The 121,693-nt window shown below is 28.7% G+C and overlaps 1 protein-coding gene across 4 annotated transcripts; it reads left to right on the top strand.

Moving 5' to 3' along the window:
• Positions 1–33,171: 33,171 nt before the first annotated feature.
• On the top strand, positions 33,172–96,357 carry LOC107455449 (uncharacterized). Of its 4 annotated transcripts, none has more exons than XM_087167602.1 (4): positions 33,172–33,328; positions 76,390–76,510; positions 77,905–78,702; positions 95,245–96,357. In XM_087167602.1, exons 2-4 carry the CDS (start codon positions 76,454–76,456, stop codon positions 96,307–96,309), a joined length of 1,920 nt encoding a protein of 639 aa, XP_087023728.1. In that variant the 5' UTR covers positions 33,172–33,328; positions 76,390–76,453; the 3' UTR covers positions 96,310–96,357. The 4 variants fall into 4 exon arrangements, with proteins under 4 accessions (XP_087023728.1, XP_087023727.1, XP_087023726.1 ...); XM_087167601.1 differs by lacking the exon at positions 33,172–33,328 and adding an exon at positions 59,942–60,130; XM_087167600.1 differs by lacking the exon at positions 33,172–33,328 and adding an exon at positions 60,048–60,328.
• The last annotated feature ends 25,336 nt before the right edge of the window (positions 96,358–121,693 follow it).

Raw genomic sequence — 121,693 nt, 5'->3', positions numbered from 1 at the left:
TCTATCATCTAAAAAGTAAAAACACATTTCTTAAATTTAGTTGCATTAAAAATGAATAAATAAATAAAGTTATAGGTTTAACGATTTTTTTAATCGAATTAAACAAATTGATAATATCATGAAAAAAAATTGTGGATTAGAAATGGAAAATGATCTAAATCCAAAGAAAAAAAAATTTCTAGAGTGTTGAAAAATGAAAAACGTTCGCAAAAAAATTTATTTGGTACTTAAGCCGTTTTCCATTTCACTTCTTTGGATTTGTAGCTAACAACACCTTACTTATTAATCTAACTTCCTTACGCTTAGCTTTTAAAGACCTTCTTAATTTTATTTTATTTTATAAGCAGAGTTGAACAGCCGACCCAATTTTTGGGCTTACGACTACTAATGTTCAACTCCGTAGCCTTGTAATTTTGAACTCAATTCAGAAGACAAGGGAACTCCTGGATCAAGTATTGGGATATAAATTTTGCCTTCGTGGAGGACTTTTTAATGGAACTAACTCTCACGGTTAGCCTGACTCAAGCCGACTCTAACCCATGATCCGTCTACCACTGAGGATATTTTATGTCAACATTGAGGTCGGTGAGAGCCGGGTGCGGAATTTGTATTGACCAGCCATCGCTGGGATTCAAACCTGGTTCACCCCATTGGAAGGTGAACGCTCTATACCCTGAGCCACCACGGTTCGTTATTGCTATTTTTATTGTTATTATTATTAATTTTATAGTGCTATTTTTATTGTACATGAACAAAATGACGAGAGTCTAATAACTGAAGACAAACGACACTTAAGACGTTCTCCACTTTACTGCGCATGCCACGTTTCAACCAGCACAATCTTTCCATAAAGTTTTGAACTTTTGCTACTGGAGTTGGCACTTTGGGCGTTCCCTACTTTTTTTAGCTTGGTTTTTAGGACATTATTCCATAAAAAAAAGAAATTGCGATTTTTTTTTTTTTTTTTTTTTGTGGTACTTAGTACGATTTCCATTTCTTGTCCTCAATTGTTGTGAGTGCGGCTTACATAATACCTTACGTAACTAATGTATTATGAATATGTCTGAATATCCAACATTTATGTGTTACTGCTAAATTGTAGAAATCAGTCATTTTACAGTTTTTGCTGTCGTTAATTTACGTCGCACTAGAGCTGCACGATGGGCTATTGGCGACGGTCTGGGAAACACCCCTGAGGATGATCCGATGACATGCCATCATAATTTTGATCCTCTGCAAAGGGGATGGCACCCCCACTTCGATATCCTGATGACCTGCTCGTGAAGTCGAGCACTTTACGGTAGAACAGTTTAACGAGGACCAATACCGCACACCCTCGGTCCCTACGCAGACTGATCCAAGTGGTCACCCACCCTCACACTGACCGTAGCCAGTGATGCTTGACTTCGGTGATCTGCTGGGAACCGTGTCACTGCGGGATCAGTCCACTGCGGGACCAGTCATATACAGATTATCTAGTTAATGTGCCGATTAACTAGGGTGGTCCGTTAAGTGCTAAAAAAATGGGCTGTGCTCTGTCCATCCTAGGATTTTCCAACCTGAAGGTGGGATTGAGGGTCATAACAATAGATATGATCCATCGATGTGTCAAAGGGGAAAATGTATTGTTATGAATAGATCTTTGAAGTGGGGACTCTTAAATTTTAACAAATGTCCATCGCCAAACATTTGGCGATGGGCATTTGTAACATCTCTTCAGCAACCCCTAAAGATTGTACCACCGCGTGTTGTCAATATAGAATTTTTAGCAATCAAGATGGAGATAGTTTTTCATAGTTCAAAATTTGATAAAAGAATCCTTGAACATGAAAAGTACCTCTATTATAACTAAGTAAAATAAGTAAAAATCTAAAATAACTTTAAAATTACTTAAGGATTAAAAATCCTTACTAGATCAAAAATCTCAAACAAATATGACTGTTATAATGACATTAAGATGTCATATATAGATAGTCACATTAAGATGACATTAAGATGACATATGTATATATATGACATTAAGATGTTGTGTTTTAAAAACATCATCAGTGTACAGAATTGCATAGAAAAAATATATAATTGTAATTAATTAATAAACATGATTGTGGTAGAATATTTCATTATAAAACTATATTGATGTAATTTTAATTTTCAGGAAAGATAAATTACGGCGTTAAAAAGAGAGATTGTTTACTTTTTATATTAAGAATTCATTTGAACAACATTAATAATTAATCATATTAGAAACGTATGAAGAAAATTTTTAATTGTCAAAATAATTTTTACATTGTAGTTCTAAATTTAAAAAAAAAAAGAAAAAACACACACACACACATTAAGAAATATTTTTTATGTATAGATATTTTGACGGTGGTACTTGTTTTTATTCGGCATCGCCATTTTTTTTTTGCATGTTCTTAGCTGCAATATTTTTGTAACTAAAATCATTGAAGACGACTATTTTACGCGTCATTCATAAGAAGGCAGACAACAGTTTCATCCATCTAGATTTGGCTTTATTTCGCTATTCTGGCGCATACGCTTAACATTTTTATGCGGCAGTCGATCTTGAACTGATAGAAGTGTCAGCAGGTGTGTGAGGCAGGTGGGCCTCACACACCTGCAGATAATTATGGCATGGGGATAAACTCAGGTAGGAACTTCCGAGGATGGATAGTGATGTAGCCGAAAATTATCACTATCCAAACCTAACACAATCATTGACTAACACTAATAAGTTACATTAAGTTTTGTTTTAATGGTTTCGTTGGATTACAATGATTCTTCGTAACTTTTCTGCTGATTCTTCGTAAAGGCAGCACAGTACCTAATTTTCGACCAAAATATCGATTTTTTTTTATTATTGCATTTTCTAAAAGCTTAAACATTTCTGAATATATGTTCAAAATTTCAGAGCGATTCGTCAATTTTTAAAGAAGTTATGCCACTTTTTAAAACAGATTGTACTCTTCAATTGACGTGTTCAACTGTCAAAAGGGGCGTGTCACAATGTAAACAAACTTTTTTCGTGTAAGATTTTAGCAGCAAAATTAAAGCATAAGTATTTATAGCTGAGTTATAATTGGTAGAAGTAAGCTATAAGCTAAAAGCAGTTTAAAATAATATTTTGTTGTTGTATGTCTATATCTTATTCATGTTTACATTGATTGTTTTATTTTCGTTTGAATTCATCTTGCACTTTCGTTACTTCCTTTTACAAAAAACGTTTTTTTTCAAGACCAGTTGTTTTATTTATTGTTATTTCATTAAGTTTTATTTATTATTATTTCAGTACGTTCTGTTTTATTATTGTTAATTATATTTTAAAAGAAAATGCCTCGGCGAAAACGTGCATGCTTATCAAATCAAGGAAAGGCTGCTAAGCGATGGTGTAAAACTGATGACTCTTTATTGCAAAATGGAAAAAATGAACAGAAATTGAGATTATCGAACACAGACTTTGGTAAAATAAATCCGGACAGAGTCCGCAGGAATTATTTCCGAAAGAAAAAAATTTCTGTTTCATACATTTTAGCTCCAAAAAAAATAAAGATGGCTCGTATTCTCAGAGAAAAAAAAGAAAAGGAAAAAGAAGGAATATGCTATAAAGCAGGAAGTTTTTAAATATTAAGTATAAATTAACTAAATATTTTAAATATAAAGTAAATAAATAAGTATAGTATAGTGTAACTAAATAAGTATAGTGTTATAAAATTTGTTATAAAAAATTTCTAAAGCAAACTATCAATCGTCAAGATTGGCTTTTTTTTCAACTTTTTTTTTATCAGTATGTGACTTTCAAACAGCTGAGAACTATTTAAAAAATGAATTGAATACTTTGAATTTTATATAAATGTTATGATATGTACAATGTTTAAAAATATTCATTAGATAATAAAGTATAAGTATTTTAACCATGTGCCTTTTTAATTGTAAAACTTTAGTTGTATTTTTCTCTTGATTAATTTTTATGGTACTTTGTTTCACTCAAAATGCTAAGGCTTTTTTAAATATTGACTTAGAGTTTTAAATTTTTTACTGAGCGTTCTAAAGTGTGTAAGAAATAAAACTGTGCGTGGAATAGCTTTGTAAGCAATAATTTTTTTTAATCAAATTTTGAAATGCAAAATTTTTATTTTTACGCATTTTTTTTGCATTATAACAGAAAAAAGATCGTAAAAAAAAACTATTGAATAGATTTACTATTCCATGCACAGTTTGTTGCGGCAGTGTTTAATAAACTTATTGAAAAAAAAAAATTTTAAAAAATCACAATTTTTGAAAATGCCTTAGCGTTTTTAAAAACTTTAAATTTTTTCAATTTTTTCAAAATATTTAACAAATTGTTGGTTTCAGAATTTTTTTTTTCTCAGTATGCTTTATTTAATGTTGTTTCTTGCATTTTCTCACATTACTTTTATTTAAAGCAATAAAATATTTTTGGAATTTGGTACCGTGCCGCGAGCATTGAATTTGATTGAGACATATGAGTTTAACGAAATTTAATTCAACAAAGTTTTTGGTACTTACTTATAAAGCTTTCTTTTTCTTATTTTAAATTCTTAAAAATGAAATGAAAGGTTTAATACTGAAATTAAAATAAGAAATTTAAATTATATATATATATATATATATTATGCATATGAGTTGGCGAAAAATGTAATTTATAAATGAAAAAGGTGAAATGAAATTACTTTTGATTTATATACTTTAAAATCAGTGTGTACACAAGTAAAATGTATTTTATTATGTATGTATGAGAAGAAAATAATTTTATTTTCTTCTTTGAAAATAAAATTATTTTCAGTCAAAATTTTAAGTGATGTTAAATAAAAATTTTATTTAATAACAGTTAAATGTTTTTGATGAAAATTCTGATTCAGAAAACTAATGAGTAGTTTTTTGATAATTTTGAAAATAAATACTAAATAATATCCAAATAACGTTTATTAAGGAGAAAAAAAAAGAGAGATAATAAGAGATAACAAAATAAATACAGACATGTAAAAGCAAAAATATGTATATGATAATATATACAAATACTAGTAAAAATGTATAACAAACATATTGACATATATTCGTGAGTATTTCGACAAAGTTGTTTTTATATATATATATATATATATATATATATATATATATATATATATATATATATATATATATATATATATATATATATATATATATATATATATATAACTATTCCTTTTCTTACATTTGGGGGGGGGAAATGAATTAATAATATTTTAAAAAATATAAAATGCTACAAGATATATATTAATTTTCAAGTTACAATTATAATATGTGTAGTCCGTGGATCGAGATTCAGATAGAAAGTAAAAGTTTATTAACAAAAAGCAGACAAACACATACAAATTTAAAAAGAACGCCATCTGGCGGTATAAAAAGAAAAAGACTTCGTAGCTATCCTTCCCAGGGAATGACAACAATCTCCCCCTGCGAGAAGGATTTTACTTTTTAACACATATAACAATATACACATAAAAAATATTAACTCTCTTAACATAAATTTCAAATTAAACTTATTTTTTCCAAAGAAAAAATTAACTTCTCAAAAGTTACAGCTTTAGTTAAAAAATCAGAAATATCATTAGTATTCTTATTAACAGTTTTTAAAATTTTATCTTCAATCATATCGCTCACAAAATGAAATTTAAGGTTTACATACCTGGTTTTGTTAGAAGATTTACCATTATTCAACCAGTCAATAGCTGCTTGGCTATCAGAAAACATAGTAACAGGAGCATCAATAATTTTTTTACAGTTCAGTTCATTTAACATATTTATTATCCAAGTAAGTTCTCGAGCTGTGTCAGCTGCAGCAAATAATTCAGCTTCACATGTTGATAGTCCTACACATCTTTGTTTTTCTACTTTTCCATGTTATAAGAGAATTACCTATCATAATTACACAACCTGAAAAAGATTTTCCTCCTTCTGCATTGCCCCAACTTGCATCCGCACTACAGTTTAAAAAACCAAATTCTCTACTATAAAACAAGATTCTATCTTTTGAACCGTTCAAATATTTCAAAACCCTTTTAGCCAAAACATAATGCCTTTTTTCTGGACGTTTATTAAATTGTGATAAATAACTAGTTACAAAAGCAATATCTGGTCGGGTTCTATTTGCTAAATATAAAAGTTCACCGACGATTTCCTGATAATCAGTCTGATCTACTAAATCATCAGTAGGATCAAAACATCTATCTTCACCTTTAGTTATGGGAGTATTTGTTTTCTTACAATTTTCCAAACCATATTTTTTCATTAAAGTTTCAATGTAATGAGTTTGAGATAAACCAATTCCGTTTTCTTTTTGTGAAATCTCAATGCCTAAAAATTTTGAATCATTAGTTGTTTCTTTTAACTCAAATGTTTGATTAAGTTTTGAAATAATTTCCTTGTATAGTTTTGAATTATTAGAAAATATTACCAAATCATCTACGTATACACAAATTGCGAAAAAGTCATTATCATTAATTTTAGTAAATACGCAATTGTCAGATGCAAGTTGAGTGAGACCAATCTTTTTAAGTTCATTTTTTAACTTTATATGCCAATTTCTACCAGATTGAGGTAGACCATAAATACTTTTATTTAATTTGCACACTTTATTTTTACCATATTTATCTTCAAAACCTGGAGGTATTTCCATGTATACAGTTTCATCAATATCACCATATAAATATGCAGTTTTAATATCAAAAAATTTAACAAATAAATCCAATTTTGCTGCTAAAGCAATTAATAACCTGAATGATTCAATATTTACCACAGGTGAATATGATTCAGAATAATCAACATTTTTAATTTGATTAAATCCAGCTGCAACCAGTCGCGCTTTGTAAATTTTGTTATTGTTGTCATTTTTAATTGTGTACACCCATTTACTTTTTATTATTTTTTCCTTCTTAGGCCTCTCAATTAATTCGAAAACCTTATGTTTCTCCATCGAAAGAAGTTCGTTTTCCACTCGGAATATTTATTACTATTTATCGCCTGGTCATAATTTTGAGGAATAGATGATCCTTTCAAGGCTAAGTTATCTAAGTTAGCTGATATTTTATTTTTAATTCTTTCAGAACGTCTTAATGCAGGAGTATTTTGATTATTTTCATTTTGTGAATCAGCACTTTCTTGGGACGATTTATGAGAAAAAGAATGTTCACTGCTTGATTCAGTTGGAGGGGAGTTTTGGGTTTCAGTTTCGATCTGGGGTAGAGTTATATTAAACTGGGTCAAATCCTCAATGTTCCATATATTACATTCATTTTTGTTTGTTAGAAATTTACTTCCTCTTAGTGATTCGTTAAATTTAACAGATCGCTCTTCAATTACAATAGTTTTATCAACATCATATATTCTATAAGCGCGCCTTTCTCTAGAATAACCGACGAAAATCCCACGCTTTCCCGGAACATCAAATTTATTTCGGAATTGTTTAGATATATGAAAATAAACGACGCATCCAAATACTTTTAAGTAGTTAAGTTTAGGTTCTTTTCCTGACCATATTTCAATCGGAAGATTCTGTTTATTTTTACGCGGTGTTAGATTAGAAATGTGAGTGTTAAAATTTATCGCTTCAGCCCAGAATTTTAATGGTAATTCACTTTCATATAATAATGTTCTAGCCCTTTCTACTAATACTCTTATGGCTCGCTCAGCACGTCCATTTGACGAAGGATTATACGGTACTGTTTTTTCATGTATGATCCCGTATTTTTCTAGAAAACTATCAATCTCGTTATTGACAAATTCTAGACCGTTATCTGTTCTGAATCTTTTGATTTTCTTATTCATTAAATTTTCATACCTTTCTTTAAACATACAAAACATTTCAAATACTTCATTTTTATGTTTCAAAAAATAAGAAAAGTACATCCCAGAAAAATCATCCACTCTGTCCTCACTTCATGCTATTTGACAGACTCACTCTTCAGCACCTCTAAAATTTTTTCTAAAAATCGATCATTACACTTATTGTATAGGGTTTTCTTTTTCTTCTTCTACTGCTCTACAGTCCTTTGTGAACCCTAGCTTGTTTCACAATTCTATTCTATACAGTTTATACAGTTTTGACTTCTCCCTCCACCTACGGATCTAATATTGTACAAATAATATTTTTTCGACTTTATATTTTAAAAAATAAGTAATATTTAACTTTTGCAAATTTTTCAGTTCTTCTTTTCCAGTGCATTTTTAGTGCATTTCTCCTTTTTTTTCCCTTCCTCTCTTGTGACTTTTTTATGTTAGTTTTGTGATTCATTTGTGTTTATCAGTATTTGACAAGACAGTGCAACAGACAAGACTACTTCTATTAATCCATTTTTACTGTCACACATTATTTTAATAGAACAACGGTGTATAGACATGAGTAAAAATGTAACAACTTTTTTCAAAATTAGCAGCATATCAAATCAAGTAAACTTGAAAGTTGTTTTAGTGACTTTACAAAAGTTTCATTCTGAGATAGCAAAAGTCCATGTAGAGAATAAAAGATGCGAAAAGAAATATAGGAAATATTTGATTAAGTTAAGAAAATAACTTCTTATTATTTTAGCGGTTAAGTGATTTAAGAAAAAAAAACGAGAACCAAGAAAATTTAAAGTTTATAATATTTATTTTTGCTCCATTTCGCTACTTAATTTTGTGGAAAATTGAAAACAAAGGAGAGAGACAGAGAGAGAAAAAGAGAAACTTTTCTCCCTCTTATTATTTTTTTCTTTATGTGCATTTGTGAATTTTGGTCACAAAACATATTATTGCCTCACATTAAAGTCATGGACACGAACTTTGCAATATTCAGAGTACAAATTTACTTTGAGAATAATGACTAAATATTTATATATGCTATTTCTTTAAAGTTATTATTATTATTATTATTTTAAAAATATATTCCTCCCAACGTCTTTCGATTTATCAGAAGATTTTCATTGCAGATTGAAAATGGTAGTAAATTTCATAGTTTAACTTTAAACTTAATGTATATATATATATATATATATATATTATACAACATTTATTTCTGAAAACATTTAACATAAATGTTTTAGCCATCACAATTAAAAATTGTCAGTTAAGTCTCAATTTCAGAGCCACAGCGAAAAATAAGTAGAAGAAAATTAATAATTGCGAAACATTCTTTTGTCCTACCTTTTTCTAAAAAATAATAATTATAATAATAAAATGATTTATTTTGTATTTATGTTTAATCGTCATTTTATTCGTAACTTATATTTTATATTTTTAACTTGTATATTGCAATTCATATTAAAATCTAATTTGTGGCTTCTTAAAAAGTTAACAAAAATGATTGTTTTATTCCAATACAGTTCAGTTTATTTCAAAACTAAATGGTTGAAATCATATCATGTGTATTTGGATATAAAATATGCATTTTGTGCATTCACTGAATTCTTGAAGTAGCTCTAAAGAACTAAAGTTTAGCTTTCTCAAAAGCGAATTTAATAATTTTATGTAATCACAAAATCAATTCTTGTATATTATTTAAAGTTAGAAGTAATTTCTAATTGCATAGTAATAAATATCCAAATACATTTTTAATCTGAACTCATGTTTCCAAAGTGAATCGTCAGTTGAATTCATCAAAATTTTGAAGCAAACATCTTAGTATCAAAAACATTTTTTTATTTTTGTGCTTTTTATTTCTCAAAATTTTGCTTATTTTTCTTATCCTTTTTTTTTTAAGGAACTGGTTGGTAAGTAATTTTTTTTATAAGTATTTTTTTCTTCTTTTTAACATATCTTTAAGTTCAGCGATGTCTACTTAAATAACAGAACTATTATATTTATTATCTATTTACCTATAGATTTATCGATTCTTCCTATTATTTTACACTTAAGCTTCGTTGTTGTATTTTAAATTAAATTCAACTAAAATTCACAGTTGATATTTTTACACTTTTTTGTTACATCATTTCGGTAGGCACTTATTAGACATTTTCATCTTTAAAAATGGATACAGTCAGAATTGCTGTAGACTATTAATACATTCATGATTCATCAAATTCATTATCTAAATAAATAATAATAACATTCTGGGAATAATAAAATTTAAAATTAAGTGAAATATTTTCTATTTAATATCGCTTTAAATTAATATTTATCTTTTAAAACTTTTGTTTTTTAATTCAATACAGTATGACTTACACGAAAATATTTTGCATAATTTATTCGCTAAATATATTGAGAGTGATTTTTTGAAATTAAAGGCTTTATTTTGGCGAACATACGCTGGTAAGTAAAGTTAACTTCGCCGGTAAGTAAGGTTACTATACCCCAAATTGCTAAAGTTTCAAACTTCTAAATTGTATAGTTTTTGAGAAAACATAGAGTAACGTAAAGTCAAACATGAAAAACAAAAGTGATTATTGAGATTTTTTTTTTTCAATGCCCACCTCGGTTGACATTCGTCAATTCAAGCGTATTTTTTGACCCTCTAATCACAAGCAAAAATATATTTTGGTATTTTTTAAGTATAAAAAATAGTCTGATAGCTACTAAAAAACTATTTATTAATCGGAACAATATTTGTATAAAAATCTAAAAAAAAGCAATTTGAAATTTCCTTTTCATTCATGTTCACAAATTTATCGATTTTGAAAAGTAAAAAAAATGTCAACAATAGCTAACTGTTTCTGTTAAATCTAATGACTATAAATGAGTACAAAATTGAAGAATTATTGTTCGGAGCCGAGCTTCGAAGATTTTACCTTTAACGCAGAAAAAGACCCTGATATTTCATACTGTTTTTCATAAAATGCAAGATATAATATTTTTCACTAACTTTGACCTAAGTTAATACGAAATAATGTATGAAATAAATGAGACCGTCATAAAAGAAAACCCTGGTTATCTTATTGTAGTTTATAATGAGATAATTTTATAGAGAGAAAGCTTTAGTATTTCAATTTATGTATTATATAATCTTTTTTTATTGAATTTTTCCTAGGATTTTAAAGTTTTCTTTGTCCCGCAGTGGACTGATCGTAAAGACACGGTTCCCAAAAGAACACCGAAGTCAAGCATCACTAGCGGCAGTCAGTAAGCGGATGGGTGAGCACTTTGATCAGTCTACATAGGGACCGAGGGTACGCGGTATCGGTCCTTGTTAAACTGTTCTGTCGTAAAGTGCTCGGCTTCGCACGCAGGTTGTCGGGCTACCTAAGCGGAAGAGCCATCCCCTCTGCAAAGGGTTAAAATTGGGATGGCAAGTCTTTGAGAAATCCTCGGGGGCGTTTCCCAGACCATCGCCAATAGCCCATTGTGAAGCTATAGTGCGACGTAAATAAAATATCTACCTACCTCATATTTTTTTTATATAGGCTTTACATTATTTAAACGTTCGTATTCTTTTAAAAGTAGCTGTTAAATAGTTATTGGTTTATACCTGATTATTGGAATGTAAGAATATTATTATTACTTGAATTTTTGCTTCCTAAGAACGTAAAACGCAAGGTTTGATGCAGGCGCTGAAGTTTTGCTGTAACTGTAAATGTATGTGGGGATATTTATTTATTTATTTTCGAAATTAAATATTATTTCACTTGAAAATTATTTTTATTCAAAATAATATCAAATTTTTACGACGTTTTATTAGAAAATGCAAATTTAGAGACAAAAATACAAAATTACATTTTGTGCATTTCCTTGTATATAATGGTAAAATTGTTTTTAATTATTTCATAAGGGTTTAATTTTTGTTTCTCTGTGAGAAAATTTTGACGTTCTTATAAATAAATATGATGTTTAAGATAAGATATACATAAAATAAAATACAAGAGATTTTAAGAAATACGATAATTAAACCAGCATTTCCTTGCCTTGCCTCCTGTTGTCTCTTTATCATTGCAAATTTTAATTTTCTTCATTTCTTATATTTTAAAATTATTCATTTCACTCACTGACTTAGATAAACCTACAAAGTATAGATGAGGACGTTTTCCTTTTAACTTGTATGTTTTTTAATTATTATAATCCACGGTATAAAAAATTTAAGATAATGATAACTAGAAATATATAATAGTGTGGTTTAAAAATAAAACGTAGTAATTGTTGGGAAGTTTCTTTCGGTTCAAGAATTTTAATAAAATGAATAAATGAAATAAAAAAACTAAACATTGATAAATACTGGCACTTTTTATTTATTTATAATTTTAAACGATTCGAAGCATAGTTCAAAATCAGTAAATGGTAATCAATTAACCCATTAATGTTAACAATTAATGATAATTAAATCAATCATTGTAATGGAAAATGGTTGCTATTTGCATTTATGCCAGAGAGGTCACTGTCCTTAGACTATTTATGGGCTTCACTATGGTCTTTGTCGGTTCATTTTGAAAAGAAAGCGAAGCCTCTCCCCTACTATGCATTGGGGCAATGGTGCCGGACAGTCATATGATAGGATCGTAAGATGGCCCCTCTTGCTAATTCCCTACCTAATTGGTAAAAAGATGATTCGGAGAATTGTTTACCCGCGCTTTTTCCATTCCCGCGCTTTTTGTAGAAATAGAACACATGTACTGCACCCTTTGGAAATTCATTTTCGAGGGACTTCAGTCGTACTTTCATATTACTTAAAACTGTGCGAATAAACATATACTTTCTTATTTGATGGGAAATTATGAAAATCACTCTTTACACTTATATTTGTTTACTCGAATGCATTACTTTATTGCCGCAATGGCAACAAAAATAAGAAGAAAAAAATTACAAATTCCAGCTCATGTAACAATTAGACATTTTGAATTTCAATTTCAAAATTACATTAAAATGCCAATTTAACTACTTCAAAAATAAATTCAATTATTAAAATGAATTAAAAATTGAATTGTTGAAAATTCGCTTGAAATTTACAAAATAATCAGGAATGCGCAAACTCAGCCAACATAATTAAGCTAAAAGTTGTCATTTTTAATGTATTCCGCACTGAAAATTTGTAAATTTATTAAATCAATCTAAATAGGATATTAATGTGAGGCAGAATACAGTTTCTAATTGAATTGGTTGAACACAATTTTTTAACAACGCTAGAAATGGAAAGGCGCTAACATGCTCCTTGCAATTCTTTTTATTATTTATTTATTTAAAATTTATTTTTTTGTATTGATTTACTAATTTATTTATAATTTATTTATAATTTATTTATTTATTTTACATATGCTCGCATTTAATTTAAAGGAACTGCACAAAAAAAAAATCCAAGGGCAGCATATGCATTTTTAGGGTGCTTAAATTTGTATTTTTCTTGAATAGTTTATTATTGATCAATGCTTCTATAAGTATCAGCAACAGTAGATTTTATAAATAAAAAAAAAAAAAAAAAAAAAAAAAAAAAAAAAAAAAAAAATTGGACCTTTGAAGTTATAAATAAGAATAATTTGAAAATTGAAGAAATAATTTTTTTTCTCTTTGTGTTTCATTTATTTGTGCAACCGTACTTTAGAGCTTATTACTCTTCTGTTTAAAATAATTTCAAAATATACGTAAAAATTTTTGAAAAGCTCTGTAAACTTATTATTGTCAATCATTATTCACACAGAGAAATTAATATTTTTAAATTACGTGGAAGATTTTTTCCTAATTTAAAAAATAATATTAATAATAATAATTTTAGCAGATTTTTAAGCTTTGAAAAAAGAAATCATACAAGCAGATATACTTTTAAAAGTTTTCTTTACACGCAGATATAATTTTAAATGTACGGAGTACAAAAAACGAAGCTCATTTAGAATTGTATACTTTTCTTCGAATTGAAATGTTTAGTCTAATTAAATATAAATTATTTGATTTGAAAGTATTTGGACGCGATGGATCAGAATATAATAAACTAATTTTGAAGTCATTTATCGAATCCATAGATTTCTTATTTCCAATTTTTATTTCCGTAAAAATAAATAAATAGAATTATCGATTCAAGTATTAAATGGAAATTTTATGTTGGCCATCTTTCAGAAAAAGGAAATTTTTAATTTATAATTCTTATCACTTGAAATATAAAGTTTAAAAAATAATTAGAAGTCTTTTTTTACTTAACGATTTATTCGCAATTAAATTATGGACTAATGATTAATGTAAGGGATAATTATAACAAATATTATAAATTTTATAAACTTCGAATGAAATTAACACACATTTTATTATATATCTGTAATACAATAAATATTAATTATTCCAAATCTTAAAAGCATCCTTACGATTCGCTTTACTTCGTCTCTCAGTAAAATTTGTCTCTAATTATATATGAACCTAAACGTGTGTAAAAGAAACGCGAAAATATAAATCCAAGAAGACCTAACGAAATATGGCAAATATCGATAGTTCACAAAAGTATGTTATGCAAGTTATTTAACTTCTAAATTTCACGTTAGTATTCCCACTGTTTTGCAAAATACTCTGAAAAGTTAGTTTGAAAGAAAATCAAATGAATTCTTATTAATAATTAACGATATTGTTTAACTGTTTAAACTTTATTTTGCTCCCTGTAAGTTTTACAAAATATATAGTGACAGTAAATTTGTACTTATGTGTATTAAGCAACACCCTGTTAGTTACTAGCATGTTGTATGCATTGTTATATTTTTACATATTCAGTCTTATGATTTGACTTTTTATTTTCTGAGTGAATTTAATAATCATAGTTTTTATGGTTATCGTTATGAACAGTGTGATGGCAGGAAGCCGAAACCTATTTGTTTCTTTCCTTCTAAAGAAGAATAGTTTTAAAAATTAATGTTTGTTAAGGAACTTAGAAAATTAAACATTGCATTCGGCTGAGACTAGAATAACAATACTTCTGAAAAAACAGATTTTACAGTACATCACTTGCAGTGTGAAATTAAAGTCCATCACTTGCAGTGCGAAATTAAAGTCCGAATAGTTTAGACTAATAAATTTGTGCAATATTGCATCTGTGAATTGGATTAGAATTGAGTAATCGCTTTTTAACAACTGTTGGCTTTAAATAACTTAAAAACTCAACTTAATCGATTAAAAATCATATTTTAGCATTTTTAAGATATGACGTTGCTTTCTTTTGCAACTTTTTTTTTTCGTTACACTATTTAAGCTTCTATAAAATGGAAGGCAGCAGTGTGCTACAATGAATTTTTATAATGACACGAGAAGCTCATTAATAACATTATTTATATTTAAAAAAAGTATCTTTAGGAACTTTCTTGAAATCCGTAAAAATACAAATCATACGCTCTCGAATGAAACCAGCATAAAGTAGCATTGCCTATGAAATGTTTCTAGTTATTTATTTTTGTTTTGCGCATAACTGAAATGAAGGAACACTTAAAATACAACAAACTACTTAATTTACAATTAAACTTAACATAAGTTCACTATGGGACTGTCCCCAGAATCTGTAAACCCCCTCCTCTTTGAATGCAAGAAATTCGATCTTCAAGACAAGAGCGATGTTCCCTCTTTCCTCTCACCGTCTACTCAGCTATGACCTACACTAAAATCTTTTTTTTTTTAAAAAAAATAGTGTTCTTTTCTGGTTTAACAGGATAATTGTAGTCCCCCAAACTACTAATCTTACATGTTCGTAAATACAACAAATTTTTAATTTCACTGGTGTTTATTATTGTTCATTGATATACAACATCATATATCAATGAACAATAATAAACACCAGTGGACATAAGAATATACATTTGCAGGCATGTGTGCTCAATTAAGGCTTATAAACCTTTGTCAAGTAGAAGAGCAGATAGCACAATATAGAGAAAGACATCACAAAGAATACATCCAGGGATACGGTGGGATTCGAACCCGCCACCTCCACGCTTAACAGAGCGTTTGGCGGGCGAAACCGTTCGGCCAGGGAGGCTCCTCACTGGTGTTAGCCTTCCTGATTGTCTGAAGAAAAGAGTGTTTCCGTTAAAAGTTTTCTTCTGATGGATGTGTGTCTCTCTAAAAGTATTGAGACTACCAAATTTTGATTTTGAATTCTCGGAAAACTGATAAAATTGAGTTGAACCCCTTCTTCACGATCATGTTGTATCTTCACTTCTTCATTATCATCAATTCAACCTCTTCAAAAGTGTATTGGAACTAAAAAAAATGTGCTTTGATTTCTCGGAAAACTGAAAAATTTTATTAATTGAACCCAGTACCCTCAACCGAACTATCTTTCTCTTACCACACAAAAGATAAAAGCAGAGAGCAAAAATCCTCTTCTTCCCTCAACTCAACTCCATTCAGGAGAGATTTATAATTTAACCTACCAATATTTACTATTCCTTTCAAAACTTGCTTTGTATTTTTATTTTCAATTCTTTCCTTTTCTGATTCTTTTTATTTTCAATTCTTTACTTAATTTTTTTTTTTAAAACTAATTTTAAAGTTTATTCATTTAAACAAAATGTTAACACGAATATTTCACACAAATTGTGTGAAATATTCGACTATGATTAATGTAAAATCTAATTTAAGAAAAAATTTTTTATACATAGCCAATGATCCAAATTTAGTTTTTGAGGAAATCGAAGCATTCCATTCGCGTACTTTTCATCAGTTCGACTTTCTAGAACAAGTTAATCTTAAAGCTCGATCGCGACTTTACTATGAATTCATAAGTTTCTCATTTCTAAAACTTTTTTTAAAAGAAAGGGATTTAAATCAATTTGAAACAAATATAAACATAATGAGAGACATTCTTAATAGGAAAGAGTTAGTTTATGTCTTTCAATCCAATTTTTATACACTAAATGCTAAACTTACGGACGTGTATGAGGAGCCTCTTTACTTACCAGGATTCCCGCACTGGAAGTCAAGAATATCGGCTTGCTCCCATAACGTCAAGCACACATTTCAAAATAATATTCTAACTGAAAATAGCTACTTCGATCTTAGTCTTGACTGTTTACGCGAAATTAATAAAAAATTAAAAAAAAAAAATCAGAAATTTTCAGCTAAAAAATACCCAGTAACAATTCGAAACACCAAATATGATTTAATTACTCATAATGTAAAGAATATACCCGCTATAGCTTCATTTTACGATGTAAAAAAATAAAAATTTTTATTAAAACTTTTAATGATTTTAATTAAAAAATATTGAATTAGTACAGTAAAAAAATTTTTAGCTTTTTTAAGAATTTTTAATAAAATCTGAGGTGTATGAAAAAGATTCCTCTGAAATGCAGCTTCATCAAGAAAAGGTTAGAAAAAGTAAGTTTACTCTTCTAATATTTTGATGTAATGTGGAATATTTATATGAAATTATCTGTATGCATTATAAAAACTTCTGTTCATAAAATCTTTAAATTTTTTGTTTTTGGTAATCTTAGAGTCATTGAACAACAAGTAAGATCATTAACTAAATATCAATATTTTTTGTAAATTTTGTTTCTGATTTTTCTTTTTCATCACTTTTAACTTTTTTTTAATACTTTATTAAAGTTTGCCTTTTTTCTATTTTTTGTAATTCTAAATAAGGAGAATAAGCTTTAGTTAAGGGACTAGTATTTGTTTAAGTATACAAATAATTTTAATCAGTAATATAAATCACAGGATGCTGCATTTTCTAGACATTGTTATTATTATTTTTTTATTTTTGCCTTTTACTCTTAGATTTGTTTAGAAAAAGGAATTTTTTTAGATTATTTAAAATTTTTGTAAATTAAGATTCCTATAATAATCCAATTAAAGATTTCGTAACTTTAAAATTTTCAGGGCTTAAAATCTAATCACTAAATTATTTTATATATATATATATATTAACGCTTTTATATGTATTTGTAAACATTCATTGAAAAATAACTTTAATATTTTTTTCAAATTTACACCTCTTTAAATTTTGTATACTATAAGATTACTTCAAATAAATTTTTAAAAATTACTCATACTATAATTGAAAATTATTTCTAAAAAATTTCAATAACCATTTAAAAATAAATGAAAGATTATTTTGAGATGAATAATAATATTTTTTTTGAATAAATGCAATTGATTATATTTTTAATGATATTGAGATAGCTCAAAATATTCTTAAATTTTTTTGATAAATGTATTACATTTTTTTGACAAATGCAAATTTGTAGCATGATTCTAAAAATGTTACACATCTTGCATCAGGATAGTTAAGTTACCAGCCAAATATATAAAGAGGTGTTATATTTTTACTTTTTAAAATTATTTCCAATTTATAGCAATCTTAAAACTTAGAAAATTGTTATTAATTTATAAACTTTCAAACCCTAACTTATTTAGACATTTAGTGGCTGTTTCTTAAATATTTTTTCCCTTTTAAATATTTTGTGTTACACATTTCAAGGTAATAACAAATGTTTCCTTTCACTATTTCCAGCATATGAAGGACAAATTTTGGAATTTTGTCTTCTATAAATTTATTTTCCACTTGCTCTCTCAGTTGTGTAAAGATCGATTTGAATGTGCAAGTTCAAATGTTTTTCAACAATAATTAATTATTGTTTTAACATCGAAATATATATTTAATTTTAATTTCTATATTTATATCTATTTAGCTATCGTTACTATATACTATACCTAACAATTAAGGCAGATTGGGATTTTTAAATGTTTTCTTGAATTTTTTTCTACTATCAATTTTTGAATGTGTTTGTATAAAGTTCCTTATATCGATCATTATATGTATTATTTGTGTAATGTCCCTTAAGATATCTAATATATAACAGACTAATAAGAAGTTATTTATCTTAATAATAAACATTAGTTCACAGGTTCTTCAGCATTCTCAGTTAGACTTGAAGATTCAGTCTATTATTTTCCAAACTAGATTCATTTCCAACCAACAAAGATTTTATGATTAAAACTTAGATATATTTCACAGGTAGATCGTAAAACTAATTTTGCTTAGAGGCTGTTGATTGGTCTGGTATAGAAGCCAAAGCTCCCAGGCGAGCTTCAAAGCTAAAGCTTTTCATCCCACAAATGATAGCAACTTTTTTCTAAGAGAAGTTTTCTAAGATCTTTTAACTTTCTGTCAAATGCATGGATTTTTATGGAAATAACTTTTAAGTACTATGTTTCTATGTTTAAGAATAACTTAGTTCTTCAAATTTTGTATTTTTCCCATTGGTGGATTGCCAATTATGCTAATAGTATAATTTTAAATATTTTTTCCTATTTTAGTTATCCTCTTACCACAAAAGAAGAAATGGAAACTAATAATAACGATTGTGTCATCTGTTGGGATCGTATGGATACAGCAAGAAAATTACCTTGTGGTCATATGTTTCATTTGTGAGTATAACTTTTTTAACGTTCAATATATTACGCATAAAAAATTTTAAAACTAAAAGTTTCCTTTGAAAATTTTTGCTTTCAAATATTGAGGGAATCACATTTTTTTGTAAAAATTTTGAATAACTTTGTAATAATAAAAGCTACGACTGGTCCTTTATACTTAAAAAGGATCCTATATTAAGTTTTTTGCTCTGGTTAGGAGTATTTATGAAATCAGCATATATTTTAGAAATAAGTTCATTAATAAACAAAATTATCCACTATATCTCATTGATTTTATTCTCTATTATCTAAAAAGATAATTTGAAAAATTAAAATAAAATGGCTTATACATAATTTCTTGTTTGATATCCATGCTAGTTATGAAGTACTTCATTATAAGGTTTGATTGAACACTCGTCACATGGCGAATCAATTAAGCAACTGGAAAAAAAAATTCATAGTTTTTTTTTCTTTAAATTAATTAATGATAAAAGAGCATCTATGCAGAGTGATTCTGGAAAACAGAATTTTTATTAAAATTTCCTGTCTCCATTCAAAATTTGTAATGGAAAGATTCATGTGAAAAGAGAATTTTTTAAAGAATTCACATATTTCAAAGGTGTAATATATGTATTAGGTACATTTTTGCCTCCCCAAAGTATAAAGTTCTTTAAAGTCAGTATGTTTAACTAAATTTTGTCACATATTTATATTATTATCATTCTTGGATTAACATTTTATAGCCATAGATAATTTCTATGCGAATTTAAAAAAAAATTTAATTTAATCATTGCAAAGGAAAGTTTACTAAAAGTGGTTATTAATTGAAAAAGACCTATGTATATATTTATATATACATACATAAAGGATCTATATCAGTCACCAACTCATTAGACTCGAGGAAAAGGGGGCTACTAAGTTATTTGAGTTTACCAGCTCTGGCTACTAAATGAAAATTTAAATTTTCAGGTCTTGGTTTGATCCAAATAGTATTGTTTCAGATATTTTGAGTTATCTACCTTAAGAAATGTAAAGGAGTATTTTTTTTTTAATTTAATGCTAATAAGGAAGTTTAAAATGAATTAAATCGGCGAAACATTGTCTTATTTGGTATCCATTCAAAATCATTATTTAGTGTATTCCTAGCTCAGATCTAAATACATATCTTTCTGTTATTGAATTATAAGTTAATGCAGTGCAATAAAATGTAAAAATTTTTTATCAAGCTTTCCAAATTCGTCAAAAGTACAATATTTTTTTATCATAATGATTTTAATACTTATATATTTCAAATATGCTTGGACAATGTGTTAATCTACTGCATCAAGAATTGTGACAAATTAGCCTTTTTGGAGAACCTATTAAAGGAGTTTGTTTAAGAAAGGTGCACAAACCTCCAATTGTTAATCTGACAGCAACGAGACTTTACTCACTATATGTATATTGAATAGCCATACCATCCAGGATATTTTTCACCAGTGCTGTAATCTTGGAGCTATTTTCAAATTGACCAACCGTTATTGGTATTTGAACCTGGGTCCTCATTACTAGGGTTAAATGGCTTAAATCACAATTTAAATTACTTGATTTAAAGAAAAAAAATACTTGACTTGATCACTTGATTCATTTTTAAGTCGATATTAAATACTGTATTAAATAAAGGTATCTTCACTTTTTGATTTTTTTAAGTCTAATTTTATTGAGGAAGAAAGTTTTATTATATAGAAATTGTCTATATAAGTATATTTTAAATATTGTGATTTTTCCAATTTCATTGAAGAAGAAGGTTTTATTCAGAAAGTAAGGATATTGAGTGTCTGTAAATTATTAATTGATATCCAATCTTTTCTAAGCCTACATGTTAAAAAAAGTAGGCAAAATAGCTCAAGATATATTAAAATGTCATGTTGTTGCCAATTTGTAAGAAGATTCTAAGATTGACAACAAAAGATAATAAAAGCAGTCAAGAAAATATAGTGCAAAATCATATGTATGAATTAAAAATGAAGTGTAACTTTACAATTATAATTTTTTATTATTTATATCTTATTTTTTGGAATATTAATTTTCGAACATAATCTCCAATTTTTTTATTCTTGTTGAATGAATATTTTTTTTGTTTGTAATTTAGAATGAACTACAAAGAAGGAAGATTGAATAAATCATCCGAGAGACATAATTATTTTTGATATTTAAAGAATGAATCGTGATTTTTAAATGTGTCAGTAAAAACAGTGAAATTACAGACTAACTTAGAAAAAAATACCAAGAAAGAAGTAAATACCTAATTTTTTGCAAATTTTTTTTCAAAAAGTCTCAAAAGTGTTTTTAAAAAGTGTATTAGATTTTATAGTATTGAAAATAAAAGTCTTTCTCCCATTTTTTTTAATTTAACCCTTGTTTTGTATAAAATAAAATGTTAAAGTTTAATAGTCATAAATTTTTTTATTTCTAGTATTTTCATTAGCTTAATTTCTTCTTCAAAAATGATGATAAAAACTTTTTATATTGATTTTACTTAAAAATATTTTAGGTTCTCGCTATGTTAGTTGGTTTCCAAGTTTTTCTGTTGAAGTTAGTAACACAAGTTTATTAGGAGATAGACCACAAATAATTTCGATTCAGACATCGCAGCTTGATAGTATGGTAAGTATTGAAGGAACGTATGGCTGAAAAAAATTACAGATATTTTAATTTGGTTCGTTTAATTAAATTAAGAAGTTTGACAACTGAAGCTGCATGTAAAATAAGCATATTTTCAGAGTTTTTTCTTGGAGACAATGGATAAATTAAATTTCTAAAAAGACCTTTTGTTTTAAAAACTAACACGCTATAGAAATTAAATGTTCCATAGTGATACAAAAGAAATAGTGCTGTTCTTCCCTGAAACCTTCCTTTTTGAAAGGTATGCAAAACGAGTAAAGCATCTGCTGTTTTTAAGTTATGATTAATTTATTTTTTGATTATGTATGTTAATAACTATAGTAAAGGTTAGGTATCTTTCGATTTACCAATTTTTCAAGAATAGTGTGTTTTTTGGAATAATGTTTCAAAACTCTACTCAAAAAAGCACTAAAAGATAGTTTATAAGAAAAAACTATGCATTGAAAAAAAATTAATAATTCTACATGCAAAATGCTTTTGAAGTTTTCAGGATGCTTTCTTTTTTAACATTTGAATTCACAGATATTTTCCCTGCCCTTTAGGTTTATTTTTTTAAAGTATTAAAATAAAATCTTTAAGTGGATCTGCCCCTTAAAACAGTTAAAACGTAATTTATTTGATTAGCTTAATTATTTAAGATGTGTGACGAGTTAAAATCTAGTCAATTTTTACAGAGATTCTATCTGGGTGTATTTATTTTTAAGGTTTTTAGTTTTTTGATATTCCTGATAAAAAATATTTTGTCCTTAAATAAGAATGGAATAGTTTGGATTTTTCATCCAACATCTTTTTATTTCAATTAATAATGATAGTTGAAGTAACAAAATTCAATAGTTCTAGTTTTTGCCGGGACCTTCTACTGTACATAGTTCAAACATATAGCTTTACTTACAGGATTCGTTGTTTAAATCTTTTTGAGAATTCAGTTATTCTATGAAAAAGAAACTCGTTTAAAAATTTTATATCATCAAAATTTAATGGTCATGAAAACACTTATTTATTATTTATGCAAATGCTATAACATGTTATGTAAGATGGACTTTAGTAGTTTCACAATTATTGATTCGTCTCTTTTATCTGATTTTAAAATTGAACCAAAATTAAAATGATTTGATTACAGAAATTTTGAAATACATTGCTAATTTTATTTATACAGTAGTAGGAGGGGGAGTATTAACTTACTGATGTTAGTTATTTTTCATAATGCAACAGTAATATAAAAATTTTCCATTCATTGATTTGAAGTTAATATGAGTTGTTCAGAATTGATGAAAATATACTGTAAACTGTTAGACTTTTCTGTTTTTAGCAAAGTAATTCTGAGATTAAAAATAGTGTATTTCATATTTATTTTGTGGCAAAATTTTCTTTTAATACTCTGAAGCAAATTATACTTTGTTTTTAGTTTGATGTTTGCATTTTTCAAAAGTTGTCTTATGTTTATTGTACTAAGAAATGTCCTTTTTTGAAGAATGTTGCCCTGATTATTTCTTTGATCCACTAGAAAACCTGAATTTTTTACAGTTAATGTTCCTAAATTTACTAAAATGATGCTTAACACTCTCTTGCACTCAATATTTTAAAAATAATACAAACAACCTGACTTGTGTACTTTTTTTGTATGGTGTAAATTTTTTATGCACATAATTTATTCTGACTTTTTGCATAAAAACTGCACCCTGAAAAATTAATGGTCCAATGACGCCCGTTGGCTGAGTGGTAGCGCTTCACGCTCCCGTGCCACTGGGCGTGATATTAATGAGGTGATATTAATTTTGTTAAATTTGTCTTAGGCTCACGAACTGTTAGAATTTGTAAATTACGTTAAACTCTTATGAATGGTTAAATTACGCATAAATTTAAACCAACGAGTAATAAAACTTTCTCAAATATTAAGCCTTTTCATGCATGGCCTCTTTAAAATCACATAAGCAGAGGGATGTCAGGAAGTTTTTTGAAAATTTTCTGGTGTTAAGAAGCTCGTTATTATTTACATTCAGTCAACCATCCATGGCCACGTTCCAATAGTTACACCCATTACATTGGTACAACTGAAGTGAACTAGTCACGTGACCAGTTTCTTTTAGTTCGCACCGTAATTTTGGAACGATCGGTGCAGTGTTCTGGTTGCCATTAGCAACCTGAAGCAAACGCTCATCTCTTGGAATCTTTGTCACCAAAGTGAAGCACCACTGGCTGCGGTCAGTGTGCGGGAGGGTGACCGTTTGTATTAGACTGCACAGGGACCGAGGGCATGCGGTATTGGACCTCGCTAAACTGTTCTATCGTAAAGTGTTCAACTTCGTGTGGAGGTCATCGGGCTACCGAAGTGGGGTGACATCCCTTCTGCAGAGAATCAAAATTGTGATGGCATGTCTTCGGATCATCCTCAGAGATGTTTCCCACCCCGTTGCCAATAGCTCATTGAGCAGCTCTAGTGCGACGTAAAGTAACTATAACAACAACTACAACAATCATCTAATTATAATTATTATAAAGAAAGAAAAGAATTCTTATTTAAATCAATAGATTTAATATCATCTGTTTATTTAATTTCATCTGATAGATTTAATATCATCATAGATAGATAATGCACGATTGCATCTATACATTATACGATATCGCTCAATGGCGAAATAGCCATACTAAACTATTAAAAGGAATAACTACTGATGAAGAGGCGGTCTAAAATATTTGCTACTACAAAAAACGAAGTTCACCCCTTCCCCCAACATTACACGAGAAAATAGATTATCATTGTTTTCTGTGCTGGAATTTTAGGAAGTTAATCAACAGGCAAAAAATATTTTTTGGCCTAAATATTTTCTATGAATTTGTTGAAAAATAATAATACATAAATTGCATTACAATTTAGTTACATTGGACGTGTTTGTATTCCTGAGATCCTCGCAGCCTTTTGTTGTGGTGTATGCTGTTGTGATTTTATAGCGTGTTAAAAATATCTTCCAATATCGTCGTCAAAAGTAACTTTACTGATTTAATTTAGGTAAGCAAAGTTTATTCATCTTCTATTTACTTATAAAAACTCTTTTAATATTGTATCAGGTCTTCATTTCTAACTGCAATGTTTCACTTTTATATTTAGGTTAAGCCTACATTAGCGAAAGAACATTTCGTTGTAGAAGATGTTTTTAGCTGATTTTGAGCTGTAATTAAGTAAGTACTTTTTGTTTTTTAACTTTACGCTAATTTTAAATATTATTATCGGAACAATTTCTAATTAATGACATAAATGTATTGTCCAAGTTGTTTGTTCTGAATTGTTTACTTGTTTACTGGCATGTTAAATGTTATGTTTTACAATCGATCTAATTTTTATTAAATAATTTCTCTAGGTTTGTGAATAATTTTATATAAGATGAAATTTTTCTACTGTCATCTATTATGTAAACATGGTTCACAGCATTGTAGTTATGAGTGTATAAATATTTTTCTTAAAAATTAAGTCTGTCAACGCTAATTCTGTGTGCTTATTAACAGTTAATTCGTTTTAAAACATTAAAAATTGTACTAAAATGATATAAGTATACATATTTTATCAAAATATTAATGTAAGTGAATTGTTAAAGGTTATATAGATTTTAAAATTTTGTCTAAAAGTAAAATAAGCAATATGAAAATATTAAACAATTTAAAAAAAGGAAATATGTTAAACTTTTCAATTTCTAAAAACAATGATATTCGATTTACCTAAATTTAAGCCAGTCTAGTAAAATAATTCTCTAAATAAAAGTTCTTAACATCATACTTAGTTTATGGTACAGGAATGATTGTTATTCATTACTACTAATAATTTTTTGTTTTAAATGTGTTAGATATCAAGTAAGGTATGTGTTTGTTATGTAACAAGAATATTCTAAAGGAAAATCAAAATAGATACTACTAAAGGCTCAAAATCAAAATAGAGATTAATATGTTTATTAAAACTTCTTTAAAGAATTTCTTGTTTTCTAAAAGTAATAAAAAAAATTATGGATAAGAAAGGGAAATTTAATTGTCAAAAACAGTATCAAAATGTGTTAATATACAAAATATTAAAGCTGTTCCAACTTTTTTTAATCTTTAAAATAACTCTTTAAAAACTGAAGTATAATTTGCATAAGAGCGCACCAACTGAGACTTGTAAGTTTCTAAGATTATGGTTAGAAAATATTACTCAAAGCTTTTCTAATAAAATATTTTATTGTATTATACATCAGGATTTGAAAAAACCCAATCCGCCTATTTGAAAAAACTTGGGGGAAATTGGGTTTTTTCATTTTGTTACATGTATTTTACTTAAAGTTTAAATGGTGCATTATCACTAATACATATTTGAGTCTTATTTATTATTATTTTCAGGGTGGGCACACCCAATAAAACCCGAGTGGGTTTTTTCAAAGTGGGCCTGCTTGGCGAACCTTGATTTATATATATATACATACATACATACATAAAGGAGACATTTGTTTGCCATTTACTGCCGTTTAGCGGTACCTGCACAAATTCAACTTTAGGAAAAATACTTTTTCTTCCACAAAATACTTTTTCTTAAAATTTTATTATAGTGTCTCATAAGGAACGATAAATCCTTATTTTTGTGTTGATTTTTTAATTTTCACAAATTATGTCTAAATTTTCACAAAAGAGATACCTCTCAGAAAAACCTAGACAGACCAGGTATGTATAAACATGGTACATATATAAATATACATGGTGTAAGTATATATGAATGTATATAAAACAACAGGTCTATGTGTGATTCTTATTAAATAGGATTATAACTTAGCTGTGATTCATTCTAAAATTAATATCTAGAAATTAATTTTGTAATGTCTAATCTTATATTGATATCTATTTACAATATATATCAAATAGAAATTTTATATTTTGAAGTGATAATTTGTTACTGTTTTATCTTTCAGGTTATTCTCAATGCCTTCTTGTTGCTGCATTCCTGGTTGTCGGTCCAACTATAAAAATGAGATCTAAAAAGTTGCAGTTTTCCAAATCCCGTCAGATGAAGAGCGGCGAGCTCTGTGGTTGCAAAAAATTCCTCGTAAAGACTGGGTGCCTGGAGCAAGAAGCGTGGTGTGCATCAAGCATTTTAAACCAGATCATGTCATCAAAGAAGATTCAATGAAAAGACCAGATGGCTCAATTTTAGTAGTGCCAAGATCCAAATTGGCACTAACACCAAATGCATTTCCATGCATTTTCAAAGAATTGCCAGCGTATCTTTCTGATAATCACACGATATCAAGAACAGATCCTAATGATAGGGTGCTGAAGTACATTGCTAGAGAAAATCAGAAAATTGAAGATTTTCTTTCTAGTGATGTCATTAAGTCATTTAAGGAAGTAAAAGATTATTTAATAAACAAACCTTTATGGTATTCTGCTTTTGATAATGATAAGGTATTTTTCTACAAACTGGACTTTTCACATGCACCTTTAAATGTTTCATCTAGTGTTGTGATTTCATCCGATTTAACTGTTGAAGTTTTCTTAAAACAAAGAAAAGTTGCACCTGAGAAGTTAGTTTGGCTATTAAAAAGAAAAGTGGCTTCATCTTTATTAGAGCGCTGGTCTCAACTCGAGAATCTATTCGTTTTTATTGAAAACAATGAAAGTTCTTCTACCTTAACATTGGATCAAATTTTGGCTGATCTAAATGATTATTTAGAGCAAGAACAAAAAAATGGGGCTGATGATCATCGAATGAAATTTCTGTCTGAACAACTATGGTTGTCAGAAAAACATCCAAAGGCAAGGCGATACAGCCCAGAACTTTTTGCATGGGCTTTCTTGATCCACACAAAATCTCCTGTGTGTTACAGAGAAATTAATGCTAATGGAGTTATTTGTGTACCTCATCCAAGAAATCTTGACAAGTTAGCATCAACTATTAGAGTAGATGGCTCTGAAGATTCCACATTTCTAAAAGCTAAAGCTGAAAAATTGGAGCCACACGAATTAGTAATTAATTTGCTTTTAGACAAAATTATAGTTAGACCACAAATTAGTTACTCAGCATCTGCAAATACTTTAACAGGCTTTAGCAACAATAAAATATTGCAGAAAGCAAACAGTGTTCAGTGTTTTATGATAAGCTCCCTATATTCTGAAAACAAAGATGTTATTGCTTTGTTTCCTGTAAAAAATTTAAATGCTAAGGAATTGTTAGGCATGACTAAGGCAGCAATAGCTGCTGTAACAAAAGCAGGATTTATCATAATTGCTGCTATTGCAGACAATAGGATAAATCGAAATATGTTTACTGAGTTGTGTGGAGGTATTTTAAAACCATGCATTCCAAATCCTTTTAACACAAATATTCCACTTTTTCTTATGTTTGATTCTGTTCATATTTTGAAGGTTCTTCGAAATATATGGCTGAATCAAAAGACTAAGGATACTACTCTTTTCTTTCCTTCTTTTGAGAACTTTGATGAAATTATGGAGGCATCATTTGATGATTTACGCAACATTCACTATAGTGAAAAAAATGAAATAGTGAAGATGGCGCCAAAGCTGAATGAGAAAGCCCTTTTTCCCAGCAGTGTTGAGAGACAAAATGTAAATTTATGCCTGCGAATATTTCATGAATCTAATATGCATGCACTTACAATGTTAGATGAAGTGAAATATAAGGGCACCATAACCTTTCTTCACATAATAATTAAGTGGTGGAAAATAGCCAGCATTAAAAATACAAGGAAAGGCTATGAAAAGCTTGACCACGATTCTGTGCCTTTTTCCTGTGTGAATGACGCAAGAATAAAATTTCTTTCTTGTCTTTCAAGTTGGTTGAAAGAGTGGCAAAAAAAAGAAATCCCTGGATTTAAAAGAAATCAAGGTAAATTGACGTCCGAAACATTTTTTGCGTTTCAACACACTGTTCAAGCCCTGACTGATGTTATAAAATATCTCATCAGTGAAAAAAAAGATAAATTTGTTTTGACTGGCAAATTTCAAACCGACAACTTGGAAGGTCGGTTTGGTCAATATCGACAGTTAAATGGAGGCAACTACAACTTATCAGTTGACCAAGTGCTGAAGTCAGAAAAGAAACTCAGGATTACAAGCTTATTAAAGTTAAGATCTGAATCTTATGGAGAAATGCCCATCTCTGACTTTATGGCAGATTTTTCTGAAAAAATTGATACGGAACAAGGCAATGATATGGAGGAAAACAATTACAAATTTGAATTGAAAGGTTTTGTGGATAATATTCAATTTGAAAATGAAGAGGATATTCCACAATCTATCTATATTTCTGGTTATGCTGTCCATCAACTTAAAAAAAAGTTACATTGCTCTTCCTGTATTAAAATGCTCTCAACAGAAAAGAGTTTAGTCTTGGAGAATGATAACTCCTCTCACAATTATTTCAACCTGGTAGAAAAGGGTGGGCTGATGTACCCAAATGAATTCACCACTCGTGTGTTTTTGTTGTGTTTGAAGGTTTTTAAATGCGTGTTAAAACGTGACAATGAACATTTGCTACTAACTGATAATGTAAAAAAAATTCTCACCTCTATGACATATGACAAAGTTGTTGAACTGTATGTCAACCAATGCTGTCCATCTTGTGGGGAAGGTACTCATGATTTATCTTTGAAATGTATCTCTATATTTTTTAATATATTTCTAAGTAATTATTCTAAGGTAAAAAATAATGTTGTCCATTCATCATGCCAAAAGAGAAAATATGATATGTTAATGGCATCTATACAATGAAATTATTTTTATTCTCTCTTCAAAGAGAATATTTTTTCAGAAAATATTTCTATTAATATGTTAATATTTTTTTAGTTAAGAATTACCTATTTTTTTAATAAGTAAAAAAATTTATGATAACCATGTTAGATGAGTTTAATATCTATGACCAAATATTGCAAGTTTTTTCTACAGAGAAAATAATGAATGCACTACTAGTTATTATTTTAATTGTTCCTGCTTTGTTGTATGATTGCATTAAAAAATATTAGCTTTTCGAATTTTAAACATTTTTATTAAAATTCTAAGTAATTTCTTCTAAGGCTTATTTAAAATTTGTTATTTTACGAGTGGTGATGAAAAAAACAAATTATATTTTGTTCTAGTTGGTTAAAGCATAACAACTGACACACATTGTATATATATTTAAGTTTGTACCAATAATTTTTAAGCTTTTGGCAGGAGAATTTAGTGTCTTTATTATATTACATATTAATTGGGGAAGAATTAATTATTTTTAATGATTAAAATTACCCATGAATTTGGTTTTATATTTGTACAAAATAATTTTGATCATTTTATCAATTATCCAGTATCTGAAATAAGTTTCAAATGCTCTCTTTTTTGTTTATTTTCTGTAATTGTTTTTAACATTGGCAGGTTTAAAAAATTTCTTCTGGCAATTCTATTGAAACACATAAAAAAATATTTAATTTTTTTTTTTAGAAAATAATGAATGCTACTACTAGTTACTTTTTAATTTGTTACTGCTTTGTTCTTATTCTTTGTTGTATGATTGCATTAAAAATATTAGCTTTTCGAATTTTAAACATTTTCATTAAAATTCTAAGCAATTTCTTCTAAGGCTTATTTAAAATTTGTTATTTTATGTGTGGTGATGAAAAAAACAAATTATATTTTGTTGTAGTTGGTTAAAGCATCTAAAAACACTGTCAGGCTTAAAAACTTCCTTTTGAATAATTTCTTCTGCATTTTAGTAATGTAATTATTTATTTTTTGTTTTTGTGTAGTACAAATTGTACAAAATTATCAAAAATGCAATGCTATTTGTAATTAGTTTTTTAGCTTTTGTTGGGAGAATTCAATGTATTTTTTATACTATTGGGGGATAAATTTTTTAAATATTGTAGTTACCCGTGAAATTGGTTACATAATACCAGTACATAATAATTTTGCTCATTTTATTAATAGTACAATACTTAAAATATGCTTTTAATACTTTTATTTTGTTATTCTATATATTTGTTTTTAACCATGACTGGTTTAAGTTTTCTTTTGAATAGTTTCTTTGGTTTTGCTAGTGAAACGAAAATTATTGCAAGATAGTATATATAAGAACAAATGATTCACTGCCAGTCATTTTAATTTTTCATATGTTGTTTGTATTTTTATTTATTTAAATTTGTATGATTGCATTAAGAAAACAATTTTAGCTTTCAGTAACAATATTAACATTTCCCCTGTACATTTTTATAATTCAGATTGATGGGACAATCTCTTGTATTTACATCTTGATATATAATGTAAATGTAAAAATAATTATATTAATGTTATTCATGAAAAAGTATTGTATGAAGAATGAATAAAAAAATTTTTATTGTATTCTGTACCTGCAAAGTTTATATAACTCATTTAAATTCACCTACACATTTGATGAAATATGTCTTTTTTTTCCCATATAATTAAAAAAAAAATTTTTTTTAGGTTTTAATTTCGTTATATAAATTTATTTATCCTCTTAAATTCATTCTTTAGTATCTTATAAAATATGAATCTTATGCCTTTTAAACACTATTTTAGTAGTCTTGTTTTGTTAAATGCTCAACACGAAATATTTTTGCAACATGAAAATTTATTTTATTGAATTTTTTCTGTGACTAGTCTATCTGAAATTATTCCAATTATTTGGATCAAAACTTTTTATTAGTAAATATCAATAGATTGAATAAAAGATTTAGTTGAATTATAAAAGTGAAGTAAGTTGTTCAACTTATGTGGACTTAAAATATAATTTGCAATAAATAATTGTTAAGGAGCATCATAGCTAAACCACATTTTTATTTTTTTGAATTTAGAAAAAGGTAATTTGGAGATGAAATACTTACCATCTGTAATTAAAATGTTTTAACGGAACTCATAACATTTATTAAATTGAATAGTTATCTCTCTATACATTCAGATTCAACTTTTCTTATGGATGACAATTTTATTTGTACAAAATTTTATGAGGTTAAAGGTTTGGTAATTTATGATGGAAAAGAAGCTGGAATACATGCATAAAATAAATTATGCTTAATTAGAATAAATTAAATTCTAATTAATGTCACGTAATTTAGGCCGTAGAGAAATTTTTAAAAATTACTTGAAATTCGTTTTAAGTCAAACTTTTAGCTTAACTGATAACTTATAAATATGCAGATAGATGAAAAAGTTATTTCTCTGCCCTACTTCACATAAAAATAACTAAATTAATATTCTTTTGAAATTATTACAAAAGAAATACAATGTTTTCGTTAAAACGAAGATTCCCTTTCTAGCAGAGCTTGAAATTTTATGAATAAAGCTATCTTTTTTTGACAAAATTCAAACTACTAAAGAAAAAGTGAAGAAAGAGCTGGATCGCAATGCGTGACGTCACAAAACGAGTGCCGAGGCCCCCTAAACTTAGTGTTTTCACTACAGCGCGAGAACGCGAGAATCTCGTATATTTTTTTCTTTTCTCGCATTAAAAAATTATTACCGCGAGAAATTAGCGCATTCTATAAATCAAATTTGAAAATTCGCGAATTTCTCGCATTTCGGAAAAAGCTTCGAATTACGCCATTTAGAATAAAATTCGTTTCACTTTTCTTCCTGGCTCTTTCATTATTTCCAACATCTGCCCCGTTACCTAGCTTCCCTATTTACCAGTATTGTTCAGAACCTTTTCGAACAACAGAACACAACCACGGGATCCCTTTCAGAACACATTTCTCTGCAACTACGTGTTTATAATATACGTAAGGTTTCTTCATGTAAGATATTCAAATTTTTTATGTGCTAATGTAAGATGGACAAATATCTTGTAAAGACAAAATCTTCTATGATGATGCACCAAAAATATTCAATGCTTTAAAAAATAGAAGACGTTAAAAATGTATTATAATTAAAGAAATGATTTTTATTTTCGAGAGTTTGTGTTTTTTTTTAGAAATCTCACTTAACTTTTTAAAACCTCACGCTGTTTTTGAGAAAGGGTGAGAAATTCTCACCCATTTTTTTTTTCTATGATGAAAACACTGCAACTAGCAGAAATTCGTGAAGCCGAGAACTCAGCAATGTTAACTGCAAAATTAACCGTCGGCCACCTTACTTGAGTTCGTATTTTTGTAGATTTTCGCCTAAGATTAATAGGAAGTGAAGGTCTGTTTTATATGTTGGCAACGATTAAAAGGTTACTATTTTAATTCTCGTGGCTACATTATTTTCTGTTTTAGTCGCCAGCCAGTACTTTGCTTTTGCATTGCTTTGTGCTTTGGCTTCATTGTAGAGTAACAGTTCAGTGCAGCACGTGTTAGATTCACTAGTGATAAACATTGATTTTATTAATTTTAGTACTTAATTCTTCATTTTAAGACTTGGATAATCTATTAAATCTCTTAGGGTAAGTTTAACTATTTATATAAGTTTTGAATTTTGAAAATATTCAACTTTAATGTTGTTGTATGTTACATCCCATGTTAAATCTTATATTTATACGTATTATAATCGCTCGATTATTGATATAGTTAAGTGTTTTTTTTTCTTCCTATGCACGTGTAAATGTTGAATAAACAACGTATAGCTAATATAAAGAAACTTACTACGATTATATTTAAATCCGTAAGCATGTTATCAGATTTGTTATGTTATCAGATTTGCATGTTATCAGATTTGTAGGGTTTTATTAATTTCAAAAGTTTTATTTATAGTTTTGGATTTACTATTCAATTCCTATATTTATTTTAACTCATGTAACCTTTTTTGTTTTTAATAGTGTAGTCGCTTGTATTTTGCTTCATTAATATATTGGTTCTTTTTATAAATTCTTTCTCTTGCTTAAGATGGTACCCTTTATGGTAAAAAATGGTTGCATTAAAATTGGTTAATCCTTTTGCTTAGGGTGCACCATTGTACCAGCTGTAAGTAAAAGATAAATGTTTTTTTCTAGATTACTTAGTAATATGTGATAATAATTCCTAATAACAGTTTTGGCTGGAAATAATTTTATATATAGCTAATTAATAATAATTAATGTAACATATTTGCCATTCAGTAATAATTTCAAAATATTTAAATCGCTTACTATTTTTAATGAACTGAATCATAACAATGGTAGAGAATTATTTTACAAAAGAGTGACAAGAAAATTATGAAAAAATAAATTTATATTTTAATTAAGGAACCTTAAAAATTTTCTGACCATGAAAAATCGTTTTAGACTATTTAATTAATCTATAGCATTGAAAACTAATATATGAAATATCTTAGTTTGAAAATTATAAATCCTCTCAAGCTTAATCGTACTTTTATCCTGTATAAAGTTTCATAAGATATTTAATGCAATGAATTTAAAAAATGTAAAATTAGGGCTTGTGGGTAAAAAAAGAAGTAGAACAAATTAAGGTGTTTGAATATTAGTAGAGTCTTGTATTTACTTGGAATTAAACTTAATTTAGCATGACATAATTAAGAAAATTCTCATGCGTAACATCACGAATTCTTTTATTATATACCCTTATAAATGAAACATTTTATAAACAGACGAAAAAAAATTCTTTTTTTTGAAGATGTGAAAAAAGTTGTACAGTAATTTGCATAGGGATGCACAACCTTTTTGAGTGAAGGGCCACATTCACAGCAAATTGACCATTGAAGTGCCGCATGCCAAGTATTTAGAAAGACATGTTAATCATTTAATATTTTTGCATAAAATTGAATATCTTTAAGTGCTTAAAATTAAAAGCTAATTACTTAGGGAAAGAACAGAATCAATTATCAGAAAAAAATTTCAGATAAAATAAAAAATAATGAGAAAATTCATGTTTTTTTGTTTCATCACATTGCATAATAAAGTTCATTTAACATTAAAAATTTGTAACGTTCATACAGTTAAAATTAAATATACTAATTGATAAATTAAATGCAAGTTGAATAATTTAAAGAAAGTTTGCAGGGCTAAAAATGATGTAAAATTGAAACAAAACCCTTGCAGGGAATAATAAGATTCAACATTTAGTAGGCAAATTAGTGCTCCAACTTTAAAACATTTTAAATAAATTATAAGAGAAAAGAAAATAAGCATTAATTTTGAAGGAATTATTTTCCTTAATAATAAAAAACTATTAAGATACTTGTTTACAACTCTTTATGACCAATACTTTTTTAACATGTTACTACTTACAATTAATACACATATATATTAACAGCTAATTAAAATTTACATTACGCTACTCATCTTGATTAAACTTTTTTTTTTCTGTTAAAATTTAAGGATATACAAATTTCCCAGCATATGATGATAAATGATACAAGATGGTCCATGTAGATAGCAAATGGCTTAAAAAATTTCTTACGGTTTAACCTGCGATGTGCAAATTTTAAAATATTGTGATAATTTTATCTACTTGATCATCTGATAGCTTTTTCGGGATATTAAATAAAAATTTTATAATTTTGTTTAAAGACTGCTCCACAAACTCTGGAACAAGCCCAATTCATTCTGGAAAACAGTCTTTCTGCAGAATCTGATCTTGTGATCTGCTTTAAACTTAAGGCAAATAACTTAATCAGTTTTTATTATTTGTCCCACATGGTGCTCTTCCTTTTCTAATTTTTGAATCGTGTGAATACGAGTAGCGATGTGTGATTTTTAAATCACTTTACGAATCGTTATGTGTGATATTTAAACAGCGTGAATAAAACACTCGATGCATGAACACTAATCGAGATGCGAGATTTTTAAATTGCGAGAAGATTCACAGTGTAATATTTTAAAGGCCAGAATACGACACACGATGGGTTACTTAATTACGAGAAGAATCAAACCAAATAATATTAAAAACGCACGAATCGCGACATGTGATTTTTAAATCATGTGATCACGAAAAAGAATATGTTGGATATGTGTTGCTAAGCATGCACATGTTCATGAAACTATAGAATTGTGAAAGTGTATTGAAATGTTCCCTTGCATAAGGGATTCGGGCTTAATATAAATTTATATATCTCGTTTTATTTCTTTATCATTATTATTCTCTTTGGAAAGGAATCGATTTCGCTAAAATACGTAAGTACTTTTTAAATTAACTAAAAAGAAGAAGAAAAAAAAGAATCAAATTTCATGAGTTCTAATCTTTGTTTAAATATCGGGATAATCAAAATCACAATACATCAATAACTGCCAAAAAAGGAAGAAGAAAATAACGTTTCACCTCTTATATTTATGTCAAAATCGGAACAATTAGAGCAAGTAAAAAATCATTATTTTAATGCGTGATTCATAACCCATGTGCTGTGAAAATGTAGTACTAAAAATGTCAGGATTTTTTAAATCACGGAGAAAAGCGTAGTAACTAGCGAAAAGTCATTGGATTTATCATAAAATCGGCATACGTGAAGATAGTCAAAAGTGACAAATAAAATTCGAAATTATCTATAGTCGTATAAAAAATATTAGGATTTTCAAAACTATGCGTAAATTCGTAGCATTAACCACAGGAAAAAAGCAATCGAAAAACTACATTAAGAGAGATAGAGTGAGTCAAAAACCTAGATGCGCTATTATAAATTTTCGAATTATTATTTTTTTTTATTTTCAAAAAAAAATTTTTGAATTGATCTCTTTATTTTGTTCAAGTTGCTACAGCTGTTCGCACATTAAGGTTTGTCAGGCCGCTGGTTGCACACCCCTAATTTACATAATAATTTCACTTCATAAAAATAGATAATTTTTTATTAATGAAGTGGTTTAATTTTTAATTTAAATCACTGTAATACGTCTAAATATTTGAAACAAATGCAATATTAGTTATCATATTAAAAGTTAAGCACTTGTAATGGAAATTTTATTAACAACAACAATTATTTTATTTAAATTAAAAAATATTCTCAAGGTTTAAGAATCCTGGATGTTTTATAAAGGACGGTTACTTCATTTTTCCATTATAACTAACGGCACATTAGTATGCACTTAGAATGAGTTGAATATATACCAATTTATGTATCAAGTTAATTTTTCTTTAATTTTTAAAAAGTATTGTTCTAAGGACAATTATTATGCTTAATGATCTCGTTTAATTAATTTTCAAAAAACACCACCTTGGAAAAATGTGAATTTCTTTCTTTAAATAGTAGGCCCACTCGAACAAACCCAGCTCGGGTTTGCGAAATTTTCCTGGTAATCAATACAATGGTATCAGTGCTTGAATTATAATGAAATTGCTCTCTTAGTATTTATTTATTTATTTATTTTTAAATGCAAAAATTGGCATTGTCACTGGGGGCATATGAAAATATTAGGATGAACAATTATACTATATTTAATGCCCTTAGTTTTTCAAAACAATTACTTAATTTTTTTCAAAAAAAGTCCTAAAGAGTTCTTAATTTTTGTTTTGCTAAAAAAATAGGAACCCAGAATTGAGTTTTAGTGACTTATAACAAACTTTCGAGGTAATACTTTTTAATATTTCGTGAAGGAATACAAGATTAGTCTATTTCTTCGTCAAAATAAGTGAGTTAAGTATGGTTCCAAATTGCTAAAGAAAAGCTTTTGAATTTTTTTAAAAACAAAATACAGTCTCTAAGTAAGAAATAGACAATGTCTTTTTTAATGTTATCTAGTGAAACTTTTGGTAATTTCTTTGGTAGGTCTTTGAAAATTATACTAAAGAGCAGTTTAAGGTTAAAATATTACTTTTGGAAAAAGTTGTATTCATTCTTCTAGGATATATGACGAATTTCGGAAATTTCACTCCAGTGGTTTGTAACATTTTTAACAGAGGCCATTTTTACAGAATTTGAAAGTTTTAAATGATTAAGAAAAGCTTCATATTATAAGGCAATTCTTTTAAAGCATTTCTTAAAGTAAGCATGGTAAAATTTATAAGGATGATTTCGAAAAAAGAATAATTTTAAACTTGAAATAAAAAACCAAATTTCGCAATATTATAAAGTATTTTTAACAATTTCACCTTTTTTTTTTTAATAAAAATAATAAAATGGGATGCATTTTCGAAGGAAAAGTTACTATCGAATCTTGGGAATTTATTTATTTATTTTTGTATCAGAGATTTTCTTAATATTAATGCTAAATCCGGGTTCAGATAAGTTGGAGACAGCATTTTAAATTATTTGTATAATAGAACTTCTTCCTAAAAAGCTAACGATTTTAATTAACATGATTTTTTGCTCTTTGGAAAAAGGAGAAGAAAAAAAAACAGCTGTAATTGTACTTATGGAAATAAAAAGTACCTTAAAAACTTACAAGTTGAAGCAAACATTTCTCTTTCCAGAAGATTTTTTTCCTCCGAATGAAATTTTATTTGATAGAATTTCATTTTAAATCCAGTTTAGTTGTTTAACTCGATGGAGAAGGATTTTAAATCTTTGGAAATATATGCGCAATCAAGTTTTCTTGCCTACAGCGCTTTACAGAGTTAAATCTTTTAAAAATTATGTTGTTTTTTTAATTTCTTTCACTTATTATTTTTAAAAATCTTCATTAATTTATAATGTGTTTTAGATTTTTACTCTATTGAGAGAAGTTGACGTAGTTAAATTTTATAGCATAATGAAACATTAATACTTTTGCCTAGCAAATATTTCCTGAAAATAAATATTTTCCCTTTAAAAAAAAAAAAAATGAGTAAACAACTGTTTTTCTAAGAGCTTAATTAACAAACATCTTCAATGTTTGTTAAATGATAGTCTCAATTTATTTTAACATCATTTTTAAATTTTTTTAACGATAACAATCAAGCGATATGAATGTTAAAATCATGTTTAATAAAATTCACCTTTTAATGTGATTTTAAAAGACATAAATGGTGAAGTAATATAATCTTATTGTGTTCAATATCAAAATAAAATGATTTAATTGAGTAAGACTAAATAATATCTTTGTGCAACTGCGAATCTATTTCTAAGTTAAGAAATAGTTCTATAAAGCCTAGAGACAGTAATAAATCTGTCCAATTAGACAGGGCATGAAATTTCAGATTTTTGCGCTCACTAAATAAACCACTTGAAAACTAGGTGGCAAAAGCCCTCCCTCATTAGTCGGCGTACGACAGACGCGTGGGGGAAGTGAGGCAAGTCTTAAGGGGTCAAGTAGAGATTTTAAAAGAAATGTTTCCTGTTTCAATGTCATTGCTTTTCTTTTACATTACGCATACTATATCGCGAACATATCATAAAAGATAGTGCATATATAGTTTTTTTAATTTATTTATTTTTTTGTATGATGTGACTTTAATTATTAATATAACTGAAGAGTTTTAAAGATATTTACTGTTCATTATTTTAATTGAATACTAGTTTTTATTTATTTATTTTTTTTGTTGTATAATTATGTTCTATTGAAGAATAAAGAATTAAAAAATAGCTGAAATGATAAAATATGTTTAATATACATACTGTTACTGCCATATTTCTCTGAAATAAAGGAAGTTTGTGCGCAATGCTTACTGCAATCTCAGAAATGTAATATATTTTTCGTTGAACAAGCGATTTAAAAATAATGTGAATAACTATTAATACTGCTTTTGAATTTGAAACAGTTACTTAATATATATTATTTTAAATCGATTCGTTGAGTGACAATAGTTCTTTATTCTTGTATAATCATTTCCTATTGAAGAAAAAAGTAACATAAAAAAACTGAAATGATGGAAAAAATTAACTGTACATAGCAAAACTGCCAGATTTCTCTAAAATAAAGGAGGTTAGTGCGCAATGATGATCGCTCTCTTTGAATCGCAATATGTTCATTAGTAGTAGGCACCGCGATCTAAGGGACGGAAGTGACGTCATAGTCAACCGGAGCTTATTTCTGCCCCAACCGGAAGTTGCTTATTTCTGCCCAACCGGGAGTTGCTAATCTCTGCCCAACCGGGAGTTGCTTATTTCTGCCCACCCACAAACCTAAGGTTGCTTATTTCTGCCCGTCTACAACCGGAAGTTGCTTATTTCTGCCCGCTTGCTTATTTCTGCCCGCCTGAAACTTCGTCTGCAGCGTCATGGGGAGCTTATTTCTTTTTTTCTTAAGCCATATTTTTAGTTTCGGTTTCTGTTTTTAATTTAGTTTTGTTTTTTAAATATTATTTAATTTATTAGTTTATTGAGGGTGGCAACACTTAATTTATTAGTTTATTGAGGGTGGCAACACTTATTATTTTTAATATTAATTTTTAAGGATGGTAACACTTAGAAACTTTGTTATTTGGGGAGATATTGTATATTATGAAGTTATGACGTCATATTTTATTACATAATAAATAAATAATATCATACTTTTGCTCTAGTGGCGCCGTCTATGTGGGAATAAAATAACTTTAAATATATTTTAATATATAAATCTGTTTTAATATTATTTATTAAATGTAATTAAGGCTGAGGATCGAACTCACGCCAATCAAAAAGCCTTCGTGGGTCAGTAGTTGGATATCATAACCACTGACCCACGAATGCTTGGTTAGATATGTGTTACTAAGTTAAACTTTTGTATTCTGAACACGTGTATAAATGAAAAAAGGATTTGATATTGATATCATCCTACAGTTTCATCGATATATTTTTCACTTAACCTTTGACAGTTATTAAATAATTATTTCTGCCCCTCTTAATGTTATTATAACTTTCTCTGGATGGCAACGGTACTGGCCATACACGTGTTAATTATTACATAATAAATAAATGATATCATGCACATGCTTTTCATTCTAATGGCTCCATCTATACTTAAATATTAAAAAGAAAATATATTAAAAACTCTTAATTTTAGTTATTTTCAATATAAATATAGATGATATAATAGACTTTAATTATTATTAACCTAATCAATATTAATTAATACATTTTAAATAAATTGATTTAATATTAAAAATAAAAATTGTATTTATTAAGTATGTCTACTGTGAATATTAAAAGTATTAGACTTAAAGGCATATTAATTTTAAATCAATGAATATTATTTTATAAGATTTTATTTTATCATCTTAGCTTGGATTTACGGCTATCAATATAGCCTTGTCATTTTTGAACCCAGAAGACAAGGGAACTCATAGATCTTGAGACAATGCATGTCTTCGAAGTGGACTTTGTGAGTACCCATGTTATATGAAGAGGAAAACCACGAAAACCTCCTACGCTTAGTCCGACGACAAGTAGTGGGCTTGGTTTTTATTAGCCAGTATCCTGTGAATGTACAGAGATCAGAGGAAAAACTTAAGGTTTTAATAAAATAAATGTTATCAAATTATATATCTTCTAATGGTGTCATCTATACTTAAAATGTTAGAAGCTTAGTTATTTTTTGATATATGTATAGTTGATATAAATGACTGTAATTATTATTAAACTATTCAATATTACCTATTATTAGCCTATTCAGTAAGAAAGTACACCCTTTAATAATTAATACAAAAAAAGTTTCAGAACAATATATAGAATTTTCTGAAAAAAAACTAGAAAATATAAAAAACTTTCTTTGAAAAACTAGAAAATTTTTACAAAAATAAAATTATTTTCTTAAAAGTTGGATATTATTTTTACAAAAATAAAAATATTAGAAAGTTTTCCTGAATAATAAAAATATTTTCTGAAAATTGGAAAATGTTAATAAAAAGTTTGAAATATTTTTACAAAACTAAGATATTTTTTACAGAAAGCAAATATATTTTACTAAAAGATAGAAAAATTTCATAAAAATAAGAAATATTTTCTCAAATGTTAGAAATTTTTTACAATAATAAAAAATATTTTCTGAAAACTGGAAAATGTTAATAAAAATTTTGAAATATTTTTACAAAACTATAATCTATGATTTAATTAATCTATTATGCAATCACACTAATGATGAAAAAATGAATATGATATTAGCAATAAATGGTTGTTAGTTGAAAACTGGACAGATGCCTTTGATTTCTCCTAATTTTTAGTTTTGCAAGAGCTCCAACACGTATTAATATAGATATTTAAGAAATATAAATTTTATTAATTTTCTATAAAATCATTTATGAAAAAAATTATTATCTAATTAAAAACCAATATATAACAATATATCAACGGTGTTTATTCAAACATATTTTTAAATACATTAATAAACTTTTTTCATCTTAAAACTTATAATTTTATCAACTAATATAGTTTAATTATTATATTAAAGTACTTATTTTTCAATCTCATGAAAAAAATATTTGAATTAATTTTATTTTCTATTAGAAAATGAATAATGACATATTTACATAATATTATCAATTATATATTATATTTCTTTAAAATTACAAATGAATTAATCTAAATCTAAGACACACATAAAATGAATTTTTGCCGCTATAAATTCATTTATGTTCAAAACATATTCATTTTATTTTTATTTAATATTATAATAATGCAAATAACTTACTTTATTTTGAAAATACTAGTAAGTGTAAAACTATCTATAGCCTTTCTATTTGAAAGTATATATTTAAATTATACTGATTACAGAACTTGAACATGATATCTATTCCTCACAAAATTTTACAAAGATAATGTCTGTCCAGGACGTTTGGGGTTTATTCACGTTTTATCAATTAGTTATAATATAAAGTGTAACATAGTGCTTCATACTTGTCATAGAACGTGGGAATACAACTATTTCTCAGAAAATTGTTAAGAAACATATGATGCATGCTCGCAGAAGTGGTTGGATGAAACTTTGAATGAAATGTTATTTTATTAAAATATATTTTGTCTTTATTGATCATTTTCACAAGTGAAAAAGTTTATATTATCAAGAAAAAATTACACTCTTTAATAATTAATACAAAAAGTTTCAGAAAAATATATAAAATTCTCTGAAAAAGTAGGAGATTTTAGCAAAAACTTAAATATTTTTATAAAACTAGCAAATTTTTAACAAAAAGTTAAAATATTTTCTTATAAGAGAAGATTTTTTGTAAAAACATATATATTTTTCTTAAAAGATAGAAAATTTTGTTAAAAAAGTTAAAAATATTTTTATGAAACTAGCAAATTTTGTTAAAAAAGTTTAAAAAATGTTTAAAAGATAGAAATTGTTTTGTAAAAACATAAATATTTTCTTAAAAGATAGAAAATGTTTAACAAAAAGTAAAAATATTTTCTTAAAAGACAAAATTTTTTGTAAAAACATGAATATTTTCTTAAAAGATAGAAAATGTTTAACAAAAGGTTAAAATATTTTCTTAAAAGACAAAATTCTTTGTAAAAACATGACTATTTTCTCATGAAATAGAAAATTTTATTAAAAAGTTTGAAATATTTTTATAAAACTAGCAAATTTTTAACAAAAAGTTAAAATTTTTTCTTAAAAGATATAAATTTTTTGTCAAAACGTAAATATTTTCTTAAAAGATAGAAAATTTTGTGAAAAAGTTTGAAATATTTTTATAAAACTAGCAAATTTTTAACAAAAAGTTAAAAAATTTTTCCTAAAAGAGAAAATTTTTTGCAAAAACATACATATTTTCTGAAAAAATAGAAAATTTTGTTAAAAAGAAATAAAAATGTTACATTGTTTCCTAGTTCGTTAAGATTTTAAGATGATTACTTTAAGTTAGATCAATAAATATTTTCTATAAAATCATTTTAACATTTTGAATCATGAAGGCAGGAGAATCCGTTGGCTCTATGAACAACTATTCAGAGTGCGGGACAAGGACCCATAAAATACTACTTTCTACAACGTTCATCCTCCATCCTGACTTCCATCTCTATGAATTAGCCGAAAAAACTTTCCAAAAAGCTTGAGATATGTGGGACTGGATCACAACTTCATAGTTTCCTAATTCTCGTTGTCTCTTTCTGAAATACTTCCATTGCATTTTCACAATTTTTGTTCATCTTTTTATTGTATTTGTGGAATGATCTATATTTCTTTTTTCTTGAACAAGATGGTGTGTGAATGGATCGGATATGATTGAGTAAATCAGATTTTAACTTAAAAATTCACTACACAAATTAAGCTTATGCGAAACTAAATGAGTCAGTAAGTGTCTCTTTAAATTATCATTTCGAAAAAGGTCTTTTTACATTCTTCACATTCAAAAGTTTCTCGATTTTTCATGAGTTTTTAAATGTCTATTCAAGTTACACTTTCGATTAATCACCTTATCACATAAACGACATTTAAAGTCTTTTTCATTTGAGTGAATTTTCAAACGTTGAACCATATTCTTTTTATGCGTGAATATTTTTCCACATATTTCACATATCTACAAAGTAAAATAAACGCTATTTGAATATCATACTACATTAACTCAATGAATTATTAAAAAAAAAAGTTAAAGTATTCTACAGAAAAGGATTATTATTTTTTTTAAATTGTTAAGTTCTTAAAGTTAATATCGGTTTTTTTCTTTCAAAAATCAATTTTATATCGCAAACAGTAACAATTTTAACTATATACGCATATAATCATAAGTTTTCAAAAATCCTCGAAACGTAAATATTCAACAAGTAATTTAAAGTTATACAAAAATATTTTTATAAAACCGGAGTAATGTAAGTGTGATTTAAGTAAATATTAGAAAATAATAATGTTATAAATAATAGAAACAACTGACATTAGTTTTGTTATTCGTATTAGAATTCGTATAGTTTTCCGTCATTTGCTTTTAATGAAGGACACTATTACGTAATTAATTTATTACGGCTATAAGTACTGTAATTTTCTTATTTGATATTATAATAATGATAAAAACTTACTTAATTTTAAAACTAGGTGTCGAATTTAAAACTATATCGCTATATATTAACGGATATTGACAGGCCGTGAGAGAGTCGTGATAACTATATCCTCATGTATATAGATAAGCTATATCCTAACAATTGTGATTAACTAATGAAATATAGATAAAATCCAAACGCCCCGGACAGAAATCTGTAAAAATGATTTTCACTAAAATTTTGTATATAGCTATAATAAGTTATGTCAATTTGATTTTAGTAAGAAATCCTACAATAAATATAGCAAAAACAGCATATCTAAATAATATCAGATAAAAAGTTCATGTATTTAAATTCTAAAAACTTAAAAAATCATAAATAATTTATAAATCAATTGAAATTTTCTTTTCAAAGGAGATTTAAAATTTTTTTTTTTTTTGCTTTTTGGACAGAAATCAGCTTAAAAATTGTCTATTGCCTAGAAACTTCGAGATATTTTCTATTAACAATTAATTAAACCTCTCCCAGCAATTACATTATGAAATTAATGAACATTATTTCATTTTTTTTTACAGAGTTCTTTTACTAGGTTGCCTAGCAACCTAGTAAATTTAAGCATTAAGTTTCTGAATTAGTCAATGGGTTATCTTAAAATATTCATTTGCGCTGGCGACTTTTTTTGGCGGTTTTCTGAACTATCGCCAAATATATAAACCTTTATTGCTACCCAATTTATGACCCAATTTTTTCAAAATTTTGTCTACCCCCCCCCCCCCTAATTCAAGTGTCTAGATTCCAAATATGTAAAAAAAAATGTATGTTTATTCAGAGAAAGTACGTTTTTGTGTCTGATTTCGTAACTTAATTAATAGTTAGCACTAATTAATTAGTATATTTGAAGTCACCCCCGGGAACCATTAAGATTGACTTTTAGTTCGTGAAAATCCGATCATTAGAACGAAAGTTATTCAGGGTGATATCTTTATTTTTTTGCGGACTGTACAAATAAAAAATATGTAGGAGGTTGTGGTGTGGCTAAATCAAAAAGGGGGGTGACTAACATTAAGTCAAATTAAGATTAAATAAAATTTAGATACTAATTATGTAAAGGCCGAAAAGGTATAAGTGGTTAACAGTGGAAGTGGGTGCAATTATTCAGGTAAGCGCAACAAAGGAGCATGCTGAAAAAAAAGGAAGAGAAAACAACTTATACTGTAAAATTACTCACCAGATACATATTCTAAGATGCAAAGTAACTTTTATTTCACAATTGAAGGCATTATAAAAAAAACTGGACATGTTAGCAAACATGCCAACAAAAAATAAATCGGCTTCAGCCGAATACAGAGAAAAACATACAGCAATGTTGAAAACAAAGCAACTCTGACTATATCTTCGTTATGAAGATAGGGGAGAAAACTCTCGCCAAAAAAATTAAACTTTTGGGAATAACCACTTGGTTGGCTGGAGAAGGATCAGAGGGGCAAATCACAGAGCTGCAAATATTGGCCAACTGGCGAAATTAATTGTTAAGCTCCATGCCAAACATGAAGCGGGGTTGTCTAAAGTGGTGACACACCTGGTAAAGAATTTTGTGGAATGTTCTGGAACATTCTTGGCGCCATCATAAGATCAAAAGGGGCGCTTTGCATTTGATGCAAGCCGAAACGTGGGAAAGGTGACTTGGTGCCAATTCCTTCTCCCTCCAACAATAGGGGTTTGCTGACTGGACATACATCTTGCTGTCAGCAAGTAACAAAAGGAGGAATCTTCTTTTAAAGGAAGAACATAAATGTAGAGAAAGATTACTTTCCCAAGGTTACAAAACAAATTGAGGCGTACAACTTAAATATTACATGAAATATATTGCAAAGAATTATTGAATACTGTTAAATAAATAACATTAATTACAAGTGTAAAAGGAAGAAATTAAAAAAAGCATACAATTAAAAGTTTATCACAAATTTAACAGTTACAATTATTTAAGCGTTTAATACATTATTAACAAATTAACAATTAACAAATGATTATTAAATTAGATGAATGATGATGATTAAATAAATTAAGATGATTAGATAATTAAATTAGATAATTAAATTAGAATTAACAATTGATTTTACTTAATATGTAGTATACCATACTACATATATTCCCCCCAGATACAGAAAAAAAGGTGAAGCCTTTTTGTACAAAAACTAAATTCAGGACAGCAGGATCTGAAAATAAACAAATGCCAAAACAATTAATATATCCAATGCAATAATGGGAAGACAAAAATCAGAAGCTGGGAAAAAGGTAAAAATTTGCATCCAACAAAAATCAAAAAAAAAAACTTGAATAAATACTTAATTGACAACACACAAATACACTACACTGAAAAAAAAAAACTTGGTGAGATGTTAAGTTGTTTTCAATGAATAATGGCAACACAAAGTCTAAAAAAAAATTATATACACAAAAAAGGAAAAAGGTTTACAAAATTCATCTGAAAAGCAAAAGTATTAGTGCTTGAGAATGAAATTCGTGAAAAGTCACAATTCGGGAGGGAGTCCATGTCAAGAAGAACTAATCAAGTAAGACAGATAAAAATATGTACTGCTCTTGTAGCTGTGCACCTTGATCTCAAACAACACATCCAACCACTTAGCTGCTATTAATTTGACGAAATAACACAGTTCAGTGAATCCAGAAGGACATAATATATAATGCACGGTGAACTATGAAACACCGACATTGAGTTGCTACTAATTTGACGAAACCACACAGTTCAATGAAACCAGTTGGAGCACGATATGAGACACCGTGAACGAAGAAACATTGTCATTAAATAAGAGGCCAAGATTACCTCAGTATAAGACGGCAGGATCATGCCTCAGGAGCCGATAGTAGACAATACACACATCAGACATCTCCAGATACGGGATATAGACATCAGGGACGAAGACAGTTCGAGGTAGCAGATACACTGACCACTTCCAGATAAAGTCTGGCAACGACAACTAGCAAAAGTCCAGATGAGGGGTACAGACATCAGGGATGAAGACAGTTCAAGGTAGCACCAGAAGACAGAGCCGAGCAGTACAGTTTGTGTTGTTGTAGTAAGTTCTGACTCATATGTTCATACAAATATTGAAAACAATTTATATTAGCTCAAACAAAGATATATGCATAAAAACAATACTTATATACAAGTAAGTATAAACAAAAAATGAGAATAATGTACAATAAAAAATTTGGACTTTGTGTTAGACCAACAAGGTTTAGAACATGTCTCCAAAAAAGGTTGCATGAAAATGCATATAAAAATGACACATAGAAGATTGGGATAAATCCATTACCTAAAATTAAATGCAGTATTTAAATTGCATTAAAGGTTATTTGTATAGTACCACATTCCAAAATAAACAAGGAAAACCTAATTGTATTCGAAAAAATCCAAAGTAATAATTTAAGTCACTTAAGTCACAAAATGTTTACATGAATAGTTGAGTGAAAACAAACTAAGAAAATAGGTAAAAAGAATTGCTCTGAGTTGATAAAAAATTAAACAAGAAAGTGATTAATTAATTAATGATTCTGACACAAACGTTTCGATCACAACATTCCCAAAAAAAATCTTGTCAGGCCTGATAAGATGTCACATGTACGCCAGCGTAGCAGAGACATCCCAAAATTTTATGGGGGTTTGCAACAAAACATTAGCAAAATCACACAAACAGTTATTTGAATTAAACATGTGAACGAAGAAAATATCTAGTATTTTGTTGAGGCAATTTATTACTGGTAGCACATAGAGATGTTTTTCTATGTGGGGCTAACCTTAGACGGTTTGCATGAATTTTAAACACAGGAGCATTAGGATTAGATAAAAATTGGATACTAAAATTAACATCATTATGTTTTGTAATGATGGTGTATGGACCATTGAATTTGGGATTAAAAGAATCTTTGGATTTCAAATACACAATATCATTTACTTCGAATTTACGAAGTTTAGCTTTCCTTTCAAACTTACTGTTTTGATCAGTCTGATTCTGCCTTAAAGAAGTATAAGCATTACTATAATAATTATTTAGATCATTTAAAACCTGAGAAACATAAGAAGCTTGGTCTAAACTTATAAGTTTATTGTTAGAATTTTGGTATGTGTCAAAGAAAATACTCATTTCACGACCAAAATGAAGCATGTTAGGGCTATATCCTGTGGCAGGATGAATAGCACTATTATAGATTTGTTGGTGAATTAAGAGGGCAGATTGAATAGAAATTCCTTGTTCTCGCAAGGCAATCAATGAGGATTTTAAGGAAGTGTTTATTCTTTCAGAAACTGAGTTCAGTTGAGGGTGTCCTGAAGTGGTATGTATTACCTTAATACCTAGTTCAGAATTTATAGTATGAAACACTTCACAATTAAATTGAGTTCCAAGATCACTTAAAATCATGGTAACTCTACCAAACAATGACATATAATTTAACAAATGTTGGACCATAGTATTAGCAGTTAAGTTCCTTAAGTGATATAATACAGTAAACTTACTGAAGTGATCAATAACAGTTAACACATGCCCAGTATCTTTAATAGGTCCAACAATATCAATACTAATAAAATCCCCAGGGCGAGTAGGTAGGTACACATTTTTTAAGGGGGCTGGTTTGACAGAATAATGTTTGATGCGAATACATGCATCACAAGATAACACATAGTTTAACGTGTCAGCATAGTAGCCTTTCCAATAAAATCTTTTCGACAATAACTCAAAAGTTTTCTTGACACCTGTATGAGATACATGAGTAATTTCCAAAACCTTGGGTCTGAGAGACTTGGGCACAACTATTAAATCAGCATAATCATTCTTATTATACTCTTTATGAAACATGAGTAGCTTAGTATCAGGGGATATAAAATATTTATCAATAATTTTAGTGTTTAAGTTATTATCATTTAATTTAGTAATGATATCATTAAGTTCTTGATCTTTGGTTTGATTGTCCTTAAAGGTTTCATTAGATATTTCAAATTTAGGGTCAGTTTGAGTAACACACACTAACTCATTATTTTTAGGATCAGAAAAAGGTACAATTAAAGATTCAGTATTATCAAAATCATTAAAATTACAGTCTTCTCTTAAATCAGGATTTTGGCATCGACTAAAATAGTCAGCTAGAACATTACAAGAACCGGGTACATATTTAAAATCAAAGGTGTACTCACTTAATAAAAGAAGCCAACGCGTTATAATGTCAGCAGGTGAAGTAGATTTTTTGTAGTATTTAAGGGGTTTAGAATCAGATAAAACTGTGAATGATTTGTTGTATAAATAGTACTTGAATGCTGTTATACCCTTAACAATGGCGAGCAACTCCAACTTTATAGCAGGATAATTTTTCTCACCCTTATTTAATGATTTGCTAAAATAACCTACTGGATGAAAACCATCCTCATATTCTTGTAATAACACAGCAGAAACTGCCATTTTACTTGCATCAGTGTTTAAAAAGAATTTCTTAGAAAAGTCAGGTAATTTGACAAAGGGCTTGTTAAAAAAAATATCCTGTAAGGATTTAAATGCATCTTGATGCTGTTGGGTCCATTTAAATGAAATATTCTTCTTCGTAAGATCAGTTAAAACACCAGTTAATTCTGCAAAGTTGGGTATCAATGAGCGATAAAATCCGCATAAACCTAGAAATCGTTTAACTTGTTTTACTGTTTTTGGAGCAGCAAAATTAGTGATTTTAGCAATATTAAATTCAACAGGTGAAATTATGTTTTTGGCAATACGAAAACCTAAATAATCTATTTCTTGTTCAAAAAATCTACATTTAGAGGGAGTAAGAGTTACATTATATTTACTTAAAATGTTTAACACAGCTTTAACTTTAACCATCATGTCATCAAATTCATTGGCACAGATGATAAAATCATCTTGGTAGGCATAAATATGCTCAATTCCATGTGCTTTTAACTCATCAATAATTTTGTCAACGAAAGCTTGAAAGGTACTGGCACTAGTTTTGAGACCAAAAGGTAGTCGTTTGTTAGAATATGTACCAAAGGGTGTAGTAAATGTTAACACCTCCTGAAGTTCATCAGGTACCATTATTTGATTATAAGCACTTTTAAAATCTACTTTTGAATAATATTGAAATTGAGAAATATTGTTAATTAGAGTCGAAATCTTGGGAAGAGGGTACGTTGAATTTTCTATTATGGAATTAAGTAACCTAAAGTCTAAAGCAAGTCTATATTTGTTTTGATTAGAGGAATCAGTATCTTTTTTCTTTACTAAAACCATGGGCGAAGCCCAGCTAGAAACATTTCTTTCAATAATATTAGCATTCATTAACTCAGTGAGTTCATTTTTTACAATATCCTGTAAAGCTTGTGGTATATCATAAGGTAAGGTTTTAATAGGGTTATTGGATTTTAACTTAATACTGGGTTCGACTAAATCGGTACAGCCAAGAGTGGCAACAGATTTTGAAAAACAAGCATAATTATTTAATAAAATATCAGCAATAACATGTTTTTGAGATTCATTTAAATTATCAAGGTAAAAATCATTAATAGACAACTCTAATTTTCGTCTTTCAAGCATTTCAGGTGAAGCTTGAATCAAATTTATATACTCATTATTGACATTTTGGTTATCAAGATTATTTTTAACATCAAAATCACTAGAAATTGATCCAATTTTGCAAGACTTATTTAAATGAATCGGTGATGCACTTTTGTTATATATTAATACATGAAATGAATTTTGGGTTAAATTATGAACACTTGGATGCATCAATAAATCATTATGATTAATAAGGGGAGTAAACAAAATGTCATTATTTAAAAATTTGTCATTATCAGTAGAGACATTGATGAAAACACTTTCATTAGGATCAATAACAACCTTATTAGTTAAATGAACATGTGATATTATATTTTGAACATTTTTCTGTTCAGACAAAGGTAAAGCAAAAGGTAATTTAAAAGAGTCAAAAATCAATTCATTATTCTTAGAATCTATAATTATGTTATATTTGGATATTATATCATATCCAATGATACCTTGAAAATGAGAGGTATTAAATTTAGATACAAAAAAATGATGCTTAAACTGACTATTACTGATTTTAAAGGAAATTTGAGCACATGATAAAAAATTAAGTTCAGAGTTTAAGGTAGAAATTTTAACATTTCTAGATAAATATTTAACTTTAGTTACTAATTTAATTTGGTCAAAAATATCTTTAGGCATTAATGAAATAGAAGCACCAGAATCAATTAAAAAGGTGAACTTTTTATCACCAAACATTATATCAATAAGTGGTAAATTACATTTGTTTTCACTAAATAAATTAAACAAGGTTGTCTCATTAGACATTGGATTTAAGAATTCAGATATTTTTGTTTTACCATCACCCATAGTGTGATTTAAATACTCAGAAGGTTGATCAGACTGATCAGAAACAGGGGTTCGTTTAGTTTGAAAAGGGACCACAGTTTGCCTACAATGTGGTCCCGACACTAGTTTAAATTGGGACGACCTTGATTTTGTGGTCTTCGGTTATTACTTGAACCAGTATTTCTATTAGGATTTTGCCTAGAACCCTGCAAGTTCAAGTACTGGTAACATCGAGCCATAATATGACCATTTCTCCCACAAAAATGACATACAATTTGTTGTCTAGCATTGTTATTTTGGGTTCTCACATTAGATGTTGTGAATTGAGGACAATTTTTTAGACAATGGTCAGGAGATTTACATAAAGGACATAAATTGACTGCCTCTTGAACAATAGTAGTTAATTGTTTAATTTGATCCTTCAGCATTTCGATTTCAGAGCATTGGTCCATATTTTGGGTTTTATTAACAAAATTAACTGCAGCATTAGTATGTGGTGCAGAGCAGGAAGATATTATTTCTGCCTTATTTACAATTGCCATGAAATCTGAAGGATCCTCAAAGGCTAGTTGAGTCTTTATGCTAGGAGATATAGCATTTAAGAATTGAATTGACTTAATTTTATTTAATGCGGCTGCATCATTAATAAAAGCATATGCCTGATGGGCTGCTGACTCAAGTCTATGGGCAAAATTTCTTATCGTTTCATTATGAAACATGTTTAGATCATTAAATTCAGCAATAGCTGAGGCCTCATTTTTTGTTGCACAAAAGAAATTTTGAAGGATTTTTACTGCTTCCTCAAAAGAATTGAGGCTTAGGCAACTAGGAGAAGTTGCAAAAAAGGTAAGTGCAGAACCCTTTAATTTGGACTTAAGGAAAATAAGGGCTGCCTGATTATTCCATTTGTTAAGTGCCTTAAGTTCCCTTACTTGGGACAAAAACCAGTTTAAAGTACTGGGATCCCCATAAAATGGGTCAATATTAAAGTGATATTCTCTTGAAGTTGGAATAACCTCACTCTGAGGGTCTGCTTGCCTAGTCCTTGGCATAATTAAAATATTCAAATACCAAAAATTAAAAAAAATGCTTAGATAAAAAATTTTAATTATCTACCCCTAAATAAATTTATGAAAAACATGAAATAAAAAAACACCATCATAAAAGTGCACACTTAAAACATAAAAAAATGGAGACATAATCTAAACTATTCAAAAATTTCCTTTTCACCAATGATGCATCTCAAATAAAAACATTTAAAATAAATATAAAATAAACATAAGTACAATGATCGAATGAAAAGAGGTGCATCATTGAGTTCTCAGCATGTCAACTGTTGCAAACGCGGCACCAAATATTATGTGGAGTGGCTAAATCAAAAAGGGGGGTGACTAACATTAAGTCAAATTAAGATTAAATAAAATTTAGATACTAATTATGTAAAGGCCGAAAAGGTATAAGTGGTTAACAGTGGAAGTGGGTGCAATTATTCAGGTAAGCGCAACAAAGGAGCATGCTGAAAAAAAAGGAAGAGAAAACAACTTATACTGTAAAATTACTCACCAGATACATATTCTAAGATGCAAAGTAACTTTTATTTCACAATTGAAGGCATTATAAAAAAAACTGGACATGTTAGCAAACATGCCAACAAAAAATAAATCGGCTTCAGCCGAATACAGAGAAAAACATACAGCAATGTTGAAAACAAAGCAACTCTGACTATATCTTCGTTATGAAGATAGGGGAGAAAACTCTCGCCAAAAAAATTAAACTTTTGGGAATAACCACTTGGTTGGCTGGAGAAGGATCAGAGGGGCAAATCACAGAGCTGCAAATATTGGCCAACTGGCGAAATTAATTGTTAAGCTCCATGCCAAACATGAAGCGGGGTTGTCTAAAGTGGTGACACACCTGGTAAAGAATTTTGTGGAATGTTCTGGAACATTCTTGGCGCCATCATAAGATCCAAAGGGGCGCTTTGCATTTGATGCAAGCCGAAACGTGGGAAAGGTGACTTGGTGCCAATTCCTTCTCCCTCCAACAATAGGGGTTTGCTGACTGGACATACATCTTGCTGTCAGCAAGTAACAAAAGGAGGAATCTTCTTTTAAAGGAAGAACATAAATGTAGAGAAAGATTACTTTCCCAAGGTTACAAAACAAATTGAGGCGTACAACTTAAATATTACATGAAATATATTGCAAAGAATTATTGAATACTGATAAATAAATAACATTAATTACAAGTGTAAAAGGAAGAAATTAAAAAAAGCATACAATTAAAAGTTTATCACAAATTTAACAGTTACAATTATTTAAGCGTTTAATACATTATTAACAAATTAACAATTAACAAATGATTATTAAATTAGATGAATGATGATGATTAAATAAATTAAGATGATTAGATAATTAAATTAGATAATTAAATTAGAATTAACAATTGATTTTACTTAATATGTAGTATACCATACTACAGAGGTACATACCTGTCAACAACTTTGTTGTTGTTGTTCATTTACGTCGCACTAGAGCTGCACAATGGGCTATTGGCGACGGTCTGGGAAGCATCCCTGAGGATGATCCGAAGACATGCCATCACAATTTTGATCCTCTGCAGAGGGGATGGCACCCCCGCTTCGGTAGCCCGACGACCTGCACGCGAAGTCGAGCACTTTACGGTAGAACAGTTTAACGAGGACCAATACCGCACACCCTCGGTCCCTACGCAGACTGATCCAAGTGGTCCCCCACCCGCACACTGACCGCAGCCAGTGATGCTTGACTTCGGTGATCTGCTGGGAACCGTGTCTTAACGATCAATCCACTGCGGGACTCTCAACAACTTTATTGAGTTGATCTGACTAAAGATCTATGAGGATAAGCAACAACACAACATACTAATTATAGAGTTATGCAGTGAGGTAGCAACAACAAATGACTAGTTAGTGAAATAGTTACACTAAGGAGTATTTTGCCAAGCAATGTGACACTTATACTTACCCAGCATCAGCACAAATCTTTAATAACAGATATTCTTGTAGGTATTTCTTTTCCTACAAATTATGGTCATAACGTGCAATTTCATCGCTTCCACGTAAGACATAAAGATACACTGGGGCTGGTGAACGACATTTTAAAGGATAGGAATTTACCTATCTTATTAGTTCATGAAAAGATATTCTTAACAATTGCTTACACTATTGAGCTATAAAACGTATTCGCCATTTTCACCACGCTCAAAAAAAATCGGGCATCCAAGCTCTTGGCGATAGAATTAGTTTGACAATCACCCATTTCAGCTGATCGCCAAAGTTTAGGGTTATAAAACGGCGGGCATTCAAGACAGTGCGAATCAGAAAATCTAATAAATTCTACTACATAAATTGACATGATTATTTAGGGTTCCGTAGAGGGAAGCCTAAATAATAATTGGGAACCGCTGTCTTAGAGTATGGCATAATAATCACTAATCCGGTTCATTTTATTTTTGACTTTTGCATTTTTATTAAATGTGTGGTAATAAGAGCTATAATTTTAAAAACCAGAATTTTCGATAAACTGCTGCATTGTGAACAGAAAAATTACCAAATGAATGATTTAAATACCATATATTTTAGTTTTGTTACCAAAATTGTTTTTTTTTCTTCTTTTTCTTTTTTGCGAAAAGCGTAATTTTTTCCCCGTGAGTTATTTTGTGTTCTAAAACTTTCGCACTATTTATTTAGACATATATACTAAAAATGGCCCTTAGCATTGAATGTCAAATTCAATCATGGAAATAAGGCTATTTTTTCACACTTTGACTTCTACACTTATTTTAAATATTAATATTACAGATAAATTATTTTTATAAAACAATGCAATTAAACTAAGTATACCAAATTCATTTAGAAATAGTATAAGGAGTAAGAAATTAATACCTTACTTTTTATTTACATAAAAAGTGTGTATAGCCAACAATTATTTTATACACTTCGATTAGATTTTGAAAAGCATCCGAAAATGTAAAAAGAAAAAAAAATTATAATGGGCTTCATAGGGCCCCAGCTCCGAATAAAACTTTAAAAAAAGGAAGAAAAAAAGTGGGATCTGGGGGCCTTTGTCATCTCGGGGCCCAAAGCTACAGCTTATTTAGCTTTTACGTAAATCCGGCCTTGCTTGGGTGAAGTAACTTTGGGATACCAAACTTATAGTTTTGAAATCAACTAAAATACATTCAATTCTAGACCATAGCAAATCTTTTTGATATCAAATATGGACAAAAATTTTAAAAATATCCCTAGAGATTTTTGATAGGAATTCTTTGTGAAAAACATTTTTAGAAGGGGAATAAAAAAAATCTGAAATCAATTCTTTAGCTATAATATATAGAAATTTCTAGCTAGAACTTATAATAGTCTAGCTATATTAAGTTCTAGTTATAACAATTATAACTCAGATTCGCTGATTATTATAAAAAGTGGGGGCTTTAATGAGATATTTAATTCTTTAGCAGAGTTATTTTATGTATTTTTATGAAATATTTTCCTTAACATTTCTTGCAACGTAAATCATTTTAACTATAAATTTTATAATAATTACTTATTTTAGTTTGTGCATTTTAATTCATCGTTTTAGTTATTCTCTAATATATTAAATGACATAAATATTAAATAATGCATGAGATAATTTTAAACTATTTTGTAATAATATATTGATGAATATTTTACTTTATTCTGAATTTAATATTTGTTTTAGTTTAATTTTTATAAAAATTATTTTGCTTACAAAGTTTACTTTAGCTACAGAACGAATAGTTCAAAATTCTCAATCATGTATAAAAAAAACTACTCTTGACGTGTACTTATTCACACTTTTTGCTTCGCTATATAGGGGCTATTTGAAGACATAAGATACATTTTTCGATCTAGTTTTTCATGCTTAATTGCATGAGATAAAATTCAAATGTATGGCATAATTGATTTTAAAGCTGTAAGAAGTTTCCTTTAAATAAATATACTTTATATAAAAAACACATTTTAAATCTTAAATATTAGCCCATTAGAATAAGCGAGAAAAAATGCATTAGGAACAATATTTATAATTAAATACGATTAGGATTAAGCAATGTAAAATGCATGAATAAGTGCTTAAAACCCTCTATTCGATTCCTGTTACATATCTCATTCTATTCAACACATAGGAGTAGCGTAAAGGGGATATATTGTTTTCTTCTTAGAAAACTGTTAGTTTATTTTAAGTATTTATGCATATACGTATGTATACGCATTCATATTTGTATATCTATACGCATGTATACACATGAATGGATACGTAATATGTTTACGTACGTAATATGTATACGTATGTATATTTATATATAAATGTGTTTATAAAACTAAAAGTAGACAGACAGTTTTCTGGAAACAAAAAGTGTGTAAAAATTTCTAAAAAAAAAAGGTCAAAAAATAATGCCCTTTTACAATTAATATTTTCGGAGATATTCGGATAGTAGTTCCTTCTCAATGTAAATATTTTTTAACGAACTATTTTTCAAAATAATTTAAAATCAAAGATCAGGAACAGATAAATTCTTAAAAAGAAAAAGAGAAACGAATGACACCAACCGTTAGCAAAAGTTCTAATTAAATACCACTACATAAACTGAAACGTAATTTTTATTTTTCAGGCAGACACTGCAATTGTCTATCTATCGACTTTGATCATTTATGTTTTGACGTATAATGCGGTTTTCTGAATTTTGTGTTATGCAATATTTTATTTAATTATGAGCATACGATTATTTTAAGAAATTTCTTATTTAAAAATTTGTATGGTATTTAATTTTTAAATATTTTACAATTTATACAAGCAGAAATTCGAATTTGAACCATTCGAATTCGTGACTGCAAAAATTCATGATTTTACAGCTAATATTTTCACGTTTTAAAGTAAATAAAAAAATTAATTTAGGGTTAAAATAACTCTTATAAAACTTATTTCCGCATCAATAACACATCCAGAATATTCCTGATATATTTCACTAAAATGGGCAAATTTTCCTATTATACTATACCATAGTTTATTGCTTTTTGACGTGAAGAAGAGTTAGATATTCCTCTATGGGCAGTCGCGCCACTGAGTTCAGTTTTTAGTACATCGGGTAACATATTACATATCATGTGAACAAAACAAAAAAAAAAAAATCAGAGAGCAATATTATTTTTTACCAGATAGCGGCCTAACTATTAGACGGTTTCTTATATACAGTCAAACCCCGCTATAGTGAACCGTCTGCGGACTCAGTAATGTGTCCACTATAACCGATGGTTCACTATATCCAAATTTTTTGAAGAATATTTTTTGTATAAGACAGTTGAATGATTAAATCTGGCTTTGCAATTTTGTATAAGTTATTTAAAAAAATTATTAACTAATTAACAGATAATAAAGCAAAAATTGATGGAAAAAGTAATTACGTCGCTAAATATTAGTTTTATTTTCACTTTTTATGGAAAAAAATTTGTGATTTTTGATTGAACACAATTTGATTTTAAGTTGAGTTCATCAATTTTCTTATCTACAATGTGCAAAGAATGCAAGATTTTTACATTTTGAACAAGATTTCGAACCATCTTAACAAAGCATCTTCTACGTTTTCTCTTTCAGCTCCACGCAGTTTTTTCGATGAAACCATGTTTTTGTCGTATGCCGCAAGAATTGCACTTCGATTAGTAACTGTAGATTTTGACAAGGAAAATTCCTTACACAGTGTCGATTGATTGGTTCCATCATCAATATGCTTTACAATTTTAACTTCGTCGTCTATCGAAAACGCTTTTCTCTTAAGAGAATTTGCCATTTTCACTGCTTTTGAAATAAAAATCTTGTCTCAAATAGATAATGTAAGAATATGAAGAGAGCAGCTGTAGAATGAGTTAAATTGTTCCCCTTTTTGATTGTCAAGGGGTGATTTGTAAAGAATATGGTTTGAACAGATAAGAAAATTCCAAAAATTCAGCAGGTGGCCAAGTTAACTAGTTGTAGAGCAAGCTTGGGGAAAAGAGAGAAAGCGAGGCTTGTCAGGGAGGGGGGGAGTATAAGATAAATGATCTGTTTGACATTTATTACAGTATAGTTAAAAGTGATAAGCATAAAGGAGAGTAATATGACACATTTTATAGGAATGCATTCATTTTCAGTCCCAACACCTACAAGTTTAAAGATGGAGGACTGAAAAAGATATTTAAAGAAATGAAATTTGAGTCCACTATAACCGAGTTTCTAAGTTCTAAGCTGTTCACTATAAGCGTTAAAAATAACATTATTTAAATAGGAATACGGACGGGACCGCTAAAAAAGTTCACTACATCCGAGTGTTCACTATATCCCAGGTTCACTATAGCGGGGTTCGACTGTATTTAAAAAGTAAAAAAACCATGTTTCTATTAGTAATTAAAATGTCAGAAAAAATATATAAGAAGGGACGTCGCTCTTTCTGTTAAACTGTGTGCATCTTTGACTACCAATGAAAAATCATAACTTAGAAAGTGTATTTAATAAACCAACAAATAACATATTTATAACAAGATAACATGCTAGCAATTAAGTAACAAAAGATTAGCTATAAACATCTACAAGTAAAGTCTTTATATACTCTCTGGATTTGTGAGGCAGCGCCGCTGTTCGACTGTCGTCATTGATTTGTTACATGAAGTATCTAATTGCCAGATATAAATTTGCTCATGTTATATCGGCAGGTCATATATTCCACTAGTTTCCAAACCTCACAGACTTAAAATAATATGTGGTAATCAAGAACAAACTTTTTATATTATATTAGTAATGGAGTGAGGGAATATTTTTGCCTGGAGAGGATAATTAACTTCTACATTCTAGAGAAACTTCTCCCCCTCTGACGTATGCAAGCGTTGAACACCAGTTACAACTAAAGCATGACGTAGCATCGTGTTAGACCAATCAACAATTTGTAGTAGGCCGCCTGCGCTATCGCGCGCATGGAAGATTCCCCTTTCCCCTCTTTTTCTTAGCAGTCGGAAGCGAGAGCTGTACGTGATCACGCAGTTGGTCGTGAGGGGTGGATCCACCGGCGATTTCAGGGGCCGCCAAAATGTAAATTGCTTTAATTTATTTTTTTTAAATTCTTCCTCAATAATTGCCTAGGTAATTCAAAATTTTAATGAATAATAATGTTTTTCTAAATTTGATCTAACAAGTAATGGAAAACGCGATAATTAATTAGTTTGTTTTCCTCCACGTGCACATTTTTTCCCCACTTGCGCATATTTTTTTTAATTCTCTCCACTCCAGGTATTATTAAATTATTTTTGCCTTATATATCTTTTGTATAATTATATGTATCTTAATAATTTATCTACTGATTTTACTTTGAAAAAGTAAATGATTAATGTAACGAAAGTCATATAAAGAAGTAGTGCTGAAAATCAACTCGGGAAGTAGTATATGGGGGGGGCTACAGGACACTTTTGCCCTTTCCATATACTACTATTGATTTCCTATTTTTATATTAAAAAAAATTAAAATAGGTCTATATTTTACATTTTTTATGAAATATTTAACAAAATCAGCATATTTAAAAATTCTTATTTTTATATTAATAATTTTTATTTTATTAAAACCTTATTGAAAATATCGTTTTTTATTTTACATGTAATTCATAATCGTAATATTTATTTTTACCTTTAAAATCAAAAATATATTTTCCACTATTAATTTTTCTTATAGCTTTATCAGATAATTCACCATGACATTTCGAGAGATAAAAATCTTTCTCATCATTGTCTACTTCTAATCTAGCTATAATAGAGTCACCGTATTTTGTATTTATTTTTCTCAATGATATTAAATTATATTTACCTATCTCGAGTTCATTTAATTTGTATGTTTCAGGAAATCGTTTGAGGTCATTAAATTCTTCCATTTATTTAAGAACATTTTTTGTAATATAATTTCTGTAATACATACACTTGTATAACGAACATCCAGGTCCTAAAATTTTAGTACATTTAGGTACATCAATGTCAATAGATGGTATATTCAATTCATCTAATATCTCTTTTTCTAAAATACCTCCTTTATAAGCAAATGTACCACCATATAGTTGATATAGGTTATTTATATAATTTTTTACATCTTGATGATTTATCCATAAACTATTCTTATTTCTATTAAATCTTAATCCGTGTACTTCTGAAGTACATTTACGTACAATCTTCAATTCTTGATCATTCAATTCACAATTAGGTGTAAATACGCCAATATATTCACCGATTGGTAAATTTAAATGAACCCATCCTATCTCTCTTAAAATCTTACGACTGGGAAAAATAAATCCCTGAATGTTTAGGATGACTGTAATCTTATCCATTTATTAAGAAACATTTTTTTAAAAGCCAAAAGGTACAGTATCATAATTATCTAAAAGTCTACGTTTATCGTATCCAAAGGTATAACGTTTATTTGTTTTAATACTTGAAATATTTCTATCTTTTTCGATTTTAAACTGATTGATTTCTACATCCAAATAATCTGTTTCACCTGTTATTATTTTAGCCCTATTATCAAAGTCTAATATGGTTTCACTCTGATAAGACATTTTAAATCCTTTTACTTTTCCATATACAGATTTATCATTTAATTTATACCCATAATCTTTAGAGGCTCCAGCTATCCAAGATGTAATATATTTATCATTTCCCAATTCATCAGTCCATTCTCCTAACATGCATCCCGTTTCAATTTTATTGGTTCCGTCGTCTATATATACTACACTATCTGTATCATAATAAAGTACTTTATCTCCTAATTTATCTAACATTTCATATAATCTAATTCTGGCAGAACTAGTTGTAAAAGCAGCTATATATATATTAGTATTAAAGTTATTTTTTTCAAATATATCTTTCATTTTATAACTCATTTCCACACAATCGTCATTCAAAAAATTCATATTCAAATCTTTAATAGTATCATTTAGAATAATTCTATAAAAATCTTCAATTTCCATCACATATTCAGTTTGTTTCATGTTATTTCTCTGACCAAATTTACCCCATAAAGAATTTAAACATATTTTAGCTATGAATCTCAAACCTGGATTTTCTTCAATTTTATCTAATTCTATATCTAATTTTTCTTTAACTATTTGTCTGTATTCTTCTTCATTTTTGAAATTGTTTTTCCATTTATCGCATGTTTCTAGTTTAATCTTTAAAAACGTTTTAACATATTCTTTAAACAATTCATTTGTTTTATTTTCAAAATGCCAAACCTCATATATATTCAATATTTTATATCCTTTTTTAACAGCTAATCTGATCTCATCGGTAGTCCACGTTCCTATTAGACATCTTTCGTTATCAGTGTGTTTACACTCAGAATTTCTTATCTCATAACACTGCTTACATTTTTTCTTTTCTAAAGTGGTTTTGAAATGATTACATTTTATTGTTTCAGAACAAGTTCTACATAATGAAAATATTAATTTTTCTTCTTTATAAGGTAATACTGGATGATATAATTTTCTAGGTGGAAGTACTTTACATTTTATTAATCCATACCAATTTTCATCGTATTTTTTAGGATTAAATATTTTGATTGGATGACCTTCTGGATAGTTATCAAAATAATTTACAGTAGGATATAAAGAACATACGTCAATATATCTACCTTTTTCATTACTTTTCATTTCATATTTTAATTTGGTAGGTTCACATCTTCCACCATAAAAAGCATCTCTAGGATTTAAAGGTTCTATAAAATCTCTCTTCCATTCTTTTTTCATGTAATTTTTCATATCCTTATTATTATCAAAATCACACTCCCAGATATTTACCAATTCATAACCTGCTTCAATTATATTTTTATTGATCTTCTTAGTTTGTTTATATAAATCTTCCATGAGCAATTGATTAACTGTGTTTACTTTTGTTCTAGTGAAACATTTGGTACATCCATGCCAGAAACATCCATTAAATTGAAATACTGTATTTTTATAAAATCCATCTACCTTATAACATTTTTCACCTAATTGTAATTTTTTCTCTCCTCCATTCAAAGCATGGCGTATATTAATATTTTCCTTTTTTGATATGTAATCTAACCAAGCTATTGATTTTTTACTGTACTGATCTTTTTGAATGACAATTTCGTCAATAGCTATTGTGTTTTCTTTCAAGAATTTATCTCTGTAAATGGCCATACATAGACCAGCTAAAGTTACATATTTAAACGGATCTATATTCACAGTTACTAAGAATAATCTTCTTAATTCTAAACAACCTTTTCTTAAAATATCTACATCAGATCTACAGTATTTTATAAATTCCTTTTGGAAATCAAAAGTTTCATGTTTAATGGAATCATACCATTTATCAAATTTTTTCCTGTCTTCATCAACCATATAATTATATCCATAGTAATATTTATCTGGATATTTACCAATATAATTTTGATTCTTTTGTTTGTTGAATAAATGAGGAAAATAACCCTTGGCCAGTTCATTTAAATTGAATGTTTTTGGAAATTTCTTGAGTGCACACATTGTAAAATTAATAGAATCAATAAATCTTATATAGTAACCATAAGCATTCATATATGTTAGTTTATTTCCTTGGTAAATTGTAAATACTTTAATATGCTTTTTGAAACAATATTTAGCTAAAAATTGAAAATCAAATCCTTTTCCATAATGAGCTATAACTGTATATCCTTCGTGTTCCTCGCAAAATAACCATTCACAAAAATCGTTTTCATTTTTAAATTCTGTTTCATTTCCATCAAAATCATGACATATAACTAGATTCACTTCATGAATTCCTGTATCTTGCTTGGTTTCAACATCAAAAAATAAGTATTTTCCTGTTTTACATTTCTTACACCAATCTAATTTATTACATTTATTTTTTACACAATTATCTTCACATACACCTCCTTTACTGTTTTCATATTTCATGAAACACTCATGACCTTTCATAACCCATTTCCAACAATTATTACAACGATATTCACCACATATATGTTCTTCTGTTTTCCTTTCATTTCTATTAATATTTCTTTTACATTTTAGACATTTCCATAGTAATTTGCAAACAGTAAAACCTTCTGAATTTTTCTTGTTATGATTATCAAAACAATTTTCTCCTAAGAATTTCCGATTACATTTTTTACAAAATATTTCCTCTCCTTCACAATTAGATTCTTCAACAAAACACCTATCACATTTTAAAGGGCATTTATGTTGATTTGAACGTTTATAACCCACTTTACAATAATTACAATAATTATTCTTACCTAAAAATCCTGTCATTGATGTAATGACATCGAAATGATTTCTATTCTTATATATAAAAATACATGTTGATTTATAATCACCATTATATATAATTTCATTACCATTTTCTCTACAAACTATATTGATCTGAATGTCTAAACATTTTTCAAATATTTTAACTTCTTCTAAACTACACACTTCTAAAGGAATTTTACATACATCATGTAATTTTATAGCTAATGTTTTTTGTAAAACACGACCTTTTTTAATATAAATTATTTCATTACTTGATAATTTTTCAGTACATAATTTATCACTTAACAGTTCAGGATTTTGGATAGCTAAAGCTGTTACAATTGATCTAGCCAAACATATATTATCATCATTTTTTATTTGACAAATACTTTTCTTTTTTGCTGGATCTGTTTCATAATACATTTTTAAAGCCTTGTGTCTACCACCATGAGGTAATTCGATGACATTAAAATCAAATATACACTCTGTTATATCGAGTTCTTTATATTCAATTTGGTTAGATAATTTATCAATGTATTCATTAAAAGCAGTTTTAGTAGACATCATTTTATCATGAAAAGGTACATTTAATTTAGGATTATGTATAATTACATCTACTTTTCCTGTAATATTTCCAATAGCCCTTTTAAATATATTTCTTAAAATATTATAATATTGTTCAGGTAAAATTTTAGATCCTACCACTCTATATTGTTTTCTATAAACTTTATATTTTTCAATATATTGACCTCTGAATTCAATAATTTTATAATCTGTTTTAAAGAAATTTTTAAGATTTACCTCTACTTTTACCTTATCTTTTATTTTTTGAGGCCTATACAAAGCATTTAAATTAGTTTCAGTTAAAATATTTTTTTCTACTTTTGGTATAAATTGACCATCTTTATATTTTAAATTATAAGAATCAAAAACTTTTTTTAATTCATTTCTATACTTAGGATATTTATTAAATAGTTTAGTTTTGTTTTCCATATAATAAGAAACATCCAATCCTAAATAATCTGATAAAACAGATTTATAATTTCCTGTACTTTTGATATAAGAAACTACTGATTCAATAATATTTGATTTTAATCTCTTATCAGTCAGGACAGGAATTTTAAGTTTAGTTATCAATTCTCTTAGTTTTTTAATACTGAAAGTTGAGAGTACATTACTCAAGTGTTTGAACTCCTTTGTCATGTTACTCATTTATAAGGAAGAAAATTTATAAATACTTTTATAAAAAGGAGTTCATACGTTTTATATGAAAATTACTTCTAAAATGTCTTTGTTTATGTGAATAAGTATAATTTTTGCCACAATCGCATTCATAATATATATATTTTCTTTTAAGATCACAATCTATACATCTTTTAAATAAATATTTTTTATATTTGTAAAATTCGTCAGCTGATTTCAAAGTCTTACAATCGCAACAAAATTTATCTTCCATTTATTAAATGGAGTTTTTATAAATACTTTTCTGTCTCTTTAAGAAACGAATTCCAAATTTCATCATAAATGTTTTGTTTTTTAGGACTACCTAACTTAATATTGTTAGAAATATTATAATATTCACATATCTTTTTCATAAAATATTTATAATTTAAACTCTTTTTAAAATACATATAATCTAAAAATTTTAAAAACATTTCATCTGTTTCAACTGTAAAAACCAAGTTCAATTTTCTTTTTAACTTTTTAAAAAAACAAATTCTCGAATTGTATCTCTGTTTTAAATATTGGTCAAAGTCTTTCGTATCATAATAATATTTTTCTTCTTCCTTATCAAATGTAATTTTTAAATTTGAATGGCCATTCCTTTTAATCTGATTAAATATTTCGAAATAATGACCTTCCATTTATTTACATAATAATAATTAAAACACTTTCCTCTCTGACCTTATCAGCGGGAGGAAAATCGAAGAAACTTTTTTCATGCCACTTTGCGATAAAAATTGACCGCTTCGTGGGATTCTAACCGGAGAGTGGTATAATTTTTTTATCTGATAATAATCTTCTTTATAAGCTCTTTAGTTACGAAAAAAATGGCAGGTCAAAGTTGTGCAGGATATTCTTACTGAAACTACTGGTTCTTCTTTAAAAGATATTTACTGATAAAATTTTACATTAATAATTGAAAAAATAACATATGAAATTAGAGATTATAAATGGATATAGATAATAAAATTAATTTAAAAATGTTTCGTAATAAAATGACTTCTTTAAGAGATGAGTAAATTAAAGATAGTTATTATTATGGATTGTTTGGAGATTTTAAATTAATAATAAAAAGTGGTTAGAAAATAAAGAAGAGTTAATTTTATATTCATTATTTTATGAAATTAAAGGTAGAAGAATTAAAATATAATGGGATTTCTAAGGATTTAATTACAATGTTGGATTTCACCTGAATTTTCTAAAAAAGTAAACGATGTTGTAATTAATTATTATGCTAATAAATTTAATGATAATGATAAACTTCAAAAGAAATTAGATATAATAAAAATTAAAATGAATGACTTAAAAATAAAAAATGAAAAACAATGTTTACAATAATAGAAAAGAATAAAAATGATTCTGATTACCATTATTATGTTATTAGAGGTTTATATAATAAAACTATACGAGATTTAAAATTTAGATAAAAATAGCTCATGAAATTCAATATAATCCGAATGCTATTAATTTATTTAACAGAATAAAAGAAAATATTATACTAAATTTAATCATTTAAAATTAAAAGATTATGATATGGAGAGATTTAAAAATGATTCCTAAATTAGAATAATTTTTTTCATCTATCCAACTATTAAATTCTTCAGGGTAACCAACCCATTTCACTAATAATTTATTTCCTTTCTTTCTTATTATTTTTTCAATCTTATATGTTTCATTTTTCTTATTATATTTTACTAATTCTTTTTCATAATAAGTTCCTTTAATTTCTTCACCATTTAAGTCTTTCACTCTATAAGTTATAGGATCTGTTTTCAATACTTCAGATATGATAAAAATTTCTTCTGTAAATGTAGGATGATAACCTCTGGTAAATGTTTCTTTATATTTTGAAATTCTAACTTTATCGCCTATTTTAAACTTTGGTTTCTTTATTTCTTTTTTAGAAAATAAATTATTGTATACGATACTTTCATTTTCTGTCCGACTGGCTTGTGAGGGTGTCATTTTAATAGATCGATGATAAGAATTATTATAATTATAAACTAATTTATCTAGTACTTCTAAGTATTTATTTGTATTATTTGCTGCCATATATTTTCTTATTTTTCCATTAATTGTTTGATTAAATCTTTCAACAATAGAACATTTTATTTCAACATTTTCAGTAGTAAACCAATGAATATTATTATCTTTGAATAATTTTTGAGTATCTTTATTTATAAATTCCGTACCTTTATCCGTTTGTAGTTTCTCTGGAATTCGTTCTTTAAATATTAACTTGAAAGCATTTGATACTTCTTCGCCTGTTTTTCTTTTTATTGGAATAGCCCAAGTATATTTACTAAACATATCAATAACTGTTAAAATATAATTAACTCCACTATTATATTTACTAAATGGTTTTATAAATAATAAATCGGCTTGCCATTGATCATCAATATGTGAAACGTAACATCTCCTTCTTCTAAATTTACGAATAATTGGTTTATATCTAGTATAAACATCTTGTTCATGTAAAAAATCTGTAATTTGTTTTTGAGATAAACCTGTTTTTCTTTTTAATTCATTGATACCACAATAACCTTTTTCGGGATCATAATAAACTGTTTTTATGACCCCGTTTTCTTTAAAAAAGTACTTTTTTTAGATCCACAAACTTCACATATACCTTTCCTCGTCAATCTTCCATTTTTAGAAGTTTCTTCATAAACATCTTTAGTATTAGTAAAATTTTTACATTTTAAACAATAAATCATACCCATACCAAATGTTCTTTTGGCTTTGATAATAGGTTTAACAATTCCTCTTTCTATTCTTTCCCTGATTGTAGGATTTGGAATTGTATTTAACTCTTCTATCATATTTTTATCACATACATCATTTCTAGTTTTAGTATCTTTATTTTTAAGGTAACAAACATCATGTTTATATGCTATTTCATCTACTCTGTTAATGGGCTTACTCCATTCTTTATATGTTAAATCATCGTTTAATCTTTTCTTTCCATGTAATAATTGTGTTCCAGGTCCTGTAAATTGATGTCCTGGTAAATGCATTTCAAAGGGTAAATTATTAATTGTTGAATTGATAAAGCCAGATCCTTTTTGACCACATTCTTTACAACAAAATTTGAACTTTCCGTCTTTACTTAATTTTCCAACTTTGAATATATTACTTTTACACGTCATTTATAGGCAATAAAAAATTATATGTATTTATAGCCATTCAATTGAGTTTTTTTAACGTATTTCTCTAAAGGAAAATATTTCAAACTTTGAATAAAATCAGCCTCTTTTTTATGAATTTCTTCTTCAGTTAATGTATTAGCTTTAAACAAATTCAGTAGTTGTTTATAAAATTTGTAAGTATATTTATATTCTTCTTTTCTTTCGGATATATTTAAAGATCTGTCAACCACTTCAATAACACCAGCTCCTAAACTCAAAGCTGATAAAGGGATTAAAATAAAACCAGATAAGCCAGATGCGCTAAATAAAAACTTACTCATAGATAGTGCGATACTAATCTTTTGATAGTAATTATAACTTTTTCTGTGAATAAAAATTCTTTTCTCTAAATATTCTTCCATTTATATATACATAAATTCTTTATTTCGGTACCTCATATTAGGATTGACTAAATCTAAAACTAAAAAATCATATGGTTTTTTGATACAGTTCTTATACATTTTATTAAATTCTTCTTTTGTTAATTGACCATCTATTTCTCGTATTATTTGTTTAATTTCTTTTTGTTTCATATCGAAAAATATAAAATAATTGCTGTTACTTCTGATGGTTATAGGTATTTTATAATAGTACTGACTTATATAGATAAGGGATGTATTTTTCTTTCTTCCTCGTATAAAAAATTCTTCTATAGATTGTTGATCTTTTTCACATATACAATCATCAAATACAACTAAATTCATATAGGAAGGATCCAAGTCATCTACGGTAATAAAATCATCTAGTTTGGAAGAAAACAAAACTTGATCTTTTTTAAATTTTTTATATTCTTTCAAAACTTCTTTTTTATTCTTTAAGCCTTTACATTTTTGAATATCTTCTAATTCTACATCTGTAAATTGAATGTATTTTTCTTGTAATTTTACATACTTAGATTCAAATATGTCTTTAGTACACATGTAAAGTCTATCAAAGTGTAAATAGTCATAAATTAAATTGATTAATAAGTTTGATTTTCCACTGTTGGAAGAACCATTTATGATTAATCTAAAGGGATGTATAGGCAATAGAGGATGTTGATTTGGATCTTTAAATTCATCTGGTTCATTATAGTCTTTAATTACAATTTTAGAATACATTTATTAATTAAAAAATAATCTACTACGAGTAAAAAATAATCTACTACGAGTAAAAACTATTATTAAAATAAAAATATTTTTTTTAAATAATTTATTCTTTTAATGGTTCATATAGCGGTACTCGTGTATTATGACAAATTTCCGCAAGAAGTATACAAACTATCTTTTCTTTGTTTGAATTATAAAATTCTTCTGGTAATATATTACTTTTATTTTTTATTAAAAGACAGAAATCTATTTTAGAAACAAATTCTATTACAAAGTCTTTATCAATATCTTGATATTGTATAATATAATCCCAATTTACATAATCTTGAAATTTTCTTATAAGGTTCATTGATAATTTTTGATATCTAGATACAACATTCATATTTAAACGGTCAGAATAATTTTCTATAAATCTTAAATCCAATTTTTGGAATCTTGATATTTCATACCAAGTCACTTTATCTAAATGTCTCTCAATAAAACGGATAGATAAGGTTTGGTATCTACATATTTTTTCCCAATCTACATCAGAGGCATGTTTTTCAATAAAAGGTTCATTGAGTTTTTGATATTGAGAAATAATATACCAATCATTTGGCTGTACATATCGTTCGATTAAAACTTCAGATAATTCAGAAAATTGAAACACATATTCCCATCTTAAATAATCTGCTAAACTTATAATTACATCTTCTGAAAGTTTCTTTCTAGAAAAGTCGTTCCAATTAATTTCATTGGCCATTTATTAAGAAGAAAAATTTATCTTTTCAATATGTAAATAAGGCTTTAATTTACAGCCTCCTCCTGTTAGCACTGATAATGTTAAAACTTCATTTAACTTTCCATACGCAAACATAGTTATTGCATCTTCATTAACATTTATCTCTTTATCAAGAAGTACTTCTTTCACTTTTTCTAAACGTATTTTTGGCTTTTCATTCATTTTGTCACAGGCTAAAAAAATTGTAATTTTCATATACATGTTTTGTGATAATTTTAAGTTTGAATCTAAAAGTTTTGAAGTAGTTTCGTTGAATTCAAAAGTCTTGTAACCCACACCTGTAAACTGAACAAGTCTATCTGTGGTAGCGCAAAAAGTTTTATTATCAACGTAATATTTATTAGCAACGTCAGTATCATTTATGGGCCATTTAACACTCGATATTCTTTCGTTGTGAGCATAATAACTTCTATTAATTTTATCCCACAGTATACAATAATAATCAAGATGTTTTTTGGTAACCACATCGCCTTCTTTTTCAGGTTCTTTTACATTTGATATGATTTTATTTTTAGCATCAAAATTATTTTCATCATGTATTAAACTTTTGTCATCGACATATTTTTTAGTTGAAGCATCATTGTCCTCTAGAGGAGTAGCTATATTTCTAATACATTTATTTTTAGCATTAAAATAACCGTTATTACGAATCAAACACTTATTTTTTAAATCATCTACATATTTTTTAGTTGAAGAATCATTATCTTCCTGAGGATGTAAAACATTTTTTAATAGTTTACTTTCCATATCATAATTACCATCATTCGTTAATTTAAATCCTACACCTGGTGGTCCTAAAGGTCCTTCTTTTATTTCATCGTCGTAAAGTGGATAATAAGCAGCCATTTATTAAAATAGAAAAAATCCTTTATGTTTTCAGAGTTTTAATCATTTTTATATCCTGAGTTGACATATTCAAGGAGCATTTGTTTCTTTCTTTCAAAATAAAGTAAAAAACATAATTTTTAGTAGTATTATTTCTCAATCTCCAATTGAATTCAATCATTAAATTACTCAAGTTCGTATAATTTTCATGGTTTGCCAAGTTGAAACAAATTATAGGATACTTACTGAAATTTGAATAGTTTATCATACAACCAGTTTCAGAATTTATATTATTCATTCCTGATTCTAAAAGAGCATAATATAATCGATTATAATCATTTTTATTAAAGTCCATCATATAACTTACTGTAGGAACTTTAATGTTATTAATCATTAACCAACATTCTATCATATCCAAGTGATCAAACATCATATTATTTTGATTCATGTTTTCATTTCTTTCATCATATTGAGGAATGACATATAAACTCAAAACTTCATCAGATGTAGCAGGAATAGAATAAGACCCACTGGAATTTTTATAAAATACATTTGATTTGATAATGTTATAATGATCCCAATTTATTTCTATAGGAGTATTTGATAATTTTAATTCATTGAATTTTACAGATGCTGAATTTTTAAATCTAACATAAGGTAACCAAAGTGATAAATCTTCAACAAGAACCTTAAAATCTGGATTTTGAATATCTGTATACAACATATTTTTACTATCATTTCTCTGAATTTCTATTTTAACTTGGAAACCTGTCATTACTTTTTTATATTCGTTAAAGAAATCAAATATATACTTTAAAGGAATCCATATTTTTACTGTTTGACTATTTTTAGTAAATTTACATCTTTTTGAAAATCCTTCATTAAAACTTTCATTTAGTTTAAGGTTTTTAAAAAAATCAGTTATTTTGGTAGTATCTATCAGATTTCCATTATATTTGAAATTGTTTCTATCTACAGAATCATTTGTATCTACATAAAAGAACATGTTAGTAGCTTCCGATGTTGAATAATCAGGGGTGAAGTGTATCATCCCTAATACTTGATTCATAATGGCTTTATAATTTATAGTGGATTCAACTTCAGTATTTCCTATAGTCAACCTGTTTGAATTTATGAGACCTCCTCCATTCACTAGAGTAACATTTTCATTACTTATTACACCTCCATCTCCTTTTACAATTTTTAATTCTTGTTGCAGATATCCTGCAGAATATAAAATATTAGCATTTGTATCATTGATAAAGAAATTATATGTAGCATTTTCATGAATATTATTTCTATTTTCACTTTTTAATTCTCTATATTCAAAACTTTCAATGTCGTTATTATAATAATAACTAGTGTCTTTCAAATCGTAAATTTTATCCATTTATTTAGGAATAAAAAATTTTAATCCAGTACCATGTTTTTTATTTTTAGAAAATATTTCATTCAATTTTTCTCTCACAAATTCCTTAGATTTATCTTCTACAATAGGACTTATAAAGTCTGAAAAGAAGCCTCTTCCTTGTATTTTTTTACTCTTTCTGTACAATCTTTGTTTATTCATTTATTTAGCAATAAATTTGTACTGTACTTCTTGTTTATTCAAATCAATTAGTTCACCTCTATGATTTGTAATTCTCATTCTAATTCGATTAATAGAATCAGATTTAACCGGAAAAAATATTAGTTTATCAAATTCTTTAGTATATAAACTTCCAGGAGGATTTGATGATGTAAAAGAATAAATAACTTGAGATTGAAACTGATTTATATAAGCACCATCCACTATATCACAGTGAATATAAATATTATCATTACCATTAGCTATATCAGCAATAAATTTACCTTCTTGCTCTTCCTCTTCATATATTTTGGGTTCGAATCCTAAAATTTTGTACAATTCACTTTTAGATAAATCAATTTTATAATTCTTCTCGAGTTTAATACTAAACCTTTGTCTTTCTTCTATTATTCCAAATAATATAGGTGAATCATTTCCAAAATATTTTACCATATAACGATTCAAACCTCTTATATTGTAATGACCATGAGGAATAATGAAATCTGTCCATTTGACTCCATCAAAATATGAAAATTTATTGTTTTTCTCCGTAATATTATTCCATGAAATATACATTGAAAAAGACTGAAGAGCTATTTCTGTAAAATGAAAAGGTCTCGAATACTCAATGGTGAAATCTTCAGATTTATCTACGCTTTTCGAATCTAATATAATATACTTCATTTATAAAGAACAATTTTTTCATTTAATTTACTAGGTTCTTGAGTAAATGAATATAAAACTTCAATAGGAGATTTATTTTTATTTCTTTCAGTTATATATTTCATACAATAGAAACCACATCTTACAGAACTCGGACTTTGTAAAAAACTATCGTTATATCTAATTTCTTTTCCAGAAGTATTTAAATAACTTAGTATGTTTTGAGGAAGAAAATCATTTTTTATTATTCTATTGTTATATTTATATTCTCCAAAAGGATCAAAATATTCAACAAAATTATATTTTGGATCATTATAATAACAAACCCAATGAGTTCCAGGACCTGTAGATACATCTAAATTTATAATTCCGTTTTCAAATTTTCTTATCTTTTTAGGTAACATATCTATAGTAAATATACCTCTAAATCCTTTTTCATTTTTCATATTGTTTTCAATCATTTTGTTGGATATTCCCATGGCTGATAGACTCCCTCTCCACAAGTTTTTTTTTTTTTACCTGATCCAGAAATTTTGTCCAATACTTTTTTAGTACCCCAACCAGCTGCTCCACTAGCTGCTCCTAATGCTAAAGTAGAAAGTAAAGGTACTAAAAATGGTAAAAACCCTCCATTCTTTTTCAGTTGAGTCTTTGATATTTTAATTCTTTTACCTTTATCAATTTGGTTAATTTGTGTAGCTGTTAAATGTAAATCAAAATTGGGTGTTTTACTTTTATCTATTTGTAAACTAAGTTCTTCACCATTTTTATAAGCTGATTTCAATTTAGAAATCTGACTGTCACTCAAGTATACTTTTTTTACAATATAATTACTCATTTATATACTAAGAAATTTTCCATAGTATTCCTTTACCTGATCGTTTGTCATAGTTCCCTCTCTTAAAAGTAAATCCAACAAATCTACAGTTTTATTATACAATTTTTTACTTTTAGAACCTTTACAAATTTTATCTGTCAGATCAACTAAGATATTCAGTTTATCTTCTAAACCTTTTCCTGTGTAATGTCTACCTTGTTTAATAGCTGATAAAGCTTCTAAATATCTTTTCATCATATTCATTTTATAATCAGCATTATCAATCCTTTTCTGATACTCATCTTTGTTGTTTGTTAAATTTCTATTTTTGGTTTCATTTCCTTTTTCTCTTTTAAATTGATCTCTTTTTGCTTTTGCCCTTTTAATAACTTCTTCAATATCTTCATCAGTTTTATTCCACATTATTGAAGGTAATTCAAATTCTAATTCGTCTAATAATTCTTTATCTAAATTTTTGTCTATATCTATTTTTAAAAACATACTTCCTACATCTTCAGTATAATCTTCCTCTGACTGATTCTCTATCTGAGGTAAAGATCTATAGGTCTCATTCATAGTGAAAGATAAATTATCAACAGCATCTTTTATACCTATCAAGTTTTGTTGTCTAGAAGTTTCTAGTTTTTCCATTTGATGAAGTACAGGTTCGTGAAAATCGGCCAATGATTTTTGTATTCCTATATCTTCTTCTAATTTTATTTCATTATTTTTCCTAATTTCTGATTGTAGTTTAACTAATCTTAGATCATTTTTTAATTGCTCTAACAACTTTTTATTTCTCTCTTTTTCAATACTTTCCATTTATAGGTAGTAAAATGTTCTTAAATAAATGGATAAGATTACAGTCAGGGATTTATTTTTCCCAGTCGTAAGATTGTAAGAGAGATAGCATGTAAAATAAAAAACGATATTTTCAATAAGGTTTTAATAAAATAAAAATTATTAATATAAAAATAAGAATTTTTAAATATGCTGATTTTCTTTAATATTTCATAAAAAATGTAAAATATAGGCCTATTTTAATTTTTTTTAATATAAAAATAGGAAATTAATAGTAGTATATAGGGAAGGGCAAAAGTGTCCTCTAGCCCCCCCCATATACTACTTCGGGATATATTTTAATTGTAGCATTGATGATTTTATATTGATTCTTAAAATGATTTATGATTACTAATTTTATTTTTTTTAACAAGCTCCGAATCTAGTTCTAAAATGATATTTTATTCAAGTAAACTTTAGTAAATTAACTTTTAAAAGATAATTAATTGTTAATTGCATAAAATTTAATTTAGCAAAAATGTATTTTTTTTCAAGAGCTTAAAATAAAATTTATTTTTGCACAACGAAATTTAAATAAGATATAATTTAAGATTTAATAATGCTTTTTAATGGTAACGTTAGATTTAATAATGTTGAACAGTCGACTAAATTTTGGGTTTATGACTACTATTGTTCAACTCCGTAGCCTTTGTAATTTTGAACCAATCCAGAAGACAAGGAAACTTTTGGCAGGCAGGGTTCGAACTCACGAACTCTTGGACATAGGTCCAGTGCCCTACCAACCAGACTAACCCTACCTTCCCTACACTTTTATTAACACAATTCTCTTGATTAATTGGAACGGATAAAAATACTTTGTCTAAAATGCATTTAAAGATTATTAGTTAAATTGTTTCTGCGCCAATTCGTCACGTTTAATTTGTCATAATGTAATTCAAGGTAGGCGTAAATTGTAATTGCCGCAATTTTATTTATAAACAACTTTTTCTGAGCTCATTCGGGATAATCTGGTTGATCGAGAGTTTACTTTACAAATTAATAAAGTAAGGCTATAAAGTCTCGTAATTTCTACATAGTGTTTGCTTACTAATAAATCTTTTTTCTATTTAGAAAACTAGTGTGTACTTGGTTTAGTGAAAAAGTTGTGTGGAAAATTTATCTGAAATTATATACGATGTATCGTCAGGCCATTCTGCAAATTCTCCCTAAATGGCATATTTGGAACAACAGAGTAAGTAAATTTCTACTGTTAAGTAATTTAGGATCTTTGTACTAGTAAACCTAGTAACGATAATGAATCTGCTCAAGATGTACCTAACCTAAAGCACATAGAAGAGAGGGAGGAAAAAAATTCCCGGTCCATCTCGATATATGAAAAAAAAAATGGAATTCAACATAAAGGTGCGGTGCTCTATTAACGCCTTCTATAACTGAAAGCCTCCGCACCGTTTTTTGTAGGTAGTCTGATCAGACCACTATGAAAGCAAACCAAGTAGAGAAAGAACCATTTAATATGAAATCTATTAAAAATTAGAAAGTGGTAGCAAATATATGTCTAAAAATTTGTTTCATTTATGAATATAATTGGTTTGTTTTATTTACTTGTCAACCACTATAGATTCAGTTCTAAAATATATATGATAAATTTCTCTCAAGTATTTTTAAAGTAGAATTTGGGTTCATGCGCACAAGTGGTTGGCTTTTTAAGTACTCTGCGCAGACTACTTATAAGAAACCGTGTGGAGGCTTTCTGATGTAGGAGGTGACGGCTCTATTCAGTGTTATAGTGTTTTCTTCAATGTAACGGCGCTTTCTACTAGTAATGGCGTTTTATAAATGGAGTTAACATAATTACACTTTTAAATATAATGGCGCATAAAGCAAGAATTCATGCTCGTTATTCATAATTTAATTACTATAATAGCGAAATATAAACGAGGATAAACGATAAAATATATAACGAAATATTACCAGGTCTTAACTATAATTTTATTCTATATAGGTATGTTTTTCTCATGTTCTGAATGTGTAACTTTGGTTTAAATTTTACAGCTATTTTATTGCAATAAATCTTCCTCGGATAATACAGGGCAAAAAATATCATTAAACTTTTCATTGACAAGTATTACCAGGTCTTAACTATAATTTTATTCTATATAGGTATGTTTTTCTCATGTTCTGAAGGTGTAACTTTGGTTTAAGTTTTACAGCTATTTTAATGCAATAAATCCTCCTAGAGGCAAAAAATATCATTAAACTTTTCATTGACAAGTATTACCAGGTCTTAACTATAATTTTATTCTATATAGGTATGTTTTTCTCATGTTCTGAAAGTGTAACTTTGGTTTAAATTTTACAGCTATTTTAATGCAATAAATTTTCCTCAGATAATTCAGGGCAAAAAATATCATTAAACTTTTCATTGACAAGTATTACCAGGTCTTAATTATAATTTTATTCTATATAACTATGTTTTTCTCATGTTCTGAAGGTGTAACTTTGGTTTAAATTTTACAGCTATTTTAATGCAATAAATCTTCCTCGGATAATTCAGGGCAAAAAATATCATTAAACTTTTCATTGACAAGTATTACCAGGTCGTAATTATAATTTTATTCTATATAGGTATGTTTTTCTCATGTGCAACTTAAGGAGAACTTTCAGAGGACCTTAGAAGTTATCAAGGAAAGCCACAGAGCCCATAAATTCTGTGGTATTCTCATAAACGCTAAAGAAGTCACTCAAGAATCTGATTGTATCTCTCTTCACCCTCCCGTCAAAATTTCCCTGAACAAAGATGAGTTAGAAGCTCATTCAATTATCTGTGAGCTAAAAGAAATCATTCATAAAGATAAGCCTGAATATATTCTAATTGATACGATCTTAAAAGCACTTGGAAATAGCTCTAATGAAACACGTCAGCAGCTTATTTCACTTCTTTTTAGTATTGATACAGTTAATTTCTTGAATCCCAAGAGCCAGAGTTCAAAAGAATACTTAAAATATTTTATAAGTGATATTGAATGCTTTTTTAGAAATGCAAATAAGATAATTCCTGATGAGTTTTTAGATACCCAAGGAGCTTTAAAAATGGTTGAAGCTAGATTATTTGATCATTCAGAGCAAAATATGTCAAATGATGGATATCTGTCTTCAATCTCTTATCTGTATTCAATAGTGCCCGATGTAATTTTCGAGGAAAGTAATCACGCCGATGATCATAATAGAGAAATCGAAGCTTTAATGTCTGATGCTGTTTCACTAATTTCAACTAGGTTGTTACTATTGCACAGTGCCTCAAAATCTATTATAGAGAAATGTTTATTGGCACGAAGATCTTCACTTGCTATTGACAGAGATGATTCTGATTGCGAAGAGTTTTATTTGCAGCAGTTTAGAGATTGCTACTATTTTTTGGACAAGGTAATTATGAACTTTTTTGTTATATTTTTTTTAAAAAGTGACAATGTTCTTGAGCACTGATATTTCGTGTACCGTTTACAGGGGTAGGGTTAGTCAAGCTTTACCTTCTGCGAAGCCCCTCGGTACATATTTCGCCTCTCTATACAGCATTTTTGTCTTGATAGTTCGTTGACCAGGAGTTGGCACTTGGCTCCGCCTTCATCACGTGGTACGCGACGATACTATTTCGCTATTTTTGAGAGAAGGATGTTAATAATCCTGAAAAAAGTTGTTATTTTGGCGATCGTATGACAAAAATATTTATTTCCCAATCTTTATGTACATTTTTTTAACATTAAATATTTCATAAATCTGATGATATTTCTCTCTTTTGAGTGAATAGTTTGTCCTTCTTAAAACATTTTGCTGGGCACACAGCCGTTTTTGAATTTAAAATATGTTTTATTAGATAGAGTAACGAAAGGTATAATAGCAGATGATAAAGCGAAGTAAGTGACTTAAAAAGAAAACACTGGAGATGTTTTTCCCTCTTACTCCCTCTCTGAAATGAACTCTTCGTCCGAGGAGATGATGGAGCAAGTGTCAACTCCTGGTGAACGAACTACACTTTATCTAACAAAACTAATACCAATATAAAATTAATAATCGGTTTTCCCCCCTAGACAAATCTTAAGACATTTGATTTGCGGGCTTGAGTATACCAAATAATTCACACAGAGTAGGTGGCTCTTAAGCCTGCCAGCGAAAACATAGTGCCACGTAGTTATAATCAGTTTTGCAACTTAGTCCAAGATTGTAAAATAATTATTACAGCAATTTTTTCAATTAAGCTAACCATTAGTTGTCATCAAATAAAAGGTTTGGTTGATGAACAATAACCGAAAAAGTATATTAAATTAATCATTTATCTTGGCGATAATTTACAATTTAATTGAGTTTTAATCAATGAAAATTATACCTTTAAACATTATTTTTATCAAAAGTAAAATATTGAATTTATAGGCCGAGACGAAACAATAACTTTGTATTATGGAAAGTACAATTACTACTGCATTACCATTTTTTTTTTCCATTTACAAAATTAACTCGCTTGATATACAGTTATTTTAAAGATGGCAACGACAACTGAAAAGCTTTCTTCGACAGTTTCGGTTCTTCCTTTAAAAAAAAAAAAAAGAAATTAAAGCTGTAAAGCACAGGTATTATTTCTTAGTACTTTACACTCAGTAACACTCAGCTTCAGCACCCTAAAGTCCATGGTCTACCACAGAGGTTCCCAAATGGTGTTTCACGGAACCCTAATATTCCGTAAAGATTTACAGGAGTTCTGATAAGTACTTTTTACAGCAGGGCTGACCACCTAAGTGTAACAATCAGCTTCTGCAACCTAAAGTCCAATGTCTAAGACAGAGGTTCCAAAATGGTGTTTCACAGAACCTTATGGTACCTGGGAAAAGCTACAGGGGTTCCGCGAGTTAGTACTTTTTTTTAGCTAATGATGAGTATTGAAACCTGAGATTATATTTAGATACAATCTATAATTTATTTAATCTTACCTTACGGTTACTTTAAGAAATTATATCTAATAAAATGCCATTAAAAATAAATGGCATTTTTTAAAATAAAATATAATATTTCTAACAACAATATAATGAATAAATTATGAAAACAACGAGCATTAGTAATTCTCACCACGCGTTTCTGATTAAAATAATTATATTCTTTAATAAAGAAATATGCTTCTTTAATAACCATTTACAACGTTTATATTTTTATTATTAATACTTATTTATATTATTTATTTCAATTCATTTATTTTTAACTTATGTAGAGTCCGCTAAAAAAAAAAAAAATACGAATCACCCTGAATATTTTTCGTTCCAATGATCGGATTTTCGCGAACTAAGTGTCAATTTTAATTGTTCTTGGGGGTGACCTCAAATATGGTAACTAATTAGTGCTAACTATTAATTAAGTTACGAAATCAGAGACAAAAACGTACTTTATCTGAATAAAAATATATATATTTTTTACATATTTGGAATCTAGAATACTTGAATTAGGGGGGGGGGTAGTAAAATTTTAAAAAAAAATGGGGTCGTGATTTGAGTCGCAATAAAGGTTTATATATTTGGCGATAGTATAGAAAACCGCCAAAAAAGTGGCCAGCGCAAATGAATATTTTAAGATAACCCATTAACTAATTCAAAAGAGGACTAAGCAACCAAGCTCTTACCGTAAAAAAATTTAAATAATGTTCTGTGATTGCTCGGAGAGATTTAATTAATAGTTAATAGAAAATATCTCAAAGTTTCTAGGCAATAGACAATTTTCAAGCTGATTTCTGTCCAAAAAGCAAATTTCTTTTTATTTTAATCTCCTTTGAAAAGAAAAATTGAATCGATTTATAAATTATTTATGATTTTCTAAGTTTTAGAATTTAAATACATGAACTTTTTATCTGATATTATTTAGATTATGTGTTTTTTGCTATATTTATTCGAGGATTTCATACTAAAAACAAATTAACATAACTTATTATAGCTGTACACAAAATTTTATGGATAATCCTTTTTCAGCTTTAATCGAGTCTTCTAGGCAAGAAAGTTTGAAGAAAAAATGAAATGTTGATTGTATAGTAATTCTAATGCACATTCACAAGGTTTTCTATAATTCACGATATTTCTTTTTTTCTATAACTGAATGAATTGCTGAATGTTTACTGGCATTTTAAAAACATTGGAATATGTTATGTTTAAGAATAAGATATTGAAATAATATGCTGTTGCATATTGTATGATTCATTGTGAAAAAAATCGCTTCATTCTGCTAGATATTTAGGTTACATGGTTTTCTTTATATAAAGATGATTAGCAAGTAGCATCCTCATGTTTCGATACATTCTGCAACTTACGTTCGCAAATTCACCATAAAATGTCTGCCACACAGCATATTCTTCAATTACCATAAGCTACATTTACCACACCAAATACTGCAACCATGATTATTTTTTTCTAATATATATTTGATCCGATACTCTCTTTTTAAACAGAGTTAAATGGGGGCACAGAAACTTAAAAGATAAAATATTTAATTTCATTAACTCAAAATATCTGGTCTCAAAATTTTAATTTTTAAGTTAAATATAACCTTTACAATATTGATGCTCTTATGTTTTTAAAGACCACATGAATCCTGTTAAAATATTAAAATGCATATGTTTACTTTAACGAGTGTGAAATCCTTATCAAATTAATAATCAGGAGCCAAATGTAAAACAGTATAATTTATAATTGATGATAAAAACTCAACTGGTTTCAGAAAACATGAAGAGGGAAGTAAAAGTAGACATGTTTTGAGCGCTCAAATATAATCGCCCATTCTCAAGACTTGCCAGACTTGAATAACTTGTGACTTTTATTATTGGACGCTCAAAACATGTCTATTTTTATTATCTATTATTTTTAAAATCAATGTAGCTTTTATATTTTCGGTTTAGTTTCTTGGGATTATCCATTTAGTTACACAACATATTAAATTATTTCACTCGATATTAAAATAAGTTTTACATAAGTTATAGGCACAGGTTCTTTTATTGAAAAAAATAATAATTCACTACTTTGTAAAAAAAATCAATGCAGTACAATTTGTTTTTTTTTTTTTTTTTTGCAAGCCTTAACATTTTAATTTAAGGACATGGAAATAAACTTAGATAAGTAATAAAAGTTAATTTTTTACTCGATCAAATATATGTTTCGATCAAACAGATTTCATTCTGGAAATAGCGAAATTATTGAGTAGGTCCCTTGGAGCAATATCATTCTTATCCTCTTTTGACGAAATATAGGAAAAATTGGTTTTCACAGTTTCTGTAAAAAGTATGTTAGCCTTCTTGCCACTTTTTTTTTTATCAAAATAAGTTCGGAAATTGCGTATTTTTTATTGCATTTTTTATTGCATTTTAAAATCAGATAATTCTAAAATTGGCACGGTTTCGGAATCTTCTTACAAATTTCAATTATTAGTATTTCCCACTTAACAAAATGAGGCATTTTCCTGATAACAAATTATATAGGAATCGTGCTAAGGTAAAAAATTAAACGAAATAGTTTAGTATCATATATTATCCGGAAAAAATCTACATAAAGAAAGAGTAAGATATAATGAAATAATTAGTGAATCACACGTGGTTATTTAATTAAAAATTTAATTTCACAACTAAGATGTTACGACGACATTTAAGGTACTGAGATATTTTAAAATGCTTAAAAATTTTGGCTACGTATTCGACAGCTTTTTATGTTCGGTGTCTTTTTTCTCTTTGTAGTGACTTATAAAACATCAACACTATTTTAGATAATCCATGTTGAAGTCACGAAAAAAAAAACAATTTATAATTTATATTCCTTTTTCGAAAAAAATAATATGCTTAGTAAATAAGCAGCTGTTTTGCATTAAATAATTTTATTAAACGGCGGAATGTTTTTCATTTCTTAACAAGGTTTTATTCTTAGCTAGCAGACAATAATTCTTTAAAAAAAAACTTGACTATTATTTAAAAAGGAACTTTACTTTAAAGGAAACCTAAATTAAAGTAGGGTGAACCGGGGTAATTAACGATCACTCTGTTTCTGGGGTAAATAATGATCACCTAAGTTTTATTTCAAATTTTTTTTTTTTTTTTTTTTAATTTAAGACATGGACAAGAATGCTTGTACACTTTACTAAAGTATAACTACATTTACTTAACAAAAATTTTTTGTTTAATCTAACAAAATAAGTATCTTTTAAACTGCTTTCTGTATTTTCCATTTCAAAGATGGGTTTCAAAATGTACACATTTCTGCAAAGATTTCTTCTTCTTCTCTTAATAATAAATATTTTGAGTCACTTTCTTTTTCTTTAATATAAAAGTAGTGTAAGCTTTTGTTTAATTGTTTCACATCTACTGTAAACATTATAATTGATTATAGGAAACTATATCAAATGTTGCCCCCTACACATGGGGTAATTATTGACCACTGGGGTAATTCCTGATCATTGTCATTTCTTCTTATAAATAGTATATAAAATAGCTTATAAATACCTAATTGTCTTTTCTTAAATAACAGTTCATATTTATTAAGTGGAACAACTATAAAGTATATTTTAATTGTTCTCACAAAATTTGTTTTTAACTGTATACAAGACTGTATTCTGATTTGCACCATTTCTGGTTTGTCTGACCTTGCTTCTATCTTAATTTTATGTGTATACATCGCTAGAATAATTTTTAAGTTTATAAATTAGCCTAGTATAATTGTTAGAATAATTTTTAAGTTTATAAATTAGCCTATTATAAATATGGTGAGAAATTATAAGCCTAAAAAGGATACTAAGCTTCTAGAAAACAAAATTAGTGAATTTCTTTTAATGATTGAAAATGAAAATTTCACTGTGAGAGCTGCTGCCAGAGCTGTTGACATACCTTACTTAGCTTTACACTTTCCCTTAAAGAAGTTAAAAAATCCAGCAAAAGTAACCCATGTGGGAACTGTCTTATATTTCAGAAGAACATGAGAATGAGTTGGCTGATTGCCTAAAATGTATAGCACGATGGAAAGATTTTTGAAAATTTAAAGTGTTAATCGTTCTTCGTGCTTTTAAATAAATCATTTTATTAGCTGCTTAAACATATCTTTTTGGTTTATTTGTTTGATCTTGATGTCTTATTTGTTAATTACCATTATATAATTATTTTTAAACAGCCCCTTTACAATAAAAACTGGTGATCAGTAATTACCCCAGAAGTGATCAGGAATTACCCCAGAAATGATCAAGACCAGGGGTAATTCCTGATCACTAAAAATTTAAAATCTTTTCAATTCTAATTAGATTTTCAAACAAAAGAAGGTGGCATTGGACTCATCTCATATAGCCTCAAACTTCCAGTAAATATTAAAATTCTATTTTGAATAGTTTTTTTCACAAAATAGATGTTTGCGTTTTTTGATCAGGAATCACCCCTGGTCACCCTACTAAAAAAATTAATTAGTATATTAATGAAGAAATAATAAACGTTGTACGATAAGGAATAAGATTTTTAAAAATGTTAAAATTGAATTAAATAGTTGGTAAAATAGTTCTGCGAAACACTTCCGGACAGGAGATTAAAAAATTTCTTTTAAGATTAAAACGATGTGTGGTAAACCAACCAGTGAAGGAACATTTCATCGTTTTTTTTATAAAAAAATAAGATTTTAAACGTTTTAATTTAGATTGATTGGTAACAGTAGCTTACTACCTAACAATAGGAAGTCTAACAATGCTATCTGGTCTTAGAGTCTTTGCTGAAAAATTTTTTGAATTTGTTAGTATCTGTTCAACGCCTTATTGTTTCTTTGACAAAATTATAAAGTCGGTGTTTGTAGTTATCCGTTTAAAGTACAATTAATAGCATATAATAATGCTTTTTTTCTCATTGTGAAAAAGAGAATTCAAACTTATGACTTTTGTGTATCCTTTCTAAATTTTTCGTAACGCTGTGTAAGACGAATAGAAAAATGAACGTATTTTTTACAATAAAAAAATTGAAGTTAAACATCACAACTTGACTTGAAGTTGACACCACTAAATATTAACTGTTAACTCTGCAAAAAATAGCCAATAAAAAATTATGTAATCGTAAATTATAATGGCTAGCTTTGTTTTTAAATAAAGTATTTTGAAATTTTCGTTTGTTGCAAGATATTTCACATAAGAATTCGTACCCCTGCTAAACTGTTTCCGTAGCCCTGGGGGTATGCGTACCGCACTTTGGGAAACACTGAGTTACACCATACCTTAGACACCTTAATAAACTATGTTTATTATTCGAAAATTAACTAAATATAATAATAAAAGATTAAATAGAAAAATTCTTCTCTGGCTTTTGTGCCAATAATTAGCTAAATTATTATCCTATTGCGGTCTTTAACGTCATGGCGGAAACTTGTAGGAATACGACATCCACCGATAACTCAGTGCAATGCGAAGATAATTTGAAAAGGCAAAACTTCCCTTTGAGTGAATAATATTCGAAATACTCGTTTAAAGAACTTTAGAGGAATCTTTAGGAGGGAAGTAGCCCTGGCATCCTTTTAGAAAGTGATAAAAGTGATTCATGAAATGAAACGGTGACCGCAGCAACATTTTACAAATATATTGCAAATGTTTTTACCTATGGCTAATTAAAAATGCTATTAAATTTCCTATTTTGCTTCTTCTGGATAGGTATAAATCCTATATCAATTTGAAACTGAGCAAGTTTTGTTCATCAAAACAAATTCTCTGCTTTCCACCTAATCTCCCGTTGGATCTGGAAGACAAAAGAATTGTAATACAATATGCCGAGAGAATTTTACATCCATTCTTAAATAAGATTTTGAGGCATCAACTGATGAAGTTAAAATGCTTTTATGAAGTGCGATATTTTTCCATTCGATGTAGAAAACGTTGACTTTAACAAATGTAGGCAAAACAGACACCAAGAGTTAATGAGCAAGGCAGCTCATTAACTCTTGGTGTCTGTTTAAGAAAACACATGCTTCGAGAGTAACATGCACTATTTCTTCAGAAGCTTGAGAAGGAAATCTCACAAGTTATGTTGCAAATTTTTAAAGGAACATTGACAGAAAGGTTTAATCTCCCAACTGTCCAATATCCTGTGGTTTTCTCAATATGGAAGAATTTATTGCAAAAAGAACATTTGGTTAATCAAATTTTGGTATTGAAGTTGATACAACTAATATTCATAATGAAAGTATCTGGAAAACTGATTTTGAGATAAGTCCTCTTGAGGCATTGTTAGTTGCAAAAACAATTGGTTCCATAAGTAAATGGTAAGTACTGAAGACCTACTAGATATAAGTCAAGGATAGATGGATTTTACTCGAACTTCGAAACTCCTTTTTCTCATTTATTATCCAGTGAGGAATTCTAGAAATGGTACTGGAAAATCAAAAGAAATTTCGAAGATACATTTACATTAGCCAAAAATTTGGAAAAAAGAGGAAGGTCAAATCAAAAGAAATAAATTACTTTTTTGCATTAACTTTAGAAAAAGAACTAAAATTTAAATAGATTGAAAGAGCTAAAAAGAAAAAGTTAAAACAGAAAGTACGACGAAGTGAAAATAATAATGGGAAAATGTGGGGATATAAAAATATAAAAGATGTGGAAAAGAGTAAACAAAAAAGAGATCTAATTATAATAATAATAAAAACATCATCTGATTACACAATAATAAGCATTCATGATTTAGAACGGACTATTAAACTCTGAGAAAAAAATGAAAAACAATTTTTTTTTATTCTGTATTCAACTATATTTTACTTTCCATTCCATGACTGAAAAAAAGTAAAATTTTCTAAGTTAACTGTGGTTGAATGTGGTTATATTCCAAGAAGAAACTTGTTTTCAGACATTTGTATGGCCAATGAATTCCTAAAGAGCTGCAAAAATTCTCAAATTAAGTGTTCATTCACTGGAAAATTTAGTGTTTATTCACTGGTAAGAACTCCCTTATGAAAAAATCGAGGTATAAACGAGGTATATTTTAAAGGTACAAAGAAGGTTGTTATTCAAATAATTCGTTAAGGTTGAAAAGGGTGCAAATGAATACCTCAAAATCAACCTCAAATATACCTCCAGAGGTATACATGTTTCAACCTGAGGTGTTTAATTTTACCTCTGAGGAGAGGTAGATATTTACTACTTTAAAGTGCTTCATTTTCAACCTTAGGCTATTACTTATCAACCTGAAGTATATTTTTTTACCCTTGTGGAAGTATTTATTCAACAACCTAAGGTGTGTCATTTTACACTTCAAGTTATTATAAATCAAGCTCAGGTGTATTTTGCTCGACTTCAGGTGATTATTTTTCTACCTCATTCATCTAATTTTACGCTTGTAGAGGTATATATTTTTCATCCTATGGTGTGTCATTTTACACTTCAGGTTATTATAAATCAACCTCAGGTGTATTTTGTTCCACCTCAGGTAATTATTTTTCAACCTCAGGTATATAATTTTATGTAGAGATATATATTTATCAACCTGTGGTGTGTCGTTTTACACTTCTGGTTGTTATAAATCAACCTCAGGTGTATTTTGTTCTACCTCAGGTAATTATTTTTCAACCTCAGGTATATAATTTTATGCTTGTAGAGGTATATTTTTTTCAACCTAAGGTGTGCCATTTTACACTTCTGGTTGTTATAAATCAACCTGAAGTGTATTTTCAACACTTGGAAAGGTTATTTTTTATTAACGCCATGTGTTCCATGTTCTACCTTAAGTTATTATTTCGTAACCTCAAGTTTATATTTTTAGAAGTATTAATTTATCAACCAAAGATGCGACATTTTGCACTTCAGGCTTATGTAGCTCAACCTAATTTTTTTTAGCACTTACGAAGGTGAGGTGTTATACGGACCACCTAGTTTATTAATTTTTAGACTCACTATATAAAAAATATAATATATATATATATATATATATATATATATATATACTTCATATTATATATATTATATGAAGAATAATGTATATCATTACATTTTTTTCACTAGGAGAGATCATTTATCAACCTGAAGTTTTTAATATTAAACCTTCGGCAGTAATTGCTTCTTTTGTTAAGCTATAAAAGAAAGCTTCAAATGCATAATTCTTCTATAATTTTAATAGATTTAATTAAATCATCTTAAAATAACACTTATCCAAATTCTGCAGTTAGTAAAAATTATTTATGGGAACTTATACTCGTATTTTCAGAAGATAGTTGTCTAAGGTGCTTGAATTTTTAAAGCTATAAAACTACAAATTTAAATAATTAGTCAGCTGAAATTCAAATTACTTTTATTTAAAACTAAAATTTCATTTTTTTTTTTTAATAAACCAACAAAATTATTTTAAGTACTGTTTCCGTCTACGTGTTGAAACTTGTAATTATTGGAACCTAAAAGGAAAAAAAATACGAATTAGTAAGAAAGTTATACTTACAATAATAATGGCAGGTATTGAAATATTAAAATATTAGAAATTGTTTTTTTTTTATGATTTAAATTAACTGGATGAAATTCACTTTCTCTTTCAGATAAATAGTGTTACTCTTCTGCCATTTCAATTCAATCCTCGTAGCTAAAAAGCATGACAGGTATGACAGCCACAAAATAAAATACACTGAAGACAGTACTACCATTAACAACATTTACAGAAATTCAAATACATAATTCCAATCTTATTTTGCAATTTTAACGCTTTTTATTTTTCTATACATCTGGTAACATTAACTTGTAAGTTTGATAATTAGATTTTTTTTTTGTTTTTTTACAAATCTTTAAACTCAATAAACCAAGTCTATATTTTTAAACTTTTTGTCAGACTTCATGAAACTAATAGCTTTTTTTAAATTTTTGACGCTGATTCTGAAAAGGACTTACGTTATTGTCTTCTATATAACTTATAATACCGAGCAGAATAAAACTAATAGTCAGTTGTTACCTTGGCGAACAAAGAAGTATTCTTTGGCCAAGGTTGTTGCAAACACTTGTTTAATTATAAATACACATCCCATAGGATGACATTCCAAAAAATGCATATTACTTTCAACAATCAATGTTTTTATTTGCAATTGATTTTTTTCAATTCAGGATTAAAATTGCATACTATACTGACTCATTTCTAAAAAATTTAAGATTTCCGGAATTCGCAAATTTTTGAAGTTGTGAAACATAAACAGCTGCATAAGAATGCTCGCAACCTTGAAACAAATTATCATATAAACTTGAAATCGGATTTAATTTAGTTCTGCTCAATATTCTAATAAGTAATAATAATCTACTTAGTAAATAATTAACGTGGGTAAATTGCGAAAAAATAACATGTAGTGAAAATAGCAGTTTTTTGATCAAACATGAAAAAGTGAGCTAGTACAGTTACTAGTTTTCAATTATCAAATATCTATCAAACTATTGTTATATGCAATTATACATAAGTTCTGTAGTTTATTAGGAGAGATTACTTTTTCTTTTAGGAATAAATTCAGATCTATTTCCTTGGGGAAGGCTGAGCAGTAGCTTGCTAGTCTCTTCTTCTGCGTCGTTGTGCATGAGCTATTTACAGCCTATTTGCAACAGATATCCAAGCGATAATCATACAGCTATCGTAGAATTTCAAAGCAGAATTGCTATTTAAAAAATCTTTCAATTTTCAATGATTTTAAGAGAAATTATGAACATTTTACACAATTAATCAGCTTGCATACTCTACGTTAAAACATATACATTTAAGCAAAATAAAAAGAATAGTTCTATTTGAATAAATTACAAACAATAAAATATACTGTGCATGACCTGCTGTAATGATTCACAAGTAACGTTATCCTAAACAGCGACGAGAAATATTTCGGTTGTTCTCTCTTATTGCTAAGCCTACAACGATAGCCTCTAAGAATATCCTCCAACTTAAATTATTTAAGATCAGGACGTGCCTTTAAAACGAAAATAATAAAATTTAAGTTTGAAATTTGAAGCATATTTGATTAAAAGTGATAAAACTAAATTAATAAATGTCAAGCACACTTACAGAATTTCGAATAGACTTTCGATTGTCAACACAGACGCCATTTACCGGCTCGCACGGAACTCTGGGAAGTGAGCTAGTTAATATGAAGTGTATTTTAAACAACCTTAAAACAAGCTTAGGTACTCGTATAAATAAAATGACTTCATACACCTCAATAAATACTTCACTCTCTTCAGTTGAAATAAGGTATATTTTTTATACCTCGTAAATACCTCACTCTCGTTAGTTGAAACAAGGTTGATTTTTTTATACCTCATAAATATCTCTTCTGTTACAAGTGTAAGAAAAACAACCTCGTATACCTTAAAAATCACCTTATCAGTCTGGTTGATTTGAAGTGAATTTAAAACAACCTCAAAATAAGCTTAGGTATAAATAAAATGACTTCATATACCTCAATAAATACCTCACTCTCTTTAGTTGAAATAAGGTATATTTTTTAATGCCTCGTAAATACCTCACTCTCGTTAGTTGAAAAAAGGTTGATTTTTTTATACGTCATAAAATACCTCTTTTCTTACAAGTGTAAGAAAAACAACCTCGTATACCTTAAAAATCACCTTATCAGTCTGGTTGATTTGAAATGAATTTAAAACAACCTCAAAATAAGCCTAGGTATAAATAAAATGACTTCATATGCCTCAATAAATACCTGACTCTCTTTAGTTGAAATAAGGTAAAAAATTTTATACCTCAAAAATACCTCTTTTGTTACAAGTGTCAGAAAATCAACCTGGTATACCTTGAAAATCACCTCATCAGCCTGGTTGATTTGAAGTTGATTTCAAACAACCTCAAAATAAGCTGAAGTATATATAAAACAACCTCGTACACCTTAATTACAACCTTTACGAGGTATAATTTTTATTGCTGTTTTCTCAGCGACCTCAAATATACCTCAAATCGACCTTAATACCTCAAAAATACTTCAAATCAACCTTAAATATACCTTAAATTTTCATAAGGGCTGTTCCTTCACTTGGTTATTTTACTACTTATTATTTAAACCACCAAAAGTTTAAAGCAATATTATGTAAGTTATTTAAAAACATTTCGCGTCATTTGCATTTAATAACAAATATGAAGACACCATCATTTAACTGAAATTACAAATTTTGAAATTTTTATGGATTTTTTTTAAAGGCAAGCTAAGCTTAAGTGTTCCTTCACTGGTTAGTTTACTTTATAAGATGTTGAGAAATTTGCGATGATGTGAGAGATGCTTAAAAATCTTGACTAAGTATTTTTATTAATATTTATAATATATATATATTCAAGTAATTGATAAATATTTTATTCCAAATCTATTCATACGTATTCATACATCTATTCATACCTCTGTCTTAGACCTTGGACTCTAGGGTGCAGAAGCTGATTGTTACAGTTGGGTGGTCAGCCGTCCTTGGCTGTAAAAATTACTTACTATCAGAACTCCTGTAAATCTTTACGGAATGTTAGGATTCCATGGAACACTATTTGGGAACCTCTGCCTTAGACCTTGGATTCTAGGGTGCAAAAGTACTAAGAAGTAATACCTGTGCTTTACAGCTTTAATTTCTTTTTTTTTTAAAGGAAGAACCGAAACTGTCGAAGAAAGCTTTTCAGTTGTCGTTGCCATCTTTAAAATAACTGTATATCAAGCGAGTTAATTTTGTAAATGGAAAAAAAAAAATGGTAATGCAGTAGTAATTGTACTTTCCATAATACAAAGTTATTGTTTCGTCTCGGCCTATAAATTCAATATTTTACTTTTGATAAAAATAATGTTTAAAGGTATAATTTTCATTGATTAAAACTCAATTAAATTGTAAATTATCGCCAAGATAAATGATTAATTTAACAGTACTTTTTCGATAATTGTTCATCAACCAAACCTTTTATTCGATGACAACTAATGGTTAGCTTAATTGAAAAAATTGCTGTAATAATTATTTTACAATTTTGAACTAAGTTGCAAAATCCGATCATTAAAACGAAAGTTATTCAGGGTGATATCCTTTTTTTTGCGGACTGTACATACACTAAAAACGAATCCTTAATTAGACTGCATATAGCACAAGAATTGGGAATTTAACTTTCCGACATAAAACCGAATTTTAGATTATTAATGATAAAACGATGAAAAATTAGCCATTAAGAACAGCTTCAAGGCCTAGTTCAATTGTTATTACTTCACTTTTGAAGACAGATGAGAAATCAGAGTTGCGGAAGCAGATTCCCTATTTTCTCAATGTGGATGCGACTGCCTGCGTGGTCGTCCAGTTAACTGCCGTCCGTAAAAATTTTTATGACATTGTCGGGGATCTTTTTTATGATTTCTAAAGCCAATTGTCAGAGATGAGTTGGAAGGAAGACCTTCTTGGTGAACGGGGTAGTAAAATCGAAGTGGAAACAAACTCTTGGGAGTCCCTCTGAGGGATTCAGACAAGATTTTAAGGAGTGGGCCTCAATTTCATTATAAGGCAAACACAGAAGCTTACCCTGACTGAAGAAGCTGTTTTTCTTAAGTCTTTGATTGTTATTCCAGTTGTTTAAATATAGGGAGGTTCTATTATGCTGACCGTAGCTAGAAAGTTTGTTATAATATTTGGTAAGGTTGGCCTTTCTTCTAGTTTGGAGAGGTTGCAAATTAGCCTCATAGAGAACTACTTCTTTCGGACAGCTGCGTCTTAGTCCAGTAATAATTCTAGCAGCACTGAGTTGAACCTTCTCCAATTTACCCAAGTTGGTGACTGAGGCACAGTTATGAACAGGGAAACCATGCTCTGAGATGGGCCTAAATAATGTCATATAAGCAACCCCCCCTTCTAGTCCTCGATTTCCTTAGGGTCAACGGTCTGATGGACCCTGTCTGACTTCGTCAGACATTTGGAGCTACAACAACAATGACAAAACTTCCTTCCTCTAATTCTGAGAAAGGTTGCTATATGGTTTTTTTATTTGCATTTCTAAATCATGATTTTTATGGAGTCAAGTAATTTCTTAAATGCTGATATATTTTATTAGAAATATCTCAAGTAATGTTCAGGATCTTACAGCAACATCATTATGCATAATAATTCCCTTTTAAGTGATGGTAAACATCAACTAACTTCTCTCTAGTTAAATTGCAATTATACTATTCCAATAAATTTTGCTGAAAGGCAGTTTCAGGAACATAGAATAATTTTTCATTCGAAAAACAGTGTTATAAAAATAGAGTTACACAAAAATACACATTAAGTGAAACTTTATTAAAAATAGCTATTTTTAACTATAATACCCATCGTAAAATTCATTCACTTGTCAATAGTATCCTATTTAATTACTATATTTTCAAAAAAAAAAAAAAAAGAAGAAGAAGAAACTTTTGTACTTAAATGACAATTAAAATTCATCCATAATTTTTAAATCTTGAGAAAATAGTAAAACACAAAAACTAAGCTGGCTTCATCTTTGCAGAGCATTTTTATATTTTTATTTCCAATGAGCTGCACAATCGGTTTTGCCGACCTAGTGCGTTCTCCAGAGGTGGTATCCACTCTTTCAGGACCACCACAATGGGTGAGATATTGGTCATGTTAATTTGGACGTCTAGTTTCTGCCACACTAGATGGCAGCACCGAGACTCTATTTGAATGCTAAAGTGCACTAGGAATTTAATTTTGCCAGAAATGCCAAGAGCCAATAAGGAACTCCAGGGATCTTTTACATGCCGCATAATCATACGACATGGCCGCTGAGGATTTTCTGCATCCCGAAAATCTGGTGTCTGGACCGGGGATCGAACCCGCAGACTTGGGCTCAGAAGGCAGACGACAAACCAACTGCGCCACCCAGCCACAGCATTTTTATATTATTTATTATATTTCTCTCTTTTAACAATTTGCTCTTTTTGGGATAAGCTGTTAAAACAACAATTTTTATTAAATTTTAAATATATTGGACTGGCTGGAATTACGAACGGTATAATATTGGATAATAAAGCTAAGTAAGTGACAAAAGAAAAAAAATCAATGATTGTGTTTGTCGCGCATAAAAAGTTGTCTCATATTCAAGTGATCAAATTTCCCTTATATAGTTTATCTATAGAAAGAACTCCCCTCGCCATGAAGTCTAAGGCCGTCTGCTGCTATGGAGACAAGAAATAGTGCATTTCAAAGAGGGGAGCATCTTTCTTCCTTGATTCTCTCTCTCCTGCCAGCCCGACTCAAAAACTGTCTTAAATAATGAACCAACTTACCCTTGAAATAGTTGAACCTCGTAACCATAGTCACCGCCACCACTCCAAACGAATGGCTATGGAGAGTTTTTTGCAAAGACAAACTATACATTGTCCACTGGACATGCGCAATATCAAGCTCCATCTACATCTGGAAAATCCTCATACATTTGAGGGCGAATGGCAATGGGTAAAGGCATTGATGATTGATTATATTTAAAACTAAACACCCCCTACAATGCCCCTACGTTACCTGAACACCAATTTCTTATCTTCAATACATACAAATTTTAAACATTCCTAATGCTTATAAGGTGTCAAAGCCTTTGCAAGTATTCGCGATACCAACGCTCGATTACGCCATCTGGGGAGAAAACCGGTTCTATGTTTTTTACCCTTCTTCCTTCCCTCTCCTCCTCTTTTCAATTATGTAGGAATGTGTGTACTACGATTTTCCTTCTTTTTCTTATTATTTTTCGTATTTAATCATTAAAAGTATTTTTTTGAATTTCTATTTCTCTTTCTTTTAAAATCACGAAATTTTTTATAGCCACCAAATCTTGAGAAACTAATTTTTGACATGTTCAAATTGCGACAAAATTATTTATTTCCTCGAAATAAGTTTTTCAATTTTTAACATAAATATTTTTCACAAAATTTCAAAACACCACTCCAACGAAGAAAATCTGTAATTTAGACAGTCGTTATTTTTATACTATTTTTTGTTTCTTTTTAGGTGCCTTTTTATTATATGTCAAGAAAAGAGAGACTTCTGCAACATTTGAAAGACACCAAGAGTAGTAAAAATGCCTGGGAGTTTTGTGAACTGCTTAGCTCTATAAATAAACTTGATTCGGATGCTGATACGAATAAAATATCTTTAAATAGTATTTTAATTATGAATCGTCTTAAAGACATAATTCATACTGAAAAACTTAATTCGGATGCTGATACGAATAAAAAATCTTCAAATAGTGATTTAATTATGAATAGTCTTAAAGACATAATTCATACTGAAAAACCTGAATATAACATAAATAAATTTATCTTGATGTCCTTAAAGAATAGAACTCATGACTTAAAAGAAGTTAGTGAGTTTATATCTCGATTTCTTTCGAGTATTGATAACTTTGACTGTGGAAAACAGAATTCAGAAGAATATTTAATGCATTTCATACAAGAATTCGAACGTCTTATTAATTTGTATGGTTATAATATGCGTGACAGAAAAAACTTTAATGCTTTAGAAAAAATTTCTACTACTTTAATGATGATTACAAGGAGCTGTACAGCAGACCTTCTAAGAGCATTACTCCATAAATACCAATTGCATATCTTCGACGAAGAGAAGAAAAAAATTGGATTTTTGATGGTAGAGGCTATTACACCTATTGAAAAATTTATATATATAACCGGTGGTAATCAAACGAACAATAAGATAAAAAGTTTTTTGTTGTTGCGAAGATCCTCCCTTCAGTATTTCAGAGATTTTTTTGATTCATTTCCTGTTGGTGAAACTCCATTAAAACGTTTTGATATGAACAGGATAGATTTGTGCATCGAGGTATTAGATAGGGATATTGATTATATGTGTGAAGATGCTGAAATTTGTGCTTATCTGGAAGATGAGGAAGATGAGGATGGGGAGGTTTATATCAGTGATTTCGAAGAACACGATGACCTCAAAAAGGATGGCGCATCTACAATGCCTGAATCACATGTGTGGTGGGCTAAGTGTTCTCAAACCCTAAATCGTTTAAGGATTAATCAATTTCTTAATCAACTTTGTTATTTCTCTTGAGCTGTAATATGACATTCTAATAAAAAGAAATTTCTGCATGTAACAATACTCTGGATATTGAACTTTGTTGTTGTTATGAATATAGGGCTGCCATTGGCGACTAAATCGACTATTTTAAAGCAATATCAACTAGGGCAACTATTTTAGTAGAAATATGAGTAAAAACAACTAATTTACAATGAGTTGCGTAAAATCGGCAACTTTTTTTTAGCCAATTAGAGACTAAAATGAAGAATAGCTTCATGAGTTTCCCCCTTTCCCCTCTTTTAATTTAAACGGAGAGGCAAATTTAAAACAAATTGTCTTTAAATACACAAAAATTGTGTAGTTAGTTTTTTTAGAGAGATTTAGAATAGAAAAAAAAGGTGCATGGTAATATATATATATATATATATATATATATATATATATATTATATATATATATATATATATATATATATATATATATATATATATATATATATAATAACAGGGCATCCACCACGTTATCTTATAGGGATGAATAGACAAGATAAATTTAGTAACGAGTCCATTTTAGGCATAAGCTTTTATTTTACTAAGCGAAAGTGAAAAAGAAGTCTCTGCCCCTCTCCGGCCGGAGGGGGAGAGACAGATTTGCCGTCAAAACAGACGGAGTTCAGTGGGTAAGGGTAAACACAAAAAAGCCACGCAAAATCCTTCGGTCCTGTGTTTTATACGATACTTAAAATGTGTGAAGAGGGCAGTCATATTGCATTCCTTGTATTCCTACGCCTCATCGAAAATCATTACTCATAGAAAATCTTTTTATCCTTCCTTATATGGAAGTGAAAGATCTTAAAATAACTCCTCTTTTGAAACATAAATCTAATTATTATTCATCGGTATGTTTTCAACCTTGGAGTCCCAAAATAGATTCTCTGCATTTTATGAAAACGAAAAAGTTTCAATGATTTTATTAATACAAAAATATTTTTAGAATTGAAGAAAAATGAAAAAAGGGGAGAAAAAAATAATAAAAAACAGGAAAAAATAATAATTAAAATACAGAAACAAAAATCTAGAACAAAAGGATAATTTTTTTTTTAAAAAAATCCGGAAAAAAAAGATATAATCTTTTCATCAGCCCACACGATTATATCCGCAAAAAAGAGTGCTTTCTAATATTGTATCAATATAGCCAAAGCAAAATATATCAATAGTGAGGAGCACTCAAAAAATATTTTTATTAAATTACAACAAGAAAATAAAGTAGAACACAATAAGTATAAATAACACTTAAAAGCAGAAAATAAAATATAAAGAAAAAACAGAATAAAACATAATCTATAAAGCGAGCAGCGAAATCAAATGAACTTACTTGAACGGGAAATTTTTCAAGAATGATTTAAAATATTTTCGTAACAAGGTTGCCAGATTGCAAAATATGAAAACAAAAGCGCAAATTGAGAGTAACTAAAGGAGTTTTGTTTTGCGTTCTTGATGCATTACTGAAGAGCGTTTGATTTGTTAATTACCAAGGATGAGCCCGAAAATGGATGAGCGCAAGGTAATATTATACTGGATAATTTAAAGAAGTTGACTATAAATAATTTTAGAAAATAAATAATTATTTTTGAAAAAAATATAAAATTGAAAAGAGAAAGAAACATAAATTCCCTGTTTTGCACATAATTTTAGCCACGGATTCGCCCGAAATGGATTTGCACATGGAAAAATTATATAAATAAATAAAGAAAAATTATCCACGGATTTGCCCGCAATGGATTTGCACATGGAAAATTATATAAATTAACAAAGGAATTATTTAGTCACTGTTTTTCTTTATTTTCTTCGTGTTTTTGCTATATATATATATATACTTTTTTTGAAAAAAAATATTAATAAATAGCATTGCTGTTAGCATTTTAAAATGACTTTGCACTAATCCAATAATAACTAGTTTCAAAACTTCCCATAAATTTTTCAATATCTAATTTTTTTATCTCAGCCGGTGTAAGCATTTCTAGAATATACGCAGACGGTATTATTCACAAAAACTTCGTTTAAAGTAATTTGTTTGTCCCAAGAAAATCTGCCATTTTCCTGGCTACTTTTATTTAGTGGTTTATAGCTAAAATAGATAGAGCCAGCAATCAATATCTTATGTTAATAAATTGATTAGATACCCTCCTATCTGAGCATGTCTAGTTGCATGAATAAAGAACCAATTTTCTTGTTTAAAATCTATTTCAAACAATTTTTCAAGGTGAGTAGGTTTTTGTGTTGTCATTTTCCTGGCTTCTTGAAATTATTAATAACATAAACTACATAGATTTATCTGAGTTATTTTAAGAAATCCTGTTGTTTTCTGCAGAATATAAACGTCTTGGGCCAAAATATTAAACTAAAGTTATATGCTATAAAATGACGAATTTGTCATTATCCGGGCTTATAAATGCCAGGACATTGAAGTGTTACCAGAAACTTTTTTAACTGCTAATACTTTAAGGAGGGAAAGCAAATATTAACCTAATATCAAGTTTATGTATGATTGTAATATGCTTGGATGTAATCAAAGTTATTTATTTATTTAATGACTGATTATTATACACAATTATATCTTGTACATATCAGCAATCAAATTTTTTTTGATTATTTCTACAGTGGATAAAAATAATTAATTTAAGTAATTTATGGTCCATCTAACATAATGGCTTAAGGCCGTTGGCACAGTTGCCAGCTTCAATCGACGTCTCAATGTTATTCTATGGGAGAACATAAATCACTTTTTCTCAATAATTTACAACCTGACAGCTCAATGTTTAAGATTAATGAATAGATCTCATTTAAACAAACATATCTAACGTAACAAATTATCTTAAAATTCTATTAATAATTTTTAAAACGAGTGTAAATGTGATTTTTGAGTAATTTTCAAGCATTTTTCACAAAGTTACTTTTTTAGTTAAATTAACGAAATTTAAAAAAAAAAAAAAAATAAGTACGTAGTTCAAACCTAATGTCAGCAATATGAAATTATACATTAGGAACTAAAAAATGATTTTTTTTCCGGTTTATGAAACATTTTTCTACTCTGAAATCGTTCCTCCTTTTCTCTCCTGGAGGCTATCACTCAAAAACGAAGAAATCCCTCAGGCATGAAGAGCATGATCCCTCAGGCATGATTCGTTCACGAAAAAGATCACAGGTATATTTACGACAACCATGAAAATTCACGAACGTTCTCACTCTTTGTTGGACGTCTCGCGTTTCATGCAAAAGGCGTGAAAACTCGCACTTTCTCTTTTCGTTTGTGTAATCAAAAACGCACTGTCCTTTATCTGTCCTATTCTTTCCCACAGTTGCCCAATTATCTTCTCGGGTTTTCTGCGATTTCATTCCTTAAAAATCAAATTACGAAAATGTCATGGGAAATTTTCTTCCATCGTCGATAACTTCATGGGTAAATGTTTGTTCTCTGAATATATTCCTCCAAAGGAAAAAATTTTCCCCACACAATTTTAAAACCTGTAATAAGATTATTTTTAACCCTAATGTAGTCCTCTTTGTAATTTTTAAGCATCTAGTTATTAAAAATAATATATTTTTTTTTTAAATTAAATTTCTCAAGAACAATTCGAAAAATTTTGCTCAAATTTTGTATTTTGCTATATTAAATTACGTACCTTAAAGTGTTGCGACTACTGATGCAAAAATGCCAACTGCTTCACTTTCTGCATACGTTTTAATAAATCGATAGCGAATTAAAAAGTAAAGTTTGTAGAATCTATATATATATTTCTCTTACACGGCACCAAAAAAAAAGCCTCATTACAACTCCCCGAATGGCAACGTTAAAAAATCGACCAATAATTGCTGCCAAAAATGTCACATGCTAAATCTAGCTCAAGTGGCTCAACGTATAGCGCTTTTAGAAACGGAAACTGGAATAACCAGAGAGAGCATTGTCAGGTTGTTCAATTCAGATTCATGCCCTAAAAACATGATAATAAAATTTAATGCCATCTAAAGGACTCTGTAATGGCACTAGATTAATTGTTACAAACTTGCAGCTTAATTTAATTGAAGCTAAACTGATTGATGATGATGAAGCAGGTACATTTTTCATTCCGAGAATACCTCTAATCCCCTCTGATAACAACATGCCGTTTTCTTTTAAAAGAAAACAATTTCCTATTAGGCTGACCTTCTCCATGACTATAAATAAGTCACAAGGTCAGACTTTTGAGAAAATAAGTTTAGCATTGACTAAACAAGTTTTTAGTCATGGACAACTTTATGTTGGCCTGTCAAGAGTTAAGTCATTTGACAGCCTTTCAGTAATTGCTCCAAGATGCCAAACCTATAATTGTGTTTTCAAAGAAATTCTAAATGCTTAGTGTTAATTTCTTAGAGCTTTGCAGAAAAAAAAAGTTTTTTGGAAATTTTTTTATTGAAACTTCTATTGCAGTAAGCAAGGGGAACTGCCAAAATCAAAACTCCCCGATTAGAAATGCAGCATGGCGACCTCCACGTGGTATTTCTCGGGTAATGCTAACAGCCATGCATTTTAATTTATTGTATGTAAAACATCCTTATTTTGTTCTAAAATGTTATGTACTTTATCACAAATGTTAATTAATATAGAAATTAATTTCAATAATGCTGATCACCAAAAAATATTTCATTTGGCGATAAAACAAATTTTTGTGTTCTTGAACATGAAAGACTTTTTGAGGATTATTATCCCACAATACCCACAAGGAAAAGTTAGGGTTTAAAGTTTATATTTTTAAATAATAAAATTTTTTTCTAAAACTTTCAGAATTTCTAGCATTAACTAATTTATTATACACATTTAGTTGAATTTAGGTGAGTAACTGCAATATTTGATAATTTATTTTGCTAATATGTTTTTCATTTAGCTAATGTTTTGATTTTTTCACCATGTACAATCTAAATAGCTAATATACTTTTTTAAAAGCCAATAAGAACATTGATAGAATTCTTCTACATAAGTACAATACTATGTCTTTGATGATAAAATACTATGTCTTTGATGATAATATACTATGTCTTTGTGCTAGAACATTGTGTTCATTGACGATCTAGCGCAGCTAGCCTTGGTTCACGGCGTGAGCCACATAGGATTGCGTAGCAATTCTCGGGGGTTGGCGAGCGTTAGCGAGCAGGGGGCAGAGCCTCCTAGTTAGGATAATTACGCTTACCGTATATTCCGGTGCATAACGCGACCCGGCGTATAACGCGCACCCGTAATTTCTAATAACTTTTTTTAAATTTTAAGATATACTCTTCGTATAACGCGCATGAAAATTTGGATTGTACATGTGCAATATCTCGTCTAGTATCTATAGAAAACCAGAAAGACTTTTAGTGTGGAACATGTTTAGGTCCCACCTTACAGATAATGCAAAAAAGTTGCTGAATGAATGTAACACCGATATGGCAGTTATTACGGGCGGATTGACACCATTAGTTCAGCCATTGGACGTTTGCTTTTAAAGCCAATTTAAAAGAACAGTGGAACACTTGGATGTTGGAGGGTGAGAAAACCTTTCCGAAAGGAGGACATATGCGTCATGCAAGTTTGGAAACAGTGTGCAAATGGATATTAAAAGCATGGGATGAAATTAAGCCTGAGATGGTTAGAAAATCATTAAAAAAATGCAGCATTTCAAATAATCTGAACGGATCAGAAGGTGACTGTATATTTATGGATGAGGGTAACACAGATGATGAAGACGAAACAGATTGTGATGACATGCCTGAAGAAATAACGGAAGACGAATATAATGAACTATTTATGTAATAACGAAAATCAATAAAGTATGTAGGTATGTTATTTCTTTAAAATAAAAATATTTTTCTATATTTAAATTTTTTTAATCTATAATTTTTTATATTCGGCGAATACCGCGCCCCCGTAAATTCCAATGTTATTTTTTGCATTAAAAGTGAGCGTTATACGCCGGAATATACGGTACTCTTTAAGAATGTCACCACGAGATGAAATTACAATTCATATATTACTTTAAATTTTTGATATGTCGCGGTGGAAAAGTTACTTAACATGAAAAATACTAATCTAAAATAACTTAAATTTCTTTACTACAAGAAAATATTTTTTGACAAAGCGGAACAAATTGGCATCCTAGCGAATGTTTAACTCCGCAGCTGTGTAATTTTGAACCCAATTCGGAAAACAAGGGAGCTCTCGGATCAAGCGTGGAGGACTTTTTTTATAGAACTAACCCACATTTATGTTATATGTAGTAGAAAATCTCGAAAACCTCTCACGGTTTGCCCGCCAGAAGGGGAACTCTAACCCATGATCCGTCTACCATAGGGTATATTTCATGTCAGCACTGTGATCAATCCGATCATGTGCAAAATTCATATCGACCAGTCATCCCTGGGATTCGAACCTGGGTCACCTCATTTGAAAGCGAGGGCTCTATACCCTGCCTGAGCCACCTATGAAATGCGTTGTAATAAGTTTGGTTTCAACCATGTTTCATTCTTCTCATTAATGATAAGTTATTACTTTCATATTTTGCCTTATAAGATATCAAAAAAATAGAAATTTATTTGTAATGAAAAAATTATTTTACCAGCATATTAGATAATTCAAAATTATTAATTGTATTTTAAGCATTTCAAATTATATTCATCTGATCCTCAATTTAAGGAGGAATATATGGACCTTAACAAAGAGATAAAGAAAATGTGCAAAAACTTCAAAACGAGGCAGTGGAACGAAAAAGTAGAAAGTCTATGTGTGAAAGACAACAGCATATGTCAATTAGCGAAAGCACTGCGCACGGACCCTCAGAAAAATAAGCCGCTGAGAACTGACAACGGCTTTGTATGCACAGAAAGAGAGAAAGCTGAGGTATTTGCGGATTGTATGGAAGAACAGTTCTCATTAAATCAAAATTTTAATCCTCATAACGATAGGATAGTAAACGAAAACGTTGATGACTTTTTGAATGAAAATAGAGATCCACAGCTGATAGATAATACCGATTTTCAAGAAGTAAAAGCAATAATAGTAAAACTGCATAATAGAAAAGCCCCTGGCTTAGATAATATAAAAAACAAAATGATCAAAGCCCTACCAGATCATTATATAGAATATCTAACTAAGATATTTAATGCATGTTTATTGTTAAACTACTTTCCGGCAATTTGGAAGACTGCAAATATTATTCTATTTCCTAAACCAAACAAAGATTTTCTATCTCCGACTAGCTATCGACCTATAAGTTTGCTATGCACTCTTGGGAAGATACTAGAAAGAATAGTATATACTAGGCTCAAACCGTACTTAAGAGGACGCAATATCTACCCTCTCAATGCCAGCTGCTAATGCTTTTTCTATGGGAGCTTCATTTGCTAATAACTTTTTTGCATTTTAATATTTTGGAAAAATTCTTTCAGCATTTGAAACTTCATAGTTTACTCTAAGGTTTTATGAAATTACTTTTTGCTTTACCGTAAATTTTAAATTATTAATGGAGTTTAAATATCGGTAATAGAGATATCTTCTAGAAATCCGTTTTTTATCAAAATTCATTCAGTAAATCCTTATTTTTGAGTTCGAACTATACATTTCAAGCTACCAAAAGAAATAACTAGTAATTATTTTCTTCAATTATGAAATGTGTTATTAGGAAAGAAAGATGAAAAAATTCTTACAAAAATTGGGAAAAGAGCCTAAACCACGCCTCCCATCTGTCCTCCCTTCATTTACCAATACGAGTAAAAGTTCTAGCAGGGGGGATCTTTTGGGGGGTTAGGAGAAAAGCCTCTTTACTTTCTTTGAATAGTTGAGGGGTTAAATAGCCTTGGGGTCTTCTGTTGTGGTTGAAAATAGTTTTTATTTCATTCTCTTTCTTTAAAATGAGTTAGGATGGAAGACTTTCTTTCGAATTTTCTTATGTTTCTTATTATTTTTTTTTCTTCTTAATTTTGGCAATAACAACTTATCAAAACATTGTAGGATAAATATATTTAATTAGTTAATTATATATCAATTAAGCTAACAATAATTATACAATCTTCTGTAAAAAATTTTATGTAGCACTTTTAAATACGGAGTTAGAAATAGTAAAAATTTTAAACTTCGTAATTTAAATAATAATATTGTCATTAAATTTTTTTTAGCTTTATATAAGAGGTTAAAAATTGAAACTAGCAATATGAAATTTCTTTACTTAAATATCAGTCCTAAATTTCATAAAATTACTATAAATTTCAGAACAGTCACATGTGGGTCTAATACTTTCCTAATTAAACTTGGCACCTTTTTCTTTAACTACTTAAATAAAATTATCAACAATATTATTAAAGAGGATTTTTCTTGGATTATCACTAATAATCCACCGATTTTAGAATTTATTAAACATAATAAAATTAATTCTATTGCCACTTATGATTTCCAAGATCTTTTCAATGGCATTCCCCTTTCTAAACTAAAAGATGAACTTTTGAATTATTACTATGTTTTGAAAAAATCTTTAATTGCGATTTTGATTATTGGGAAATTCCAATTAATTTTTGTCCTTTCAATAATTATCTTTAAAATGGAAAATATATTTTTTTTCCTAATTGATGGAATACCGGAAGGATCTAATGTTTCATCTCTCTTAGCTAATTTTTTTTTGCACTGAAAAAAAAAGAAATTGTACTCTTAATATTAAATTTGTTTTTAGACTTATTGATGATTTAATTATCTTCAATTTTCATGAATATACTCTTTTTTTTACAAATGGAGTAATACACATTTAAAGGCGTGTTGAAAATTAGTTATTTCGTTGAAATGAATAATACGTGTGGGTTACGTTAGATATTTATACTATAATTATCTGTCATCATTAATACGTTTATTTAATGAACCTCATCGGAAAATATCTAGTATGGCAAGGGCACACACACAAAAAAAAATCCATTAATGTGCATGAAGAAAGCATAACAAGAAACAAGAGAGAATCGAAAAAATTCAAAAATCGCAGTATAATTTTCGTAATTTTAAATTTATAATTAATAATGCCACCAAATATATATATATATATATATATATATATATATATATATATATATAAGTAGGGGAAAAAAGGGGGTTCAGCCGCAGCAGGAGGGGTACAACTCAACATTTCAGATTCGGCTACTGCCGCAGCAGGAGCAATACAACTCAACGAACTGTGACGTCAGAGGTTTTTCTGAGAGTGTGAGATCCCTACTCACCCAGACTCACTTTTCGAACATATATCACTGTCATTGTACCAATTCACTCCTCCCTCAAAGCGACGCCCCCAAAGTGTGACTATTACAACTCTGATTTTGCCAATTCCGGTTTTTTATCTGGGCGAAACTCGATGCTACTAAACAGTTGTTACGCATAGTTGATTATGTTGGCAGAGGATTACATCTAAAACAGACTTCGGCTTTGTTGATGCTTGATATTAGTAAAGCGTTTGATAGAGTTTGGCACAAAGGCATTATTTACAAACTGATTGAACTAGAATTCCCGAAAGGATTAATAAAATTTATTAACAGTTATTTGGCAGAGAGAAATTTTCAAATGAAAATGAAAAACGTATGCTCCACGGTGAGGAGTATTAGAGCAGGCGTACCGCAAAATAGCATACTCGGACCAATTTTGTATATCCTTTTTACACACGATTTTCCAATCGATAGGAGCGATTGGAACAGTCTAACTGCATTCTATGCTGATGACACAGGTGTCATAGTGAGATCTAGCAATCCGAACATGGCGATTGAGAAACTGCAAGAAAAGATTACGATTACGAAGAATGGTGTTTAGATTGGAAATTCGAGATCGATGCTCAAAAGTCCCAACTATTGATTATCCAGAAGAACAGGAAATCAATTAGAGAGCATAATGAACTGGTACTATTTAATCAAGTGATACCAAGGGTAAACAAAGCTATCTATTTAGGTCTAGTCATTAACAACAGACTGACTTGGTCGGATCATGTGAAAAATGTGAAGAATAAAGCCAATGCTGCAACTCTAAAACTGCAATCTATAATGTACAGCGAAAAATTGAGCTTGAAATTGAAAAGGCTACTGTACATCTCCATGATAAGGCCAATCATGACCTATGCCTCGCCAGCTTGGTGCAATGTATTAGAACGTGAGCTTGGGAAACTCACAGTAACGCAGAACAAGATCTTAAGAAAACTAACTGGCGCAGAGTGGTATCAAAGAAACGTTGACATACACACGGACTTAGAATTGGACAGTTTCGAACATCACTTTAACAAACTAAATCGAAACTTTTTTAAAAAGGCACTAGACTGCAATGCAGCAAATTTCGACTCAATTTTTGAGTACGAAAATTTAGCAGAAGAATCCTCCCTGAGGCCAATTGCACACTTTTTCGCAAGTGATGTAATTCTGACCATGTGAGATAAACTCAATGGTAATATTTATGGCAATATCAAAACACTAAATGTGGAAACCTAACTCGGACATGACATGTAAATATTATATACTAGGAGGCTCCGCCACCTGCTCGCTCACGCTCGCCAACCCCCGAGAATTGCTACGCAATCCCATGTGGTTCACGCCGTGAACCATGGCTAGCTGCGCTCGCTCGCCAATGAATACAATGTTCTATCACAAAGACATAGTATATTATCATCAAAGACATAGTATTTTATCATCAAAGACATAGTATTTTATCATCAAAGACATAGTATTTTATCATGAAAGACATAGTATTTTATCATCAAAGACATAGTATTGTACTTATGTAGAAGAATTCTATCAATGTTCTTATTGGCTTTTAAAAAGTATATTAGCTATTTAGATTGTACACGGTGAACTGCAGTTCCTTGTGAGATAATAACCCTCAAAAAGTCTTTCATTTTCAAGAACAGAAAAATTTGTTTTATCGCCAAATGAAATATTTTTTGGTGATCAGCATTATTGAAATCAATTTCTATATTAATTAACATTTGTGATAAAGTACATATCATTTTAGAACAAAATAAGGATGTTTTACATACAATAAATTAAAATGCATGGCTGTTAGCATTACCCGAGAAATACCACGTGGAGGTCGCCATGCTGCATTTCTAATCGGGGAGTTTTGATTTTGGCAGTTCCCCTTGCCTACTGCCAATAGAAGTTTCAATTAAATTTTTTCCAAAAAACATTTTTTTCTGCAAAGCTCTAAGAAATTAACACTAAGTATTTAGAATTTCTTTGAAAACACAATTATAGATTTGGCATCTTGGAGCAATTACTGAAAAGCTGTCAAATGACTTAATTCCTGACAGGCTAACATAAAGTTGTCCATGACTAAAAACTTGTTTAGTCAATACTAAACTAATTTTCTCAAAAGTCTGACCTTGTGGCTTATTTATAGTCATGGAGAAGGCCAGCCTAATTAATTCCTAATTGATTTTATTGAATATTTATTTTATTGAAGTTACATACATTTTCTGACTTGTGTGCTCAATATAGGCTTATAAGTCATTGTCAAGTAGAAAATACAGATAGAACAAGTCAGAGAAAGACATCACAAAGAATACATCCATGGTTACGGCGGGAATCGAACCCGCTACCTCCACGCTTAACAGAGCGTTTGGACCTGCGATACCGCTCGGCCAGGGAGGCCCCTTACTAATTGAGTTTAAATTAAATGTTATCGTGTTTTTAGGGCATGAATCTGAATTGAACAACCTGATAATGCTCACTCTGGTTATTGTTTCCGTTTTTAAAAGCGCTACATGTTGAGCCACCTTATGTGACATTTGCCATGTGACATTTTTAGCAGCAATCATTGGTCGATTTTCTAACGTTGCCATTCGGGGAGTTGTAATGAGGCTTTTTTTTTGGTGCCGTGTAAGAGAAATATATATATAGATATGCAGACGAAATCGTATAGATTTGTTATAATACTGACAATGCTTTGTAATGGGGCAAAAATTCTAGAATGAATGAACATTGTACATAATGAAAGAATGGAATGTTTGATGTGATATAGAGATAAATCTAGGACAAACTTCTTTCTAGAAGTAAAAATTTATAGAATGGCTTAAATTTCAATGAACCTATACATTGTATAATGACATTATAATACACTGGACAATCCTAAATTAGGAAAAGATTGAAAAGCGTTGACAAAATCACTATGATTAGCAATAAGAGATAGAGAACGAGAACCTGTATGGTTAGTGAGAATGGTAGGAAAGAGATGATAGAGAATTATGAATGAAATGACAGAGAAAAATTGTACTAGGGGCGTACATTACTGGACAAACTTCACATTAGAAGTTTAATTTTTACTATTTATTTTGATTATCTGTATTATTATGTAAATTTTAACTGTATTTTATGAACTAGTATTTTACTGTATTTTTATGTATGTAATTACAAAAGGCATCACTTTATGTGATATCACATGAGCAATTTGCTCATTACTAATTTTTCTACTTTCAATTTTATATTTACAGCACCAGAAGGAAACACCTCCAAGATCTCATCTCACGATGAAGGGGTAAAGGGCCGTTCCGGCCTCAGGCACCCCGGCCAACCAACAAGACAAGACAAGACAAAATTATATTCTAATTTAATTTGAAAAATTTAATGGTAGTTAATGTTATTTTAATTCAAAGCTGAAGTATAAATAATAATACTAGTGCTAGACTTGAGTGAAAGCGAAACGGAAAACAGGAAAAGTAAAACCATTTCAGTTTTAACTAGTTTTCTGGCGGAGTAAATCTATTCTCTTTTTAAATTTATTCAGCAATATCCACTTCTTAATACTTTAATGTGAATGTATTCTGCGAGGTACCTGCCTTGCGGCACTTGCCTCTTCAGCAAAAATATTTGCCAATAGGCAACGGAGGTATGGTATCGAGAAGTATAGGTATGCAATAAAATGAATTATCTATACAAAAAAAGTGCCTGAATTATAATGAATATAATATACAGGTATGAAAACGTGAAATTCGAATAATATGCATAACATAAAACATAATTACATTACTACTGAAATCACGTTTCCTCGCTTTGCTGCTTTCTCTTAGTTCCACGTATAAATACTGTACAAGATTTTTCGTTAATCGAAAAAAATCAAAAAATACATCATCATGAAGACTAAAAGCATCTCTTCTGTTTCTATATATCGGTCACCTCCGAGGACTTAGCCGTGTAAAATAATTACTAATCAATGCATTTCATGTGCTCGCCATTACACTACTGCATTGATCCATGCTCTACTGAAAATACCAGTGGTTTTTGCGTCGACCGAAAAGAGCGCTCAAGATCCAATAAAACTTGCTTGGAATACCAAAAATCGAGCAATGGGCGGGAAAAGTAGAATATCAGGTAAAGCGCCCCCTGGTGAGGCTTCCAAAAGCTCAAATCGACTGTCGACTTCGAGCTCAGAATACCAGCCCCTGGTTAGTTCCATCAAAAATCTTCATCTAGGCTGAACATAAACAGTCATTAATCCAACTGATATTGGCTTTTCAACGCCGTTTATGAAAAATGCTCAAGATCAAAAATTTAAGTAATGTGATATAGTCCTAATTTAAGTTTTGAAGTTCAAAAATTCAGTAAAAGTAAAATTTTCTATTTGAAGCTTTCCCAGTGGTCCGTTAAAGATAAATTTAACCTTCTGAGCTTTAGTCACTGATTTTCCGGAATTACAAATACATACTTTATTAACAAGATTTATTTTAAATAACAATAAAGCTCAAATTTACACAAGCTACCAACTGCACTCGGTTTAGTGATTTTTTTTCTTTGAGCATATACATAAAGTGGTGGCAAATGTTAATCTTTATCATTGGATTTTTAATTTAAATAAAATTTATGTACAATGATTTTGACACCATGACTAATAAATAAATTTAAACAAATATACGAGAGAGACTTGAAAAATAGTGCGGCGAAGACTCTGACAAATATATAATATTTTTGCTTATTTCATGTGTAATTATCAGCTTTATTTATTAGGGATACTAACTGCTCCGCTTTCTGAAAAAGTTTTAATGAAATTTTATCGGAATAAATTGCAAAACTTGTGGAATAATGAAACTTTGCGCCTACTTTTAGAAGAGTTACCAAGAACTTTTTAAGCAAAATGAAACATTTTTGCATACCCAATGATAAAAATAACTTGTAGTAATTATTTATTACTTTTTAATGTTTATTTAATAATTGTAGAAAAATATTTCAATTGTAAGGTATACAATTTTGTACATCATTTTAGAAAATGTAATTTTACATGGCAAAATTTGTGTGAAATTAGTTCCTGAGAAATCGAACTTAAAATGGGGACCCTAATTTGCGACTATTTTAGTGGTCGAAACTCCTTTGAAAAAACGATATATTTATTCTGATTAATTAAGTTTTTGTTTCGTAGCTTGAAATATCATCTGCACTAATTAATTTGAATATATTTGAAGAAACCTCTTCGAAACATTAAGGAAAAGTCCTAGAACATGAAGATCCATTCATCAGATCAAAAGTTTTTTTTGGGCGTCCGTTCATTTTTGAGTAGCATACGAGTATAAAAGATATTTTGAAATTAAAATGGTGAATACTATAATCTATCAAAATTTTTTAAAACCCTAACTTTTTTTGCAACAATTCTTTTATTTGAGATTTGCCCTCGTAAAACGAATCATAATCAAATAATCAAATCTATATATCAAATAATATCTCAAATAATAATAAATCAAATATCTTGCATGATCAAATTTATTTAAGAATATTAAGGCAGCAGGACAGATTGGATCATTCAAAATTATTTTTGTGCTTATTTTATTGTTATTCTTCTCTATTTTTATAACAATGGAATAATTTTTGTTTTTAATTAATTATAAGATTTACAAATTTTCTGATCACTTTAAACTGTGTAATTTTAAACGACAAATTCTAAAATTTGAAAATTTAAAACTGAAACTTTCTTAAATTTTATGTTCTAAAAACTCAGTTCTAAAAGTGTTCCTCCAAAAATTTTCGAGAGGTAATAAACTAATCAACAAAGCAAATGAAAGTTTTCTTGATTTAGCGATCACTTAAATTTAAACAATTTTCACCCAGTTTATGCCAGATTTCTAAACGTGTTTTTAACGTTCTAACTACGTACATTATGTTCTAACTACGGTAACGTGTTCTAAACGTTACCGTAGTAATAAAAAACGCTCCACTGTAAAATTTTAAAAGCTCGAAAAATATTTATATATATTTTTTAGATAGTATTTCCATTTTAAATTGGGTGAGCCTTTGAAAGTTTAAAAAATTCATTCAAACAAATAGGCTCAAATTTTAAAGTTTATCATTTAACATTAAGTAACCTCACAGCTTTTAAAACTGTTTCCATCTACTGTTTTAAATAATAAAACATAAAAATTTTTTACACTAAACTACCTGTGGGGAAACAAGTTTTTTTTAATGAAGGAAGAAAAAATTTTTTTTCTTAACTCCACCTCTCGCACATTGCACAAATATCAAATGCATTGACCATTAGTGGTAAGCAGAGCCGTTTTTATGTTTATAGGGGCCCTGGGCCTGTCATTATCTGGGGGCCCTTTAAGAGTAAATTTAGAGAACAAAAAAATATTTTTGAATAGTTTTAAAATATTATTTTATTTTAAGAGTAAAAAACATATAAATTAATTATAAAAGCTTATATACATTATTTTTATCGAAAATTTAAGGTAACAATACTTTTCGCGCTTTTTGAGAGGTTACAATTTCCTGTAAGACATACATTTGGCTTTTCAGATCAAAATGTGTTAGACTTGGAAACATCAAATTATGAAGGTGTGTAGAAAATATGCAAGGAGTTAGAAAAAATACTAGAAAATACAGTTTGATTATTAGTTTTTTTTAATAATCGCCATTGAAAGACTGACTCAATTTTGAGTCAATGTTTAACTACGTAGCCTTAAAATTTTAAATCCAATCCAGAAGACAAGGAAACTCCTGGATCAGTACCCAGAGGTATTGAATTGTTAAGAGAACTTGGAGGAGTTTATGACCCCGACAGATTTAACATGCACCAGTCACTTGTGTACTTGGTATTTTATCATACTTGGGTATTTTCGGCCGGCTCAATTCAAACTCCCATTCTCACGAACACGAGTCCATAGCCCTACCATCAACCAAGCTATCGTGGCCAAATTATTAGTTTATTTTATAACAGTCATTGAGCAGCCCACCCGATTTCGAGTTTACTACTACTAATGTTTAACTCCGTAGCCTTGTAATTTTGAACCCAATCCAGCAGACAAGAGAACTCCAGGATCAAGTAGTGGAAGAAATTTTTGCCTTCGTGGAGGGCGTTTTGATGGAACTAGCCCGCATTTGAGTTACATGGAGAGGAAAACCACGTAATCCTCCCACGGTTAGTCTGATATCAAGGGAACTCTAATCCGTGATCTGCCTACCACTCAGGATATTTCACGTCAGCACTGTGGTCGGTAAAAGCCGAGTGTGGAATTCATACCGATCAGCCATCACTGGGATTCGAACTCGGTGCACCTCATTCGGAGGAGAATGCTCTATCCCTTGAGTCCAACTTTATTGAGTAATAACTCTGCGGCAGGTACCAATTTTCCAATTTTATTGATTGCTACCAATTTTATTGATTTTCTTAAATTTAACCATCTTCAAAATGTAAATGGTAATTCAATCGTAATTTTTGTAGAAAAAAAAGGGAAATAAACCGTTTTTCCTCTTAACCTGCAATGAAAGCAGAAGCAACCACGAGGGTTAGTGAGCAAAATAAACAGGTAGCGGAGCCTTACAGTTTTTTAAATAATTGATAAATTATTAGTTATTAACATGCGTACTTAAAAAAATAAGAAAAACATTTTTCAGTATTAAGAAATAATAATGAAAAAGTGTCATCAGCTGGAATAGAACCCACGATCTCACAGTTTTGTGTTAGATTTCATAATCATCAGCCCCAAATATACTCACCTGCCTTGAGGATATTTTTAAAATTTTTTTTCTAAAATTTAATAAATTAAGTCATTTGGATATTTGACATTCTTGAAAAATGCTTTCCAAATTACCATTTTTAATGTTTATAACAAGTATCTTCAGTTCATTTAGAAGTAAACCGTAACTCGACTTATCTTATTCATTTTCAGCTTATGTATATGCACCAAAAATAAATTCAAAACTAGACTAGATATAACCTGGATAATATAACACAAGGACTGTAAATTTAACTGTCGGATATAAAACCTTATTTAAGATTGAAAGTGATAAAACGATGAAAAATCTACATTCCTCGAATTAAATATTTTAAAAATAGTCTGTTTTTAGGTTATAATGTTCGTAATTACCTTAATAAACTTTAATCGTAATGTCGGGGTTCCGCGGATGGAAGATATTTAATATATCAATGGAACACACTAAAGCTTTATATCAATTAGCAATTAGTTTCATAATTACAATTATAGGATAATTGTTATAAGATTATTATAGAATGAATATAGAATTAATAATTATTATAGAGTGAAAGGTTTTAAAAGACAAATATTTGTTAATATTTAATCTAATAAAAAACATTATAACCCATATTGAAATCTAACGAATAGCCCCTGATAGATTTCGTGACAAAAAAAAAATAAATAAATAAAATTGAAGCCTAAATGATTTCCGGATTTTAGAAATACCTTCCACTTTTACTACGAGGGTTGCTATTTATATTTCTAGCCTTGGCAACAGTAAGTGTTGCTAGTCAACAGCAGAAGATTTTAATCGAAAGTTTGATATTTTTAAACATAAATTCAGCAGACGATTTACCATTATAGCTTCATTTGTGTTGTTGACAGTAAATTGAAAAGTTCTTCTCTTTCAAAAAATGGAATTGAATCGTGAACATTTTCGTGCCATTATTTTTCATAACTTTCGACGTGGATTGTCAAGACAAGAGTGCTTCGATGAACTTAATTCTTTATTCAGCGATAAAGCGCCATCCTACAGCACTGTAAAAAATTGGTATAACGAATTTAATCGTGGTCGATGTTCGATCCAGGATGAATCCCGTGCAGGTCGTCCAAAATCCGTTGTTGTGCCAGAAAAGATGGAGGCTGTGCGTGAACTGATAAAGCAAGATCGTCATGTGACATACCGTGAGATAGAGGCGTCTTTGAACATTAGTATCAATAAAATATTGCATGAACATTTGAGCGTAAAAAAAATTTGTTCGCGTTGGATTCCGCATAATCTGACAAACGCTCAAAAAAAGGCTCGTGTCGATTGGTGCAAGGAAATGTTGGAAAAATACGTTCAAGGTACATCAAAGGCTGTGTATAACATCTACACAGGTGACGAATCATGGATCTATGCATATGAGCCGGAAACAAAACAGCAATCAACTGTATGGGTCTTCCAAGACGAGGCAAAACCAACAAAAGTTGTTCGAGGAAGAAGCACATCGAAACAAATGATTGCCTGTTTCTTCGGCATTAACGGTCATGTGGCAACAGTGGCGTTAGAGCAACGCAGGACGGTCAATTCTGAATGGTACACGACCATTTGTTTGCCAGAAGTCATCGGAGAAATTCGAAAAAAGCAGAAGAACAGGCGAATCATTCTTCATCATGCAATGCGAGCTCTCACACATCGACTCAAACAAAGGCATTTCTGACGGAGTGAAAGATCGAACTGATGGGTCATCCGCTGTACAGCCCTGATTTGGCATCCAATGACTTCATCTTATTCCCACACATCAAAAATAAATTACGTGGACAACGATTTTCGACCCCCGAAGAAGCGGTTGATAAATTCAAAACGCATGTTTTGGAGTTACCTCAATCGGACTGGAAAAAGTGCTTTGAAAATTGGTTCAAACGCATGCAAAAGTGTATTGATCATCATGGAGAATATTTTGAAAAACAAAAAAAACAATTTTGATCCTACATATTTGTTTTTTCATTATTAGGCCAGAAATATAAATAGCAACCCTCGTATTCAATCAAATTGGTTTCGATGTTTTTCATCCAACATGTCTCACTAGTGATTGAGCATATTTTGATATCATTTTTGTTTCGTTCTTACTCAATATTAATTTGTTTGCGACAGTTATTTTTTTACTACTTTTTTGAGTAATAATTGTTAAAGTATTAATTGTTTTTTGAATTGACAATTTCAATCATCTTTTAGGTATTTAAAACTGCAGCATATCACATGAGAGCATTAAGTATATATCATTTTTACTATATAAAGTAAAATAAAAAAGGATTCTGACCCTTAGGAACAGATACTAAATAGTCTCAAGATCGAATGATGGAGCATAATTACCTTTTAAACAAATAAAAAAAAATTTACCTTTTAAACTGAGAATTTGCTTATTTTTAAATAATTTATTAATACTCAAATTATTTTAAAGATGATATGACAACGAACTTTTTTATTTTATTCAGTCATTTATTTACATTTTTTCCCTTTTTTTATTTATTTTTATTTCATTAAATTAAATGCACACGTTCAACATAAAAACAAAGCTGTCAAAATTTCATCTATATTCGATTTATAATTTCAAGAAATTGTTTCGACTTTGCTTAGGACATTTAAAAGCCTTATTAATGAAAAAATTGAGAAGCCTTATTAACTTTAAACACATAATAACAACAAAAAAGAGTTAAAAATGGAAACAAATATGATCAATAAACAATAAAATCATAAGCTAACTAAATAAATTAATTTCGTGTAAGAAATATAATATTACAAATTAAGCATATTTCATATTTAGGGGAAACATGGAAAATTTGGTTATACAGGAGCTTTAAGCAATTTTTTTCTCATGTTTAAGCATTTTTTTAGCTGATGATCATTTGATTTCAATGTGCTATTACACAAAATCTTATGTTGTTTCTGTCTATTAGCAGTAAGTAAAATCAAAATAGAATTACATTTGTTTTATCAATTTTATCCAGAACATACCAAATTAAGAGTTTTGGCAAACAGGCCAGTCAAAGAGGGAATTGAATAGTGGCCCGCCATTTAAATAAATAAACAAAAAAATCTCAATCTATATATAAAAAACTGCGCAAACCTTTCACGTTTTCCCTAAAATCAAATTGATTTACCAAAATTTATTTAATCGAAACATTTGCTTACCTCCAACGTAAAAGATTTATGTCTTCTTAATATCCTACGAAAATTTGATATAGAAATTCCTATTTCATTCTCTTACGATTGATTTGAAAAATAACAAAATTAAATCAACTACAATAATTAAATGAATTAAACAATCAGGCCAGTTGAAACATTTAGGATGATTAAAGGGAAAAAAAAAGCTCTTATAATAAATTAGAAAAAATATCTAAATTTTGTAAGAGAGAAAAATTCGAATTGAACGAGTCCCAATTTAAAGACACTGTGGAACTCTCAAGACAGATTCTAACAAGACCCTCCCCCTATTTACAGCCCTAGAAATGTTTTCTTAGAAATGTATGACCAGAAATCAAACAAAAGGGTGTTTCTGTGGATATCTGATATTTCCGAAGCTGGAAAAAAGAGCCCCTAGGCCAGGGGTGGCGAACCTTTATACACCAACGTGCCATTTTTACTAAAATATTGCTTAATGATATCGTAGACGTCAAATAGTTTTAAGCTCGTGATTATTGGTAAAATAATAATACTAAATGCTATCAACTTAAAACTCTTTATTTACATTGGAAGAAAAATACATATTGCAATGTTTCAGTTATAAATACATTTACATTTTGCAATGTCTCAGGTATAATTCAACTTAAAGTAACATCAGTGTGACTTCTGTTGCTGCAGATTAGACGACAAATAACTTATATTAGGTTGTAAGATGTTAGTTTTAGCAAGACTGCTAATTTTTTTTGCTAGTTACTTATTGTTAACTTGTTTTTTATGGTTATTAATTGTTTTTTAGCATTAATTGTTAATTTTTTTATTAATAATTATTTATTATTTTGTTTGTTTTTGTTAATTTTAATTTAAATGTTACATGCTTCATTTCATTTGTGTAATAACAATTCATAGTTCAATAACAATTGCGATCGGTTGCGTGCCCAAAATATTGTGTCACGTGCCATAAATGGCACGCGTGCCATTGGTTCGCCACCCCTGCCCTAGGCAATATCAAGAAGCTAAAAACATTTTCTCACGGTGCAAAGTGAGGAGGCTATTTGACAACTCTGTGGGTGGTAGCTACGAAAGTGGGGATATTTTCATCAGTGGAAAAAGCGTTTTATTGCTCTTTTAGTTAAATCCTCAATAACATATATTTATAAAGAATAACAATTATTTTATCTTTAAACACTTCGATTAGATTTTGAAAAGCATCCGACTATGTAAAAAAGAAAAAATAATCTGAATAAATGTCTGAATAAAACTTTAAAAAAAGATGAAAAAAGTGGGATCTGGGGGCCCTCTTGAGTTATAAATAATAAATGAGTTAGAATTAAAAAAAAAGAAAACAATTAATACAATGAGATTTTAAATTTTTCGGGGCCCCTTGAGAACACGGCGCCCTGGGCCAGGGCCCACTGGGCCCATCCTCAAAAACGGCTCTGGTGGTAAGGTTTTACTTCTCCATCTTAACACCAGATAGCAGCACTACGGTGAAGAGTATAAGAACCTTTCTACTTATGAGTTTATAAGAGAAAAGTTTTTCCTATAAGCGAAGAGTGTAAAAAATAGGAAATAAAACAATTATAATTTTCAGAAGTTTTCTATAATTTAAACTGTCATATTTTTAAAAAAATTATTTTTTTTTCAAATAAAAAATAAATACCTTTCCTATCATGAGTTTTTAATAATTCTAGAAAATAAATACATCTAAGTATTAAATATTTTGAAAGTTCTAATTTCCAAAATGATATATTTTTAAATATATTTTCCAATTTATAAACCGAAAAGTGCGATCTGGCTGAATCCCATTAATTTTAAAAAATAACAATTTTATAACAAATAAGTGTTTTATAAATAGTTGTTAATATGATTGTTTTCACACACCCACCCACGCACGCACGCACGCACCCCCCCCCACACACATATATATATATATATATATATATATATATCAAGCTATTAAAAACAATTGCAATCTATTACAAACGTAAATATAATGTTTATTTTTTAAAAAAATATGCAACTAAAAAAACACTGATTGCCTGTTCTCAATTTTTTTAATTTTTTTTTTTATACAATTTTTATCCATTTTTCTATTTATAACAATGCAATTATCGATATTTCTAGTTTTTGTAATAAAAAAGTGCGTGGAGTCCCTCCGCACGGAAGAAGTTTAACTTCGTAACCTGCGACGTTAATTGTAGAAGAATCAGCAGTTGTAGAAGGTCACTAGTTCTATTTAACGACTCTTTTTCCTGCTCCCTATTAAATTATATGTGTATCAAAACAAACTAAAAATATATTTATAGAAAAACAATACTCTTATGACTTTTATTATTTCTATGCTAGTGAGAACCAAAGCAATATTGAAATGAATGAGGGAAAACTGGATCCTACCTCGTGATTTCGCGGCCAATAAAAATGCAACGTTAGCAATTAGAAAAACATAGGGTAAAAACTAATTTCTGATAGGTTAAATTCTATTAATTAATCCTGAGGTTACTGTTTGACAGGGCTACAGTCTGGTTAACCTAGGGAATAGATCGAAAACTTTACTCAGATGCAACGCAATGCGATGCACACAACACAGAAAACAAATTAGGCAATGACAAACGTGTGCTCAAAATTTTAATTGATTTTAACATTTAATTTTTAGATCTGCGTCTGGTTACGGTCTTGACATCGTTACTGTTACCTCACCGAATGACAGTTTGTGATAAATTCGATTAATTTATTATTACTGCAAATAAAAATATTTATCTATAATAATGATACAAGTTTGTTCTACTTTAAATAAGCTTTTGGAATATCACTAACATAAAACTCGCAGAATTGGATTATATACCTTTTTTTTTTTTCAATTTTCGATGGTTACGGTTTGACGTGCCAAAATTTCGCGACAAACTTTAAGTGTTTGCAAACGTCAATATTCACGAAAAATATCATTCAAGAAAATATGATAGTACAGCTGAGCTACTAAATTATGTTTTTAGTGATTTTCAGTTTTTTTTAAACAGAATACATATAGAAAAAAAATAAAAAAGTGTGTTAAACACTCTAAGCGACACTCATAAAAAGTTGTAGTTGTCAAATGTAGGATTGAAGAATGATATATATATATATATATATATATATATATATGTAAAATGTTGCAGTCGGACCGAGCAGGAAAACAGACACAGGATTTTAATTAAATCAGAGTAACTTTTATTTGATCATTCTTAGTTGAGTGGGAGCGAAGAAGTGATGTTTACTCCATCAGCAAACAGTCTTTCTGGTAGGGAAAATCTTGCAAAAAATCCTAAAATGTCTCTATTTAGGGAAAAGAGGGAAATCTCAGAAATTACAATTGGTTAATGAACTTGCTCGAGTGATTCCCACGGCTTAAAAGGGAAAAAAGATCTTTATTTAAATGTATGCATACTTTGGCTAAAAATAGATTTAGAAACAGGATGTGGCTTTTAAAAGTGTGAGAAAGTATTTCAAATAGAATAATTAATTAGTAATAAAGTAGGAGTTGTTTTATAGCAAAGAAACTAACATAAAAAGATTAATAAAAGCTTTTTATGTTACATCCCCCCTCGCCGAAAAATTTTGACTTATATCTAAAATTTTTTTCAATTATCCCTTTGCAAAACTTTCCCTATGATGACACAATTAAAATAAAAAAATAATAATAATATTTGTAATATCAACAAGATATAAAGTAACATGAATCATAAAAAAAAACACACACACTACTATCAAAATGAAGTGTTAGATCTCCATTTTCAATAATTTTTTGTGATTAAGTTTTTTCAGTCTTTCTTGATAATCACAGTAAATAAAGTTATTATTACAATTAAAATACAATTAAATACTAAATACAATTAAATACTAATACAATTAAAATAAACTTTTCACTTAAGACAAGAAAATCTATAAAAATTTTCTAAAAGATGTAAATATTCACATTCAACAACATGAAAGATAAAAAAAAAATATGAAAATGCAAGTGATATGAGATATAAAAATACAAATTGACACTTTTTATCAAAAAAAATTTCAATATAAAATGTAAAAAATTTTGACACAATGGTCTTTAATCTGAAGTTTAAGACTTCAGTATTTTTATTTCAATGAGAAAATAAAAAGTTTGACACTTGGTCTTTAATCTGAAGTTTAAGACTTCAGTATTTTTATTTCAATGAGAAAATAAAAAGTTTGACACTTGGTCTTTAATCTGAAGTTTAAGACTTCAGTGTTATTAGGGGAAATTGTTTTGTTGGATTAGGGGTTGTATTCCCCAAAAGGAGGAAAACAGTCCCTATTCTCAACAATAATGTGCTGGAAGATAAATATTTATTTTTTTTGGTTTTCACCAGAGGCAAAACTACCATCGCCCCATATCCTACTAGATTGGGTAACGCTGAACTTGAAGAAAAAATTTGAAAGGTCGGATCTTCCAGAAAAAAGGGGACCGCATGTTCCATTGAACTATGCGTATTGTCGCCATATTCGGTGTTCTTTAATTTTATTTCAACAATGAAAAATCATTAAATTCAATATAAAATATAATTAATTCTATTATTTAAACTATTACTGGTTTTTTATTCGTGACATAATTTCAGTTTGTCAGGTGGGTGGTACCTTCGCAATTTTGATATATGAACTATTTCTGTATTTTCTTTATTATGAATATTCTTTTTATTTATTTTGTAATTAACATCAGAAAATTTTTCAAGAATTATATATGGACCGGAAAAAGTTGGGGTAAGTTTCCTAGTATTGGGGTATTTAAAATCTTCATACATTACAGTATCATTAGGGGAAAATTCAATATGAGTAAATCTTGCATCATAATAAATTTTATTTTTCTCATGATATTGTTTAGTTCTTTCAACTGCAATTTTTCTTGCTTCTTCTACTGGTGGATAAATTTCTTCGGATAAAGGATGATTAAATGGGACTGTGCCAAACATTAAAAAAGCTGGTGGGAATTTAGTTACTGAATGTGGAGTTAAATTGTATTCTTCGGTTACTTCTTTTAATAATTTAGGCCAAGGAACTTTTTTAGAAGAATCATTAATTTTGCATTTTAATCGTGTTACAATGGTTTGTCCTAAACGTTCAACTTTTCCATTAGTTTCGGGTCTATGGGCTGTAGTTAACAATTGTTTCTTTTATTTCTACTTTCCTTATTTTTATTCTTAGCTCTATTTTCTTTATTGATATTTTTGTTGCAATCATTAACCTGGATTTCAGGAGAAATGTGTAAAGACAAGTTGCTTTTATAATCCGAAAAA

Source organism: Parasteatoda tepidariorum, chromosome 7, assembly GCF_982258835.1.
Source record: "Parasteatoda tepidariorum strain Cologne lab strain chromosome 7, Ptep-v5.0, whole genome shotgun sequence".
In the NCBI taxonomy this organism is placed as follows: domain Eukaryota; kingdom Metazoa; phylum Arthropoda; class Arachnida; order Araneae; family Theridiidae; genus Parasteatoda; species Parasteatoda tepidariorum.
The sequence above is the reverse complement of the archived record's forward strand: the minus strand, read 5'-3'. Positions and strand labels throughout refer to the sequence as shown.

What these genes read in the sequence shown, in the direction of transcription:
- LOC107455449 (XM_087167602.1), top strand. Translation starts at nt 76,454, where the DNA reads ATGTATCGTCAGGCCATTCTGCAAATTCTCCCTAAATGGCATATTTGG. An exon ending in GGCATATTTGGAACAACAGA is followed by an intron (nt 76,511 to 77,904) that starts GTAAGTAAATTT and finishes TATTCTATATAG; the next exon opens with GTATGTTTTTCTCATGTGCA. An exon ending in GCTACTATTTTTTGGACAAG is followed by an intron (nt 78,703 to 95,244) that starts GTAATTATGAAC and finishes GTTTCTTTTTAG; the next exon opens with GTGCCTTTTTATTATATGTC.